The sequence below is a fragment of the Megalobrama amblycephala genome, linkage group LG12 (genome assembly GCF_018812025.1).
Source record: "Megalobrama amblycephala isolate DHTTF-2021 linkage group LG12, ASM1881202v1, whole genome shotgun sequence".
In the NCBI taxonomy this organism is placed as follows: domain Eukaryota; kingdom Metazoa; phylum Chordata; class Actinopteri; order Cypriniformes; family Xenocyprididae; genus Megalobrama; species Megalobrama amblycephala.
Genome location: NC_063055.1, coordinates 16,733,701 through 16,877,879, shown reverse-complemented (window position 1 = coordinate 16,877,879; position 144,179 = coordinate 16,733,701). Strand labels below are relative to the sequence as shown.

Sequence of the window (144,179 nt, the reverse complement as noted above, 5' to 3'; positions counted from 1 at the left end):
AAGAGCACCATGATCAACATGGGCATATCCTAATGGACTCTCTCCTCCCACTGTTTTCCTCCTCAAGGTGTGTGTGGTAAATGGGAATATTCCCAAATGACAGCCCTCGGAAGGATGAGTGGAAGGCTAAGGAGAAATGGTAGATAGAAAGTACTCAACATATCAGTGAACATATCAGTTTGACCATATGATACCTAAATATGGCCAGAGCTGGTTGAAATCATCAGTTTGGTCACTTCCAAAGAACAAATAGTTCCTAGATTTGCCAAAGTTTACAAGGTTAATTGACCCCATTCTATAGTAGAAATTAAACTAGATATCCTTAAAGGTGCCCTAGAATCAAAAATTGAATTTACCTTGGCATAGTTGAATAACAAGAGTTCAGTACATGGAAATGACATACAGTGAGTCTCAAACACCATTGTTTTCTCCTTCTTGTGTAAATCTCATTTCTTTAAAAGACCTCCGAAGAACAGGCGAATCTCAACATAACACCGACTGTTACGTAACAGTCAGGATCGTTAATATGTACGCCCCCAATATTTGCATACGCCAGCCCATGTTCAAGGCATTACACAAGGGCAGCCAGTATTAACGTCTGGATCTGTGCACAGCTGAATCAACAGACTAGGTAAGCAAGCAAGAAAAATATCAAAAAATGGCAGATGGAGCAATAATAACTGACATGATCCATGATTACATGATATTTTTAGTGATATTTGTAAATTGTCTTTATAAATGTTTCGTTAGCATGTTGCTAATGTACTGTTAAATGTGGTTAAAGGGAGCGTGCGATTTAAAGGGGCCGCAGCCTGAATCGGTGCATAGTTAATGATGCCCCAAAATAGGCAGTTAAAAAAATTAATTAAAAAAAAAATCTATGGGGTATTTTGAGCTGAAACTTCAGAGACACATTCAGGGGACACCTTAGACTTATATTACATCTTGTAAAAACTGGTTCTAGGGCACCTTTAAGTGCAACTATATGCTTTGCTTGTTCTGTTAGTGTATGTCTAACTTCAGATTTTCCACAAAATGTTACATTAAAAAAAGATCTCAGCCAAAATAAGCAGCTAAATTGACCAAACTTTAGCTCTGTTCCAAAACCTACTGAGCCGTCATGCTACCTTGCAACTGGTGAAAGCTTTATTTTCACGTTTACAAAGCAAAAGCATTTCTACAACGGCAGGCTCAACATATGTTTTCACAGTAGGTATTTGTCAATTAAAATAAATCCAAATCAATTTCAGATTTTAAAAGTTCTGTACAGGTTATGAACCTAAATTTTGCAATCTGATTCATTTATTCATTTACATGTGCTTTACAGGTATTGGACCTCATCAATCTAACATAGAAACGAGTGCAGATTCAAGCACAGAAATAATCTTACGACAGGGTTCACATGTGATTCATGAAACAAAGTAATCTCATGAAAGAAAAATAGATCTTACACCAAAAACACCCGTTAACCTCGTAATTGCAAACAATTACATACAGTTATATTAAATACAGTTAAATAAACTGAAACATTTACAAACATTATAAACACTATAGCGTAGGCTATTTTAGTTCCCCTCACAACAAATCCTTCAAATTTAACAGTATTCAGAACAGAACAAGAATGAAAAATAAGTAGCTATAAAATTATATATTAAACTACAAAATAAAACAAATTAGGCTATAATGCATTCATTATAAACAACATACAAACAAGCCAAAAAACTGAAACAGCATTGGACTCACCTCTCTCATTTGGCAAAAATCCAAATGTCTCCATATTTGCCATTTGGTTGCTAAACTATTGTTCAGTATGTAAACGAGGCTTTGTACTTCACTCATGTTCCAATATCCATGTAAAACTGCATTGAAACGTGCAAAAATGTGTTTGGTTGGGCGCTGGGTACGTTGATTTTACAGCGGACCATTTAAATTGAGCAGTGTAACTTATGTTTGGATGCCTGCATTTTAGTTTGATGAATGGCTGAAATGTCAAGTTAGAAATGCTAGAACTGATACGATGTGTGTGCCCAAGTGAGGCGCCTGCCCTGCGTGATCAGTTGGATTTAATAAAATAAAGATATAAAGAAAACAAAGACAATGCGTTAGAGTGTCACAAAAACGAGCGTAGTTTAGCATAGCCACTACTTGTCGCACAGTTTTTTTCTTTTGTTAATCTGTTAAGTGAAATATATTGTGTAGTAATATTTAGTTTATTCCTTTTATATAGCCTAATATTATTCAGTTTTTCTCCGTTCACAGAAGCGATGCAGGTGCGTGATGTGATGTGAGAATCATCATGATCTGTTTTTTTATGCTGCTATTTGCGCATGTAAAGCTAAACCCCTTTTAAAAAAAAAAAAAAAAAAAACATTTGTGGGATTTTTAATAGGTCACAAACACATCTATTCTAGATTCTTATCTTGTCGTTTAATGATTGGTGAAGCATTGGTTGTCTGTCAGGAAAATAATCTACAGTAAATGAACAAAATTCTCATTACAATTCTTCACCAGAACTTAAAAACTTGCGTACAAGAGCTGAGACCTGACGCGAGATTTGATCGTAGCCACCACTCACGACCACATTGATAAATGCCAAGTTTTGTGTGGAAACGACCATACGCCCAGTTTTCTGTCGTAAGTCCATTTCATAAATGAGGTCCATTCTGTGCAGTTGCTGTGTTCAGAATCGAAGAAAGCCACTGCGATAATGTCATTAGAGCTACTGAGTATAACTGTCATTTTTGCGATATTTTAACGTCTAAAAAAAAATTTGAAAAAAGCATATGCCAAGAGCTTTTTAAGCAAATATTTGGTATATAGTCTCCTCCACTGACCAGGTCCATATGTAAAATTTATGTAAACATGCATCAAGGCACTGCATGTGTGCATCCGATTTCAAAAATAGTTGGGTTCAAGGTGTTTTTTTGTTTGTTGTTGGTCTACACCACACCTACCAATACTATCAAAATTTTTGAAGGATTTTCAGTCCGATTCAGCCATTAGACCAATTGCTAACAGATAATTTAGTTTTATGTAAACATAGCTAATTACATTTATGAGGCATAACAGAGCACTGGATAAAATGAAAATAAAAAGATGATTTCTAAAGGTTACTACTATAATTATTTCTGTTAATAACAACCATAACTGATAAAATGATTATCAGGAGTTGGCTTCTGAGAATAGTTACCATCTTGATCATTGTGAAACCAAATTTGCATGAAGACAGTTACATTTAAATGATAATCTAAATGGAATGATATAAACTGATTTAATTATCTGGATTCAGTCAGTCAGAACTGTGTTTGTGTGGCTGTCACTTGTATCTTTTTTTTTAAACAATGGATAATTCACTCCAGTATTTTTAGATGACATATTGCAAAAAAGATTGTTAATAAAAAGGTTAATGTATTTTCAACATTCTCTGCCAAAAAAACATGCCAAAACTCACATTTCTGACAGGCTCAAGCCATGTAGTGCTACTCTGCTCATACGAGAATACTGTAACCTGGTAAAATGGGTGCCAAAATAAATACACAAAACAGGCCTAAGAGTGATGTAGACATTATGTTCAAGCTTCTGGAAAAAAAAAATCTGCTAGAAAAGGAAGTAGATTCAAAGGCACTTTGTGCAGTCTTTCAACAGAAACATGATCAGACTTCCTCCTTCCTTACAACCCTTATAGTCTCTCTCATGTCTCATCATCTATCACTCTCACAGAATGATGTAGAGGACAAACAAGGAAAGAAAGCAACAGAGAGAGAATTGGAAAAGAGGAGAGTGGTACAATGGCTGCCTCTATGCCTGTACAGCCGCCAGGACATGAGGAGAGGAGGGAGGAGCGGAGGGTCTAACCAAACGAGCAGTGTGGAAAGGCAAGAGAGAGAGAGAGAGAGAGTGAAAATGAGAGACAGCAGTCGGGATGAATAAGGCCTCCTCAGCCCATCTCCACCAGGCTCAGCCGCACAAGGAGAAGCCTGTGCCTCAGAAGGGCGAGAAAACCAACACCACACACCTCGAACGATCTGCATCAGAGCCCTTATTGTACACACCAGTTTTCCCAGGATACCCTACACCCCCTGAAGCAGGACTAATGGATATTCCTGCTATCTTTTCCTCTCTTAGCTCACTCTCTGGAGACTATACCTCTACCTGAACCACACTTTACAAAGATCACAAAGGACCATTAGAGGAAAAAGACCCCTGTGCCAGGCACAGCTGGTATATAGATGTGTGTAGGGCTACCCTTAAAGATTTTTCTAGTAGTCGTTCATTTAAGCGATTAGTTGACTAATGGCATGTATTAATAAGCCATATAAATCATAATAATGAGCCAATAATTGCCTATATACAGTATCTCACAAAAGTGAGTACACCCCTCACATTTCAGCTACCATTTTAGTATATCTTTTCAAGGGACAATACTATAGAAATGAAACTTGGATATATTTTAGAGTAGTCAATGTGCTGCTTGTATAGCAGTATAGATTTACTGTCCTCTGAGAATAACTTAACATACAGCCATTATTGTCAAAATAGCTGGCAACAAAAGTGAGTACACCCTAAGTGATAATAGTTCATGTTTTTGTCTGCTTGACAGGACCATACAAATGTGTGGATCTTGTATTGGAGCAGTTAAAATTTGGTGCTTTGGATTACAATTCTCTCATACTGATCACTGGATGTTCAACATGGCACCTCATGGCAAAGAACTCTGAGGATTTGAGAATTAGAATTGTTGCTCTCCACAAAGACGGTCTAGGCTATAAGAAGATCGGTAACACCATGAAACTGAGTTACAGAACAGTGGCCAGGGTCATAGAGAGAGGTTTTCCAAGACAGGTTCCACTCGGAACAGGCCAAAAAAGTTGAATCAATGAAGTTGAGACCTTTTGTCTGTGCATCAGGTGTAGAAGCTGGCTTCAAAACACAGATGCATGAGTACTGCCAACATTGCTTTAGAGGTTGCAGAAGCGGAAGGTCAGCTTGTCAGTGCTCAGACCATACGCCACACACTGCAACAAGTTGTTTTGCATGGCTGTCGTCCCAGAAGGAAGCAACTTCTGAAGCTGGCTCACAAGAAAGCCTGTAAACAGTTTGCTGAAGACAACCTGTCCAAGAGCATGAATTACTGGAACAATGTCCTGTGGTCTGATGAGACTAAGATAAACTTGTTTGGCTCAGATGGTGTCCAGCATGTGTGGCGACAGCCTGGTGTGGAGTACCATGATAATGACCCCAAACACACCGCTAAGATGACAACTGCCTTGCTGAGGAAGCTGAAGGTGAAGGTGATGGAGTAGCCAAATATGTCTCCAGACCTGAACCCTATTGAGCACCTGTGGGGCATCCTTAAGTGGAAGGTGGAGAAGCACCATGTGCCTAACATCTAGCAGCTTTGTGATGTCATTATGGAGAAGTGGAAAAAAATCCCAGCAACAACCTGTGCAGCTCTGGTGAATTTCATGCCAAGGAGGATTAAGGCAGTACTAAATAACAATGGTGCTCACACAAAATATTGACACTTTGGACACAGTTTTGACATGTTCATGTAGGGTGCACCCACTTTTGTTGCCAGTTATTTAGACAATAATGGCTGTATGTTGAGTTATTTTCAGAGGACAGTAAATCAGTACTGCTATTAGACCCCTTAATCGCCTACGTCACTGTGACGTCACCGCTCTAGCTGGAGGCAAAACATAAATAACAACTCATAGTAGGCGCGCTAAAAGTTTGAAGTTTTGACTTTAAACTGTCGTCTTGTGTTTTTGGCTGCCAGAATAGAAGGAACAGGACTTTTGGTTCAAAACTAAAGTTTTACCAGATCCTGGCAGACATTCCTTCACAGAAATCAAAAAGATAATTGTGGTTGAATGCAATACGGTGTACAGACTGGACGGAGACGATCATAAATAATACTCGTGTTTGCAGTGCACACTTCATATCAGGTAAAATAATCGATGCATATGTAATGGTGTGTTGGTTTTATCTAGTACAAATCAGCAAGTTTCTGTTTTATAGGTGAAAAGTCGCCAACCTTCAGCGCACTAGCTAGCTTAAATGATAAACAAACATACAGCGATAGATGTGTGTGCCATCCTTTGAATGGTCTCTTAAAATAATCCACATCGCTAGCCATAATCATAGTTAGCCCAGCGTTAGGTTACATTAGACAATAAGCCTTGACAAAATTCCCCGAACCACCCGAAAGTAATTCATATGTTGTCTAGGAAATATCCAAAACTTAAGTTAATTTACAAAAATAGCTGTCACGGTCCCGCAGAGTCAGTTACTGAACATATTCGGACAGTTCTGAACCTTCTTCTGCATCTATGTTTAATAAATCCCTCCTAAAACATGCTAGCTTACGCTTGTCAACATTGAGTCCAGCGTCTCTTTTTGCCTCCAGCTAAGCCCCGCCCACCAGGAAACGTTGCAATGTTTACAAACTTTTAAGGGGTCTATACAAGCTGCACATTGTCTACTTTAAAGTATATGCAATTTTTCTATAGTATTGTCCCTTGAGAACATATAATAAAATGGTTGCTGAAATGTGAGGGGTGTACTCACTTTTGTGAGATACTGTATAATGCATTGCCTAATCAGAAATCAAGAGTATGCATAGCGCTTGCCACAGCGCACCAGAAAAAGTAATGATTATGAATGTGTCTTAAACAAGGAAACTGTCTAAAATTTTAATAATTTATTGATAAAGTATTCTGTATTTTCGGCTGCAGAGATTAAGTCGACAATGATGACTTTTCATCTCTGCAGTAGTGAAAGTGCCTATATGCATGTTCATATGAATTACATAATCTGAAAATATTTGTTTTCCACTTTAATTGGTTGACAATCACTTGACATTTCAAGCTGTCTATAGATATTTTCATATCTGTGAGGCAAGTATACACTGAGTTTCTTTTTTTTTTTTTTTTTTTTGAAACACTCAAGTTCACAAAGACCAAGACGGCAGAAAGTGCATCCTGTGTGTTTTCTTTATTTTACAAAGGCATAACGTTTTTCTGTTATCGAGTTTACACAAAAGTAGACCATTTCAAATGATGTTTACTCTTATCTGTATGTCCAAAAATGACGGAGTACAAGTTGTTTCTGCTGTTATCAGAAAAAATGCAAGCTATCGCATCTCCATGTTTTGAAGTAAAGCACGCTATTACTTCAGCTTCCACACTCCTCGCAAACAATTGGATATGTGCCTAACAATAGTGTGCTTTTATTTATCTAGGTTAATGTTAGAGCAAGCAGCAATGTAAAATTGCTACTACTTACATGTTTCAAATGATAAGCCATATTTGAGGTTAAATGGATGATAGGCGACCGTTTGGATTTCCTGTCCGACATACTGTAACTACCACAAGGACCTGCCGTTAACGGTCTGTCCCTCACGGATTGACTGACTGCACCACAAAGCTTGTTTTTTTGGTCAACAAAGCCTCTTCTAGATGACTAATGATTGGTCGAATATTAGGGGGCAGCCCCGTGTCTATACATGAGTATGAATGTAACAGACAGTGTTGTGAGATGCATTTTTTTCATTAGAGTGACAGTAGCCAAGTTGTTTAAAACTTAAAATCAATGTTTTTTTAAAATGCTACAAGTGAATTTAGGCATCACATTAAAATGTAAAGTATAAAAAACATGTATTTTGAGACAACAATTTCAAAACAATTTCACTTTAATGAGCTTAAATACAGTAGCTTCAGTGTATTTGTTATTAGCTCATACAGTGTAGCTAACTTCTTTTACAGAAAGGTAGCTGGACTGTAGAATTTAGCTTGTAACTTGTCATGCTATAGGTTGTCAGACACAGTGGTTCAGGTTGATCCAAACAACACCTGATGAATTCTAAAAACCAGTGGTGTGCAGTGGAGATTCATATATATCATTCAAATGTAAATTCATGTCCCAGTTTCACATTTTCCTGGTTAAATATTACATAAAGAGAAACCAAATACAATTCTATTTTGTATTTTTACATGAACTATGTAATTAATGGTCCATTTATTAAAACAATGTATAAATCTCAAGTTAGTGTTTTATGCATTTTTACATTTATTCCAAAATAATAACTAAAGGCAGTAACAATTTTAACAAAATATTTGATTTGCGAATTGATGTTCAGCTGTTCTTTTCAACTTATTCCATCAAGACACGAAGATGTACCTTTAGTTTCACCAAGCTGACTGCTCACTGAAATCCCCCACACAACCATAATGTGTTTAGGCCATTTTAAGTTTGATTGTGAAGTGACTTAAAGCAGGGATATCCAAGTGGCTGAGTCATTTACTTACTTTTTAATTAGTTTCCCCATTAACGGCATAATTTTGTTAATTCCGAGCGATTTGCAGACACACAAAAAAGAGAGGCTGGATTTATCGCACAAACCAATCATATCGAATCATAGTGTGATCACGTAACTTTCCCCCATTCATTCTCAATTACCCCCACCAAATCCACTGCACAGTTTAGGGGGTCTGTTAAAACTCAATGTGCTCAGGGGAGGCAAGAGTGACACAGCCTCCTGCTGTAACTTTACCTGTGGGTGTCGCTGTTGGACAGTGTTACTTTATTAAAAGTTGTTTGAAATATTTGTTTTCTTTTATTTTTGTAATATGGAATATTTTCTCATCCAATTTTTTGAGGCATTTTTTTCTGCCTCCTTGGAGGAAACGCCCCTGCTAAAAACATGTACTTGTAAGTACAGAGAAAGAAAAACTCATTCTGTGCACAATGTGCTTTCCATTAATTTCTACAGCCAAACCACACAAAATGGAGGAACTCTTTGCAGCAATCATGCCACACAATTCCAAAATAATTTGTGAAAGCTGTCGGAAAGGGCACCGCACGCACACACAAACACGCTCGCAGCACATTCTTACAAAGACATCATGCCAAGACTTTAGGATGTTAAATGCTGGAGCAAACTAAGAGTAGAAGAATGCAAGTGTTCCCTGAAGAAGAAGAAGAAGAAGAAGAAGAAGAAGAAGAAGAAGAAGAGAGGAAGGAGTAGGACTGAAGGGATTCCAGTATGAGGATGAAAAACGAGGAGAGAGCTTGAACGGATCTTAAAATTCCAGTAGAAATATGTGAGGCAAAGATCCTAACCTTCTCTGGCATCAAAGTGCCTTTTGGGATCTAACAAATACCACAATTATACCAGAGTCCCCCATAACAGACCCTCATGACAGATGAACATAAAAGACTCTGAGCCCACTGATAGTAAAGATCAAGCCGACTGTTTATGTGCATGTTTGTGTGTCCAAAGTTTTTGACCACAGACATGGCAGCAAATCAACCCTACTGCTACACCTCATTGGCTGCTTCCTTGTTCCTGCCTTTCAGCATCATTTAATCCAGAATTTCCCTTATATATCTAATCCATTATTTGTCAGCTAACGCCAGCCTTTTATCTCTCCACTAAAACTGCATGCTCTAGCAAAACAATCTAAAAAACAGATGCCGCTATACTCTGTAAAACATTATGAGAGAGCCTGAGAAAGAATAAAGAATGAGAAAAATGTTTTGATTGCGAAGAGAGAGATTGAGGGCTATGAACAGAAGGTGACGACCCTAATTTGGACTGGATTGGTGTCGGCAGTAAATTAATACGGTTAACTGGATGGCTGGCTTAGATTTATTGGGAGGCCTAAAGCTGGATGTCTGTGGGTCAAAATAATGGCTGACATATTTCATACTTTAACAGTGGCATGCAAGTAGGGTGTCTTGAACATGATGTTCAAGGCTCCGTCTACACCACACTCTCTCAGTAAGCACATGTGCAATGGTGAGATGTCTGTGAGAGAATGTATGATTAGGGCTGCACAATTGGGCCAACAAAAATCCTATTGCAATTATTTTGTCATCTAATGTGGTTTGAATTGTAATATGATAAACCTCTCATATTGCTGATGTTTAGTAATCCAAGAAAATAGAAACAAAAAGGTTCCTAAAAAGCTAAATAATGAAATAAGATGTGCAAAAAAGATGTACAAAATCAAAAGCAATGCCTTCAAAAAAAAAAAAAAAAAAAAAAAAAAAACGATAAAACAAAACATACCAGTACTCTTTGAATTCATATTCAGTGTTTTGTAGGACTCAAGTTCGGACAAGACTGGACTTAAGCTGCATCTAAAATCAAATATTTCCCTAATATATTGTGCGAAAAACAGTACACCAATAGCGTAGAATGTCCGAATACAGTTGGAAAACAGTAGGCGAAAAGTACCTGAACTTCAGTACTGACTTCTGAAGTGCTTATTCAATGGACACTTAAATATCCAATGAGGTCACAGGAGAGGATTTGTGAATGGCGGTGAAGCGACAACTGTCTGACACAGTAGATCACATGACAATGACAACATGGCCGATATGCCATTCTGAAAGCATCGTCAGACTCAAGTCCGGCTCAAGTCCAAGACCATATTTTCAGGAGCATCGACGTGGACTCAGACTCGAACGAGTTCTCTTGACTAGTCAAAAAATATGATCTTCGACTCCTGAACCTTAACATTAAACCGCTGTGCTTTTATTTTGGTATGAAAAACTTATGAAAGCCATATCACCATGTCAGTTTTATTTTGATTAGTGTTGCGTGTAAAAACATCTTAAGAGCAGATTCACATACTTTCTAAATCAGTAATATTGCAAAAATCTGTTGAGTGTCTTTCTAATATTTAACAGTGACTAGTGTGTCCAAATGAAAACTCATAGATTAGACATCTTGGCAACACATGCATGCTATCAGGACTGTTAACATCCAAATGAGATAACCATCCGCTCTAAACTACATGAGGACAAGAAAATTACAGATTTATCATTTTTGGACAATCTATTCCTAATTCCCATTCTTTCTCCCTGCCTAGTTTTGCATGGACATGTTCACAGCATAACGCATCTATATTGAGACTTTTTTTTTTTTGACAAAGGCCAGTGCTCAGTGTCACTATCATCATGCTGACTTCTCCCAGACCTCCCATGAGCTTCGTTTAGAAGCATTCAAATGGCCGTCTTTAAAAGGACCAAGCATTTCTGACAGGGGAATTGGGATGTTATTGAGTTTAATAAGCCGTGTCATGAATGTGTGTTTATTTAACATCTACAGCACTGATAAAATGACTGGAATGTCTTCAACCATCAAAGGTCCTGGCTGTTTTTTCCTGCTCTGACATCTGCCTAGTAGAAACTTCTGTGGGACTGAGCCTGTTACTAAATAGCTGACATATCTCGCAATAACTTTCCCACAACTTTATTTGCACAATTTTAGGCTCAGGGACTCTTTCCCTTCAGATTATTGCCTGTTCTCCAATTTTTATATATATATCCCCCAAGATCCTACAGAGTCTGTACATCAGTATAGCAGATAATAATGGAGCAGCACTAATAAGTACAATAACTCATACGATAAAGATCTCATGGGAAGCACACTACTTATGATGCTAATAAACCCAAAGTTAAAAGAAGCTACAAGAAAGGTCAACCACATTGTTTCGATGTTCTATATTAACCATTTCCAGGTTGTGCTCCCAAGAACATCAGCACGGTGAGCTGACCTTTTCAAGTTTATGTACTCAACGCCCACTATGAAAATATTGGAAATGCTAACCCTTTTATTGCAAATGGTATTTACGGATGGAAACCATAATCTCACTTCCTGTGTGTGCAATCCTGTAGCTTGTTGTGAAGAGGCATTTCAGTTAAATTGTGCCACTGAAACCCTGCTTTTCCCATGAAGTCATATATAGGCAGCGACTAAAGGGATTTATGGGCCGCATTTCAGGAGAAGAGCAAAGCAATCCTATTCCGTGAGAAGACTCAATGTACCACGTACTACGAACGTAACACACATGGAAGCCCCTCAGAAGCATTAGGCAGACCTAACATCAATGTTCCGCTGCTGATCCCTACAACATTGAGACTTACCAGACCTCATCTCACCAACTTCACTTGCTCATTTTTGACAACTTGAAATACATCCAGTACTAATTCACATGAAGTATAAAAATTGAACACAAACTGAAAAATAAACTTTAAAGTGCCCCTATTATGCTTTTTCGAATATTGCCTTTCATGCAATGTGTAATGTAGATGTCTGTGAATGTAATGATCTGCAAAGTTGTGCGGCTGAAAGTGCAAGATAAATAAAGTTACCGTCTCTCAAAAGAAAGAGTCGACTGTGACACTTAAACGAGTAATCAGGAATGCAAATCCCAATTCTGTGACGGCCACATGTCACAAAGTAACACATTTGCCTAATGCCTAAACTTTAATGTTACATCAGTTACTCATGTTAGTGCTTGGCTAACGTATGCACCGTTAATGATACTGTTGATAATAGGGTTCTCACATGTGCACCGCATTACATTAGAAATATACACATCGGTTTGTTGACTGGCATACACTTAATGCTGATGTAGAGGTATTACAGTTGCAACATCTCATATTGTATGTTAAACTGAGTAGCTTATCACTGAGTAATGTCCCGAGAAGTCGTCCTTGCGCTAGAGTTTCGGGTTGATAGTTCTTCCAATGTTCCATCATCGGACTTGCGGTCGGATTGACATGGTAAAATCAACGCCATCTTTACAGTGTGTACAATCACTGGGCTCCGGAAGTCTCTGGACCTGTACTGAAGTTCTGTTATGGTAATGGACATTTTGCTGTCATCAGGCACTATAAGCGGTAGACCAATCACAACAGAACGTGCCATCTGGCCAATCAGAGCAGAGCAGGCTCGCGGAAAGGAGGGATTTAGAGAGACTGTAGCATCAGTTGAGTCGTTTGAGCATCAGTGAATAATGTTGTAACATGCAATGTAAATTATGAGAAAATGAAAATGTTTTTTCTGATGCATGTAAACCTGTTGTAGAGGACCTCCTAAACAAAATAAGGAACCTTTAAAATAGCATACTAGGGGCACTTTTTGCAAATCCATTCATGTTTTACATAATTCATATGGCCCTATATAAACAATTTAGCAATATAATAATATAATCTAGAAAAGATTATATTGACTCATCTTGTTCATATGGACAAATGCACATTTTCGTTCAATAAAAGTCTTCAGAATGAGAATGTCACATCTTCCTAAATATATATGTCACTAGCATTTGACTAGCAAAAGCAAAGAGCAATGGATCAATGTGTTTTTGTTTGCACTAGTTTTGATGGACTGTGATGTAAACTAAAGGCTATTGGCTTATAAAACAAAATAGAACTTATATAAAACAAAATGTGTTTGTTTAGGACATTGTGTTATTTTGAACATCTGACTGAAAGTTGTACAAGTAGAACCCTGTTTTTCACAACCTAAGACGTCCTGCAATCAGTGTTCCAGATCTCTCCTCACTTGTGTGAAGGCTACTGGCTATTTAAAAAAAGAACAGGCCCTTCAGAATGTCCTGCCCTGACTTTCTGTTTCTATTTCTATAGGACATAAATCAACACAAAAGAATACTTGTCAAACCACTTCATGGAAACATTATTGGTTCATTTGTTTATCTGTCATTTGTTCTTCAGGTTTATATAAAAGAGTTCAGAGAGTGATTGTACCTGAGAGAGGGGTCGGGAGAGTCTGTGACTCTGTACGTTCTTCTCCTCTGAGGACCAGGAATGGAGCTGCAGGCTGAAAGACAAAGAAATATTTAGCTTAAGTACACCCTACAAAGACCATGGGACATTTCTGAACTTGTGTTGAATAAGCAAATTTTGAAGCAAACTACAGTTGACATTAAATGGTTTGCCGTTACATTAACTTTTTTTAAACAATTTAGAAGGCAAGTAGAAATGGACCAAGGAACTCAACAGAAGTAAACATAAGAATGTGAAAATACACAGATGTGTCAGAGGAAAATCTTGAACCACAGGCACTTACCACTACCATAGCTATTGTATAAAATACACTACCATTCAATAGTTTGGGGTCATAGTTTGGGTATTATTTATTTATTTATTTTTTTTTTAAAGAAAATCTTTTAATATTTTTATTCAGAAAAAATATTCTATTCAACAAGGACACATTAAATTGATTAAAAGTGACAATAAATGTTACAAAATTTCTATTTCATTTTTTATTATTATTAATTTAAGAATTCTAATAAAAAAATGCAGGCACAACCATTCTCAACATTAATAATAAGAGTAAGATCATCGAGCTCACTAGTCATATGGATCACTTTTTCCACTAACACTTGCAAATTAAGTAAATTTTAAGTAAAATGCACCTTTTGTGTTACACAGAAGAAAATAAGTAATACACATTTAAAAGAACATCAGGAGGGTCAGGGTGAGCAAATGACAGAATGCTCATTTTTGAATGACTACCCCATTAACTGTATCCTTATAAAGATAGAATTAAACACCATTTTTAAAAAAAAAAAAAAAAAAGAGTGTTAATTGTAATATACAACAATGATCTTATTGGCCGGGTGATATCAAAAGCAACAAGTTATTGTCTCAACACCATGCTGTGCTGTAATGCAGGCGTCTGCCTGATTAATCCATAATTTATTAATGTAGTTCATAATCCATCACTAAATCCAATCAAATGAGCTTCATCAGCAGTGGACTTGTGGAATGTGCTGCAGTCTATCAGAGGTCAGATATTTACAGTGTTAAGTCTGAGAAGAACAGGTAAAGAGGTGTTTGGATTGGTGTCTCTCTCTCTCTCTCTCTGTGTGCATGTGTGTGCATGTACATGGGAGGGCTTCAGGAAACAGTCAATCAAACATTTCACCTGCAGTCAAGCACTGAACTATGACCTATTCATCAACCATGTGCATATTCCTCTGGAGACCTGGTACAAAAAAAAAAAAAAAATCTCCACAATGTAATTCTTGAGTAACCCGAGGCATCTTAAAGGGGTAGTTCACTCAAAAATGAAAATTCTGTAATTAATTACTCACCCTCATTTCGTTCCAAACCCATAAGACCTTCGTTCATCTTCGGAACACAAATTATGATATTTGATGAAATTGCTGTTTTCCATGGATAGAAATTTAATTACCACTGTCAAGGTCCAGAAAGGTACTAAAGACATTGTTAAAATAGCCCATGTGAATACACTGATTCAACCTTACTGAGCCTGGTGTTCGAACGTAAACGCAGAAGCGCTGCACTGTGTGTACAACGTCAACTGCGTAAGAGACAGAAAGGGAAGAGAAGAGATTGTTGAATAAAGTCGTTATTTTTGTTTTGTTTTTGCACACAAAAAGTATTCTCGTCACTTCATAAAATTAAGGTTTAACCACTGTAGTCACATGGACTATTTTAACAATGTCTTTAGTACATTTCTGGGCCTCGACAGTGGTAATTAAATTGCTGTCTATGCAGGAGTCAGAGAGCTCTCAGATTTCATCAAAAATATCTTAATTATAACTAAACTAAATATCTTATCACTATAACTTAATATCTTAAAACAAAAATAACTTTATTCAACAATTTCCTTCTCTTACCTGTCAGTCTCTTACACTGTTTACGTTGTATAGACAGTGCAGTCTTTCCAGGTTCTACATCAGAACACCGACTCATTATTGGCTGAATCCTGCATCAGCATCAAACGCATGCGCACGTGCTGCTCACGTGAACGGTGTCGGCCAATAATGAGCCGACGTTCAGACATAGAGAACGGAAGCCTGCACTGTGTCTACTACATCAACAGCGTAGGAGACTGACATGGAAGAGAAGAAATTATAATTATAATTGTACTGGTCAGGTCGAGTTAAACGTTCTTGGGTACGGGCTGGGTTCGGGCTTCAGATTAAAGCCTGTGAATTCCTCACTGAAATTTAACATATGGCTTCAGAAGACTTGGTATACACCACACAAGTCATTTGGCCCACTTTTATTGTGTTCCTGGAGCACGTAATAAAGCAGCTTGTACATTCTTCTAAATATCTCTTTTTGTTTTCAACAGAATAAAAAAAAAAAATTGCTGAAGGGCTTAATATCAACTAATTTTAGTCATCCAATCTGAATGAATGGATCCAAAATGAATGGATGGCAACACTTGTTATAGAAATACTCTCTCTGTTTATACAGCTGATCATTTGAAGTAATGAAGTAATTAAAGGTACAGTATAAAGCATCAATCATGAAAACATCAGCTGTGTGCTGGAACACAATTCCCTAGAATCTTCATGGAGCATTAATCCTAATGGAGTCTGCATTACGCATGTAAGGAAAAGGCCCTTATATGGCTTCTACAGTGCTGTCCTTTACATTATCAATAATACTAAAGGACCACAGAAAGAAAAAAAAGCCTGCTTATTTAAATGTCCATTAGTGGGTCAAAGTACATAAATAAAACCCTATGCAAGTATGTAAACGCAATGTTTGATCAAAGCATTTCCAGCAAACAATCCTGTACAAACAATCCTCCTTGTTGCAATTCTGTGATAGTAACAAACCTCAGTTCTCTACTTAAGTTGTGCAGTTGTACCTCTTATTGGTGGGAGTGATCCTGCCTCCTTTGCGGTCAGGGCTGGATGGCGGCTCGGGTGAATATGGGCCAGGTGACAGAGACGCTGGGCTGGAGATGGTGTACTCTCTGTAGTTCTGGTTTTCATCTCGACTCACCTGCACAGCCTCCTGCACAACCAGACGGAAAAAACACGGATCAGTAACAGATTCTCCGCTTTGGATTAAATAGTTTTGTTTGGCAAACATGGGATATGTTGATCTAATGTAAATGTGTAGGGCTGAACAATAATGTTTCTGCTGGCATGGCCAGGCTAAACCCTAAAAATTATTTTGTAAATAAGTTGTAAATAAAACAAAGATTATTAAATTATATTTTACAAGAAAAAAAAAAAAAACATTTCAGTTTTACTTCCAAATGTCACATTTAATTGAATGTGTTACTTAGTTTCTTTGTAAAATTTACTAGAAATCTCTAAATGAAAACACCAATTTCTACACCAATTTTTTTTTTTTTCAGTGTAGTAGTTCAGATTTATACTTACCCTACTAATATTTTCATTGGCCTATCAATTAATCAAATCAATATTATATTATATAATGTTTGTATATGTATTGACAGTATTACAGTTGAAAAAATATATATAACAAATGATTAGATTATGAAATTATAACTGGAAATTATAAAGCTTATGTATACATGTAACTCCTTTTCAAACTTCTTGATAAAAAAATAAAATAAAAAAAGACAAAAAATGCTGACATAAGCTATAAGCAATATTTTATTCTAAAATTTTATTTTAGAATAAAAATACACTTTTATTTTATTTTTATCTTTATTCTTTTATTTTGGGAACTTTGACATTTAAATCAGAAATATTTAAATCAGAATGAATCAAACTAAATTTACAATGAACATGATGTGGTGAAAACTTAGTATGACCATTTCATCTCTAGCCCTGAGCTGTTAGGCCTTGCTTATTGTTAAACCTCATGTGTGCCTTCTTCACAAGTGCTCACACGGTCGTACGGAAGGACTACAAGACTTATGTGGCTCACAATCCTTCCGATCATAGTATCTGTTACAACAGAGACCCGTCAGCAGTCCCTTTAGCATTTACAAGACAGGAACTCTGTCTGATTTATAATATCCCAAGATCCTTTCGCGTATCATGGATGCAGGCATGCAGAATTACTGCCATAAAAAAATGAAAAGGAGGGAAAAATAGACTCAAATGTCTTATTTGAGCTCAACCTGAAAAACTATAAATCTTTGATAAGCAGATAGTAGTCCATCTTCTCTTAATGGATAACAGGCGTGCTATAGCTCTGCAAATATGAGCAAACCAAACACTGCCTTGGGTCAACGGTTCCAGTATACACAACCGTTTTCACGAAGGCTGCATTTATTTAATCAAAAATATAGTAAAAAGAGCATTACAGTATATTGTGTAATACTATTACAAATTAAAAATAACTATTTGAAATTATATTATATTTATATATATAAATCCTTTTTTTTTTTTTTGCCATTATTTTATTTATTTTTTGTTGAAAACAGTTGTGCTTCTGTGAAAACAGACACATTTTTTCAGGATTCTTTGATGAATAGAAAGTTCAAAAGAACAGCATTTGTTTTAAATTGAAATATTTTGCAGCATTATAAAATGTCTTTACTGTCACTTTTGATCAATTTAATGCATCCTTGCTGAATAAAAATATTGATATCCTTAAAAAAAATTATATATCTTACTGACCCCAAACTTTTGAACCATAGTGTAAAATAATATTGTATATATCAGTGGTTCCCAAACTGCCGGGTGTGCCCCCTGGAGTGGCCGGTGGGGGGGCAAAGTTATAAAAAGGGGGGTGTGGAAAAGGGGATGGAGTACAGTCAGCAGATTACTATGCAAAATAAACCTCTTTATGCTGTGTTCACACCAGACGCGACTTGCGCGAATAAATCGCGCTATTTGCGCGTAGTTGGACGCTTGAACATTTTGAGTTTACTCGCTTCATTCGCGCGTGAAAATCCCTTCACAACAGACGCGAATTCGCGTCATGAGAGGGGCTCTCCCGCTCCTTTTTGTGTCCCAGACTCTCCCACTGCTTTCTGCACACTTCCTCTGAATAAACACAACTTGTCAGTGGGGAAATAATTGTAAATTACAGCGAATAAGCTCAATTGGTCGTCTTTAGTTGGCTTGTAGTCTATATATATATATATATATATATATATATATATATATATATATATATATATATATATATATATATATATATATATATATATATATATATATATATATATATATATATATATATATATATATATATATATATATATATATATATATATATATATAGCTCTAATTGAGTAAAGACCGTTTTTTACAACTTATCAGATTGTCCGACCTCCTCATTCACTTTCTTTCAAACACGATCCTTTTTATTTCTGTTTCTATAAATGTATAAAGATGTACAGCGACGATGATTTTATCCTCCATTGTTGTTTCGAAATTCTGCCTCAGCTCGCTACGTCACGTCACTACTAGAGCAAGCTCCTGATTGGTTAACGCGGCGCGGAAATTCGCCAAAGTTCAGATTTTTCAACTTGCGCGATTCGCGCCGCAGGATGTCAATTCGCGTCTTTGCATTGACTTAACATGTAAATCACTCGCGCTTACCGCTTCATTCGCGTCCGGTGTGAACGCACCATTAGGGTGATAAAAGACCCCACTGCTAAATTATGCCACTTATTACCTTTTATAACCTCAAGATGACTCGCAGTACCCGCTTGAGCAGTCGGTTACCAGTTGTAGTGGTTGTTGTTGTGGAATAACAGACTACTAGATGGCATGATTGAAGAGTCAGAATTAAGTATTGCAGGGAGCTATGTAAAAATACAAATGAATGATGCGTGGTTCTGCACTAAGCACGAACAAGTCGGTGAAAGGACTGCCAGCGCCAGGTAGTCATAATGCAGACAATGAATTTACTCCAAACATCACAACTCCCAAAACAACATCTGAAGTGAGTGGCGTGATGTGATGCGACAAAAGTAAATAGAACCCTTTATAATCACTGATGCCATCTACTGGATGCGACGCGACAATTTCCGACAGTAAACCGATGCCCTGTTCCATTTCTGACATATTCGCGCAACTTCTGACAGGACGAAGGACAAATGGATTTGGAATGTTCTCTTTGTCACGTCCAGTGTAGACAACATCAAGACAGAAAATATGACAGAGCATATCTCACCTGTGAATTCACCAGTACAGAGTTGGGTAATGAAGAGTACCACAGTGTGTTTCGTGCCTCAAAAAAATTACCTTCTGGCAGTATGAACCTGAACAAGTTAAGAAGCCATTGAGAGACTCACATCACAAACACAAAGAGAAGCCTGTTGAAGTACTGTATTAATTACAATGTTTCAAATAAATACTATAGGATTTTGCAAGCAAGGTCATGTCTGAGAGTGTCTTTGGTGCATGTAGGTATTTTTCTCTACAAAAAGGGGGCCTGGCAGAAAAAGTTTGGAAACCACTGGTATAAACGAGGTTGAGTAAATGACAGAATTTACATTTTGGTGTAAACAAACCCTTTGATATTTGCTTTTTTACTGACCTGGAAGCGGCCAACCAGTTGCTCTGTGATTCCATTGGTCTGACCAGGAGTAGGAGGAGCAGGTCTGTGTGGAAAGATTTAAACATCAATACAAGGCATTTTATTTTAGTAAGAAAATGATGAGAGCGTTGTTTAAAACTTCCTCAAAATCAGTAACTTTAGTGCACTATTAATTAGGGTCACTTTCTGAGTAATATTCTGGACAAATTTGACAAACCAGCAGATGCAAGCATGTTTTACAAGTCAGATACGGTATGTTACTTTGATAAAGTAGCTGGATAAACTCTAAAATCTCAAGTTAACCTGAGACCTTTCCAGATACCAAGTAAATCTGACACAGGCTGACAGAAAGAGCCACATTGGAATCCCCTCAATACTGCCTTTCTTCAAGAATTAAAGGTAGTGACATTCTTCCTCATCTGGAAGTGCAGATACTGGTAACATTTAACAAAATGCAGAAGGCTGAACGAGCATGAATATAAGTTGATGAAATTCAACAGAGAAAAGACAACACAGACTTGTTTAAATACATTAGCAGAACTCCTGACCAGGAAGCATCACATGTCTGAAAACGTTTATTTATCTTAAAATTAATCCCTGGCATATGTTCGCTACAGAAAGCTCTTTATAGCTTCATGAGCAAGGAATGCCACACAAGGGCCTGATTCAGAGCTGGCACTCTACAGTACATCTTCAGAAACCAGTCAAACCCAAGAAGGCTTTCTTTATTTCTCATGAAGCCAAGATCTATTTTGGGAAAGTTCTATTATTTTATTTCTTGAAAATTCTGTTAAATAAACACCCACTGCACTTGTATTCCTTCACTCTGCCATAGTTAGTTGAAAAGAAAAGAAAAAGCTAATCAATTAAGAAAATTGATTCACTCTGGCCACAAATGTGGTTTATTTGTTTAACTATTTCCGCCTAAAACTAAATTTTAACTTTGGTCCAATGATGATTGACACTCCTGAAACCAATACTTCATTAAGACTGCTTTAAACAGACAGAGTTGATGCAGGCATAAAGAACTGGGAGTCTTTCCATTCCTGTTAATGAGATGTTTTACTGCAAGGCTTAGGCAGAGCATCCTCCTATCAATGCCAGTAAAAACAAGACATGAACAGCCCTGGCGGACACATACATTTTACTCAGCCTTTACCTTTTGCTGCTTCTACTTGCAATTGTTTTATCTCTCTTACTTTGTATCACTCAATTTCATCCTAATGTCATACTCCCTTTGATTTATCCTTTCCTCATAAGATTTTCGGTTTTCCCCTTCACCGTTCCTTCTGTCTCTGGCTCAAATTTGCATGTGGTCTGTAGCTGAGTTTTGGAAGCATCTAAATGCAGAAATAGTGTTTTGATGCCTGTGGAGGTATTTTAAAGGGGATGAACTAAGAAATGCAACTTTTTGGAGTAGATAAGAGTCAGCATGAAGCTGTTAAAATTGCTTTAGATTAATTAGATTACATTAGATTAAGCAATATCCTGATCAAGTTTTTTGTGTCCCTGATCCGATTCAAGTAGTTTGATACCGAGTATCTGCCGATACTGTTGCCCTGTCCAAATACCCACACTTGCGGTCTTGGTCACTTGAGAGCTTATGCACACGACAGGAAGTAAGTGCGCAAGACTGTCCAGTGTCTTAAAAATGCCCAAGTGCAATACCCTTAATGCACACTAAACCCACTTCAGAGCAGTATTCAAGGCTAAGCGTATCCCATCATGCATTATGTTCGGGAACTCAGATGCCCTGAAATTGCGAGATGTTGAGGAAAACATTCGACTCCAAGTTAAATTATATATTACATATAATTTGGTAGTAAAATATAAAGTGGTGCACTTTTTATTGATACAAAGATGAATAGGCCATTTGTATTTTGTACATCATTTGCAACTGCTTATCACTTAAAGAAGCACCACAATTTTACAATTAAAGTTAAAATTAAGTTGCATAGCGACCACTGAACAGACGTTTAGAAGTGTACTTCAAAATGCAAAGTATTGAAAATAATCATTTAAAAAAAAAAAAAAAAAAAAAAAAAAGCTGTAAACGCTTGCATTTTTTGCAACACTATAAGCGTGTCCCATCGGGTAATCAAAAGTTCTACACACACTCGTGGTCTTCATACCCACTTGAACTATTGAGCCAAATACGTCATGTAAGTAGACAAGTGGTCAAGTGCAAAGACTGCAAGTGTGGGTGAGTCCTGACCTGATACTATGCTACATGTAGGTGCATTACAGTTATATAATCAATCCAATGTATACAGGGACATACAGTTAATGTAAAATATGGTCATCTATCAAAAATTCAATAAGCAGAATAATTACAATTTAAAAAAAAAAAAAAAAAGTATGGAAAGGAATAATAAAATAAAGGAATCAAAAGTTACAGCATTTTGAACCAAGGTAGCCTTTTTGTTTAGCACTGACACCCCCTAATGGGCATTTATAAAATAGTTCCTCCATGAGGAATATCTCGTGATCGATGCAGTGGATTATGTTGACTTTGGACTCATTTAAATTGGGAGCATCCACTTTAAGTAATTATGTCCATGATCTGAGCATGTTTCAAGTTACGAGCGAAAAATTTCACGGGAAAGCAATATTTGCTTTTACTTAGCTATGTGCGCCTGTGGAGTGTTACGTGTTCTAACTCTGAGAAGAATATCTTGTGATCGACTCAATGTTTATGTTGATTTTGGACTCTTTTTAATCGTAAGAATCTGCTGTAAATTGTGAATCGTGAGAATCTGCTGTTAATCGAGAGAATCTGCTGCTGTAAGACCAGCGACTCTACCGAGCAAGGACACAGACAAGGCACTTGAGTATTGCTCTTTTCTTTTTCCTGCTTTCCTTCCTCTTTTATAGTTTGTTCTTGTCTGTCCATCTTGCAACCTGTTCTAAATATGTGCTTCCAAATTCCCACTATAACTAACACTCGTAAATTGCGTGCCACATGTTGAGACATGGATCAACCCTGAGGACACTGCCACACCGGCAGCCCTCTCCTCCAATTTCACTTCTCTCACACCCCACGCCAGGCTGGGAGGGGTGGTACTGGTCTGCTTATGTCCAATGAATGGAAGTTCAATCCTTTACCATCTCTCTGAGACAATAACTCATTTGAATCGCATACAATTACCATCACCTACCCTGCTAAAATCCATGTTGTAGTGCTCTATCGTCCCCCAGGTCAGCTAGGTAACTTCTTGGAGGAGTTAGATGTGTTACTCTTATCCTTCCCTGAGGATGGTACTCCTCTGGTAGTACTTGGAGATTTCAACATCCATCTAGACAAACCTCAGGCTACTGAGGTCCACACCCTGCTGGCCACATTTGATCTCAAGCGAGTGTCTACTACAGCTACCCACAAATCAGGTAACCAATTGGACCTCATCTACACATGTTGTTACTCCACCGATAATAAACTGGTTACTCCACTACACACCTCAGACCATTTCCTCATTTTTAATCTCAACCTGCCTCCTAACTCAACACACACTTTTCAGCAAAACCTACGCTCATTCTCACCCTCCAGCCTATCCTCTTTGGTCTCATCTACACTTCCTCCCCCTAATCAGTTCTCATCACTGGACACTAACAATGCTACTGACACTCTTTGCAACACTTTAACATCTTGCTTAGATGACTTCTGCCCCCTTTCATCCAGACCAGCCCACGCCACCCCCTCTGACCCCTGGCTATCCGATGTTCTCCGTGAGCATTGGTCTAGACTCAGGGCTGCAGAGAGGAGGTGATCTTAGCTTCTATCAGTCACTCCTTTCTTCTTTCTCTACAAATGTCTCCAATGCTACAACCACATACTATCAAAATAAAATTAACAATTCTACCGATTCCCACACACTTTTCAAAACCTTCTCTTCTCTTCTTTGTCCCCCTCCCCTCCCTCCTACATCAGCTCTTACAGCTGATGATTTTGCCACATTCTTCACACATAACTATCAGTGGCCAATTCTCCACACCACATACTGACAATAACATCTTAATGGAAAACACTCAAGTTCTCCCCTCCTTCTCTCTGCTCTCTGAAGCAGATGTTTGCAAACTCATCCTTTCCAATCACCCTGCCCGCTTGACCCTATCCCCACTTATCTTCTTCAGGCCATCTCCTACTCAAATGACCCTTCGCAAAGACCCGCTCCCCTTAGTTACTGTTGTATTGTCCGACAAGCCATGGCGCCGTCACGCCACACAGAGTGAAAAATACATTGCGGAGCAAAAGGGACACTGACAACACGTTCGACAGACAAGACAGAGCAGGTTACTTATGATATTAAAAGTCACAGCTTTCAAATTGTGTAATTTTTTTAAGAAATTCGTACAATAAAAACATTTTGTGTCGTGACAGATTGCTGTAGAGCCTCAGCTCAAGCGGCTCGTGAACCGACCATCTCTTCCTACTAGTTAATTCAAAGCATCAAATAAACATGAATGAACATGAGAAGGAATGTTTTTTCAAATGCAGAAAGAGGTCAGTACACATTTTTTCAAGTTCAAGTTCTACTCACTCCTGACTGCTTTGTTGGACAAAATGGCGGATTCGGCGTTATGACTGGTTAGATCGCTTGTCAATCAAACTCCTAGCGAAGGGTCAATTGTACCTGCACTCATTCACATTATCAATTCTTCTCTTCACATTGGTACATTTTCACAGCTTTAAGTAGGCTAGGATTACCCCATTGCTTAAAAAACCCACTCTGAATCCAGCACTTTTAGAAAACTACAGACCGGTATCCATTCTTCCATTCATTGCAAAGACACTTAAGAGAGTTGTGTTCAACCATCTTTCTACTTCTCACACAGAACAACCTCCTTGACAACAACCAGTGTGGCTTCAAGAGTGGCCACTCAACTGAGACTGCCCTGCTCTCAGTTACTGAAGCCCTGAGACTGGCACGTGCAACTTCAAAGTCATCAGTACTCATCTTGCTGGATCTATCTGCTGCTTTTGACACAGTCAACCACCAGATCTTCCTGTCAGCCCTCATGACAAAAGGCATCTTAGGAACTGCACTCCAGTGGTTCAAGTCTTACCTCTCAGGTAGGTCCTTCAGGTTATCTTGGAGAGGTGAGGTGTCTAAGTCGCATCATCTTGCTACTGGGGTACCTCAGGGCTCAGTGCTTGGACCACTTCTCTTCTCCATCCACATGTCATCACTAGGATCTGTCATTCAGGAACATGGTTTTTTCCTATCACTGTTATGCTGATGACACACAACTCTACCTCTCATTCCAACCAGATGATCCAACGGTTGCTGCTCGCATCGCAGCCTGCCCGACAGTCATTTCTGCCTGGGTGAAGGACCACCACTTTCAACTCAACCTTGCAAAAACGGAACTGCTTGTGGTGGGTGCCAACACAACACTTCACCATAACCTCTCCATTCAACTTGGTTCATCAACCACAACTCCAAGGACAGTCAGGAACCTTTGAGAGGTGATGGATGATTGTTTAAGCTTCACAGATCATATCGCTACAAAGGCCAGGTCCAGCAGATTTGCCTTGTGCAACATTAGGAAGATTAGACCCTTCCTATTGGAGCATTCCACACAAATTCTTGTCTAAGCTCTTGTTCTATCCAGACTGGACTATTGTAATGCTCTCTTGGCAGGCCTTCCAGCATGCACTGTCAAGCCTCTACAATTGATCCAGAATGCTGCAGTAAGACTGGTCTTTAACGAGCCGAAGAAAGCGCATGTCACACCTTGCTTCATCAGTTTGCATTGGCTGCCAATAGCTGCTCGCATCGAATTCAAGGCTCTAATGTTTGCCTACAGAACAACCACTGGCTCTGCTCCCCTATACCTAGACTCACTACTTCAGACTTATGTACTCTCCAGAAGCTTGCGTTCTGCAAGTGAACGGCGCCTTGTGATGCCATCACAAAGGGGCACAAGATCACTCTCGCGGACCTTCTCCGGGTCTGTTCCCGGCTGGTGGAATGACCTGCCACACTCTATCCATGCAGCCGTGTCTTTAGCCATTTTCAATAAACTGCCAGTTCCTTTACATACACCACTTTAACCTAAAATAATCATTCATAAAGTTTCGAAAAGGTTGAAGCGAATTACAAATCTCATGTCATAAAAGCATTTTGAGCTGAGGTACAAGTATATTTAACCATATGCATGACTCAACCGAACGCACGAGCGCTGTCCAGCAGTCTTCTTCATAAGCGTTTGAGTGTCATCTGCTGTTAAAACAAAGTTCTGGCAGAACGGACATAAATGAGCACATACTCAAAAGCTTTTAAACCCTTGGTGCGAAGATGGAATTTTGGCATGAGTAGTGACATGCTTTAAGGTCTAGAATCTAACCATAGAAACTTACTTTAACAATATAAGTAATAAAAAAAATAGACTTGCATGTTTAGCAGATTAATTTAAATATGTGTTGTTAAATGATTCAAAGCTGAAAAAGTGTTTAATTAATGTATCACTGGTGTCACTAAACAGAAGTGCAAAAATTATTATTTTCAAGCCGGTTTTCTGAACAATCCCCCATTTTGTAGTCGGCAAACAGATACTGCAGTCCTGAGCCAAAGTCTGAGCCAATGTCTGCAAATCCAATAATACATTTTTTTTTTTTTTTTTTTAAGAGAGAATTAATTACTTTAAAATACTGACAGTCATAATACTGGAATACTGCAAAAAACTGGAAATTCAACCCCCAAAATGTTTTATTACACCTTGTAGCAATGTTTATTTTTTTTTTTAAGATTATCCAAAGAACTACTAATTAATTCAGTAAATACTTTACAAATGAAAGGTACTTCATCTAATTTGATTATTTTCTTTTCTACATTTGGAGCTTAATGACCGCAAACCAAACAACCAGATTACCCATAAGAAAAAAACAACTGCTTCAACAGCACTGCAAAACTGAAGTTAAAAACAAAGAGACTCTTGACTGAAGCTCTTGTAAAATACTGCACTGTGCTGATGCACACAAATCTGTGACAGCATGACTGAACATCAAACTGCCAAACTAAATGGTTTCCATTATAATCAGCACAGTCTATCTAATCTACAATCTAGTTTCTGAATTTTTTAAAATCACATCAAGGACATACTGCAATATAAATAGCATAATCTCTATTTGTTGACATACATCTACAGATACATACTGCGATACCAGCCCTACAATTCTGTGAAAGCTCAATACTGTTGAGTTGACAGACAAGAACAAATCAGAAAATAACAATCTTGTTCCAACTGCTTTCACTCTGGTCGATACTCAACACCTCACTCAAAGAACTTGAGGAAACGCTGTTTAAACAGAAAGGCATTTTTACACTCACGTCATTCAATTTTGTGCCCGTTTAGTCCTCAACAAGGTCATCAGCAAGGATTGCGTGTCAACATATGAGCCTCAGGTGAAAGTTTAGCATGACATTGCTGAAGGGGACTAAAACAGCTCGTCTTCTGATGCTCCTGTGCAAAGATCTACACTTTGAAAGACAAATGTAGCATGGCTGACATCATGCATAAATTCCCAGCGACTTTTTTCCTTATTACAACATGATTTCTGGAGCAATTTCTTGTGACAAGACTTTTATTCTTTGGAAGATGTTGCATCAATGCACGACATGTACTGCGACATTCCGGTCATATTTTCAGCTCACTAGAGATTAAATCATTACATAGAGTCTATATAAGTATGTCATGGAAAAATGTAGAGATAAAATAAGAAAAGGAGAGAGAAAAAAAAACTATAAAACCACATGAAGCAGACATCAAAGGGTCTTCACCAGCTGGAGAGTTATCACAGGAGCCATTAATACTAGACACTGTAACCCAAAGCCAAGAGTTATTTGTGACAGTAAAGCAATGAAGACCTCCTGATCAGTGTTGGGAGTAACTAACAATACTACTTGCAACTAGCAACAATACTAACTTTTCATTTTTCAGTAGCATGAAAGTAGCTCAGATACTTTCAAATCAGTGTACAGTAGCTGTGGATCCCAATGGCATTCAGGTCTGTTTTGTGCCAGTTTCAGTAGGTATGCTGATAAACTGTCTGATTTGCAAGAGGAAACACTTTTAAAACAGCTTAAGGAAACTCACCATTCATGCCAACAATTCTTCAAATTCTTCAAACTGCATTCAAGACACGAGTCAATGTCCCTCCACTATTACAAACTTGTTGGCACATTTTTTTGTAAGATGGATTGTTCAGAAAACTAAAAGGGCAAGTAGAGCAGGAAACTTCCATAACTCTGTATCTAAGTATACTAATATGAACTCAGAGGGCAGACACACACCCTCTTCCTCCAATACTGTGGGCTACAGGAGATACACACACACACACACACACACACACACACACACACACACACACACACACACACACACACACACACACACACACACACACAACTAGAGTGCCATTGTCGGCCCAGTGTTGTTTCTGGCCTGGTCAGAGACATGAGGTCAGAAGTGAAAAATGTACTCACATGGACACAGGACTCAAAGCGCATGTGTGTGAAAGAGCAAAAGGTCCATTTGTGGCCAGAACAGTGTTTACTGGTGCTGACATCTAAAGATGAGCAAAATTACAGACTTCAACTAGTCTGTAAGATTACTGGACAATCAGTCGACTAATCAATGTTAAAGTCCTGTATAATTAGACTGGTTTTTGGTTCATCTGACCCCAATTTGATTTTGGGGCTGTTTATGTAAGACAAGCTCTTTATAAGAGCAGTGCAATCATATGGAACAAATTTATAGCTCCTTCAAACATTCAGTTGTTACTGAATTTAGACAAAAACAGTATATATACACCAGGAGGGATCACTCGCATTACTACGAATGGGAGAAAGTGCAATGTGCAATACTGCAGAATACGTCTTTCTAAATAAAAGAGCCAATCTGTTAAGTCATGACAGCACTGTAGCTGCTGTTAGATGCTCTGGTTGGCATAGAAAGTCAGTGTCCTGAGACGTGCGTTTGGGACTGGATGTAGGGCTGCATGATTAATTGCACGAGATTGTCATGCGTCTCTCATCAGTAAAGCCGGTTCTGTGATTAGCGGTAAATGTCCATCACCTGCTTTCAAATTGACGGCACTTAATATACAGAGCCGTAGTTCGCGGACAAGCTACGCAATATCGTGTTCATAATCGCAGATGAATCGCTTTCGATTACGAACGCGATATTGCGTAGCTTGTCCGCGAACTACGGCTCTGTATATTAAGTGCCACTCCATTTGAAAGCAGGTGATGGACATTTACCGCTAATCACAGAACCGGCTTTACTGACGAGACACGCATGACAAAAGCATGCGATTAATCGTGCAGCCCTAACTGGATGTGTACTGGCTGAACCAACCTGAAATATATATGATGTTTATTGGAAAAATTCATGTCAGATTTTATTGTTGGATTAAAATTAGGGCTGTCAAAATAAACGTTAATTTTGCGATTTTTTTTTTTCCAGGTTGCACACGCAGAATGCTGCTTCAAACAGCACGCCATTGCCGCACTGAGTTCTCATTTGCGTTTGAATGGAGAAAATCGAGTATCCTCATAAGCACAGTCTTAAAGAGTTAAAAAGTGTTAAATTAACGTAAAGTGTTATGAGAAAATAGGATGTGTGTCAGAATCAAGTCATGTGCGTCAGGTCTTAAAGTGACAGCAGACAAATAATGCTGCTGTCTGTGTCAATGTTAATCAAAAAAATAATAGAGAAAGAAAATCATTCACTCCTCTGGACTGAATAACTTTTGTAGCTTTAATAAGGATTGATTTATATTCAATTTATAATTTATGCAGTGAAGACTGTGCAGTATTTGGTTATTACATTTCTGAATATTTACTTGTTAGACCTAGCTGAAAATCTTAAAAGCACTGTTTACAAGGTTACATGGGTCAAAAACAATGAAAACAATAAAATTTTTTGTGCATTTTAACAGCGCAGGTAAGAATCTGAACTGAATCTAGAAAAAAAAAAGAAAAAAAAAAAAAAAAACTTAGAGTTGAGCCCTGATATATTAAAGTCACAGCCAATTGTGACATTTATTACAATGCGTTTATGTGAAGATTGTTTTACTTGTTTCACTTAAAAAGTTTTTAAAACATTAAAATGTTGCTTTCAATTATACTGTAATGTTGAATGGCTATAATTAATGGCTAAAATTGAGAAAACAAAATCCATTTAATAGATACATCAGTATCAGTACTGATATCAGTGATACTGGGCTTCATTCATAATGCTCATAGTAAAAAGATTCCATTAAACAAATACTTAAAATGTTTGTTTTTTCTACATTATTTTGGAGATTCAATGTGAAAGTATTACAAAATATAAAAATATATTAAAAACTTTAAATGTTAGGAGCGATTAATCATGATTAATTACAGAAATGTGCGATTAATTGGTTAAATATTTTGTTAGTCGATTTGACAGCACTAATTAAAACATTTTTTTAAACATGAGTTTGGCAAGCCATTTTCGAACTTTCATTATTTCCCCACACAAGCATAGAAAAGTTTTAAATGCCTAAAATAGCTGCCTGGAGGCACTGACAATATGGCAGCTGAGTGAACTGACTTTCAGAAGCAATACTTCTCTTTTAGATTTTTCTAAATTGAAATAAGTCACAACATTGTCATATTTCATGAACAACCATCGCTGTCATTTCAGTCCAGTACTAATGCACTTGTACCAATTACTGACCACCTGAGAAAGTACTGAAAGAAAAACAGCAAATGTAAATAAAGAAAATAAAAGGGACCCTCACCTTTCTACAAGCAGTTGCAGTTGTGTCGTGCAGCTCTTGATTTTGTTTTGTGCCTCTACATTCAGCATTTCACCAGTATTGAGTCCATTAATCTCCATGATGATGTCACCGGGCTGTAGACAAGCCATCTCTGCCTTACTGCCGGCATTCACCTTGGGACAGAAACATTCAAACAATTAGAACTCTGACTCTTCAGTCTGGACTATTATAGACGTGGCTTCAAAGTCTGTGGCCCTGTAAGAATAAAACTATTACATTTGTGTCAATAGAGGTATTCCATAACATAAAAAAACATTAATTAAAATTTTTTTTTACTAAATTACCAGAAGAAACAATTTTTTTTGTTTGTTTGTTTTTTATTTACAAACCCAATTCCAAATAAGTTGGGACACTGTACAAATTGTGAATAAAAACAGAATGCAATGATGTGGAAGTTTCAAATGTCACTATTTTATTCAGAATACAACATAGAACATATAAAAGGTTTAAACTGACAAAATGTATAATTTTAAGGGAAAAATAAGTTGATTTTAAATTTCATGGCATCAACACATCTCAAAAAAATTGGGACAAGGCTATGTTTACCACTGTGTGGCATCCCCTCTTCTTTTTATAACAGTCTGCAAACGTCTGGGGACTAAGGAGACAAGTTGCTCAAGTTTAGGAATAGGAATGTTGTCCCATTCTTGTCTAATACAGGCTTCTAGTTGCTCAACTGTCTTAGGTCTTCTTTGTCTCATCTTCCTCTTTATGATGCGCCAAATGTTTTCTATGGGTGAAAGATCTGAACTGCAGGCTGGCCATTTCAGTACCCGGATCCCTCTTCTACGCAGCCATGAAGCTGTAATTGATGCAGTAAGTGGTCTGGCATTGTCATGTTGGAAAATGCAAGGTCTTCCCTGAAAGAGACGACGTCTGGATGGGAGCATATGTTGTTCTAGAACTTGGGTATACCTTTCAGCATTGATGGTGCCTTTCCAGATGTGTAAGCTGCCCATGCTACACGCACTCATGCAACCCCATACCATCAGAGATGCAGGCTTCTGAACTGAGCGCTGATAACAACTTTGGGTTGTCCTTGTCCTCTTTAGTCCGGATGACATGGCGTCCTAGTTTTCCAAAAAGAACTTCAAATTTTGATTCATCTGACCACAGAACAGTTTTCCACTTTGCCAAAGTCCATGTTAAATGAATCTTGGCCCAGAGAAAATGCCTGCGCTTCTGGATCATGTTTAGATATGGCTTCTTTTTGACCCATAGAGTTTTAGCCGGCAACGGCGAATGGCACGGTAGATTGTGTTCACCGACAATATTCCTGTATTCCTGAGCCCATGTTGTGATTTCCATTACAGTAGCATTCCTGTATGTGATGCAGTGCCGTCTAAGGGCCCGAAGATCACGGGCATCCAGTATGGTTTTCCGGCCTTGACCCTTACGCACAGAGATTGTTCCAGATTCTCTGAATCTTTGGATGATATTATGCACTGTAGATGATGATAACTTCAAACTCTTTGCAATTTTTCTCTGAGAAACTCCTTTCTGATATTGCTCCACTATTTTTCACCGCAGCATTGGGGGAATTGGTGATCCTCTGCCCATCTTGACTTCTGAGAGACACTGCCACTCTGAGAGGCTCTTTTTATACCCAATCATGTTGCCAATTGACCTAATAAGTTGCAAATTGGTCCTCTAGCTGTTCCTTATATGTACATTTAACTTTTCCAGCCTCTTACTGCTACCTGTCCCTACTTTTTTGGAATGTGTAGCTCTCATGAAATCCAAAATGAGCCAATATTTGGCATGACATTTCAAAATGTCTCACTTTCAACATTTGATATGTTATATATATTCTGTTGTGAATAAAATAAGTTTATGAGATTTATAAATTATTGAATTCCTTTTTTATTCACAATTTGTACAGTGTCCCAACTTTTTTGGAATCGGGTTTGTATACTAAGGTAACAATATGTACCTTGCCAACATGGGGAAGATGGGTTGATTTTCTTTTTTATTGTGTATATTTAATTAAATTGTATTTTGTTTTACAGTGTGCAAAATTTTATTCTAAATAGGTATTCTAAATACTCTCATATCAGTTATTTGGTTGAAAAGACAAGTCCCATCCCCAATCTCACACCATTAGTTGATTCAATGTTGCGGTTTTAGAGTGTACAAACAGAGCAATGTTTTAAACCGTGCCACAGACTTTTACAATACCAACCTACCAATGGGCTTACTTATAGTGGTGTTATAGTTGGCAGAAATCTTAAAAACAACTATACAAGGACTGCTGTTGGTTGGGCAAAGCTTAATCCCCTCAAGACTCAATAGTCAATAAGGCCACAACCTCATTAGTAGGAAAAGAGGAAAGCAACACCTCAGCCTGACTCAAAACACCCAAACAGCACGGCACAGAGAGGCATTGCAGACTGCCAGTCAGCTGTTGTTGTTTTTGTTGTTGATGTTGACGTTAGCTGAAAGCAGAGGGGCAGAGGTGCCATGTTTGAGGACCTGCTCGAGTGCCAATTAACTGTTGCTACAGAGACGCACAATGAAGCGCGTCTCATGTAATCAGTACGTCTCACTTCACGTGGAGTGTGAATATACCAGTGGTGTAAGTATTTGAGTAAATGTAATTAGTTACTGTGATCAAGAATAATTTTAGCTACTTTGTAATTTTACTAAGTATCAAATATTAGTAATTTACTCTCTAATTGACTACATTTTTGAATATGTTCTCTTTACACCAATACATTTGTGATGAGTAATGCAATTACTCTTTACATTTTTCAAGGCACCTACATTTTTCTGAAGCAGTTTATTTTTGCTATAAAAGTGATAATCACCATCTACAGGGCATTGAAGGTACTATATCTTGTGTGTTTTACTTTTCAACCCAAACTTTAAAACAACTTTATGCAAATGTGACTGCATTAGCAGGTAGTTGTGAATTGCAGGTGTTTCATATGAGATGAGGACATGGCTGCAGCCGGTGATGAGGCTAAAACATCCAGTGCAAGTAAGCTTTGATTATTTAATTTTACCTAACATTATCTTATTTATCTGCTATATTGAGGAGATCTTTTTGAAGGACGTTGGTTACTTATGCCCTTTTTGAGCACTTGAGTGTTTGTAGACGTTTTTTAAGAGGCTGTTGTGCCGACCTTGATTTATTGTAATTGAGGTGCAGATTTATTTATACTTTAGAAAATAAATATGATTGTCTCCTCACAAATTTTCACTGGCATGTCTCTTAGATGTAGAGGACTAGTGCTTCTTTGAGCTTACATTGACTACGGGTAAAATACTGTTAAAAACAGATACTCCTAAATCAGATACTCTTAAAGGGATATTCACCCAAAAATGAAAATTCTGTCATCATTTACTCACCCTCAAGTTGTTCCAAACCTGTATGAATTTCTTTGTTCTGCTGAACACAAAGGAAGATATTTGGAAGAATGTCAGTAATCAAACAGATCTCGTCCCCCATTTACTACCTTAGTAGGAAAAATAAATACTAAGGAAGTCAGTGGGGGGCTTAAAGATTCTGATCTGTTTGGTTACTGACATTCTTCCAAATATTTTCCTTTGTGTTCAGCAGAACAAAGAAATTCATACAGGTTTGGAACCACTCGAGGGTGAGTAAATGACAACAATTTTCATTCTTGGGTGAACTATCCCTTTAAGACTTTTACTGAGGTCATATCTGAATTAGCGACTTTTCGCTGTAAGCTATCTATACTTTTACTCAAGTATGGTTTTCAGTTCACTCTTTACTGGCAAAAAAGACCTGAGAAACAGATTACCCACATACTTAACTGGAGAATTTGAACTATGCAATGACTGTCAGTGGTGTCAAGTATTTTTATAGGAATATCTAGGTAAATTGGTAGATTTCGGAATATAGATTCTGAGGTTTGTCTCATGCAACCCAAATTGCAACGGTGTCAAACATGTATGTCAAAACTTGAGGAATCATGGAGAGTCAGGAAGGGTTAGTTCAGACAAAAACAATGTAAGGAGGGGAGCACAAGATTTGTGCCCATGCCAAACTCCTACCACTATACTCTGACCTGTCCCTCCAGGAGGCCCTTTGGAGCCCTCTTAAAAAACACCCCATGCTGTTCTATTCTGTGTTTCTTACAACCCCTCTCAATACCAAAGGTCTACTGCACTGCATGGACACTGTTAGGCTCTCATTTTCTTCACATATTGGCTGTTGAGGGCACAACCCAGTCTAGAGAACTGAAAGAAAACTAAGTCTAAGTCTTTAAAGGGATAGTTCACCCAAAAAGGAATATTGCATCAAGCAAGCATGTTTGAGCTTCTGTTTACCATATTTGATGTGCTACGGTATACATGTATGTGCGCTGATCAATGTTTATGTGTGAATAAAAGTCTAAATTAAATCGGTTCATTTAAGTGATCATGTGTCTTCAAACTTTCAAAAATGAATGGAAAATCTTATAGGTTTGGAACAACATGAGGGTGAATAAATGACAATTTTCATTTACTTAAAGTACATTTGAAACAGAATAATAATAGTTAATAATAACGACAACGAGAGGCTCAAAAATGTAAAGTCTCAGTGTTTTTAAGTGGTTTAAGTTCAAATCCAACGGTATTCTGAATTACAGTGCAGATGTGACCAGAATCTGAAAGGAAAGGTTCCATTAGCTGCCTTTAATTAGAAACACTGTGGTGTATTTCTGGATCACAACATGGAACTAGTTTTTGTAAAAATGAACTTTGTTTTAGTTGAGAGGAACTGTTTTGGTTCAATTTTAAAACTGTCCCAAAGCTGAAAAACAAAAAATAAATGGGTTCCAGACTAGGTGGCAGATGTATAGTGGATCCTGAAATTCTCAAATGAAAAACAGTCTGTTAAAAAAGTGTTGAAAGTTTAAATGCAAAAAAAGCAAACTGATAAACATATTGTGAGAGACTCAGATTGACACAAAAATGTGAACCCAATGATTCACGTTGTGGCTAAACCTAACTCTTGCACACTGTAGCTAAAGTTGAAAATATTTTCTATTATTCTAAAAAGAGAATGGAGAATACCTGTAAGGAAAAAAAGGGGGGGGGTGGGGGTGGGGAGACAATAGCTTGACCATCCGCAATACAATACAATAACCAGGAACTTCCTCTTTAATTACACAGTTCTTGTTTCAAGTAGTCAAGGAGACAGAGTGCATAACAGTTAGACACCAGTAAATAACTTGAAAAGCAAGATGTTATATTAAGCGTTTAGGTACGAGGGTTCATTGCCTTAAATCACTAATGCAAAAACCAAGGAGATGAACCATGTTCTGGACTGGTTAATTTTGGTTAACAGATAAAAATTACCTTGGAAACAGTTATGGCCTTCTTGAAGTCTCGCCCTCCTGATATTCTGAATCCCCAGGGGGACGGGCCAATCAGATTCACTGTAAATGGCATCATGTGATCGCAGGCTGCTACCCAATGCTCTCAGGAGTGCTGTGGGATGATAAAAAAAAGTGTGAGAAGAGAAAGGCTTAAAAAAAAAAAAAAAAAAAAAAAAAGTGGAAAACCAACAGATGCAGAGACTCAGTCAAGTTTAATTTGACATCAAGCTGAAATGCCACAGATGTGTCTCATAGTTTCCACAACTCTGAGCCACTGGCTGCTGTTGAAAGGTAAATTGCCTTCACCTGTTCTTCAGAACACCTTTCATCCCATTCCACATGACTGCAGCTCAAATCCACCAACACTCTAGCAACCAAGAATCATAGAAAGGTGCCACATGACTGACATTCCTGAAGTGTGTTTTTTTTTTTTTTTTTGTAAGATGTAGCACCCATAAGGAGAGTGTGAAAGCACACTTTTTGTGCACACAATGTAGATAAGTTACAACAGTTAAACGTGTCAGCTGTGTGGACACTAGCTCTGGATTGACAATATTAATTTCTCAATTTTAATCAGTAATAATACAGTGTCTATCTAAAATCTTTTAGTCTGTGCTGTTTTCTGTTGATGCATGAACAAAACTAAACATTTCTAGCACATAGTTTGTTACTTTTACTATGAAGCAAAGTCTCAACTTTAAAATTGTTGAAATTCCAACAATAAATGTTGCTTTGGCGCTCTTTAATATGGCGTGATGGATCACTGTAACTGCCTCAGTTCAAACGGCATCACGGATCAAGCGCACGTGAACCAGTCATCTCCTTTTAACTACTAGTTCCAGCACAAAATAAACATGGGTGAACACCAGAAGGTATGTTGAAAGATGCATTACCACTTACCCAAATGAATAGTCTAATTTAATCGCTCAGTGAGGGTTACAACTGGTGAAAGGCGTCAATAAATCAGATTCTAGGCTATACAATGTCACTTAAAGGATTAGTTCACTTTCAAATGAAAATTGGCCCAATGCTTTACTTGCCCTCAAGCCATCCTAGGTGTACTGTATATGACTTTCTTCTTTCTGATGAACACAATTGGAGAAATATTAATAAATATCCTGACGCATCCGAGCTTTATAATGGCAGTGAACAGGTGTCACGAGTATGAGCTGAAGAAATTGCTCCCATCCATCATAAACGTACTCCACACGGCTTCGGGGGGTTAATAAAGGCATTTTGAAGCAAAGCAATGCGTTTGTGTAAAAAAAAAAAAAAAAAAAAAAAAAAAAAAATCCATATTTAACAAGTTATGAAGTAAAATATCTAGCTTCCACCAGACCGCCTTCCATAATCTACTTACGAAGAAAGTGTAAAACTCTTGCAGTTCACAAAGCTTACGCTACGTCCATGCCTTCCCTATTCAACTTGCGGAAAAAGTGTAAGTGACGTGACGCCAATTTACACATTCTTCATAACTTGAATTCAGAAGGCGGTCTGGCGCAAGCTAGATATTTTACTTCATAATTTGTTAAATATGGATTTTTTTTTTTTTTTTAACTCCTACGCATCGCTTCGCTTTATTAACCACCCGGAGCCATGTGGAGTACGTGTTTATGATGGATGGATGTGGATGGAAGCACTTTCTTCAGCTCATCCCCGTACCCCTGTTCACTGCCATTATAAAGCTCAGATGCGTCAGGATATTTATTAAAATATCTTCGATTGTGTTCATCAGAAAGAAGTCATATACACCTAGGATGGCTTGAGGGTAAGTAAATCTTGGGGTAATTTTCACTGAAAGTGAACTAATCCTTTTCAGTTACATTTACATCAAGAAAGCTGTTCATAAACTCATTAGTTAGACAGCTGGATTTTGCTAATTAGGTTATATGCACTATATTATATTTTTACTTATTTTCATGACAGATTTATTCAAACATAGAATAAGTAATATACTAAAGACATAAGTAAAGACATCACTAACAGGTTATTACAGTTAATTGTTGTTTAAATGTTTATATTTCACATCAGACTGGAGTAGAAACAATTGTTATAAAAAGTTGATATAAAAACTGCCTAATGTGCAATTTAAATGTTTATACAACTCAGTTTTAGCTAATTAAGTGCTGCTGATTAATATATAAGTTTGATTAACTAATTTATTATTAATTTATCATTTATTTTTGCTTCGGTTTTCGACCAAGTGCATCCTGAATTTTCAGTTTCGGCCCAGAATTTTTATTCTGGTGCAGCCCTGCTTTTAGCCATTTTCTTTTTCACTGAAGAGCCATAATTTTTAACAAGTAGTCTGACGCAGCTGCAAAGAAGATTTAAAATGTTAAAATAAGAAATAAAAAAAAAAATCCAGTTTAGAATTTGCATTTTAGATTAAATTCAATCAGATTTAAATAATGTTTAATTAATGTTTAAATGCTGAAATAATGTTTTATGTCACAGACATGAATTAAATGTCTACAGAGCTTAAAATATCTGACAACACAACTGACAAAACTTAACAAAAATTCAGCCAGACCTAGTGTTGATCCTCGTAATCTTGAACATTCAATGATGAGCTCCTTGAAAACATGATGGTTCATAATGCCATTGAGACCAAAGCAGATTCTTTTAATTTACACACCCTCATATTGTTTCAAACCCACAAAAGTTTCCTTCTTTTGTGGAACATAAAAGGATAAATTCCATGTTCGGCCAAGACTGTGCTGGTCTCTCTTCATGCAATGGGCTATTTGCACTGAACTTCATGACAAGAAATTAATGCATTCACACCACCTCTGAGCTTAATCAAACAGTATGTAAATACTTCTAAACGAACCTCAGATGCAGCTTCTGTGTCCTAAGTGTCTTACTGTACTTACTGATAAAGAATGATTAAATTATTAATAAAGAACTTGACATAAAAGATGAAATTTAATAAAGGTTGGGGGGGAGGGGGAGATCCCCTTTTTAAAAGATTAAAAGTTGCTCTGGAAATCAATTTAAGGGGGCAAGTAAGAGCTGATAGAATACTGATGAGAGTATTGCTTCAGGAATAATAATAATAAAAAAAAAAAAAATTTACTGTACACTACATAAAAAGCACACAATACTTAATCTCAAGCCCTTCAATGGGAGCAATGGGAGTGCAACTTCTACATGCTTACATTATTTTTTAAGACAGTGGTTTTCAATCCTGGTGCTAGGGACCCATCAATCTGCACATTTTGTATGTCTCACTTATCCGAGTTCAGTTCATGGAGTTCTCACTTAACGAGCTGATGATTTGAATAATAAAGGAGACATACAAATCAGGACCCATGATTGAAAACAACTGTTTTAAGAGATATTATAAGAATACTGAATTATCCCTTTAAGGATACTGAAGACTCCAGTGAAGCACTGGCCTGCAGCAGCCTCGTACATGATCTCACCAAAGTGTTGATGAACTATTTACCTTACAGCAAAAACATGCCTGGACTCTTTGATGCAAAGCTTCAAAAATCAAGTGAACTTTTTTGTTGTCAGCATATGGGTTCTGGAATGTGATACACTAAAAATAAGGTAGATAAAACATTACGTAAGAGCTGATGCAGCCATTTATAACTTAAATGTGCAAGGTTTCCAGTTTAATGTATTGTCATAATTATAAACACCGGTTTGAAGTGCAAATAAATTATACTGCACAAATACCACACTTAGTTATTCTTCTAGTCATTTACCATTGCGGCTAATGACTCAGAAGTGCTGCACAGAAAATATCTTACTTCTGCTTTGGAAAATAAGGTGGGTAGCTATTATAAATATCTCAGATTAGGAATCCACTATAAAACTACTGTTTTAAGGCGTGGGCAGATTGTGACTGGGCAGAAGAACTGAGGTTTACAGCCTTTATCTCTCCCTGTCTGTCCACTTACTCACCCTGATTTGACCTTTGATAGTTTCGATATTCTTATGCAACACCGAAAAAGTAATTAAAAGTCTCCTCATTAAAGGACCAGTCCTTCATACACTTGTATGTACCACAAAGTCATAATTAAAAACATTTATTTTGGTTATCTAATATTGTACATTAGGTGCGGCATGACAATCTTTTATCACAAGTCATTTCATATCATGGTAATTTTGATCTGGAAATTGCACAGAAAATTTTTCACATTAAAGTCCCCCTGTGGTGAAAATCAAAAGTTTTTAATGTTGTTCATATGTCTCTCTGGTGTTTCTAACATGCTTTAAGACATACCATGTGCAAATTCATAAGTCAACACCATTGCTGAGTATTTTCTCTTTAAAACTGCAGTAAACCAAAGATAGTCTCAAACCCGTGGTTTGAAATCGCTGGTGTTTCTGACGTCACAAACTACCTTGTAACCAATCACATCAACGTGCCGTTAGGGTTTAGCATATCATTAACTGACCACACAAGGGAGTCTCTGGCTGAATCTCAAATGGCACCCTAAACCCTCACGGTCTTCCTCTGAGTCTGCACGTTCGTGACGTAATGCCGTTTTGACTGCAGGGGAAAGTCCTCTGCATAACTCGCAAACTTGTGGGCTCAGCTGAAATGCACATCGAGGGCACATAGCAGCCACAAAGGGGGTGCTCACGAGCACCCTTCTGAAACCTAAAATAATGAATTGGACACCCTACGGCATGCAACGTCAACTGGCGGCCCGCGGGCCAAATCCGGCCCGCCAGAGATTTCCATCCGGCCCCCAGAATAATACTGAATTCAGGAATAGCCTTGTAAGAGGAAAAAAGTTTAGGGCTGGTCCGAATACCATTTTTTGAGCTTCGAAGCTTCGGTAGTAATGAACATCGACTCTTCGGAGAGAGGGGCTGAACATATTTTTCTCTCTAATAAAGGCAGGAATCTGTGTCTGTATGTCCGTTTGCATTTTTATTATTTCGAGAACCGTTCATCCAATCGACTTCACAAGGCAGTGCAGTGTCGCATTTGGTGCAATATAGATGGACACGCGAGACACGACACATTCAGAATTAATAAACTTTTAGTAAACTACAGTCAGAACAGCGCGAGCGGGAAGCGGCGCACCTCATGCGGGCAGGGCTTATGCTCCGAGAACGGACACTGCACTAGTGATATAAAACGCACACACACAGGTCTGTTAAATTAAGCAATACTTTTAAGGTAGTCTAATATTTTTCTGACTAACAAATTGGCACAGTAAGGGTAGAAATTTAAATAAAGAAAAAACTAAATTTAAATAAAGAAAAAACTAAATTTATATAAACAAAAACGAAATTTAAATAAAGAAAAAACGAAATTTAAATAAAGAAAAATGAAATTTAAATAAAGAAAAACGAAATTAAGTTAAATTAAAAACGAGATTAATTTAGATTGATAATAACGGGTAAAAATGCTAATACATTTTGTTTCTATTATTGTATTTTCCACAGTGTCAAAGCAACAAAACACAAGCTCAGACATGCACTTCGGTCCATACAAACTCCGCTGTTCTGAACACTCCCGTTGCTGGAACACGCGTCGGTTCTATTTCTAGCATGCACGCGTTTTCCGCGTGGCTCGAGAGCGCCTGAGACGCGTGTCTCAGTGTGCAAACTCCAACCTGTTAAATATGGGAGCCGAAATAAAAACGGACACGCCACGCAGCTGAGACGCTCACGCAGCCAGTGTGTCGCCGGCCTTATTCAAGGGGGAATGAGAATCGTTTCGCGGGGGATCCCAGGTGTGCAAAAAATAAAAATAAAAAAATATTCGAATGTCAAATTTTCAAATCGAATACCAACCCACCGAACGAATATTTGAATATTCGGGTCCGTTCCATATTTATTTATTTTTAAATCTAACGAGAAAAAAAAAACCCTTCTGAAAAGTAGCTTGTGCCATAGCCTGCCTTCAGTCAAGAATGACGATAAACGCGTTGCTCTCATTGAACATCTTTTATTGTTTCACGTGCTCATTTTTTCACAAATGTCAAAATTTTCCTTGCCTGGGATAAGCGCACAATTGCGTGACAGTGATGGACAGCTTGACAGCCTCACAAATATGAAGCCTAAAATATCGCTATCGCCCCCTGGTGGCTTGCTGCAGTACAGGTAATATGTAAAAAATAAAATACATTTGGAATTAGAATTAGTATATCAAATAATAACATATTAGGATACAATTCGAATTTTATTTTATATTACGAGTATCTGGCCCTTACAGTGTCTGCAGAGAAAAATTCTGGCCCTTGGACAAATATAGTTGATGACCCCTGACCTACGGTCTCATGGAATTACCGAACACGCGCACACGGAAGCCATTGCAAGTCCACAAGACTGAAAGTGCATAGAAGTGTGCCATTTGTGATTCAGCCTCAGAAGAAGATTATCCCGATATATTTTTCTGTTGATATGAAAAATCGGGTAAATTTAGCAATATAGCGGGTGTATGATGCATATTACAATGTTATGATGAACTATATGCCTTTCTCCACCGACGTTCTGAGTAGTTCAAAGCGTTTCTAAGGATACTGACTGTTGAAGGCAGCTGTCTGACTCATGAATGTGAACATGGTTTTTGTAACATTAGCAACAAATTATTAGCTGTTTGATAACAGGCAAGCAAAACACTGATCATGTTAATTACTGTTATGTGTCCGACTTTGTAAAAAGCGATTCCATTGTTCAGCGTTTACTTTAGAAAGTTGACCGAGTGATCCTGTCTAAGCTCGTGAGTGGAGGCAGGGCTAATTATCATATTCATAGATCAGTGTACATTAAATTAGGCAAGGGTGTAGAGTTACTTTCAAGCTATTTTAAATTAAGGCATTAAGAATTTCTCTCACAGAAAAAAAAAAAAGTTTATGTAATTTTGGTGATCAAAGATGGGTTTTAAGGGATACAATTACTGACTACAGGGGGACTTTAAATAAGCATGTGGTTATTTTATTTTATTTTATTTATTTATAAATAAATAAATTCAGGGAATTAAAACTGTAAATTAGGTATGCTTATGTATATTAGTCTGGTATCATTGATTATTGGCCGATTTTATTTTGAATTTACTGGTAACCATTTATATTTAATTATTCATGCTCTTTTCTTTTAGAAAATTTACATTGAAAATTAAAAAAAAAAAAAATCACTTAAAGTTAATAGTAAACACTTCAATGTCACTGTTAAATGTAATTTCAGCAAATCTGAAATGAATTCATTTTTTCATACTGTACATTACAGGTGCTGGTCATATAATTAGAATATCATCAAAAAGTTGGTTTATTTCACCAATTCCATTCAAAAAGTGAAACTTGTATATTATATTCATTCATTACACACAGACTGATATATTTCAAATGTTTATTTCTTTTAATTTTGATGATTATAACTGACAACTAAGGAAAATCCCAAATTCAGTATCTCAGAAAATTAAAATATTGTGAATAGGTTCAATATTGAAGACACCTGGTGCCACACTCTAATCAGCTAATTAACTCAAAATATAATAGGGATAACTGCACCCTGGAGAGGATTGTGAAACAAAACCCATTCAAAAATGTGGGGGAGATTCACAAAGAGTGGACTGCAGCTGGAGTCAGTGCTTCAAGAACCACTACGCACAGATGTATGCAAGACATGGGTTTCAGCTGTCGCATTCCTTGTGTCAAGCCACTCTTGAACAACAGACAGCGTCAGAAGCATCTCGCCTGGGCTAAAGACAAAAAGGACTGGACTGTTGCTGAGTGGTCCAAAGTTATGTTCTCTGATGAAAGTAAATTTTGCATTTCCTTTGGAAATCAGGGTCCCAGAGTCTGGAGGAAGAGAGGAGAGGCACACAATCCACGTTGCTTGAGATCCAGTGTAAAGTTTCACAGTCAGTGATGGTTTGGGGTGCCATGTCATCTGCTGGTGTTGGTCCACTGTGTTTTCTGAGGTCCAAGGTCAATGCAGCCATATACCAGGAAGTTTTAGAGCACTTCATTCTTCCTGCTCCTGACCAACTTTATGGAGATGCAGATTTCATTTTCCAACAGGACTTGGCACCTGCACACAGTGCCAAAGCTACCAGTACCTGGTTTAAGGACCATGGTATCCCTGTTCTTAATTGGCCAGCAAACTCACCTGACCTTAACCCCATAGAAAATCTATGGGGTATTGTGAAGAGGAAGATGCGATATGCCAGACCCAACAATGCAGAAGAGCTGAAGGCCACTATCAGAGCAACCTGGGCTCTCATAACACCTGAGCAGTGCCACAGACTGATCGACTCCATGCCACGCCGCATTGCTGCAGTAATTCAACTAATCAAACTTAGTATTGAGTGCTGTACATGCTCATACTTTTCATGTTCATACTTTTCAGTTGGCCAAGATTTCTAAAAATCCTTTCTTTGTATTGGTGTTAAGTAATATTCTAATTTTCTGAGATACTGAATTTGGGATTTTCCTTAGTTGTCAGTTATAATCATCAAAATAGATTTAAAAGAAACAAACATTTGAAATATATCAGTCTGTGTGTAATGAATGAATATAATATACAAGTTTCACTTTTTGAATGGAATTAGTGAAATAAATCAACTTTGATATTCTAATTATAATGACCAGCACCTGTAAGTTACATTTGCTTGTATTTAAACTAATTTTAGTGAAAAAAAATAAAAAAAAATAAAATAAAATAATAATAATAATAATAATAATAATAATAATAATAATAATAATAATAATATTATATATATATATATATATATATATATATATATATATATATATATATATATATATATATATATATATATATATATATATATATATATATATATATATATATATATATATATATGATCTTTTGAGATATATATATATATATATATATATATAATTTTAATATCTTAGCCAGAGTTTTAAAGGGGTCATGACATGAGAAATCACATTTTCCTTGATCTTTTGACAAATGAGGTCTATGTACCATTAAAACATCCCAAGTTAGCTGGTTTTGCAGCAAAAGTCAAATTTGTTAAATATCAATGAATTGACTAAAGTGACATTTTTGAAAATAAGGCATTTCAATAACTGACTAACTGACTAATAACCTTTTCATTGCCATTAATGTGAAATTACAGAACTTAAGCATAGGAGCCTGCAAAAAAAAAAAAAAAAAAAAAAAAAAAAATCTAATTTAAAAAAAAACATGTCAGAAAGACTTAGAGGTTTAAACTCTTCACATATACATGTGCAATACATACTTTGTGTAATACTTTAAAAATAATGGTTACAAACTAAAAGACATTACAACTGAAACACCTCTGTATTGTTTTTACTCAAACTTATGTGTAAAGCAGTTATGATGACTACTAATAGCATAAATACAGTATATCTGCTGTAATTTAAACATTATAGCATAATCTCTACCAGCTGACACCCTTCTACAGTCACACGGCATATAGTGTCATACCACCCGGCCCTATTGCACATTTACAGTACCAACTGTATTTTGAAAGGACCACATGGTTCATACAACCACGATAATGATGTAATTAAAGGAGGAATTTAAAGAATTTGGACATGTAAACACTGTAGATAGGTCACCGTCTGTGTCACGCTGTCCTGAATTTAATATCAACAGGAGAAAGTGTGTGAAAGCTTGAAATTGGCTCCATACACGGGACAAACAAACCCACTCCGAGTGCGCAGTCTCCCCTACTCACCATGACCCAGTTGAGGCTACGGATGTCGCTGCATTCTTGGAGAGTTTGGTCCAAGGGAATGCAAATCTACCCCATCATTAGCTCTCCAGGCAATTAGCAGCCTTAACGATGCCTCTGTTCGGGAGGATCTCTCTTAATTACTGCGGCCTCCAGAGACTCTGGCTGCTCTGCGTTGTTTTTGAGTTTTTTATGTAATCACAGAGGAGGCAGCAGCCACATTTCCCTCCCTGCAAAACCTCAATTAGTCCAACATGCTAGTGAGGATCCTCGGCTGCTCTCATTAGCATAGAACAGAACAGAACGTTACTAGATTCACACAGAATCAGTGCCTTTTATCATGTTTTTTGAGACAAATTCTTCTGCATTGATCAGAGTATCTTAATTTAAAACTATTACTGTTTTTACTGTATTTTAATCAAATTCATACAGCCTTGGTGAGCACAAGAGACATCCTTCAAAAATAATTACAAAATTTAATTGACCCCAAACTTTCGAACTGTATTTGAGCCAACCATTAGAAATGTTTCCACAAATGATTAAATCAACATGTACTATGCATTAAAGTCCCCCTGTAGTCAATAATTTTATCCCTTTTAAAATGAAAACACTACATGGCCGAAAACGGGTGTCATGTGACCGTTCCTGCACACTGGGCATACACAAACAAGTGTAAATAGTTGCCTCTTGCGCATGTAGGTAACTGCAGTATTTAAAAAAAAAATGCAGAGTTTAACTGCACAATGGCTCTTAAAAATGACAAAGCAGCCGCAGTCGTCATGTTACTGTTTACACGGTCGTCAAGGATATGCAGAGCGAACGTGGGATGTCTGCGTTTTGGTCCATTTACACTGAAACACAACCCGAGCGTTTTCAAACTAAAATGGGCTCTGCAGCGTTTTTGAGGTTCGAAAATGCTAGCATATTGTAGTGTAAATTGCAGGTGTAACTGTAGCAAAACGTATGCATTTTAAAACGAAAATGCACTAGTGTAAACAGGGCCTAAATCTACCCGATTCTTTATATCAACAGAAAAATATACCGGGATAACCTGGCTTCTTGAGACTTTCCTGCTTCAGAGCGGTCATGGTTAATGATATGCTAAAGCCCACCGGCACGTTGATGTGATTGGTTACATGGTAGTTTGTGACGTCACAAACACCAGCGATTTCAAACCGCATTTTTTGAAACTGTCTTTAGATCACTGCAGTTTTAAACAAAAAAATACTCAGCAACGGTGTTGACTTATGAATTTCCACATGGTCTGTCTTAAAGCATATTAAAAACACAGCATAGACATATAAACAACATTAAAAACTTGATTTTCACTTTAATATAGTATGTAAACCGAGAAATGCACAAAAGTTGGTCCGACAGCTGTTGCTAAATGGATTTTAGCACTTGACAAAATCCACAACAAACAACATTTTGTACCTGGTTTTGAACTTTTTCTGTGATTTTTCAAATCAGTTATTTTCAATCATAATCACAAAGGGAAGGAAAGGCAGGGAGGGTAGCTATGCAAGATAAAAACAGACATTGTTCAGCTGACTGGGAAAGTGAAAGTATTTGAATCTCAAAAATAAATGGCAGGTTTAGGGGAGTCCATGTTTCCATGTTGACATTTGTTGGCATTTGCCAAAAGACCATTAGTTTGAGTTTCTTTTGCTTCAGCGGGATGAAATTTAAGGAGATGCGAGCACGGAAAACTGGCAAACTGGTGAACCTGCAATGCGCAGTTGTGCTAGATACACTGTAACTGCACACTGGATTTAAGCTGATGGTATTCATTAACAGTGTAAAGAAATTGTGTCTTCTTGGCGCAAATTGTGTATTGAGCAGCTGTTTCCTAACAACACGAATGATTTTGTTCATGTCAGCATGAGTCCATGTAAACTAGCAGACACCACAACATTCCATCGCAACAAAAGCTCACAGGTTAGGGCCTTCAGAGACTGGTATTACGGGTTCAAACTGGCCAAATGACACTGGCAACCTTCCCACATCTTGCATGTTTTTGCAGACTACTCACAGTGGCCAGTCTCATGACAGTTTTATTTGAAATGAGGATTAATGCATGATAATACAGGGATAAATCAAAATACCTCAGAACTAGATCAAGTATGCTGGTCTATAAACTATTAATAGGTATTTGTTTCCAATTAAAAGGAAGTGAGAGGATATTAATGGAATGGTGATGTGAACGAGTCACAGCTTTTGAACAGTGTTGCACCAGTGATGCATTGAAATAAATTCTATATTTCTGTATTATAAATTCTAAATTTCATTTTCATTGTATAAATGCCATTCTTAAAATGAAAAAACGAAAATAAAATATTTAAACCATCTGAAATAGTCTACTTAATCTATGAAATCAAACAGTCAAATCCCATACTGAAAGTCACTGAAAAATATATGCCAAGTAGTTTTCTTGCATTATGATTATTGTACATTTAGTATGCCTCAAATAAAAGTTAGTCATTCAAGGTATTGTTGTTCGTTAACACCATTTGCAAGTCCAGGTTTGAGTGTATGAAAAAAATACCCATATACATGGCAGGCAGCAAACATCACAAGAAAAGCTTGATGTGTAACCAGCCAGCAAATATAAATTATTTTAAGGTTATTCTATTTGTTGGGATATTAAAATAGGATCAGTTGTTGTAAAGTAGTTTCATTCATAATGGTTCCCCTTTAAATTGGTATGAAATTTCATATCAGCTGGCTAATTTCCCTTAAAACCAGCAGTTTAACAATCCTATAAACAGGCTATGATAGTTATGTGCCAGTTTGACATTACAGTCTACACAAAACTTTTCCCATTTCTACCAAGTCAAAATACTGCGTCACATTGCTTGCCTTCTTTCTCTGAGCCTGCCGCAAGCGACAGAGAAAACATGCACGTGCTTTCCAATCCAGATATACTTACAACAGTGTATTATTTTGAATATAACTTTCGTAAAAATATAAAGGTGCAAAAAGACTAGTATTTGTAGTGTTGACTTGCAGAAAACAAGTCAATAAAAATACAGATATAAAATATTTAAAAATATTAAATTAAAAAAGTTCAAGTTTACATAAAATCTTTAGCTTACGCCATGTTAAAGTAGTATGTCAGAAGAAATAGTGGGGAATAGATATCTAGACATCTCTTCAAACTCCTCAAAGTTTCCGTTATAGTCTTTTTCTGCTCATATTTTCAACCTATTTTGTAATTCACCTTAAAAACTCAAAAGTAGAGTTTTATGGCATTTTTGACCTAAATTGCAATGGATGAAATTTCAGTGCATCTCTAAATCAAAATTATCATCAAGGTCCAAGTTTCAAAAAAGTGCCTCCAGCGCCTGGAGGTCTGTATCCTGAACTACATCATGAAGAAAAAAAATATTCCGAGAAGGAATTGGCCAATGCTGAGAGATTGAATCAAACAGGACATAAGTCAAAAACATTTGCGTAGTTACAACCCTTTCACATCCAAGTGAGGGGGTGTTAGTGTCTGTGAAAGAGAGAAGCCATAAAGCTGCCTTTTTTGTATGGCACGTTGGCACTCTTGAGAAGGTTTAAACTTGAGAAGGTCAGAGGATTTCTGAGGAAAGGCTAAAGAGCTAGAGAAACACGATATAGCAAACGTTAGTTTTTAGCACCTACAAAGTTAGTTTGACGATGGAGAAAAGGTAGAATCTCACATAACCTGTCAAGAACATGGAGTCCTATTTCACCCCAAAAGAAAAAAAAAAGAAACTCATTTTTTATAAGTCTATTTTTGTACTAATGATTAGTGACATTTGTGACATTCTCAGAACAATTAGGCTAGTCCGCCTAAGATACAAGAGGAAGAACTTAAGGAAACCTACTGTAAATGAGTTAAAAACATACTAAATTAAATCAGTTAATTGTATACTCAATGAAACTGAATCATTCAAATTTCACAAAAACGCTTTTGAAACATGTGTCAAACCAGTTTGTAAATGTTATTTTTATAGCGATTTTTTACAATATTGTTTCAAAGCAGCTTTTCTGAAAATCATGATGTTTATATCTTGAAATCTTCATGCCTTAAACCGTGTCCTAACCAGACGCGATGAGATAAGATTCAAGAAACAAGCTATTTGTCTGTCCACATCACACGCAACGCGACTACGAGACGCGACAAAATCAACGAAAAACCACAGCCAATCAGAAGAGTGTGTAGGCGGGCTCTCTGTGCAAGTGCACAGCACTCGCAACAAAATGGATTAGCTCATAACCAAATTCATAATTATTTCACCATTTTAACATTAGCCTATTAAAAATACATACCGAGTGACTGAAAAAATCTTTGTCATAGAATAGACTTGTTTGTTCACATAGGTTCACAAACTGAACGTTCTTGTTTCCTTACATTTATTTTCAAGACCCAAGGTGAATTATCCACTGTTGCATTCACTATAAAAGGTCACACAAAATGATATTCATATTCAAACTCACATTAGATGCTTTTAACTTTAAATAAAGCACATCAACAATACCTGGGATTATCAATGTCATACTTTGTATGTTGCACGACTTTGCAGAAAAATAGAAACCATTTCTAAAAAAAGAATTATTGTGTATCACTGTCATGGCTGGATAGGACAAAAACTCTGATTAACATGGAAAAGATGCCTTTTATCACGTGTTGAGCCGTCGTGACTGGTTAGGTCACAATCAACAGTCAAGCAGCTGAGATTTTCTGTATAGTACAGTATATTGCTTTACGTGATACCGTATATGTATACTGGTAAAGTTGGATATGCTTATAGTTGTAGGTTGGAGATATTAGTATGTGGTAATGTTGAGGATTATGAAACCTGGAAGTATTTTACTATATCACTTCCAAGGTTAAATAATGCTTGTAAATGACAGGGTTAAATTTTTTATCATATTACAACCCTCTAAGTAACAGAGGATTTTACTGAAATCCATGGCATAATATTTATATATAACACACTGTACATAGTACATACATAGTACATAGTATCTGTAGTCCACTAGTGTACAAGAAAAGGAAACTGTGGAAAGGAACAAAAAACTTGAATGCTATTTTGCATTACTTGAGAATTGGATAGGAAATGTTGCCAAATTTGCATAACTGTCATGAAAGTAATGTTAGTTACAATGCATAATTTTTTCTTTATGCAAAATATAATTTTTCCCCCTTTTAAAATACAATCCAGACATGTTCTTGGCAAATTCTGTGAGATTAATACAGCTGGACAACAGACTAATTTCCAGATCTACTCTTGTTTTTGCTATTTAGTCCTGAATTAAAAGTACCTCGTCAAGTGTTTTTAATTCTTTCCCACCCTGCCGCTAATCAGTCAGTGCTCAGAAATGCTTACAGAAAGCCTACTCTGCTTCATTCACAGTAAAAACTAAGTGACCAGACAGTAAGATCTGCCAGGAAGCTCTCTGACTCTAAAAAGAAACAAATAAGGCTACTGAAACTGAAATGAACTCTATTTATTCACTGTAAGCATCATGTCCAGTGCTTTAAGAAATGTCTAGTTCTGCAGTAATTACTGCTTCTGTAACTGCTCAAGCTGAAACTTCTTTATGGCCTACAGTAATCAGAAACTATCCAAGGTTCAAAAAAAAACTGAAGAATCTTCTTCTGTTTTACAAAAAGTGTTTCTCACCTCATGTTATCATCATAAAGCTCTCCCAAATCAAAGCACAGTCAGAGAATCCTGTTTTTAATTAGTGTTGAGTTTAGCCAAGGCAATTGTTGTGATGATTTGCATTTTGCACACACTTTTACCCTGAGGTACATCTCTGGCATTTGATCAGGAAAAATTGTGACATGGTAAATAAAGCATGATTATTATTTTATTTTTACACTGTAAACACCTTGAGTGACTCATCATGGGGAAGCTGTTCTCCGAGAGTAGTGGGAAAAGATGCCAATTTCAGTATTCAGATCTGTGGGAAAGTCATTATATCGGAAGCAGTTATATAACAGTTCTGAATGAAGTGAAAGTCTTCAGTGGGTGTTTTAGTGCCTGTGTGAGGCTATATCCCTAAACTTTGCCCTCATTTGACTGGTGTTGTTTTGGATTAGAAATAAACAATTCCGATGGAAGATGTGAATGAGAATTCCGATAACAATACAACGTGACATGATTAAAACTACAGATGTGGCATAGACTCTTTCTCACACACACACAGACCTCAAAGTCATCCAACAGCTCTAAAATAGTATTATGCATGCACACACTTCACATTTGTAGTCAAACTCGTTCACACGACTCAAATTGATATCACTCTAATAACATGGTTCATTTCAGTGGGTCTGAGAGAAGTTTGCATAAATGTTGGCTTTTAAATGAACTCAGACTGCTTTGGAACAAATCATATTCAGACCGTCTAAGGAAGTTGACAGTTTTCTATGCTAATAATTTTGAAAATATTGCTGTTGGCTGAAAAACTTAAAGAAGCATTTAATAAGTCCTCTAGATGAACATGAACAGAGTTTAGCATTAATAATTTAATCAAGAAAAATAACTTTACAAATATTTTAATTACAGACCTGATTCTCAGTCCAACTTCAACAACATTCAGTAATTTGTTACATTTGACAATCACGCCATGGAGAATGAAGACTATGTCAATACGTAGTTTTAGTTTGCATTTGATTACATTTTTTTTTTCCAAATTCCTGAATGTTGATTTAATATTGCTATGTTTATGTGATAATACATGATTTGTTCTATTGCTTGTCATTTTTTTCTGTTCTATTCATTACTGACTGTTTACATGTAAAAAAAAAAAAAAAAAAAAATGAAGCAACGTTTATTTGAGAATTATTAGATGTTACAAGCCATTATCTATTAATATGTAACTTAATCCTTTTAGTTCTTGCTATTGATGTGAAATTAGTATCAAGAATTGTGAAATTGTGTTGACAACTGAAACTACACACCCCTCCCATCACCTCAGGCTTATATCTGACTTTTCAAAGTCACACTTTAAACATTTAGCAGATGCATTTATCCAAAGCAATTTACTGTACACTGCATTGCTAGCACCTTTACCGCAAATACTGTGACCAGGGTGTGTTCTGAGTTATAAATTACTCTACAGACGTAGAAAACATTTAGTATTACAATTAAAAAGATTCAAAGTATGAGCTGTACAGTAGCAAACCCATACAGGGAGTCTAAAGTCTTGCAGCACACCCCAAACCTACTGAACAAACTGTGCTTTTTCTCACATGATCCACTCCCATGAGTGAGCTTAACACAGTCACACCTGCCCAGCACACACCCAAGTCAGTACAGCACCACAGTAACGCCACAGCGACACAACTCCCCTTTAAAACAAACCAGAATAAAACATTCCCCACATTCTTATCACATTCAATGTCAGTGAGTCAACGGTGCTACCTTCCATCCCAATAATGATGAAGAAACATCAAACAACGCGGTATAACAACGTGAGCAAGAAAAGAACGCAAAGGGCGTTGGGTGGAGATGAACAATATGAGAGATGACCTCAGTCTGAATAATGAACGGTGTATTTGAAAATTTCACCTAATGACTCATTACAATTCCGCATTCCAGTGGCGGCTAATTACCTTGAGTTTTCGATTTTTGGTTGCTTAAAGCAATTCACTCTTCGGCTGTTGTGTTTGATATGTTTGGCTGTCATAGAAACAGAACAAGATATTATGATCATCATGACTCAAAAGCAGGAGGTATTCACAAGCGCTTCGTTCTAACAAGTATGACACATTTTCCCCACGGCCACAAAGATACAAAAAGCTTGGGAAAAAATAGAAAAGAAAATTATTAGTTAATAGGGCTACTATGGTGGTCCTTTGCTTTACAAGCCATAGCATAATGCAAGACTGTCACGATAGCAAAGTTTCAGTAGTTTATACCAATACCTATACACCAACAAGTAAATATTATACCAATACAGTAACTTTTCATGCTTCTCTATACCACAAAATGAAATATTCCTTATATATATATAACGCTACTAAACATTATTATTAAAATGGTTAAAATGAAAATATATTTAAATTACATAAGTTAAATGTTAAATTTAATTCAAATTAAGTTACATTTAAAGTTGAATACCAAGGGTTAGAAGTTTAATAAAACTTCTTAAAAAGCAATAGTAACTACTAAGCTCACCACAATACAGATGAAATCTCAAACCAGATCCAATGTTCAGGTTTCTCCTTTGAGCTTTCGAGACACTGTCATAAGGACAAGATTGCATGGATTGATATATATATACAGACACAGCCATGAATTCAGATCATCTGAACGGTCTAAATTGCAACGACAGGCAGTGGTTAAACTGTCGTGACTTTTTTTGCAGAGGAAGTGGTAAGAGGAGACCCAGTTTTTGGTAAAGTATGGCTGAAATAGAGCATAAGTTTTAGGCCTCAATTACAGCACAAAAACACAAGTAGATTTTGCCCTGAAGAGAGAAACTGGTGGTGCAGACAGACATACGCCATCATTATGACTAGCATATTATCCTGTTCAGTGACTTTAAATAAGAACATAGACAGCCTTTTAGCTGCTACAAAACACAGAGCACACAGGAAATGTGGTAAGAGACACAGACAACCAGCAATGAGATACCACATCGCGCACACAAACAACTGGAAGTACTAGAAATGAGAAACACAACCACTCTCCATCATGCCAAGTGTGATCTTCAGTGAGTGTGCAGCTTTTTGCAGAAAGAGACAAATGTTGCCCTTATATGGAGATGGTCTGGGCGTATATTATGCTAATAACTGTGCATCCTCAATAAAGATGCAGTCACACTTACTGTAACTTCCCAGTTAAGTGAAAATGCAAGCTCATGCAAAGAAGCGCATCGCCTTCAGAAGTTCAAGTTTGATGCACTTACGACTTACGAATTCATATAGCAAGATTATGTTTAGTCAATGAGAACATAAATGTCAATATCCTTGTTTAAAGGGAAAGTATATGGAGTACATGGCATATTTTCACATTTGGAATTTATTATTTGTGATTTATTACAATATAGCCCTAGAGTGTGACGACATATCCTGTTACCAAATTCCTTGCGAGCTTCATTTGCTCAAAGCGTGAACTAACGCACCTTTGTATAATTTGGATTATTCACCTTTAGAACAAGACTTAAAGACAAAATTTTGCCTGTGCACCTCCTTGTGTGAGAATCTTCTCTGCACATAAAAGAAAAGACAATTATGAATTGAAAGAGATATTTAGTCTCTTACATCATCAACAGCTGATCATATCAGACGGTGTCATTTCCTTTGTATGTGAACACACAGTGCAAATTCTTGCTAAACCAAAAAGACTAGACATTTTTTTCATAAGCTGAAAACATCCAAAAACTGTGGTTTTTGAAGAAAAAAGCTCAGTTTGCTGCCCACTATGAATATAGAACAGTTTGGAATTGTTTTGTATGGGATGCCATTTTGTGGTCCAGTTGACTATTAAAACCATAAGCGGTACTGCATTACTTGCCCTGGTGGTCTCTGTACACGGCTGATTTATTGTACAGCTGACAGGGTTTTAGCGCAGAGACTGAGTGCAATTATAAGACATGTTTGTGATGTTATGTCTTCCACAGCCTATTAGCACTCTGGGCATATCTGCATAGAGAGCAAGAGCAAGAACGCATCATTCTCAAAGAAAGAGGCTCACTGGGTAGGAATCAAACCCAAGTCCTTGAGATGCAAGTCTAGGACTGACCCACCAAATTAAATATATATTATTAATATTACTTCTAATCAAGTCTTATTGGTTGAAATTTGCCAGTTGCTATTTTAAGTTCTGTCTATACTGTTACTTTTCATTTTATTTTAAATTTTGCACTACTGACTGAGCTATTTTATATGGAAGCTTGTTTCCACCACTGAATAAAAAATAAAAAAGGTAATTGTGACTTTTCATCCTAAAATTCTGACTTTTTCTCGCAATTGACCATTCGCAAAGACCCGCCCCCTTTAGTTACTGTTGCTATGTCCGACAAGCCATGACGATCTCTCAACACACATGTTCTCACGCAGTGAAAAATACATTGCAGAGCAAAGAGCAGGTTACTTTTGATATGAAAAAGTCTCAAATTGTGTCATTTTTAAAGAAATTTAAACAAATACGGTTTTGTGGCTCTTTAATGTGTCAGTTCAAGCAGCTCATGAACCGATCATCTCTTCCTACTAGCTCATTTATAGCATTAAATAAACATGAATGAACATCATAAGGAATGTTGTTTCAATCGCGGAAAGACGGCAGTATACCATTTTTCAAGTTCAAGTCCACCTACGTTAATCTGCTAACTCCTGACTGCTTTGTCGGACAAAATGGTGGATTCGGCATTATGATTGGTTAGATCGCCTGTCAATCAAATATATCACACTATTCTGACACTGTCAAGGTCCAGAAAGGTACTAAAGACATCGTTAAAATAGTCAACATGACTACAGTGGTTCAACCTTAATTTTATGAAGTGACGGGAATACTTTTTGTGCGCAAAAAATACCGACTTTATTCAACAATTTCTTCTCTTCCCTGTCATTATCCTTACACAGTTATCGCAGTAAGCACAGTGAAGGCTTCCGTGTTTACGTCTGAATGCCAGCTCAGTAGTGGCTAAAGCTGTACACGTGAGCAGCACGACGCATGCGTGTGATGCTGACGCGGAAGCTGGACAATAATGAGTCAGCATTTGGACATAAACACGGAAGCCTTCATTGTGCTTACTGTGTCAACTGTGTAAAGGCCCGGGTATACTTCACTTTCCGCGCCCGAACGCACAGTCGTGTCCGCGCATCTTTCAAAGTATACTCAACCGCGGATGCGCACAGATGACAGAGTTCGACATATGCGCAGTACAATTTTTTATATACTCATACCAGACATCGTGTTATCCACGGGACATTCCCTGGGCAGGATCGGAGAAGAAAAATAGTGCACCAAGTGAACTAGAAACAAAAACAATGGAGAAGGATAAGCTTCTAAGTTTACTTGTTTTTGAATCGCTCTTTCCACACTCTTCTTTGACGACTGCACACTGAGCTCAGTTCAGTGTGTATTGCCACCTAGTGGACTCTTCTGTCCTGCTTGCGCATGCGCTGTTGCACACGGACCGTCCAAGTGGTCTCGAAATTTGGGCTTAAGGATAATGACAGGGAAGAAAAGAGACTGTTGAATAAAGTCGTTATTTTTGTTTTGTTTTTGCGCACAAAAGTATTCTCGTCACTTCATAAAATTAAGATTGAACCACCATAGTCACATTATGTCTTTAGTGCCTTTCTGAACCTTGACAGTGGTAATTAAATTGCTGTCCATTGAGGAGTCAGATACCTCTTGGATTTCATCAAAATGTCTTAATAAATAAATAAAATCACTGAATGAGAAAAATAGTGTGTTTTGAGGTGATGGATGTTTGGTAAAGCAGAGTAACAGAGATGGAGAAGGTAAAATCGAGGGATGACAAAAGAATTGCACAGGTGGAGACAATAGATAAGTACAAAAGCACTTTCAATGGGTTTGGTCATTGTATGGACACGTGAATACAGAAACATGTCTGGCTTTTTCCCATTTATTCAAAAGTACTGCTCAGTCATCATTCACATTCACTGCCCAGCCTCAAAACTGCTTTCGCTCACTTTAAACCTGCAGAGAGCTGTGTTATAGCAACAATACAAGAGCAGCTGATGGAAACTGATGATTTCTTTTAAAATGTAACTTCTGATAAGCCAGACATCTATATTCAGTTCTGAGGCTGACCATCCACATTTGGACAGTGTTGATGTCTTCACGTGTTAAGCCGTAACCCTTCACATTATTCTGCATAACAAAATCCAAAATATTTCAAGCCATCCAAGGGTAAAACCTCAACCAGCATACAAGAAAATCCATTGCATACCCTCAAAATAGTCAAAACAACTGTGGACATAAACAAGTTTCTCATCACAGTCTATTGAAGAAATTATGTCTCAGAACCAAATAGAGCTGCCTCTAACATACTGAATCTCTTAAAGGATAATTGATAATTGTTCATGTCTTTCTTTCTTCAGTCGAAAAGAAATTAAGGTTTTTGATGAAAACATTCCAGGATTTTTTTCCATATAGTGGACTTCAATGAAGCCCAAACGGTTGAAGGTCAAAATTACAGTTTCATTGCAGCATCAAAACGTTCTACACAATCCCAGATGAGAAATAAGGGTCTTATATAGAGAAACCATCACTCATTTTCTAAAAAAATAAAATAAAAATAAAAATTATATAAGATTTAAGAATAAATGCTCATCTTGAACTAGCTCTCTTCTTCTTTATTTGAATTCCGGCAGTGTAGACACTGCTAAGTGTATTACTGCCCTCCACAGGTCAAAGTTTGAACTAATTGTTATATACAATATGCTACTGCAAGTATATGACAATTTAGTTCAAACTTTGACCTGTGGAGGGCAGTAATACACTTAGCAGTGTCTACACTGCCAGAATTCAAATAGAGAAGAAGAAGAGAGCTAGTTCAAGATGAGCATTTATGGTTAAAAAGTATAAAATTTAAAAAAAAAGAAATAAAATTTAGAAAAAGAGCGATGGTTTCTCTAGATAAGACCCTTATTTCTCATCTGGGATCGCTGTGAAATGTAATTTTGACCTTCATCCGTTTGGGCTCCAATGAAGTCCACTATATGGAGAAAAATCCTGGAATGTTTTCATCAAAAACCTTAATTTCTTTTCGACTGAAGAAAGAAAGACATGAACATCTTGGATGACATAGGGGTGAGTAAATTATCAGGAAATTTTAATTTGAAAGTGAACTAATCCTTTAATGTACATTATACCAAATCATTTTTTTTTATTTTTATTTTTTTTTCACTCTTCATTGGTTGTTGTTTCTGAGTTCATTATAACATAACACGTTTTAAAGCTTAGATGGAATAACATCTGGTTATATTCTAAACTCAACTCCTCCTCAGTCATGTTTAAAGTGTAAGGGTGTCCCAAGGTTTTTCACAATCCATTAGGACCTCCACCTCCATCAACATAAAAACCCACATAGTCTCATTTGTTCTCTTTAGCCTTTGTGAGTGCATAATGTTACTATTTTTATCCATTTGTCTAGTTCCTAAATATCCTTAACGCACAGTCGTTTGGTCTACTTTTGACGTTTTTTTAAAAATCTGCTTTAAAAACAAATACAAAAACCGTAAAGTATCCCACTGAAAATTGAGCTTTGAGTGATGGAGAACTACACGCTCATACTCCTCTGACTTAAACTGCAGTGTTACAGCTGTTGTGTCGATTTACATGGCACATGAGATGCATTTCATCACTTAAACAAGCTGAAAAGCTCAGTTTTCTCCCATTTCTGCGTAGGTTAGTCAGGCTTTTGAGTAAAAGCTCCGGAGGCAATAAAACAGTTGTGTTCAGGTTGTAACAGTGAAAGACTAAAGGATGCTGAACTGTTTCTCACGCCTCGGCTGAAGTAAGCAAACGCACAGAATAATATAGGTAAGTTAGCACTTCTAAAAAAAGAAAAATACATCCTAGTAACGGGTTATTTCTGATAAACAAAGTATTTTGGGGTGAAAAGCACTTACCTGGTAAAGAGTTGGCGCACGGTTAGGAGTATAATCACAACGCTGGGTTTGACACCTGTGCGGATGACGTCAAAACCACGCACGCGTTCTGTGTGAGCGCGGAGAATCACAGCTCTTCTTCTACAGTCACTCTGCCCGTTTCCTAATGCAGAACTGATTGAGACACTTTCGGCACGTCAGTTTTTAGGCTGTGCGCTACATGTGACCAAATTCCCACAACGCCCAATTTTTTTTCAAACTTTTCCCAAGAATGTTTCCGCTGTAGAGATGATGGAGCATCATGCGCGCGGTCCTCTCTCACATGCCACGTGTTTCTGTCAAAATAAAGGCTGGGGGTGGGCACGCGAGGGTGGCACGCGGGGCGTGTCGAGTAGGTGGGATGAAACTATAGACTGGGTTGAAACAGAAATATGATTTTAAAAGCAAATATTATAAGACTCCGTGCTAGTGCGCCACCTGCTGACGATAACAAATAAAGGAAAAGTATTCTTTATTCTCAGTTTAAAACGATGAATAATCAACAATGAATTGATAGCTTATATACATTTAGATTTAAGAATTAGATTTAAGATTTAAGAATATAAACTGTAGATTTTTTCTGACCCCAAAAATGTTTGGAAACATTACTATTTTTAATGTTTTTGAACGAAGTCTCTTATGCTCATTAAGGCTGCATTTATTTAAATACAGGAAAAAACAATAATATTGTGAACTATTATTACAATTTAAAATTATAGTTTTCTATTTTAATATACTTTAAAATATAATTTAAGCTGAATTGTCAGCATCATTACTCCAGTCTTCAGTGTCACATGATCCTTCAGAAATCATTCTAATATGCTGATTTATTATCAATGTTGGACAGTTGTGCTGCTTCATATTATTTTATAACCTGTGATACTTTTTCAGGATTCTTTGATGAATAAAAAGTAAAAAAAAAATATCAGCATTTATTTAAAAAAGAAATCTTTTGTAACAATATACACTACTATTCAAAAGTTTGGGGTCAGTAGTTTTCTTTCTTTCTTTTTTTTTTTTTTTTTTGAAAGAAATTAATACTTTTATTCAGCACGGATGTGTTAAATTGATAAAAAGTTATAGTAAAGATTTATATTGTTAGAAAAGTTTTATATTTTGAATAAATGCTGTTCTTTTAAACCTTTTATTCATCAATGAATCCTGAAAAAAGTATCACAGGTTCCAAAAAAAAATATTAAGCAACACAACTGTTTTCAACATTGATAATAACTGAGTATCAAATCAGCATATAAGAATGATTTCTGAAGGATCATGTGACACTGAAGACTGGAGTAATGATACTGACACTTCAGCTTTGCCATCACAGAAATAAATTATATTTTAAAGTATATTAAAATAGAAAACCATAATTTTAGATTGTAATAATATTTCACAATATTATTGTTTTTTCTGTATTTATTATGAAATGCTGCCTTAATGAGCATAAGAGACTTTGTTCAAAAACATTAAAAATAGTAATGTTTCCAAACTTTTGACCGGAATATATATATATATATATATATATATATATATATATATATATATATATATATATATATATATATATATATATATATATATATCAATCACTGATTCTTGAGATAGCTTAAGGGACACAACATGTTTTAGAAGTTAGTTTTTATTATTTAATAATATATTATTTATAAACTAATATATTTGTAGACAAAGGTTCAGCTAATGAACCATAAGGGAACAGGTTTTTCTAAAAATGTACATTTATTCACTTCATAACTTAATTTGTGTCAACTCTGTCAAACACATTAAAAAGCATGATATTTAATCTGATCCATCAAACAACAGTTGTAAAGTCTTAAGTTATGTAATAATGTTGTTCAGTAAAGGAGCTAGGTGAATTTTTTTTTTTTTCTTGGGTGTTATTATGAACAATCCAGTTCCTAAATTCCTTAATTCTCTACCTTCCTTTTTGATATTTAACATATAACCAATGTTCTTAGGTAAATCAGGCATAATATCATGTAGTTCAGTTGATGTTTTAAAATTTTAACACAATAATAGAAAAAAAAGAATAAAATATTTATTTCAAAATTAACAGAAACCTTCATCCGATGTCTTAAATACTGATGGAGTTGACAAAAGGGCCAACTGAAGTTACAAGACTGACAAGACAGCAAATTAAAACAACTAATTTTTAAACTAATATTTAATTTAATACAACAATCCTTCCAGTGGTTTGTTTTTCTCCTTTTAGCCATACAGTAAAGGTGATGATACACAGGGCAACTTTTTGAGCAATATTGCCGAGCGATGTTGTCTGGGCACTTTTCCCATTGAAAATGGTTTTTGTGAGCATTTGTCAACTCCATCAGACATAAAACCTAATGGAGTTGACAAAACTGAATATTTTTCCACCTTAACCACATGTAGAGTGGAGCAATTTTGTTTTCTTTCTCAGTAGCAGCTGCCTTAATAAACATATAAAAAACGTTAATATTTATCCCACAACTATTTACAGAAACTTTTACACCGGGATGATGGAGTTGACATCATTACAATAATTTGAATAATATATATATTATTAGGCCTTAGATTATTAGAATAATATAGGCCTATATTATATATAGGCCTACAAATATATATATACAAATTTTAAAAGGTTATTATTATTATTAATTGTCTGTTTTATCTTTATTTTTCATTTGGCATCCCAGATCTCATAAAATCAGTCTAAATCAATCAGTACAATCTCAAAACACATTTTAAATTAAGGCTGTTCTGCATGTGTGTTTTGGAAAATGACATGGGCCTTTCGCTAAAAGAGACGTCTGTCATCATGTTCTCAAGACTAATTATTTCATTTGCTCTGTAGGTGTGTTGACTAATGAAAGACAGCTTATGAATAACAAACAGAAGCATTTATTGTATAAATAAAGCAGGTGCTGAAAGGTATTCAAATTTGAGTGTGAAGAAAACTGTAATGATTTGAATTAGGCTCTTAATAAAAGTAAGAAGCAACCATTGTTTTTTCATTATTTATTTGATCATTATCAAAATCTGTGAGTACCTTACATACTGCAATACATTGTGTGTCAATAAAAATATATTATCTTTTTCCCATTATTCGATAACTGTGCCATAACGATTCAACAATCTGTACAACAAAATGCAGTCAGCTACTTCAGTTCCCAGAGAATTAAAAACAGAAGTCAAAGTGAGTTAATGATGGAATTCAGATGAATAGAATGAACACCGGCATCTTCAACAACCATTTTTACAGCTAACATAAACCCAAAGTAAAAAGTCCTCCGGCTCCTGTCTTAAAACCTGTGCATGTGTGCTTTGACTTGATAAACACAAGCTGACTTCATCTTAAGGTTTCGTTTTCAACTCGTAAAATCACCAGAGCTCGTGATTGACATATACACTTTTCTTTGTTCTAGCTTTAAGCATAAATCAAAAGAAATTAGTAAGATTTACACCTAAAACAAGAAAAACACCACCATATAAACTCAATTCAATATATATTTTCTGAAATTTTACCTTATACAATTTTGCTCTTTGCATACAGTAAATTACTCTTGTTTTAATAATGTTTAGATATTTTCCTGGAATAATATTTTTTGGCACTGTGAATGACTACACCTGCAAATCATGATGTTTGTCCGATCAATACTAAAAGGCCCGTTCACACAAAGAACGATAACTATAAAGATAATTTTAGCGTTCACACCAGCGGACGATATCGTTTTCTTTATTCTGTTTTTTACAGTCAAACGCACAGCCTTACACTTGACTCATAAATGTACACAGGCGTTCGGCACATGTGCAGTTTTGAGCAATCTCTCGCCACAAGTTACACTTTCTAACCTCTTCGCACAATCTCTTGTCTATGTAGGCCTCCATTGTCGCTGTAGCTTGCATGCGTTCCGGTCTGTTCTGTTTATGCAGTTTTTCTTTGACTACCTTGTGAATCGACACCCCCAGGACACGGTTGCCACCTTGTGGATAAACTAATTACTGCAAAAAAAGTTAAATGTGCATGTGTGGCCTCCACTTACAAGTACGCGCAGTTACAAAAATCCGGAGGTACATGTACAGTACACGCATACTTTCTTGATGACGAAATTCGCGTCACGCGCACCAGTACACTGACCCTCATGTACGCATAAAAAGTGAAGTATACTTTTGGCTTAAAGCCAGTGGCGTGCACGGGGGTGGGGGGTTCCGGGGGGGCTTGAGCCCCTGCCCCTTTGATCGTGCCCTTTGCAGTCGCATCGCGGTGCCTCCGCGTTCCCCTTTCTCACCCCCGGTATGCGATTTCGGCCGAGGGAGAAAACCACAACCACCCCCCAACCCCATCCAAACCCCACCCCCCGGAACGCGATTGCGCCCCCGCCCTTGCGGAGGTCTGTGCATGGCACTGCTTAAAGCCCTGGGTATACTTAGTGTTTTTATGCGTATGCTAGTGTACGTGCAGTCAAACGCATAGCCTTGGAATGTTTACTTCATTTGACTCATACACATACACAGGCGTTCGGCACATTCGCAGTTTTGAGCAATCTCTCGCCACGAGTTACAACCCATGTAAACATCTTTGTATTCCTTCAAGCTAGAGTTGTACAATTGAAGGTACTTTCTAACCTCTTCGCACAATCTCTCGTCTATGTAGGCCTCCATTGTCGCTGTAGCTTGCATGCGTTCTGGTCTGTTGTTTATGCAGTTTTTCTTTGACTACCTTGTGAATCGACGCCCCCAGGGCACAGTTGCCACCTTGTGGATAAATTAATTACTGCAAAAAAAATTTAAATGCGTAAATGCTTGTACAGGTATGCCTGATTACAAAAATCCAGCGGTGCGCATACAGTATGTGAATACTCTCTTGATGATGAAATTTGCGTTACGCGGACTGTACGCTGACCCTCATGTATGCATAAAAATTGAAGTATACTTTGGGCTTAAAGCCCTGGGTATACTTAGTTTTTACGCGTACACTAGTGTATGCGCAGAGTCAAATGCACAGCCTTGGAAAGTATACTTCAATTGACTCGCACACTTACATAGGCGTTCAACACACGCACAGTTTTGAGCAATCTCACGCCACGAGTCACAACCCATGTAATAATCTTTGTATTCTTTCATGCTAGAGTTGTACAAATGAGGGTATTTTCTAAACTCTTCGCACAATCTCTCATCTATGTAGGCCTCCATTGTCGCTGTAGCTTGCATGCGTTCCGGTCTGTTCTGTTTATACAGTTTTTCTTTGACTACCTTGTGAATCTACGCCCCCAGGGCACGGTTGCCACCTTGTGGATACAATAATTACCACAAAAAAATTAAATGCGCATGTGCGACCTGCGCGTACCAGTTTGCACGTCAAAAAGTGAACTATACTTTGGGCTTAAGTGCGCGCTGCAGTTTTGTTGTCTGCCACTATAAATGCTCGAGCTCTTTAGAGCAGGATGAATTCTGATTGGTTGTTGATGTTTTTATCATTCATCAGCTGGGAAAAAATCATTTCAAAAATGCTTTCAACGATGTCGTTTTACTGTGACGTTATCGTTTGTGATTTGTAATCTGCTATTCTTTCATATTTAGAGTGATTTTTAGAACTAAATCTTTATCGTTATAGTTATTGTCCTTGGTGTGAACGGGCCTTTATAGTTTTTAAAGACCTGTTCACACCATTTCACATTTTTGTGAATGGGCCTTATCTGCATTAATGAATATTTTCAATTGAATATGGTTTTAGATACAGATTTAAATAGTCTATATAGAGTCAGAAACGATGTTTAATCTAGTTTGGATGGAACCCACCACAAAATGTCAAACCCTAACTGATTTTTCACTGAGCAGGAGACTTATCCATACAAAAGAGTTTGAAACAGCACTGCCCCAACACTTCCCCTGTCCTAAAGCTTAAGATAATGTTGCATGCTGGGTTTGTTACACAATAAACATGAACCTAATACAGTTTAAACATTTGGAGGCAATTGCATTAAGCGCTTAAAGACTGCGGTTGTGTTTATAATATGATGTGGCGGTCAGCTAAGCCAGCAAGTATATGACAACTGTGATGATCGTTAAAAAAAAAAAAATGATGCTTTTTTTAAACCATGTCTTAGATCCAGATCTTCAGGATATGTAGTGTTCATAGGCAATGTTGCTACAAATCTGAAACCAAAATGGAGGTAAACTTTACAAAGACATTAAAATTGAGAAAGTCAGCTTAGATAATGTCAATAGTGTTGTAGGGGAAAAAATAAATGTAATGATCTTCAAAGCATAATGCAGTGTGGATTCATCACAAATACACACATGTGAGTGATCATACTGTGACAAACCCATCTGTGTCCAACATCTGTAAGAGTCTGCAAGAGTTACTATGGGAAAATAGGCACCATAGTAATAAGGTGAGGAGTGCACATGCTTGGTGGAGGATGTGAAGGAAGAGTTTTTAAGTATATATGTGTGTGAGTGTAAACAGGGGCAGTAGTTTTGTATATAGTATACAGTGACAGTACAGACAGAATGTATATTGCATTGATTAGTGGTTGAGCCTGTAGTGTCAGTGAAATAGTATCTGCCAGGAAGAATTGGTGGAAGCTCTTAAACTGGTGCCACATAGTTGCCAGGGAATGTTCCAAAAGCTTGGGTCCTTTCAGACGTACCTGACAGGAAAAGAAAAGAAATGTCATTTAAGCAAGAAAACAGATGACACAAATTGCTACCGCTTTGTTAACACACACAAAAAGGCTATGTTGATTATGAGCTGCACCAATTATGGAAGCTGCTGTAATGTCAGAATCGGCCAATAGAGGGCAGTACAGGAAAAGTCTTTGCACAAAGTCTTTAAAAGAAATATATTTCAGTTTTGATACATGATTTTTATGAGTAGAACTGTGCATTCCACTGTGTTATTATCTGAAATAATTTGTATACACTACCATTCAAACATTTGAGTTCAGATTTTTTTTTTTTTTGAAAGAAATCAAAACTTTTATTCGACAAGGAAGTAGTAAATTAAACAAAAGTGACAGTAAAGACATTATTAATGAAACCAGAGATTTCTATTTCAAATAAATTCTGTTATTTTGAACTTTCTATTTATCAAAGAATCCTGAAAAAAATTATCACTATTCCACAATCACGTAAGCACATAAGAAATGCACCAAATTGCATATTAGAATGATTTCTGAAGATCATGTGACACTGTATATTTAATCAAATAAATGCAGCCTTGGTGAGCATAAGAGAGTCAGTGACTTTTTTCAAAACATTACAAAATCTTACTGACCCCAAACGTTTGAACGGTAGTGTTTGTAATAGGGATGCAAAAGGGAGGAAATTTCCAGAAAATGTATAGAATTTTCCCGGATTTTTGGAAACTTAAAGGTCCCGTTCTTCGTGATCCCATGTTTCAAACTTTAGTTAGTGTGTAATGTTGTTGTTAGAGTATAAAAAAAATCTGTAAAATTTTAAAGCTCAAAGTTCAATGCCAAGCGAGATATTTTATTTAACAGAAGTCGCCTACATCGAACGGCCAGTTTGGACTACATCCCTCTACTTCCTTCTTTAATGACGTCACTAAAACAGTTTTTTGACTAACCTCCGCCCACAGGAATACACAAGAGTTGCGTTTGTAGAGTGTGTTTGTCACCATGTCGTCGAAACGCTGTTATTTTCATCCCGCAGTCCAATCACCGGGTCTGATTCCGGCTCAAATTGATAGGGTAAAATTAAAGACATGTTTACAATAACACTGAGCGCGTGCATCTCCACGTTATGGTAAGAGGCGTGACCTTTCCGGGCAAGGAGCGCTAAGCTGCTGTCGAATCACAACACAGGAACCGCTGGCACAATCAGAACTCATTACGTATTTCTGAAGGAGGGACTTCATAGAACAAGGAAGTCATCAGCCCGTTTTTATGACAGTGGAAACAGCGGTATACAGATAAGTAAATTATGTGAAAAATACTGTGTTTTTTTACACGCGAAACATGAACACATGTTATATTGCACACTATAAACACAATCAAAGCTTCAAAAAAACACGAAAAACGGGACCTTTAAAAAATTCCCCCAAATTTCCAGAAACTTTTAGGAAATTTTGGAAAGTTTCCGTAAATTTTCTGGAAAATTTCTGCTCCTTTGCATTACTAGTTTGGACTGTAAATTCTAACAAAGTTTACACATATTTCAGCATTTCTGTACAATTATTTGAACATGTTTTTTTTTCCACAGCAGTCTATTATTATGTATTTATATTCTAAATAATAATATTCTGTATAATACTGTATAATATTCTACTATTGTCTATTTCAGATTAACATGCACCTACAATTCTGTACTACTAAACTAAAATAATATCAATAGTTTTAAATGCTAGAAGTAAATTTATGCATTGCAAAATTATAATCAATATATAATTGATAATCAAATGTAATTGATCTATAATATATGCCAATAATTGATATGATACAAACATATCGTCCATCCCTAGAAACTATGATTAGTCTCTTTACCTGTAAAACAGTGCTGGGCAGTTCTTGGCCAGAATAACTGTTAAGTGGAGCAGACTTTATAGTGAAAGTAATTTTTTTAAAGGACAATTACCTACAAACCAGCCGTCATCACACTTCTCTATGACCTGAACGATGTCTCCTTCTCTCAATTCCAGCTCGTCTTTATTCTGGGGTTTATAGTTGTAAACTGCTTTATACCTGAATGCAAAGAGAAAGAGTGAATGAAAAAGAATAACAAATGGTAAAGGGTGAAATCAGTACAATATAGCTGGATTTAACATGGATATTAGGACCTTCTCACTTTTTAACAACAAGATGGTGAGTGAATAATGAGGAAATTTTCATTTTTTACTTAACTCTTCCTTTAATAAATCTAACTAACAAATGTCAATTATATATCTCTGTCTGCTTGAATTAGTTCAGTATTAGTGATTATTGTACTCACGGTTGTCGCGAATAACCCATGTTCACAGGAGACTGTGATGTGGAGGGAATCTTAACCTGTGTGTTGGGTTGTGGAGATTGTGTTCTGGTCCCATCCTAAAAATGATTGTTAAAATTTAGTTTTAAGTAAAATTAAGTATTCATGCTCATTCACAGCCACATTTTTCCTTGAATATATATCTATATTTCACTTTTGTTCTTGACTATGTGCATAATATAATTTAATGAAAACATATGAGATATACATATAAAATTGCTGAAATTAAAAACAAAACTTATTTATACAAAAAATACAATACAAGAATATTGTACTATTCAAAACTTTGGGGTCGAAAAGATTTTTAATGTTTTAGAAAGAAGTCTCTTATGCTCATCAATCCTGCATTTATTTAATTAAAAATACAATAAAAACTAATGATGTGAAATATTTTTGTAATTTAAAATAACTGTACTCTATTTAACCCTTAAATGCCTACCCTCCTCATCGTTCAGTTTTTAAAGTTAGACATCAACCTTCTTGGTATTCCTCAATCAATTAATTATAAAGAATTATAATATAATAATAAAATTATAAAACAATGCCTATTTTTGTCTTAATTTTTTGTAAAAATTGTATAGGGTCGCTAACGACCCGAGGTGTGTATCAGTGTACCTGTATTTTTTCTGCACAACAATAATTGAATCTTAGATAACGGAATAAGTGCAATTCACCTTTATTCCACAAGGTGGCAATGTCTGATACACAATGCTGAAGTGACGACTCATTCAGACAGAAAACAAAGTAATAAGAAAAACATGAAATGGCTCAGCGATTTACTGCAGAGCAAGTACTGAACACAATGAAATATGACTGTAACTGTTACAGGATGAATCTGGTGAAGTTGTTAGCGATCAAAATATTGATTTTGAAGATGTTGAAAAATAAATAGTTTTGAGAATACGTTTGAGATCGCGAATGGGCTCATATTCGTGACCTCAAATATAAAACTAGCCCATTATTTCTTGAATTTACTGGGAAATGAGCTCTGACGAGGACAGTGGTGATGGCATAAAACATCTGCTCAAACGGAGCCCTTTCAAGCTCCAAAAGGTAACAAAATATGCTTTATTTTATTCTTCTGTAATTGTTACTCTAATATCAAAGGAGTTTTATATTATCGCGACAGATAGAGATCCTTCCGTGTTAGATATAGATCCGGGTCGATAAAGACCCGAATATGTAAGAATGATTGGCGAAACAGTCATGCATTTAAGGGTTAAATATATTTTAAAATATAATTTATCCCTGTGATGGAAAAACTGAATTTTCAGCCATCATTACTTCAGTCTAAAGTGTCACATGATCCTTCCTTCTAATATGCTGATTTGGTGCTCAAGAAACATTTCTTACTGTTACACAGCCCTGCATCTTGAAAAAAATCATCTGATTTCCATAATATTACAAATTAGTTAAAAAAATATCAATAAAACTTTCCATCACATACTTTTTTTCTTCTCAAAATAAGAATTAAGATTATTCAAAAGATATGTATCAGCTTTAATACTCTTATCAAAATATCAAAAGCAGTGAAATGTCAAAAGTTTAATGACAAAAAGAAGTATTCAAAATGAATCTTAACCTTTTACAATCTGAAAATGTGTAAAAATCAGCTCAAATATCCATCTAATGTCAAAAAACTTTACATAAACAAAGCATGCAACATTATCTTAAGCTTTAGGACAGGGAAAGCAGTGCTGTTTCAAACTCTTTTGTATGGATAAGTCTCCTGCTCAGTGAAAAATCAGTTAAGGTTTGATATTTTAGGTGGCTTCCATCCAAACTAGATTAAAAATGGTTTCTGACTTGATATAAACTATTTAATCATAAAAAATATATATAAATGAATAAATATATCAGATTTTTCAAAAAATCTGTAATTTCCTGTCGCTGTTTTGATCTACTAAAACATCCACAGATGTAGCAGAAAACATCTGGGACGTGTTTGCATTTTCTTCTGTCACTGGCCATAATTCTAATCTTGAAATCAGGATTAGGCATAAAATAATGTCATATGTCTGAAAATTGGTACAACAAACATTTGTAACCTGGCTCAGAGGATGACAGAAATCATGTTTTTTGTGATTAAGGGATAATACAAGACTTCTTCACCTTACAAATTGCTGTCAAATGCAAAAACGCAATGAAAAGCGCATCATATTTTGTGAGAAAGTGTGACCTTCTTGAGCAAAGCAGGCACTATTTTTGCACCCCACAATGAATCAGAAACAATTATTTTAAATAATCATGATTTCATTGGGCAAATAAGATGCTGGGCGGTGTTATCAATGTTGAAAATGTTGAAAATTTAAATCAACACCCAAACAAAAAATTTTGTGACTATTTGCTACTGTAAATGTCTGCTCTGTGTGTGCTCATAAAAATACTGTGTTTGTTGTCCTGGCTGTGTAAATACGAATAAAAACAAAGTGGATCAGATTGATCAGACCGAGCACTAAAAAACTCTTGTAGCCAATCAGCTACAAGAAAAAAAAAATCAGGATTCTTTGATATAACATTAAAATTTAATTTACTGCCACTTTTGATCAATTTCATGCATACTTGCTGAATAAAATATTAATTTCTTAAAAAACTATTACTGACCCCAAAACTTTTGAACGTTAGTGTACTAATGCATTGTACATTGATCACATTATTTGCCACAATACAAAATATTAACTAAAAAAATCATCAACTTAAAGGATTAGTTCACTTCAGAATGAAAATTTCCTGATAATTTACTCACCCCCATGTCGTCATCCAAGATGTTTATGTCTTTCTTTCAGTCAAAAAGAAATTAAGGTTTTTGAGGAAAACATTCCAGGATTTCTCTCCATGTAGTGGACTTCAACAGTTACCAATGGGTTCAAGTTCCAAATTGCAGTTTCAATGCAGCTTCAAAGTGCTCTACACTATCCCAGCCGAGGAATATGGGTCTTATCTAGCTAAACGATTTGTCATTTTCCAAAAAAATATGAAAATGTATATACTTTTTTTACCACAAATGCTCCTCTTGCATGGTTCTATGATGCACCTCGCATTATGTAATCATGTTGGAAAGGTCACGCGTGATGTAGGCGGAAGTACCGATCCAGTGTCTACAAAGGAACATCCACAGACTGTGTCAAACAAAATTAAACAACAATGTAAAACAACAATGTCCGACGTAAAACAACAATGTCAGACGATTTTGAAGTTGGAGGAGAAAATTAGATGGAGTTTTCGCCCTACCGCGGTACTTCTGCCTACATCATGCATGACCTTTCCAACATGATTACGTAATGCGTGGCGCATCGCAGAGCAGTGCAAGACGAGCATTTATGGTTAAAAAGTTTTTTTTTTTTTTTTTTTTAGAAAATGACCCATCGTGTTGCTAGACAAGACCCTTATTCCTCGGCTGGGATCATGTAGAGCCCTTTGAAGCTGCAATTTGGACCTTCAACTTGTACCCCAGTGAAGTCCACTATATGGAGAAAAATCCTGGAACGTTTTCATCAAAAACCATAATTTCTTTTCAACTGAAGAAAGAAAGACATAAACTTTGATGACATGGGGGTGAGTAAATTATCAGGAAATTTTCATTCTGAAGTGAGCTAATACTTTAATAGGCTCTAGCTGATACACTACAAGTTCGTACATGTAAAAAAATATGTAGTGTTGTTTCTCTGCACAAACCTGTGTGACGTACGGAGGGTGCGAGCTGGTGTGCGCTGGCAGTCCCGGGCCCTGCGGAGATGTCAGCACATGATTGGAGGGTGACGCAGGTGATCTGGTGTCCAGTGGGCTGTGAGAGTGCAGCAATCCAGTCCAGTTGTTCATGTGTGGGGTGGATGAAGTGGGGCCAGGCGAGAACAAAAAGTGGTTTGATGGTTTTGGAGAGGTGGGCTGTGCAAGTGACAGTGGGGAGCGTGATTGGCTGGAGTGTTTGTGAGGTGAAAGCTGGGGTTCAGGGGAGCGTGACAAGGGAGACAGTGGGGAGTGCTGTGGCCGGCCGGGACTGAGGGGCTCTGGGGTAGGAGTGGGAGAAGATGGAAAGTCATCACTGCTTTTAGTGCGGGGCATTTTGTTGACCTGGACGTAGTTGATGGGGAAGATTCCACTTCGGGTGGTGCCAGCGATACGACCCTCCAGCCAGTGATCATCAACACGCCTGATGATTGAGATCACCTCGCCCTGAGACACAGACCGCAAACAGAACGAGAGAGAAGAAAGCTGTTGAAGATGTTTAGGTGTAAAATATCATTGCTTATTCTTTGGAATACTTGACTCTGATTGGTCAATCGCAGCATTCTGTGGTTGGATATTTGTGTATAATGGTGAAACTCTGTAATTTACTATAATTGACTATAATTGTTCCAAGCAACCATTTTCTCTACATAGCTGTGCTAGTTAGGGCTGAGAGTCGATCACAATAAGACTTGATTTACATGTCTGAACATGACATGATTAAGATTCATTACCCTAATTACCAAACTTAAGCCTTTAAAGCAGTGGTTCTCAGACTTTTTGACTCCATGGCTCCACATTGTCCGCAGTAATATTCAAACGTTCCATGACATGAGCTCTTCATGATTTACCGGAAAAGGATTTTAATACTTATATTTTATAAATGTTTTTATATATATAGTAGGCTAATGATTAGGCTATTTCATATATTCATGTTTTTCAAGACAGTGGAATCCTGGTTCTTCAAAGAAAAAAATGGTTGAGGGGGTTAATTAAAGAAAGAAATATTTAATTTTGAGTTATTTTGTCTCATTTTGTTATCTTGAGGTCACCTTGGAATAGAGCAGGGCGGGCGAGAGCCGTGAGGGAACGGCGCGAGGCCGGTGGCGCGAGTGATAATGAGCATCACCTGCAAGGCGCGCCGGCCTCGAGTCTCTCACGGAGGAGGTCCGGAGGCATAAAAGGAGGAGCGACGTCCGTGAAGGACGAGAGAGGACCAGGCCTGGACTTTATGTTATGTTTTATTATGTTTGTGTGGCCGGCAGACGTCCGCGAGGGTCTGCCGGCATTACTTTCGTTTTGTTCTTTGTTTATTTTATATTAAAGTTTGGTTGAATGTTCGCCGGTTCCCGCCTCCTTCTTCCCGTATCTACTAACCGTGTTACAGTCAGTAATGGTGTTCAGCCTTACATTGTTCAAACCAGAGTCAGACACTGATGGAGTGACTCAGGTAGAAGTTAGAACTTTTAGAATTCAACTGGAGGTTTCTGAATGGTTAGTGGATACATTTTTGTAGTTGCTGTGGAGTTGATTAAACTCATCGACTAGCATGTGCCGTCATGTTAATCTTTTGTGCAAATCCAGTGTTGAATTGACCCTCGTTTGTAAAGCAATCCAGGTAAAATGACGGCATGGCTACAACAACTCTTCCTCTTCTCTAAAGCAGCCCAAAATGGCCTCACCCCCTTTGTTGCGTGTTCACAGGAACAGGGTTTATGTACATTTTAGGGTTAGTGATGTCACATTACACACTAACTAAAGTTAAAAAAGTGAAATCATAATCAAGGACCCCTTTAAGAACCACTGCCTTAAAGGGATAGTTCACTGTAATGAAAATTGTCACTCATTCACTCATGTCTCCAAACCAGTACGGGCAGGACAAACTATTCCGTTAACATCTAGCAATAGGGATTTTGATTCAATACAGTGATTCAAGTTTGTTATAGTTGATTCAAATACAGATTTGTTAATGACTGAAACACTATAAGAGCACTAAAAGGATGGCAGCTACACAATTATTATTACTTGACTGATCAACGCAACTTGTGAAATAAGAGGTAAGTGAGTTTCCACAGCTCACTTAAGAATCGAGAAGTTAGTCTGGAGATAAATATTCTATGATAATGAACTGTACATGATAAATTAGTTGTAGTGTATGGTACAGTGTTTGATATTTATGGCACCTTTCTAAAGGACAGTTCCACAGGCAGGTCAGCATTGAAGTTGAACAGGGCTACGGCCTCTCCATACTCTAACACCTGGATGGTGGGAGACTTTATTGGAGTGGGCTTCTCCGTTGGAGGAATGATCTGGAAAGAAAAGATAGGAAGGGATATTAATGACAAAAGAAGACAACGAGCAGTGCTTTATTTGCATACACTGGACACTGATTTGACTGCACTGACACTATTGGTTTTAATCAAAATTAAACTTGAACTGAATTGAGCTGGATGATGACATCGCTGTTTTCTACAGAGCTGCTTTACACATTATTGAACTAAACTGACATCAGCTGAATAATGACACTATTGTCTTTTTGAGCTGCTTTACATCAGTGATAATTATTTTCCTGTTTATCCCTGTAAAGCTGCTTTGAAACAATCTGTATTGTATAAAGCACTATAAATAAAGGTGACTTGACATACCTCCACATAGCTGGTGGGAAAGATTCCCACTCTCCCATGATGCTCTCCTTCATACCAGTTGGCATCCACCTGCCGGTGTATGTACACAACATCACCTTTTTGTATTGTCAGCTCCCTATCGATGAGAGGTCAAAGACAATAATAATGGATTAGGGAAGGTAGGGTTTGTGATTATAAATGTGCTAAAACATAAAATGAATAATACTGAATAACAAATCAGAGAACATTTTATTTTAATTTAATTTAATTTTTATTTTATTTTATTTTATTTTACTTTTATTTAATTTTATTTATTTTTTTGGATCAGACTTCCTCGTATCCTACCATATCCAGTTCTGAAAATAAGCATGCCTAATGAAATCTGTGTTGTGTCTTTTGTTTCTACTTACTTTGGTGACTGTGCTTGGAAATTAAATTTGGCTCGGGCTGCTTTCATCTGTGTAGAAAAAACATGATTTCTTTCTCCAAGTCTGTGTCAAATATGTACTTTCCATTCAAACTTCAAAGAAAGATAAAATACTGTACCTTCCTTTCTTCTTTCTTAGGTGGGAAATCCATGTCTGAAGTTGTGCGACCTGTAGAGGGAAGATAAGACCAGATATCAACCCATAATAAACCAAAATCTAAAGCATATTTGTGTCTATTATCCATGTTTGTTTGCAATTATTGGTTGCTTCTTTCAAACTTTTACATCTCAGGGTGAAGAATGTAGTGATCATGTGAAGTAATATCTTGTCTGCTGCAAATAAACGAATTACACTCCGTAAACTAGTTCTTCTGTGCACACGAGCTGTTAAACCTCTTTTTGTAGCAGGATACTTTACTGTCATATTTAGCTGTTTAATCCAAACCTTAGTGGAGGATTTATGAGGGAAAGTGGGGTTTTATAGACCGTCTTTGATCAGTAAATCTCCTATGTCAGGGGATGTTGATCTGGAATAATCTGGAATTTCTCATCATTTGTTGTTAAAGGCCATTCTTTTCATGAATATTTCAAAACATGTAAAGTTATATCACAGTTTGGGATCAGTAAGATTGCTGACCAAGTATTTGAAGGTTGAGCAGCAAGCTCATTGGCTGCTGATACAGCAGGAACCAATTAGCTGTGCCCTATAGAGAACAATGTGATTGCAAGCGGATAGAGTTAAAGGATTAGTTCACTTTCAAATGAAAATTAGCCCAAGCTTTACTCATTCTCAAGCCATCCTAGGTGTATATGACTTTCTTCTTTCTGATGAACACAATTGGAGATATTTTAATAAATATCCTGATGCATCTGAGCTTTATAATGGCAGTGACCAGGGGCCATAAGTATGAGCTGTACTGTTAGCCCGGATAAGTTGAATTTACTTAAAAAAATTGAGAAAACTGGCTGTCCTAAAAAAAATTAAGTAATGTTAACTTAATAATTCGAGTTCATTTAACTTAAAATGTTTTGTAATATTAATTACTTTGTAGTTATTACACCTAGTATTTTTAAGTTCAATGTACTAAGCAAGTTAACTTGCCACCAATCAAAATTCATCCATGCCTCCCATCATGCATTGCTGCATGAATAAATTATGAGCTGAATTGTCTTAGTAATTTTCTTTGTTCTCACTATTTAAATTTTGCTGTTTTTCTGTGACTTTTTAGTAGCTTGTTTTCTAATGTTCAGAGTTGGTCTGTTTATCAGAATATGTTGCTTGTCACCGTTGTTGAGATTCATACGCTGATTCTTGATGTCTGTGTGTGCCTAAATTTTTTTCTTTTTTTGTGTGTGTGGTAAGGACAACTTTAAAAAAAAAAATTTGTATTGTAAAAGTTGATCTTCCGCTGTAGAATCACAGTGCTGCTGTAATCAATATTGTATATCAGAGATTGGGCTCTAAATGAGTTCAGTGATTCAGATCAAATAATGATTATGTGAAAACATAACCAACACCACCTGATCATCTTTTAACTTTGCTTGTCTGGTTGGTTTTAATGCAGTTAAAACTGCCCAAACAAAATCTAATATTAAAAAGTCAAGGGTCAAGAGCTCAACTAAAACAAACCCTGACCTTGATGATGGTAACTTAAAAATTGTGATTTTCTCCTTTAGTGAAAAACTATAAAAAGGTAAATGTTTGGAAAAAATGTCTGTAGAACAGCCAAAACAAATGTTCCAACAGCTCATCAACAGCTCCTTGAATTCACACACACCACGACAAAATGGCGTCATTACCTGCCGCAAACCAGTGTGTAGGAGGCGGGGTCAGGAGAAAAACATCATAATTTAAGTGCATTTAACTTACATTTATTAACACATTCAAATACACCCACAAATTAGTAGAATATACTTATATTTTATAAGTAATGCAACCAAACTTAAATATTTTAAGTATATTGTAATTATATTTTTAAGTAAATATAAAATCCAGGCTAAGAGTGCATCCATCCACATCCATCCATCATAAATGTGTACTCCACACGGCTCCGGGGGGTTAATGAAGCGAAGCGATGTGTTTGAGTAAAGAAATATCCATATTTAACAAGTTATGAAGTAAAATATCTAGCTTCCGCCAGACCGCCTTCCCTTATTCAAGTTATGAAGAAAGTGTAAACTGGCGTCGCGCTGTTACACTTTTACCGTACGTTGAATAGGGAAGGCATGGATGTAGCATAAGCTTTTTGAAATGCAAGAGTTTTACACTTTCTTTGTATATTGAATACAGAAGGCAGTCTGGCGGAAGCTAGATATTTTACTTCATAACTTGTTAAATGTGGATTTTTTTTTTTTACACAAACGCATCGCTTCAGTTCAGAAGGCTTTTATTAACCCACCGGAGCCATGTTGAGTAAACGTTTATGGTGGATGGATGCACTTTCTTCAGCTTGGATGCGTCAGGATATTTATTCAAATATCTCAGATTGTGTTCATCAGAAAGAAGAAAGTCATATACACCTAGCATGGCTTAAGGGTGAGTAAAGCTTGGGCTAATTTTCATTTGAAAGTGAACTAATCCTTTAAGGACCTATCAGTTTGCACAATCTAGAGTTTCATGACAGAACTTTGTATTTCACAATATTACTGTTTTAATGTATTTTTTATCAAATACAGTTTGACATTTTAGGTTTCAGAAGGGTGCTCGCGAACGCCCTCTTTGCAGACGATATGCGCCCTCAATGAGCACTTTTGCCAAGTCCGCACTGAGACGAGCTCCACAGCAGACTTCTACCCAACAGTCAAAGAGGCATTAGATCACGAGGGCTTAGGGCTCCATTTTGGACAGGGCCTTTGAAGACTTAATCCATATTATCTTGTGTCGAATCATTAAAAATGTTTTGCTCAAGACCGTTTAAATGGGCCTCCAGCTCTGCACACATTAATGTGTTTAGAGTGACAGACTCTTTCTCCATTAATCTCCAGGAAAACCAACTGGAAAGATCTAATCTGCAATCAAGACCTCCATCCTGCTCCTTGTTACACACATCCTGTCCTGATGAATTGTGATTGACTTCACTTGTTTTGCTCATTTCACAGAAACGCGTTTACTTTGCATTAATTGTGCAAAGAAACCTTGGGGAATGAGAGGAGAGGAGAAGATTGGCAAGAAGTACAAGAAAATAGGAAATAGACGACAGGAGGGGATAGGAAGATGACTATATCTTACCATCAGCATGCACAAAGCTAGCTGTTGTGCCCTGCTTTACAGCAGAGCAGGGGATTATGGGATAGCTGGAAAAGAAAAACAAAATTATCATATAATCCCATAAAAATGAAGAACACTGAAGTCAAAAACACAGTGAGGTGAAAGTTCACATCTAATACACTGACATAATTACTTAAAAAGAATTATGAGTTATTAGTAAGGAAGAAAAACATTTCTTTCATGTCTCAGATGTTTCTCCTAGACAGCATAGATTAAATGGAGATCAATCTGATTTTTCTCCAAAGAAAAAAATAATAATTTCAGATGTGTCTTCAGATGAAATCTAAACATAGTGCTCAAATTTGACATGCAAGACACCAAAATCTGCAATCAAAATGAACAAGTATTCCAACATTTGTCATCAAAAACTTCCATGACCAAACAATTTAAGCTATTCACATTCATTTTTCAGCTCTATATTCAACCATTTCATATTTATTTCTATTTTAAATAAATAAATAAATAAATGAAGACAACATTGACACACAAATGAACAACACAGATCTCAGTCTCCTGAGCTTTAAGCAATAAACCTTCCTCTGAGTTACATGGGAGACTCAAGGAAGACAGGAAGAATTCCATATAACACAACAGATGGTCTGTCTCAGCTATGGGGATCCAGTTTGAATTATGGGAATATTTATGAATATGTGACAAACCTAACTAATGGTGGAGGTTTCTGCGGCTCTAAACATCTTTAAAATATAATACTGTGCAAGATAATACTGTATATACACTGAAAAAAAAAGATTTTTGCTGTTTGTTCAAATTACTTAATTAAAATGAGCTAAAGCAACACAATTCCTACGCATTTTGCCCTAACTTAATATCATTGTGTTTGATCCACTTATCTAATATTGAAGTTTACTTAATCCATTTGTGTTAGGATTACATGAATGAATTTTGTTCCATTAACTGAAAATGGGCGGGGCTTGTAAGTACCCAGCATGCATTGCATATGGCTGGATCAAGACAGAAAATGTTTAAAAATTAGATGTTATTTTATGTGTTTTGCAGTAAGATGAAAACGGGGGATGCTTGATAGTGTTTAATAGTGTTCAGTGTTCACTTATATTGGAATTAATAGAATGTTTTACTGCATTATAAAACATCTCTTGAATTAAGTTTTTTTTTTTTTTTTATCCCAAATAGTTTTTCCTCGTTTTAAACATAAACATCATATTTTTACAATATTTTAACAATATTTATACATATTACTGATTTTTTTTTCTTTTTTCTTGTAGGGATGAATGTTTGACAGTGTATTGTATAATATGTGTTATATCAAAAATGATGTTGATAACATGGCAGCTAATTCTTTGACGCAACAACCAGTTAACAGGTTTTCAGCCCCAGGGTTATTAATCGTTCCAGACAGAAAGAGGAAAGCTGTAAAACTGTCCTCACTCTGTATCATTTTTGTAGCAGCAGGGGCATTTATGGCATTTTGAAGGTGGGGAGGTAGTCAGCAGGGGGCTGAAGGGGGCAGAAAACATCAACATGCCACAGAAAAACAGAGAGAGAACTCAAGAATGTGTCAGATCCAGTGAGATACGGGCCCCTAGTGAGTAAATACTGAAGCTAAAGGTGTCAGAATGGGCATGAACATCTGAAGTACTGGCCTGGAAGGACCAAACTTTGCCTTTTATAGCTCTGCTGTGTCAAAGCACATAAAGAGGGGGATAACAGCTTGTGGAGCAGCGATGCAGCAGAACAACTGTGGAGACACAGACATCTAAACTGTGTCTAATACAGTATGAGTACCAATACTGTACCACTTTATTAACAGGATGAACAAGGTCAAGCATGTGTATAAAGACTGAGACATCCTCAATTTGATCACACACACACACTTAGACACTCTCACAAATACACAAACGCAGGCACACAAAGAGCTCAGCATGGGGTCGGGTATGTGGGCCGCCGGCCAAAGAGTCAACAATTAACCAATCAGACGAGGAGACAGGCAGGGCATGTCATATGACCTTAATAAGAGACTGAAAACAACAGAGAATCTACAGCATGTGTCACAGTGTATTATCATTAATCAGATTGATGCATTATCAGAAATTATTTCTACAGAACAGAAAAAACACTGACGGATTTTTGTACTTCTGGCCTTGTCAAAAGATTAAACTACTTCATCACACCTGTTCACTTATAGAGGACTTTAATATTGTACTGTAATGGTACATATAAGATACATATATAAAACTAACAACAATTACTAAGGCTGACCCTATCCTGAGATTGCATTTGTATTAAAACCTATTTTTAAAAAAGTTAATTTACGAGGTTTTTGTTATATTTGGCTGACTTTTAGGAACAGATTTTCCCCAAGGTATTATTAAGTAAACTCAGAGACGTACCTGTTTTCTTGTCTGTTCTCTTCTGTTCTTGTGGCTGCTGTGTTGGCTTTAGCTCCCTGAAAACAGAAATCACAATTTCATTCACCTAACACACATGAACTCTCCCAAAGACACAGTTCAACAGGAGCATTTGGGAGTAGCTCGAAAGCAATCTCAAGAGGCGGTGACCATTCCTGCACGGAGAGCTGCACTGCTCCCCTGGGTCCTATACTCCATCTATTTAGCATTGCATTGTAAAACTGAATGAGATGAAACTGGTGATGTAGTCAGCTAAGATTTCCACAGTTTGTAATTCACAAGCACATGGGGAGCCATAAAGCCTTGAACAGTGTAGGGGCTAACACATTACAAGTAATGTAATCAGATTACTTTTTCAAGTAACTAGTAAAGTAACATTCATTTTTCAATTTACAACAGAATATCTAAGTTACTTTTTCAAATAAGTAGCACAAGTTACTTTTTCACATTTATTGATTGACAGCTCTCCTGTGTTGTGTGTGCTGTTTAAACTATATTATATATAACTATATAACTATAAAACTATATTATATATAATTACACAAATATACTTTATGTATTTAATCTCACTTTATTAACCAGTGTCTTTGCTGCTGACCTTGAATGATCTAATTCAACAATACTAATAAGCAAAAAATTACTTTAGATTAGATTTAGAAATAAGAAAGTTGAACTTCCTTGTGCTGTATCCTATTCATCTTTAATCCAGAATGGTAGCACAGCTGAGAGGTTTGTCTGAGCTGCACCCTCTGGGCGTAAATATGCATTTCCTTGAACTTGAGGCTTATTTATTTAACTTTCAGTGTAAAAGGGCCTTAACATTTGCATATATTATTAAAAAACCAAACAAGTAAGCCCAGCCCAGGTGAGAAAAAGTAATGCAAAAGTAATGTAATGCATTACTTTCCATAAAAAGTAATTAAGTAATGCAATTAGTTACTTTTTTAGAGAGTAACGCAATATTGTAATGCATTTCTTTTAAAAGTAACTTTCCCCAACACTGGCCTTGAACAATTAAAGCAAGATGTAGTATTTGTTGAGCCAAAAGCTAATTTTCGATTGAATTTTTTCATTTGTAGTCTTTTAAAAAGGCATCTGAAATAAACTAAGTGCAATGTAATGTTGTCAAAAATATAGATTTTTCAATATATATTGATACTGAAATATAACTTAAAGGTGCCATAGAACGTCTTTTTAAAAGATGTAATATAAGTCTAAGGTGTCCCCTGAATGTGTCTGTGAAGTTTCAGCTCAAAATACCCCATAGATTTTTTTAATAAATTTTTTTAACTGCCTATTTTGGGGCATCATTAAATATGAGCCAATTTAGGCTGCAGCCACTTTAAATGCTCACGCTCCCCACCCACGGAGCTCGCACTTGCCTTTAAGAGCATCAACAAAGTTCACACAGCTAATATAACCCTCAAAATTGTTCTTTACAAAGTGTTCATCATGCAGCATGTCTAATCGCGTAAGTATGGTATTTATTTGGATGTTTACATTTGATTCTGAATGAGTTTGATAGTGCTCCATGGCTAAAGCTTTACTAAAACATTACACACTGTTGGAGAGATTTATAAAGAATGAAGTTGTGTTTATGAATTATACAGACTGCAAGTATTTAAAAAATAAAAATAATGACAGTCTTGTCTCCGTGAATACAGTAAGAAACGATGGTAACTTTAACCACATTTAACAGTACATTAGCAACATGCTAACGAAACATTTAGAAAGACAATTTACAAATATCACTAAAAATATCATGATATCATGGATCATGTCAGTTATTATCGCTCCATCTGCCATTTTTCGCTGTTGTTCTTGCTTGCTTACCTAGTCTGATGATTCAGCTGTGCACATCCAGACGTTCTGCCCTTGTCTAATGCTTGAACATGAGCTGGCATATGCAAATATTGGGGGCGTACACCCCGACTGTTACGTAACAGTCGGTGTTATGTTGAGAGTCTTTTAAACAAATGAGATTTATATAAGAAGGAGGAAACAACGGTGTTTGAGACTCACTGTATGTCATTTCCATGTACTGAACTCTTGTTATTTAACTATGCCAAGATAAATTCAACTTTTAATTCTAGGGCACCTTTAATAATAACTTCCAATACTCATTTTCTGCAGAATAGATACACGATACCAGCTGTGCTTTCTCGCTCTCTCATCTCTCTGACAGTGAGTTGACACACAAACCCTCCCCTCACTCACTCTTTTCATTTTCTCCAAATGAATACTGTTTGTGTTACAGGGCTTTGATTACTCGTATTGCGCATAATTTTACTCATTTCATGTAAAAACCTTCAGTTATGTTTTAAGTGAACGTAAACAGTTGAGAAAGAAAATGCATGTGTAACAGTATAATGGATCTGTGCATCAGTTCTTAAAGTGCAATTATGAGATAAAATTAAAATCTCTATAGGGCAGTTTTTCCTCATTTTATCAATGTCAAAATTGTGGCCAGTAAAATTTTTATGTATTATATATATAACCAAAGACAAATATTTGTCTTTTTTAGGTCTTTTAATTTTTTTTTTACTTTATTTATGTGTGTTTGGAAAGAAATGAAGGACAGGTGATGACAGAATTTATATTTTTGTGTGAACTGTCTCTTTAAGAATCACAGAAAGAGAGACATGGCAAGGAAAGGCTCAAATAAACACGCCTGGGATTTAAAGAGCAGACATTGTGCAGGCTGGCGTGATTCAAATTCAAGATCAGCAGTGGGCGGCTGCAGGTGACAGGGAGCATCAGCATGCACAGCTGTCAGATTAGGGCCTACATCCAGCGACCTGAAGCACACTGGCAGGAAGGTAACAGCACTGGCCAGAAATAGAGAAAAAGCCTTTGACTTTTTTTTGGCACAACAAGTATGAGATTAAGACTAATACCTTGTCTGAAGGGTGAAGAATTTTAAAGAAATCAATGAGCTCATAATGGATGACTAAAGTCTGGCTAGAAGTCCAAAAGATTTAAAAACCATTTAGGAAGATTGATACAGTACGCTAAATACAACTTCTCAAATTATCACTGTCTTATCTAACTGCAGTGTCTCTGTTTTTCTTTGACGCTCACTCTCTAAAACTTTGAGAAAAGTGTTTTAGGATTGAAATGAACAGGCCACATACCACAAGAAGTTGAACTGAAGAAGTTGTTTGTACTTTGTAGAAATATATATATATATATATATACACAGTATATATATATATATATATATACTCTTATGTATGCAGATAGTGAGTGGAATCTGTAGAAGAGAGGGTCAGTACCTCACCCCTGCCTCGCCGCTGCTGCTGTTTCTGTGACAGTTTCCTCTCCAGACCACGAATGTCTGAGTCTAGCTCCGCCTCAAAGCGGTTCAGCTCCGACACCAGTGTCGCCTAGACAACAGCATGACAACATGCATGCTATGAATTTTTATGTAAAACTACTGGTGTGGTCACACAAATCTAAATGTAATCTGGGACTTCATGCGATTTCATGTTAATGGAACTTTAACAGTGTAAAAATCACAAGGTTTTTGGAAATTCCTAAAACACAGCATAATAAATGGCGATAGAGTGCATCTCCAGTATTTGCAGAAAAGAATGTCAGAAAATGAATAGCCTTCATTTATTCGGATTATGCTAATAATGCAAGAATATTCCAACAGCAATGAAATATCATGAAATATCTATGCATGTAAACATTGTATATTGTAACAAATGTACCTTTAAAAATGACCCATTTACATAAAATAAAAAAATCTATAGTTGGGATTCGCTATTAATATAATAATAGAATACAGATTGTCAGAAAGCGAGATATGTTCAGACACTCACCTCTATGGATGGAGATTGGGATTGAGGTTTCACCGGGATGTGATATAAAGGCAGCTGTGACTCAGACCTCAGAGACTAAAAACAAATCAAATACCAACTGAGACTACAACATCATACAATATAAAACACATAAAGAGCAGAATTCAATGGCAGCTAACAACCTTACTGAAGCCAAGTCAGACATCCAGAACACCATAAGACATGATAAGCGATGTCATCTTTCAAATATGTTAACAAAGCAAAGCTGTCTTTTGTAGATGAGATCATGAGATGATAGCTGTCACATTAAGGCAAATGAGGGAAAATAGAATGAAAAGAAGAAACAGCACTTGACAACCTGAAAACCATGGTGCTTTTAAATCACACAAGCGGTTAACAGGTTTAATACGAATCACAAGACAGCCCTCCTTCACACAGCTCCACAACTGGAGATGAAACAATAGTTTCTTTTATTCTCTTATTCACACAGAGCCAGACATAAAGTCAGTCATAAACAATCAGGAGTCCTGACAAACATCTTAATCTGAGAATTTTCAGAGAATTTATGTTAACTAATCATCTAAATTCTGTCATGGCCCTCGGATGACACTAGTTTATAGGCCTCTGTGATGAAAATCTGATTCATAATTAATGATGCAGTGTTTTGAATATTTTTTTTTTCTTTTGCAGAAAACACGAACATTCAGTACAACTACAGAATACAGGACATCATACTTTAGATTTCTCTTACCATCATGTCTCTTTGTCATGTTAATAGTGAAACTATTTGGACATTTCTAATAAAACTTGAACGACCTTTTTTGAGCATTGGACAACCACGTCTATTGTCATACACAAGCTTTTCTCATTGATTAACATATAGTAAATAACATTACAGAAATGTATTATCCTACACTGTCAGAAGAAAAAATTGCAAGAATTTTATTTTTAGGGGTCTTAAAGGGACAACGTTGTACTCTGTACTCTATCTACCCCTAAAAGGTGCATTAGCACCTTAGAGTAGTAACATTTACTTTCAAAGGGTAATGTAATTCTATGAACCTATGAACATTCTGTGTACCTTATTAGTGTAGGTAAAGGTATAAAAAAGACATCCCTTTAATAAGGATACAGCCCCATGACAAACTGTTGTACCACTAAAGGTGCAATTTTTGCACATTTTTTCAGATTTAAGTAAAGTAATTAAAACTTAAAGGTGCCCTACATTCAAAAATTGAATTTACCTCGGCATAGTTAAATAACAAGAGTTCAGTACATGGAAATGACATACAGTGAGTCTCAAACTCCATTGTTTCCTCCTTCTTATATAAATCTCATTTGTTTAAAAGACCTCCGAAGAACAGGCGAATCTCAACATAACACCGACTGTTACGTAACAGTCGGGGTGTACGCCCCAATATTTGTAAAGATCCATTTTGAGGGTTATATTAGCTGTTTGAACTTTTTTTATGTTGTTTAAGGCAAGTGCGAGCTCTTGGGGCGTGGAGCATGACACTTAAAGGGCCACACACCCTGAATCGGCTCATTTCTAATCATGCCCCAAAATAGGCAGTTAAAAAAATGAATTAAAAAAAATCTATGGGGTATTTTGAGCTGAAACTTCACAGACACATTCAGGGGACACCTTAGACTTATATTACATCTTTTTTTAAAAAGTTCTAGGGCACCTTTAAGTTTGCACATACTAAGAATCTGTTACACTGCTTTTCACTAAAAAAGGTTTGTTTACAGTAACAAATTAAACAAACATTTTCCTGTAATCACTTTAAAGCTGCTTTGAAACAATCTGTATTGTATAAAGCACTATATAAATACAGATGACTTGTTTACATTTATTGTGTGTTTACGCATTTTGAGGAATATACACAAAGTTTACACAGCTAATATAACCCTCAAAATGGATCTTCACAAAATGTTCGTCATGCATGCTGCATGCATGCATCAGATCATTTAAGTACAGTATTTATTTGGATGTTTACATTTGATTCTGAATGTGTTTGATAGTGCTCCGTGGCTAACGGGCTAAAGCTAACATTACACACTGTTGGAGAGATTTATAAAGAATAAAGTTGTGTTTATGAATTATACAGACTGCAAGTGTTTAAAAATGAAAATAGTGACGGCTCTTGTCTCCGTGAATACAGTAAGAAACGATGGCAACTTTAACCACATTTAACAGTACATTAGCAACATGCTAACGAAACATTTAGAAAGACAATTTACAAATATCACTAAAAATATCATGTAATCATGGATCATGTCAGTTATTATTGCTCCATCTGCCATTTTTCGCTATTGTCCTTGCTTGCTTACCTAGTCTGATGATTCAGCTGTGCACATCCAGACATTAATACTGGCTGCCCTTGTCTAATGCCTTGAATGGCTGGCATATGCAAATATTTGGGAGCGTACATATTAATGATCCCGACTGTTACGTAACAGTCAGTGTTATGTTGAGATTCGCCTGTTCTTCTGAGGTCTTTTAAACAAATCAAATTTATATAAGAAGGAGGAAACAATGGTGTTTGAGACTCACTGTATGTCATTTCCATGTACTGAACTCTTGTTATTCAGCTATGTCAAGGTAAATTCAATTTTCAATTCTATGGCACCTTTAAATGTAGTAATAGGGCAAATGATCATGTACAACATATTAATTATCAGCCAATACTGATAAATTAAAAATGTCTAACATCAGCCCATAACTGATACTGTAGCAATATATTATGCATATCTAATTAGTTAGTAAATTAAATTTATTATAATTTCTTCTAATTTCATTTTGTATGTTTTTAGAGCCTAAAGCCGCGCACACACTTAACGATTGTAAGGCCGATTATGAATGTAAATTGATACTTATGACTGATCGCGCTCAAATGCGTCCAGTCGCGTTCAGTCTGCGATTACAGTCGGTGTTCAAATTCCATGTGTAAGTATTTAAATCGGCTTCAGTCGCAGGAAACAATCGCTTGTATGTTCAGCACAGTCTTAGAATGTTTTAGCTAGTCGTTAAATGTGTGCCCGGTTTAAGCTTGACTGGAGAGAATGTAGCAAAATAGGTATATTTTATATGAAAACATTATCCTTATTTCCTGGGCTCTACTCATCCAGACAGAAGCATAAATTGTGCTACAATTACTGTATGTGTTTTACAGTTATTTGCATATTTTTGCATTCTTTGCATAATTATACAAATGGAATCTTACCTTTTGCATTCTTTGAAGTATTTAGATTTTATTAATCTCATACTGAATAAAAGTGTGAAACATCTATAAGCTCATTTAGCCCCTTTCACACATACAGTCTATACTGGTAAATTACTGGTAAGTTACCATTAGAGATCATGTGTTAACATGACCTTTTCAAAAATACCGGTAAATCAGATCTGGCAATTTTCCACTATTAGAAGTTATAACATTACCAGCAAATTACTGGTATCATGAACAAAGAATGAAGATTACGGGTATGAGCATGTACAAGGTCAGAATGTGATGATGTAAGAAGTTTGCTTTGGACCAATCATAAAGCTCTGTCAAAACTGTTTACCATAAGTTCCACTGCTTTTAATTGTTTTTCTATGTAAACATGCGCTAGACGGACGTCTGACCATTGTGTTGCGTCTTGCGCTCAAGACCCTGCCTTCTTTTTCATTCATCAGCACTGTGGTCCTGCAGTTACTACTGCATACTATAGTGATTGCGCTACAATAATAACTATTATGTGTCATGTGGTTTTAAGCAAAACTGCATTCTGTGTACATCCCCTTTTGCCTGTCAATTAAATGTAAAAAAAAAAAAAATGTATTTTTGGTAAATGTAAAGGCCCTTTCACACCAAACGTAAAAAAATAAATAAGCCTCAGGCTGAAGGAAATTCATATTTACACCTGTACAGTAAAGGCCGCAGCTCAAAAAAACAAAAAAACAAAAACATTTTGCCATTCTGGATTGAAGAAGCATAAGATACAGGAGACAGAAGTTTAACACTCTTATTTCTAAATCTAATCTAAAGTCATTTTTGCTTATTTATGGTTGAATTAGAAGCTCAGCAGCAAAGACATTGGTTAATAAAGTGAGGTTAAATACATAAAGTATATTTGTGTAATATAGTTACAGTAATTATTACAGATTTGTGTAACATTCTGGGATTGTATATTTCACTTTTTATTCATTTTGAGGAATACTAAATGTTTTTGTGCAAGTAAGGTGAGTAAATGCATGTTTACATTTAGTCTAGAACTACAATAACCATCATATTAACAACGGCACACAACACCTGCTGTCAGAGTTGTCAGTTAATAAATGTGAAAAAGTAACTTGCGTTTCTTATTTGAAAAAGTAACAGATATTTTGTTGTAAATTGAAAAAGTAATGCATTACTTTACTAGTTGAAAAAGTAATCTGATTACATATTTTGTAATGCAAGCTCATCTCACGCTGATTCTGCCCAGCAGGACAGGCACAACTACTGTACTTTCCCCAGCACTTTCTCAATCACTCAATCTTTTATGGCATGCCACCCATTTTAAAAAGTGGGTGTTAAATTCAATTTCAAAAAGCCAAATTCAAGCACATTGTATGAACCCTAACCTGACCTGTAAGTGTCAATGTCAAGATTTCCCCCCACTTCTAGTATTCAGTCAAACCCACTCACAAATGCCAATGGACAGGAACAAAAAGGCATTCAACAGAGACAATAATGCTTTGGACAACTGGAAAACTAAAAAAAAAAAAAAAACTGGATACTTTTTAGCTTAAACTTTTTCCTACAACTCATTATAATACACAGACCCCACCAGTCTTTTTTCATGTTTAAATGACAATATTTCTTATTAAACTGCCTGAAGAGGTTGTCAGATGCTCAGGTGATGGTGGATGACAGCTGTCTCTTACCTTGTTACGATCTTCTACCACTTCTCCCTTTCCAGGCTCAAAGTCAAAAATACTCTTTGGTTCTGGATGCTTCCCTGTATCGCCCAGATCAGCCCTGTAACAAAAGACCACTTTACTACGCAATCATTGCTGGTTCTTGCAGCAACAGATCCTAACCTGCCCAATGTCCCTGTAACTTCTCTATCTCTCTATCTCACCAGTCGGGCAGGGCTCCGTGCGGGGTGAGAGTGAAAGGGTCTGAGCGCCTGTCCTGCTGGGCAGAATCTGGGGGAGGAGATGATGACAGCTTCCCTGTGGACATTAAAAATACATGTCAATGAGAGCTTATAGATGTTTCACACTTTTATTCAACGTGAAAATACTGTCTTTATCCGAATACATAAAACAAAATGCTTTAATGTTTTCATTAGGCAAAAAAATGTAAAACACATACAGTAATTGTAGCACAATTCAGGCTACAGGGCCCAGGAAATAAGGAAAATATTTTCATATAAAATATAACTATTTTGCTACTTACTTTCTCTCCAGTCAAGCTCAGGCTCTACAGGAATAAAGACATACAAATGAAATTAGAAGAAATGACACTAACTAGCTATTTAGCTATTTATTTTATTTATTTATTTAATTTACTGTTATTACTATAGATAGTACATGCAACATGTATAAAAAGGACACTGTAAATCAAATCAAAATTTTATCTTATCTTTCTATTGAATGATTTACAAAAAATGAAATATTAAGCAGGAACTGCTTGCAACACTGATAGTAATAAGACACGTTTTTGAGCACCAAACCAGCATATTAAAATGATTTCTGAAGGATCATGTGACACTGAAGACTGGAGTAATGAAAAAAGAAAAGAAAAAAGTGCCAAAATTTTACTATCAATACATGAAATGCATGAAACTAAGAAAATATGTTTCATCTGTAATGAACTTCAGATATTTGGCTGCATCTTCATAGTTATTAGCTAAAATAATATCAATATCTAATATCCGTGGTGTGTTAAGCTTTAAGCAGTAGGCTGCAGGTTAGCACAGAGTAATTAATGAACTATCACTACTATCCCAACAAGGCAGATTGTCTGTGTAAATAATTGTACTGTAAGTCTATTTGGATAAAAGTGACATTTATATGAACTACTTACTGTACTATTTAAAGACCATGTAAGATTATCACATGACAGCCCGCTATTAACTTCTTTCTCTCTATAAGCTCAATAAGTCTGAGTCAAACAAGGGTTCTATGGAAACACATTGAGCAAGCTGTGCTACGCTGCATTATACTGTTCATAATTACTCAACTACATCAGGTGCTGTTCCAGTTAATAAACTGCAACAGCAAACCTCTGTACATTAATCAAGCTCAGGACTCTGGCCAAATATCCTAGAGGGTTTTTGTGAAGTGTTGTAACAGTAATTAGTGGTAAAGCACAGCATAAATTTCAGCAGGAGTTCTGAAACTGTTCTTCTGCTCTTGTCCTAAAACCAGATTTATTTGTTATTAACCCTTCTAGTTTGTGCTCTTGACATTTTTAAGAGTTTGAAATCAGTAGCTTCTAACTCAGAAGGTTCACTGATGAAAGAGAGGCAGAGTGTGGTATCCTAAATCCCATCATGCTCAGTAAAGCCTATCTGGTTCCACTTTCAAAGGGACAATTGTGCACTTTCGCATTGAGTTCCGCATGTGGTGAAAGGTTAAACAATGTTCAAGAAATGAGGTCTAACATTTCTAAGCTGAGTTTGGCTTTATTCTTTCTGGACCAGTGCAAAATTTGACAGACAATAACAGAGAGGAATTTCCTCATTGTTTCAGAGAGAGAGAGAGAGAGAGAGAGAGAGAGAGAGAGAGAAAGAGAGAGCACATACCCTCTGGTTTCTTGTGGATTTGTTTGAACATGCTCCTATACCAGTCCTTAGGCTTGTTTACGCTCTGGTGAAAGAGTTGGGAAAGAGAAAAATTCATTGTTCAAAATAAAAACAAAAAATAATGGCATACTGTACAAAATATTTGTAATTAATATTTTTGTATTGTTATTGTTTAAGTAAAATGTCTCAACAGAATAATTCATTCTAATAAAATTCTAAAAATCAAATACTTGAATATTAAAATAAAGAATTAAGCATTTAATTTAGTGTTCAAGTGTTTGTAAAACAAAATTAATTCATTTAAAGGGCCTATATGTAAGAATTTTATTCATTATTAATCACTTTTTTATTGCCAATGTGTGAACAAACTGTTATGAAACTTAAAAAAACAAGACCTTCCCCCACTTCCTAGGTTGTCTATGAATCCCTGTAGACTGATTTTTATGTGAAGTACTCGGGACGTTTTTGCCGGGAAAATCAAAAGGATGTAATGCTTTATGCGTGCTTGAAAGCCTCTCTTTCGTTCTATGACATGAAACGAATGCTTCTAGAATGTTCAGGATAATGGCGAAAGAGCTGTAATATCAATGTATCATGTAATGAAAAGGGACTAATTTTAACATAGCCAGATCTATATCAGTCTACACTGCCCTCCAAAAGTTTGGAAACACCCCTGGCAAAGTGTGGTTTTGGACAATATCAGCATAAATTCTTATAATTTTTTGGTGCAAACACATTAAAGTAACTTGACATTATCATTTAAGACCAGCAATAATAATTTTCATTTTGATTACATAATAATGGCCATCAATATATACATGTCAAAGTCAGACATGCCCCTTTGCCAGCTGTGATGCCTGGTTACTGGTTTAATCTTGGCCTAGATTTGTTAAAGATTTTTGGGTCAGCACACCTTAATAGCTCCAACAATTGATTGCCAATTAAGTTTAGAATACAATGAACCAATTAGAACCCAGTTTAGGTAAGATAAATGTTTTCTATGTATAAACTGTTTATGTAATAAAATATGTTTTCGTAGTTTGTGTTATCGCTTATCAGTGCAAAATTATCACAAATTAAAAAGGATTCATGCCAATATTGTCCAAAACCCCACTTTTCTAGGGCGTTTCCAAACTTTTGGAGGACAGTGTATGTCTATCTTAAATATACTTTATAATAAAACTATCGTAACAGTGTAATTTTAATGACCTCATCTGTCGGCATGATGCTCACGAGCTGGTGCTGGTTTATGAACTTTTGTTTTCTCACCGCTGTCATTTTTGTTCTGTGTTTATTTTGTTATTATTTTGTGAGAGGAAAGCGCGCACATACATATCATCTAAACGTCACTCTCAGCATCATGGATGACATCTGGATGTTCGTTAACAGTATACTGCAAAGGTATTTCCAACTTCTTTTTAGTTCTAAGCAAAAAAACCCGAGAAGGAACATGAGTTTTTCAGAACGTTGAATCGCGTTCAGTCTCTTTTATGTTCAATAGTGCTGCAGTTCATTTAACGGCCACCCGGTGTCGCTAATAACAAGAGTTTCTGAATTCAACATATAGCCCATTTAAAGGGATAGTTCACCCAAAAATGAAAATTCTGTCATCATTTACTCACCCTCAAGTTGTTCCAAACCTGTATAAATGTATTTGTTCTGCTGAACACAAAGGAAGATATTTTGAAGAAAGTTGGTTGCTTTGGGCCACCATTGACTTCCATAGTAGGAAAAAAAAAATACTATGGAAGTCAATGGTGTCCCAGAACTGTTCAGTTTACCACATTCTTCAAAATATCTTCCTTTGTGTTCAACATTAAAAAAATGTATACAAGTTTGAGTAAATGATGACAGAATTTTCGTTTTTGGGTGAACTATCCCTTTAAGAACCAAAACTGCATAAAATAACACCATTCATCTTCAGAAAATATATATTGAATTTTTATTATATTATATTTTATATCTTGAATATGTCTTGTCAGTCAGATTTAAATTTAAAACAAGACAAAAAATGTGCTAATGCATTAAGAAAAATAAACAATACAACAGATGTTCTTGATATCTACACCTACAGATAAAGATTACCTTAGATTATTTTTTATCTTATCTTTTAACTTTAGATTAACACAATTTTGCTTCTCAAGTACATTATAGTCTTATTTTGAGGATGTTATAACTTGCACACTGTGTATGCATGGCTGGTTTATGCACATACAGTAGAACAGGCCATGCGTTTCATTGTAATTTCCATCTCACTGAAGGTGTGAATCATGAATGCATTCTGGGATTGTAGAGGTTCAGTGAGAGTATGTTGAGTGAGACTCACAGATCGGGATGCGATCGGCATGCCCGTCTCATCTACAGGACCGATTCCAGAGAACTTTATTAAGCGCTCCTCTCGGGTGGCAGAAGTCCTGGGTAATGTGGCAGAACCCCCACTCTGGATTCCACCATTGGATAATCCAACTGAAAGAGTGGAGAGATGACAACTTAAACACACATGGGACTGCATGAAATATAGAGCTTTTCTTCACATTTATTTGAGTACAGAAACCTCTACTTATATTTACTTATCACCACATATAAGACACACATAGTAGTTCTTTTAATTCAGTCAAGTAACACCATTACTAAACTAATCAAATGTTTTGACTGTTTAAGAGGAACATGCACTTAATATGACAAATTAAGTCTTGTAGTAGTCATGTAGATGATTTACTATTTGTCTGAGTCGTTCCATAGTAGGATCCAAAACTGTGTGATGGGAATCCACCTCCATTGACCTCTGCAACCTTATGAAACATTAGTGCAGTCAGAGATACAGTATATGACAATCATTTGTATAAGTGAATTTAAGAGAATACAGGTAAATAGGAAACATTTGATCAGCCCCAAAAACATTTGGACACTTAAGTTGCACTTATAAATGTCTGAATGTCATTGCATTAGACACAAAATATCCGACCAAGTGGCATGTGCAAACAAATGCTTGTGCAATCTTTAAAACAAATACTTTGTTATCTAATGCAAATGCATTCAAAGTGTGGATTAAGTGTCCAAATATTTAGTTTGGGGATATTATACAATAAATAATAATAATAATAATGATAAAAATATCAGCGTATTTCAGGTTACTGTAAAAAGTATTAACATACTATTTCCTAAGAGTTCTTTTTTTATTAATGCCACAAGGGGGCAGAACAATACAAATTATGTGCCTGATACATTTAGTCCAAGTCAGTGTGTAACAAAGAAAAAGCGGTGATATTTTATATGATTTATTTATTTATGTATCATAGTATTTATTGATACTTTAAATTAGCTTTTATTTTTATATTTTCAGTTTTCATTTTAGTTTAATTTTAACAATTTTGTTATGTGCTTTTGTCATTTTTATTAGTTTTTTTTTATATATACTTCTATTTTTATTTAAGTTTTAGTTTTAGTAATTTTTATTCTTCAACTTATTTCAGTTAAATGCCATGGAAATGTTTCAAATTTTCCATCTAATATTTATATTTTATTTTATTTCATTTAAAAAAAATATATATATATATATATATATATATATATATATATATATATATATATATATATATATATATATATATATATATAGTTAAAAATAACAACACTGTGTCAAAGCTAGTCAACCACAGCTAATAAGTTAGTTGAAACTTGAAATAAAGTATGTAAGAAAGTATTATTATTTGGTATGTCTCCTTTTTGTTTTAATGACAGCATCTCTCAAGCTGCATAAACTCCACATGATTGTGTAAAACTTATGATCATGTTTTCCAGAATAATTTGAGAATGATCTAAAGCTTCTTGTGCTTCAATGGAAACAAGAACATCTATAAGCCCAATCAATGATCAATGTCAGATATTTACTTACTAAAAATGCATTTTGATTCATTTATTTATATTTCTAGGTTTAAGTTCGATTTTGAATCCTACATTTTCAGTATGATCTCAGATCTTTCGATCCCAGTATATGAATAGTAAATTTCCCAACACACATATGGAATAATGTCTGGAGCTGTAATGTGTTACGGATGTGCTCTTGCCTTGTGCTGCGAAGACGATGGGGCTGAACTGTTGTGAAACGGACTTAAAGGAGGTGTAGGAAGACCAGGAGAGATTACTACTACTTCCTGGGTCATATCCGGAGCCACGAAGTGCTGTCTTGATCCACTGCTGGGAAGAGCCTCATCTGAGAAAATGATCCGCGAGCCATTAAGATGATCATACACCTCCACTCTTTTCTGAGAGAAAAACAGATTTTATTTTATTACTTAGAATCATAGTTTCCGTGAAATAAAAAAATGAATGAGACATTCAGTCTTATTGTGAAAAACAGGAAGTGAAGGTTTAGCTGGTTAGCTTCAGCATTTACAGCTAGATACTGTAACTACACCATTCTCTATTCCTCTATTGACTATCCTAGTGAAAAAGAAGTGTACTTAATTGTGTTGAATGTGCACATGTAGTGTACATCAAATCTTGTAAGTATATTTTTTATATAGCTAATATATATTTCATATATTTTCTTATTTTTTGAAAGTATATTTTTCAAAAACTGTACTTGCAGATACTGTATTAGAAATCCACTTATATATGTACTTATATTTCTTAACACACTTAAGAACTTTTTTAAAAAAGTGAACTTTGCAATAATCTCAAATTAAAAGTTTTAGTTGTAAAAGCACATTTTAAATCAGTATGCTTTAATAATCCTATGTCATGCTTTAAAGCACACTTATTTTGATGTGTTGACTAACATATGGCCGAATCACAGCCGTGCTTATATATAGCCATATCACACAGCTACAAGTGTGATATTGTGTTTATACAACGGTTCAAATAAATAAGAAACAACAACAGAGTGTCATTTAAAACCCTCTTTTGTGAGGAACTACTTCCTACCGCCATGGATTCGAATCTCAAGTTGACAGTTTAACAGTTGAGCCTGAGCCTCCATTACTAATTCTAAAACATCACTTTAGAACTAGGAATGCTGAGCTGCTTCATTTAAGCTTAATGTATTATGTAGAGTAGAGTATTATGAGAGAGAGATTGCCTGAGCGAGTACATTACCTGCATCTATCTGATATTCTTCAGGTCAATCTTATATTCATAATCACAAAATTAGTTTGAAAGTCAGCTTAGGAAAGCGATGTCTTTGTCCTTTTAACAGTTAAGGGGATTTCCTATAGTCAATGCATTTGTAAATTGCATCTTATAAAGAGTTGTTTAAACATCTATCTTTTTAATCTACATAAGAGCCAGCAGCAAATTCCTGAAGGACTGGCCGAGATAAAGCTATTTTCGGCGGGTACATGAGTGCTGAATAGCCGCTGATGGCCTGGAGCTCACACCTCCGAAAACGTCTAAACAAAATGTCATATTACCTCTATGTTTATATTTCAGTTGCATATTTGATGTCTAAATAACTACATTCTCACCTAAAAAACTCTTAAAATTACATTCCGTCACACAACAACAGCAGTATTTGTTCAATTATGTTGGATTTGCTTGTCCGCCATAACACTCGCTGTGAGAAATGCTGCAGAGTGATACAAAAGGTGAAAAGATTCCTGTGGTGACACTGGTAGAATATATTGCATGGCTAGAAAGACCTCTCAGCCAATCAGATATATTATATTATATATATTATTATATATTATATATTATATATATATAAATTATATTATATCAGTTTGTTACCTATTCTAAGTATCTAAATGAAATGTCCATCCTAGTCCATTTTAGGTTTAGGACCATGTTCCACCCTCTCACAGAAAAAGGGCCCTTTGTGGTGTTAGTTAGAGGTGCCACAAGTGGCAACACATTACAACCTCATTACAGGGCCCAGTTTTAGTGAGGTCACTCAATCAATCTCCCTAAGGCATGATTCTAGGCCAAAGCGGTCATGACGAGGTCACCAGAGTGGTGATAACAGGTTAAGTTAGCAATGCTGGATAAGTTTTGCATTCCCAAACGTCTGCCTGACCTTCTTTCCTCTCCCTCTTGACTCGAACCCCACCATTCCTCACTTTCCGCTCTCTCTCTGTGACCTGAATAATGCTCCCGTTCTCTGTTTGAACTCTAGGGGTCATGGGAAGATCTCCGTGTTCTCACAAATGGTGAAACTGTATATTGTTAAATCATGGAGATGCCTTTGTGAGCTGGGGGACCAGGGACTGGGGCTTTTTCATGGAAATCCAAGTCTAGTCCATAAATAGCTCTCTTTCTCTCCTCCTGTCATTGTGTAAGGGGTTGTTTGTAACGTTTTTTTCCTTATGTGTTTCCAGGGCATCTTTCGAGGTGATGCTAAACGGCCCAGGAGCTGCCAAGGATCAGAAGTAGGTGCAAGTGCAAAGTACTTCACATTAAGTTTAGCCATTAGAGAAATGCAGAGAACAAGCTTTGAATTTCAAAAGATGCTTTGAAAGTTTCTTACCTGAGACTGCATGTCATCAGCAGGGATCCTATTCAGTAATCTCTCAGATCTTACTACCTAAAAAAACACAGTACAACATAATGATTTCAAAATACTGTTATTCCTTGCCATCACGTAGATACTTTAAAGCTACAGTATGTAGATTTTTCGCCACTAAAGGTCTCCTATTCAAAACAAAGGCATAGCTTGATGACGGAATCTTGGGAAATGTCGTCTTCACCTCACAGCCAGTGGAAAAGAATCGGGATGGGACTCGTTATTATTATTAACGTTACTGTAGTATGAAGCAGTGCAGGGCTGAGTGATGTTGGAGTTGTAGGTAACACAGCGCTGTTTATCATATTAGATACATTTGACTGTGTTGAAAATGATGTTATGACGTTACTCTTTGCGTTCGCTCGGCGGCTGCTGTGAGACACTTGTTGCACACTGTAGTAAGATAGATCGATTTTAGAATATCATATTAATAAATGCTGGATGGCTTGTGTTGATAAATGGCATGCAATTAATTTTAAAATGTATTGTATGATGGAGAAAATGCTGTATTACTTAGCTACTTGACAAAATAGTGTTTTTTTTTTCTGTGGCATGGTAAAAGCATGGTACTCTTGGAAAATCAAGAAAACTAGACTTAAACAATAAGACTAAACATTTTCAGCTATAAAACACAATTATTCATTTTCTGTCTATGAATGTAACCAAACAGTTGTTCCCTTATTAATATATTAAAGTGTCTTTTATATATTATAAAAGATGCTTTTATATTGTTATTGTAAGTACTCAACTGAACAGAATATATAACACTGGCCTAGTGGTTTTTGGATATTTTACTGCAAAAATCTTACATATTGTGCCTTTAACTCAAATACATATTGTGATGAAGCACTGTTTTGGGAGGGAAAACATTCAATAATAAATCATAAGGACTTTTTTTATTATTATTATTTCTATTTGATTTAATTCAGTGATTGACAACAGCATTTAATGATTGATTTAACTTTCAAACTGTCCCGTTCACAGCTGTTTACATAAAATACTCAAGTCACTACCTCTATAGCCAACTACATTCAATGAAAAGTAGCTAAAGCCTGCTCGAAAAGCCCTTTACATTTGTTTGCTTCTCTTCTACTAGTGTGCTCACATGCTGTATTATATATTTGTTGTGCTGTCAAATCGATTAATTAATCGCATCTAGCATAAAGGTGTGTGTGTGTACATACATGCGTGCACACACACAGATTTGTTTTTGTGAATTATGGGGACATTCCATAGGCGTAATGGTTTTTATACTGTACAAACCGTATTTTCTATCGCCCTACACTACCCCTACACCTAAACCTACCCATTAGAGAAAAATGTGCACATTTTTACTTTCTCAAAAAAACTCATTCTGTATGATTTATAAGCCTTTTTTTTTAAATGGGGGCATGGGGTAATGTCCTTTTCCTTTGTGTTCAACAGAACAAAGAAATTTATACAGGTTTGGAACAACCTGAGGGTGAGTAAATGATGACAGAATTTTCATTTTTGGGTGAACTATCCCTTAAAACTAACTGCTGCTGATTCTCACAAAAGCTGATTATTGTTTGGTTTGTTCCTTTTCTCTTACAGTATGTTTCTCTCTCATCGTACACATGGATTACATTCATGATTTAAATGAAAATAATATTTGCATGTTCTGCCCTCTGGCCAGTTCTAAATATAAAAGAATAGCAGAGTCTACACCATAAGATACTGTTGGAATCACTTTCAGAATGATGTTTTCCAGCTGATGAATGATAAAAACATTGACAGCCAATCAGAATCCATCCTGCTTTAAAGATCTTGAGCATTTAAAGTGGCAGGCAACAAAAATGCAGGGTGTGTTAAGAATAAACAGAATTATATTGTGTGTGGGCTAGAATGCTAATAGTCATTGAACAGACCTTTCCTGCCATGGACAGAAGCATTTTGTGATGATTTTGTTATATTCACACCCTGTGCTCAATGTACCACCATTTAAATTCAATCTGTGGCGTGAATTTTTTAGAGTTTCTTTTACCGCTTTTTGTCTGATAATAAAACCAGAAAGTGCACAACTACAAAAATCCCAGGACTTCGAAACCAATGGTTTGGACATTCCTGCCCTGTTGCTGTGGCAACTGAATAACTAAACAATGACCAGGGGTCAAACTTTCCAACAAGCCATAACCGTGTGAAAACCACAACAAGACAACTCATTAAAATAACTGGTGCAAACATCTTCACAAATAAGTGAACCAAAAATGTTTAAACAAGCAAAAATGTTTCAAATTAGAAAATTTGTTGCTCTTCAAAAAGTGGTGTTTATAAGCCACAAAAAAAAAAAAAAACAGTCATCATGGCAACCAGTGAGCTGTCCCACATTACATGTTTCATACAGTATGACTTTAGCTTTCCATTTGACATCAACGTTTCCTGCTCTGAGAGCAAAACCCTAAACCTAGCACTCCTAGAGATGTGTTTTCCATGTGAGATGATTAACTATGAACAGGAGACCATAATGATTGCTGTCAGTTTCCAGAATGTTGTATCCACTGCTATGAACACTGGGCTTTTCACACAGGGGATTATATGTTGGGTTATTCTCTTTCTCTCTGTCGGTCGCTCTTTTCTTGGCCCAAATGACTCACCAGTCTTGAATGAAGCTCCATTACATAATACAGAAAACAACAATTGAGTGTGGGTTTATGTATGTGTGCTTCACAATGATCTCTCAGTATGAGAGGGTCCCACAATGGGGCTGTGTTTATTTGCATGAGTGACGCTGCTTATTAACATACATAGATTTGCATGCACTGAATCAATTAATCCGAGTAAACTTTGGAACATAAGTGAAATGTGTTAAACTTGAAAGAAATAATACACTCAAAAATTACATTGTCATTTATTCACCCTCATCTGACTGAAAATAAAAAGAAAAAAGGTAGCACTGCATGTAATACTGTGTACTTATTATACCAATTACAATAACTGGGTTATAACTATAGGTACTATCCCTGAACCTACCCCAAAACCTAACCTTAACCCATGCGGTTACCTTATATTACAGTACATTATTGGGTAAGTACACTGTAAATACACTGTAAGTACACATACTATAAAATAAAGTGCAACCGGAAAAAATATTGCACTGCTTTTGCATTTGGTCATGAAAGTTACATTGACATATTTACTGGCATATCGCTTGAGACTTACTGATATAAATATTATAATTAAACTTTATTTGGAGAACTTCTTCATTGCACAATGCACATTTCTTAATATTAAGCCTAAAATGTGTATTAATAAGGATAGAATGATCACTGTATAATATCAGTGCAAGATATTTAAAGTTTACCCATATATATATATATATATATATATATATATATATATATATATATATATATATATATATATATATATATTATGCAATAGTTCCATTTTAGCACAATCAAATATATCTTTAATTGGACCTCAGCACTACTTCCAGATAACTAAAGTACATTAAACACAAAATTAAACTTTAAGTATATTAATTTAGCATACCAAAAAACTAAAAACGCACCATATTCACGTTTATCTGTCGGCAAAAGAAAATGAACATGCATTTAGTGCCACTCAGTGGATATTTCACATTGAAACTGCAGTGATATGTACGTATTGGTACGTATTTTGCGACTTGCAAAAATGTTCCCACAGGTACGTTTTTCTAATGAGACCAGGAAACGTGCTATCATATGACTTCAGAAGACTTTTCTAAAGCATCTTTTTTTTTGAGTTTTCACTTTGATTGAATAGAAAAGAACAGCCAGGACATTCTGCTAAACTTCTCCATTTGTGTTACACAGTAAAAGAAAAGTGGGTTTGGAATGTGAGGGTGAGCATAAAACATTACACAAACATTTGGAAAACCATATAAATTAGCATAAAAGCAAAATAGTTTCCATAGCACACGCCAAATACCATGTATTCCCTTTCATGAGGTCATGTGACAGACGCACAGATCACAGCTGTATTTGACATTAAAATGTCACAAACAATTCATTCATGTTCATTCTCTCCAGCAGTCAATTTAATTCAGTTTGTAAACGGGTAAAAGATTTCAGTTCATTGAATTAAACACTAAGGCCATTCATTCATACAATATGTTTTAGAATAAAGATGAGGACGCCCATCCTTTCGCCTGTTTTTGCATTTAAAAATATGAAAAGCTTTTGTTGCAGACTGGCATGCTTTTGGAAGTCATTTATCAAGAGTTATTTAGTCAAGATAAAAGAAAGAATCATGATATTCAATAGCCAATTCAGAAACGGTACAACGGAGAGTGAAGGAGTGTTGATTTATTGCACTGTATGTCTGCACATGTATGGAGGAAACAAAGAGATGTGTGTGTATGTGGGTGTGTTTGTAATTATACATGTGTATGAACCTGTCAGTGAACTACATCCTGCACATAATACCACTCTAAACTAGGGATAGGTCATGGTGGTCATTATTGAGTCTGACTAGTTTTTAGATTTTTTTAGGGGTTCAAGCACAAAGTGCTGAAACCCTATTGTAATTGTTAGGATTTTTATTATTATTATTATTATTTTTAATTGTTTTTTTAGTTTGTATTTTTACTGAGTTTTTTTTTTTTTTTAGTTTGTTTTTTGTTTTGTTTTTTAGTTTATATTTTTACTGAGTTTTTTGTAGTACTTTGTGTATTTTTTTTCTTTAGCATTCAGACAGTTTGCACTCTCTCTCTATATGTGACCCTGGACCACAAGGGTCATTTTTTTGAAATTGAGATTTATACATCACCTGAAAGCTGAATAAATTAGCTTTCCACTGATGTATGGTTTGTTAGGATAGGACAATTTGGTTGGAATAATTATGGGCTCAGGAATACTTCCAGAAAACATTGTCGGTGAACACAATCCACCGTGCCAGTCTCCGTTGCCAGCTAAAACTCTATTGGTCAAAAAAGAAGCCATATCTAAACATGATCCAGAAGCGCAGGTGTTTTCTCTGGGCCAAGGCTCATTTAAAATGGACTGTGGCAAAATGGAAAACTGTTCTGTGGTCAGACGAATCAAAATTTGAAGTTCTTTTTGGAAAACTGGGAACCCATGTCATCCGGACTAAAGAGGACAAGAACAACCCAAGTTGTTATCAGCGCTCAGTTCAGAAGCCTGCATCTCTGATGGTATGGGGTTGCATGAGTGCGTGTGGCATGGGGAGCTTACACATCTGGAAAGGCACCATCAATGCTGAAAGGTATATCCAAGTTCTAGAACAACATATGCTCCCATCCAGACGTCGTCTCTTTCAGGGAAGACCTTGCATTTTCCAACATGACAATGCCAGACCACATACTGCATCAATTACAACATCATGGCTGCGTAGAAGAAGGATCCGGGTACTGAAATGGCCAGACTGCAGTCCAGATCTTTCATCCATAGAAAACATTTGGCGCATCATAAAGAGGAAGATGCGAAGACCTAAGACAGTTGAGCAACTAGAAGCCTGTATTAGACAAGAATGGGACAACATTCCTATTCCTAAACTTGAGCAACTTGTCTCCTCAGTCCCCAGACGTTTGCAGACTGTTATAAAAAGAAGAGGGGATGCCACACAGTGGTAAACATGGCCTTGTCCCAACTTTTTTGAGATGTGTTGATGCCATGAAATTTAAAATCAACTTATTTTTCCCTTAAAATTATACATTTTCTCAGTTTAAACATTTGATATGTCATCTATGTTGTATTCTGAATAAAATATTGAAATTTGAAACTTCCACATCATTGCATTCTGTTTTTATTCACAATTTGTATAGTGTCATAACTTTTTTGGAATTGGGTATATATATATATATATTTATAGCTATTATTAAAAAAAAAACAATCCCAGCCCAGATGAGAAAAAGTAATGCAAAAGTAACGTAACACATTACTTTACATAAAACAGTAACTAAGTAATGCAATTAGTTGCTTTTTTAGGGAGTAACAATATTGTAATGCGTTACTTTTGAAAGTAACTTTCCCCAACACCGGGTTCAGGTAAACCCGAAGCCAGACTAATTAGTCCTGAAGACCAATTAGTCAAATAGTTGTTCAGTCAGCTTACTGACTAGTCAATTTTGAGACCATACTGTGTAAAAAGGTGACATTCTAAAACTAAAGCTCTTTAAATCAAAACATTTTACACCTTGACATTCGAGTGAAGAGATTGTAGACTGGACAACAATGCTGTTGGCTCCTTAGACCATTATTTCCTAAATGAGCACTCTGAGAGAGAAAGAGAGAGAGAGAAAGCACAGCACCCTACAACATTCTCTCAGGAATAGTTAGAGGACTCCTGAAACACAACCTAATACGGTCACGTCTCTCTCAGAGCTGATGGAGAAATATGTTCAGATTCCTCTTGAACACGTTGAGCATTAAAGTTGTTTGTTTTGAACGCTCCAAGCAATTTTTTCAGATTACAAAACTCAAACAAGCATCTGCAATGCATAAATGCTACATTCTTCTGACTGCAGGCTAGCAGGCCTGATTTATCCTTTGTTTTCATCAGTACTTGATGGTGTGTGCATCCTAAAATTACATTAGAAGTAGGTCTATAAACTCTGATCTGGGAATAGCTTTCCCACAATATTCATCTTCAGCAATATTGAAACAATCTTATTTTAGATATCAATTCAGTAGATCAGAGCTACTTGTACACTGTAAAAAGAATTGTTGGTTTAACTTAAAGCTGCAGTCTGCAACTTTTTTGTGTTAAAAATTTACAAAAATTATATAATGAGAATATACAACATGAATCCATTTTCCAAACCGTGTTTTTGTCTTATCCTGAATCATTATGGTACACTTATAATAAGTGTTTATATTGGGACTATTTCAGACCGGACTGGTAGGACTCGCCGCAGAGTATCACAGTAACTGCGTGACTCGCCATAGACATACACGGAGAAAAGTAGCTCCGGCTACAATGTTCTTCTGCAAGACGCGTGCAGTTCTGTTTATTAACCGCTAGAGGGCCGAAAATCGCAGACAGCAGCTTTAAAAAGTAAGTTACCTGGTTGCCTTAAAATCTTGAGTTCATTTAAATTAAAAATTTGAGTTAATACAATGAAGGCGATTGGTTTAATCAACAGAAACTCAAAAGATTATGTTATCTGAACCACATTAATCATTTAAGTTGATTTGACAAAAGAAAAAAATGTGATAAATCATGAAAATAATTTTTTACAGTGTACTTGTGCTATACACTACTGATCAAAAATTGGTTGGTTTTTAAATGTTTTTTAAGAGGAGTCTTTTATTCACCAAGGCTGCATTTATTTGATCAAAAATACATTAAAAAACAGTAATTTGTGAAATATTATTACAATTTAAAATATCTGTTTTCTATTTTAATATATTTTAAAAAGTAATTGATTCCTGTGATGGCAAAGCTGAATTTTCAACATCATTACTCCAGTCTCCAGTGTCACATGATCCTTCAGAAATCATTCTATGCTGATTTGGCGCTCAAGAAACATTTCTTATTATTATCCATATTAATCTTTTATGGAAATCGTGATTTTTTTGTCAAGATTCTTTATTGAATAGAACTACTTCTATTTTTTTGAAATACAAATCTTTTGTCATTATCAAAGTCTTTACATCATCAATGTCTTTACTGTCACTTTTGATCAAATTAATGCATCCTTGCTGAATTAAAGCATTAATTTCTTTAAAAAAATATATATCATACCGATCCCAAACTTTTGAACAGTTTGCTTGGAACAGCCAGTACGGACTGAAAAAGGGGGAGGTATTGGGATGATGTGGAGAAATGGGATGAGGAATGTCCCTGCGGAGGACTCTATAAACTTGGCAATGACATCAGACACGCTTCCCACAGCTTTGAGGTCACTGGCACAAGACGTGGCCACTAGCCTGTCCTACAATATCTGAGAAATGATATGAGAATGTCTTTGAAGCTCCACATTGCACCATGTGTTTGTCACCTGCACAATATTTACTAGGGATGATCCAAACAAAGTTTTGGCATTCAAAGTCTTAAAAACCTTTATCCGATTTAGATTTTAAAAAATGGCCATAATCATCCACTTAAACAGGAAGGGACCGTCATATTGCAATACACAGTAAAGTGGGTCCTGGTACAACATAAACACCAGTGCATCCTGACTTCCAGGAAATGGAGCTTCTGATTTTAGAAAGCGTGTACTGTGCAATATGCATCAGACTGTCTGTGAATGTCCAATTAAAGGGATAGTTCACCAAAAAATGAAAACTCTGTCACCATTTACATGTCTTTCCAAATGTGTATGACTTTCTTTCTTCCGTGGAACACAAAAGATGTCTCTTTTTTGTCCATCCAATGAAAGTCAGTGGTGTCCAATTTTGTCATGGACCTCACTGACTTTCATTAAAGGTGCCCAAGAATGCTTTTTCACAAGATGTAATATAAGTCTAAGGTGTCCCCTGAATGTGTCTGTGAAGTTTCAGCTCAAAATACCCCATAGATTTTTTTTAATTAATTTTTTTAACTGTCTATTTTGGGGCATCATTAACTATGCACTTATTTTTTCAGCGCGCCGCCCCTTTAATTCGCGTGCTCCCTGCCACACAAGCTCTCGATTATATTACAGCACATTTACAAAGTTCACACAGCTAATATAACCCTCAAATGGATCTTTACAAGATGTTCGTCATGCATGCTGTATGTATGCTTCGAATTATGTGAGTATTTATTTTGATGTTTATATTTGATTCTCTATGAGTTTGAGGCTGTGCACAGTGGCTAACGGCTAATGCTACACTGTTGGAGAGATTTATAAAGAATGAAGTTTTTATGAATTATACAGACTGCAAGTGTTTAAAAATGAAAATAGCAACGGCTCTTGTCTCCGTGAATTCAGTAAGAAACGATGGTAACTTTAACCACATTTAACAGTACATTAGCAACATGCTAACAAAACATTTAGAAAGACAATTCACAAATATCACTAAAAATATCATGCTATCATGGATCATGTCAGTTATTATTGCTCCATCTGCCATTTTCGCTGTTGTTCTTACTTACCTAGTCTGTTGATTCACCTGTGCAGATCCAGACGTTACTGGCTGCCCTTGTCTAATGTTGGGAACATGGGCTGGCATATGCAAATATTGGGGCGTACACCCCGACTGTTACGTAACAGTCGGTGTTATGTTGAGATCCACGTGTTTTCCGGAAGTCTTTTAAACAAATGAGATTTACATAAGAAAGAGAAAGCAATGGAGTTTGAAACTCACTGTATGTCTTTTCCATGTACTGAACTCTTGTTATTCAACTATGCCGAGGTAAATTCAAATTTTGAATCTAGGGCACCTTTAAAGGGTTAGTTCACCCAAAAATGAAAATAATGTCAATTATTACTCACCCTCATGCCGTTCCACACCCATAAGACCTTCGTTCATCTTTGGAACACAAATTAAGATATTTTTGTTCAAATCCGATGGCTCCATGAGGCCTACATGGGGAGCAATGACATTTCCTCTCTCAAGATTCATTAATGTACTAAAAACATATTTAAATCAGTCCATGTGAGTACAGTGGTTCAATATTAATATTATAAAGCAATGAGAACATTTTTGGTGCGGCAAAAAAACAAAATAGCGACTTATAAAGTGATGGCCGATTTCAAAACACTGCTTCAGGAAGCTTCGGAGCATTATGAATCAGTGTATAGAATCATGATTCGGATCACGTGTCAAACCACCAAACTGCTGATATCACGTGACTTTGGCGCTCCGAACCGCTGATTCGACACGCTGATTCATAACACTCCGAAGCTTGAGAGAGGAAATGTCATTGCTGGCTATGCAGGCCTCACTGAGTCATCGGATTTCAACAAAAATATCTTAATTTGTGTTCTGAAGATTAACGAAGGTCTTAAGGGTGTGGAACAGTATGAGGGTGAGTAATTAATGACAGAATTTTCATTTTTGGGTGAACTAATCATTTAAATGAACAAAAATAGACATTCTTCAAAATATCTTCTTTTGTCCTCTTCAGAAAAGGCTGTGACTACTAAAGGATAGACCGAAGTTTTGCTCTCAGATTAAAGTTTGGCCTGTTTCATGGGTAAAGTGCAAACTAAAATGTCAAAACACTGTTACTCTGCTCTTAATTTAGTTCTTATCTGCGTTTCATCTTGTTTTATAGCAACAGACATGCAGGAAATCTGTGACATATAAATGAAAAATCATTAACATTTAATCAGGGTTCTGCTTTTTATGAGCCACTAAGAGTTCCGGCACCAACATTATTAAGTATTACAGCCTTTTGCTCCAAGCAGCGAACATGCATACCATCTGTGAGGAGTAACCGGTTTGATTAGGACAAAAACTCATGCTTAATGAATGTCTGGTAGACTGCAGGGGTCAGTAAGTTAATTACTGCGGTCAAATCACTTGCACATGTTGATGATAAATCAAGCTCCAGTGATGCTCTATGCAGGAGTGTGTTGCTTTAGTCAGATTGTTTTTAATAAAACCTTATAAACCACAAACTCCATTCATTGTATAATCGCATTCTAATTTGTTTTTATCAATGAGATAAAACCACGGCCTGCATTAGCCCAGCAATGCATTGATTCATCTATGCTGCAACAAATTCAAGATGTTCATACTGAGATCTGACAGAACAGTATCCGTTCACATCCTCCTGTCTGTAGTCAATTTTAGAGCACATACTCCCAATGACATCATGGCTGGAACGTTCCCCGTGTCACATTTGCCTTCAGGTGGTTTTATTTTAGAGATAACAATTTAACAGCCGAATCACAGTATTACGTCTTTCTTTTATGGCCTTTCTTTTATATTCTTTTTAAATAGCACTGAAAACTATCCACATGCTCAAACTCTGTGGGAATCCAAGACTTTTAGGAATTAAATAGAAAAGTGAAATCATGTTTTCCACAGGAAACTTTATAGGGATAGTTCACACAAAAATTAAAGTTACGTCATCATTTACTCATCCGCATATTGTTCCAAAGCGTATGACTTTCTTTCTTCCATGAAACACAAAAACTGAATCTATTAAGAAGAATATCCTAAAAGAACCATTAAATCTAGTTCTATATAGTGCTATATATCAAGTCTTCTGACAGAATACTATGTCAGATTCATGAACAAATCTTTTGAGTTGGATCTTTTCAAATTTAACAGCTCACTGGAAGAGAAGATTATAAGTGCATAACAAGCAAAACTAAAGTTTGACTTGGAATACAGTGCATGAGTCATCTGGACCACATTTATGATGCTTTTATGGTGCTTTTGGGCCCTTTTTGAAGCTTTTGTAGCTTTGGTCCCCATTGATTGCAACTGCATGTTGAAGTCCTTTTTTGGAGACAGAAACCTTGGATCAACATGAGGAGGATGAGTAAATGATGACATTTCTGGTTGAAATAATCCTTTGAAGGCAACATCACCAGTGTTCTGGTATACATAGTTCACGTCTCTGGTATGAGGGAGTGACCTATGGAACATTTATGAACGAGCTCCACCCGTCTACTCAGCAGATCCAGTGACTTCAGTAGAAAAGACGTGCACTACAGTTTAAACAAATGTGAACAGCTCTTACATAATACTGAGTCACATGTTTTATGCTGGGTATGATAAGCTTTTACAGATGCTTTTTGGCCACCAGTTGGCATATTTAACTGACGTATTTATCATGGGTGAGTGTGAACTGAATATATTGTAGGGGACGTGTCATTCCTCAAAGATAATGATTGCTCGTGCAACGACACGCTTAACAGCTGTGATGTGACAGTTTGTTTTAGCATGCACAAGCACACATGATTGCATTTGATAAGATAAAGACAAACTGTAATTCGTATACAGTGACCAAGGCCTACTTGTTTTTTTACGAAACAGAATATCTGAGAATACTTCAAATTTTAGTGGTCAGCAAAGGGTCTGATCCTTATAAAAAACATGTTTCTATTTTGTTTTCCAGTTAAAATATCTAAACGTAAATATCCTTTTGTGAAAAAGTGTGACATTTTGATTAACTGCATTGTAGTGTACTTCAAATCCTAACAATACATTTCAAAACTGTACTTGCAGATGTCATGTTTGGTCTGTTTTTGAGTTGGTTTTCACTGTTTCTAAATCAGTTTCTTTTGTCTTGTCTGTGTTTATTTGTTACCATGGTTTTTGATTTGCCCTTATGTGTCACACTTGTGTGTAATTAAAGCTGCAATATGTACAATTTTTGCAGTAAAATATCCAAAAACCACTAGGACGATGTTATATATTTTGTTCAGTTGAGTACTTACAATATCCCAAATGTTTCCAACTATTTGTAAATTGTGAGAAAACTATTGTTATATAGCTCAACATGTTTAGTCTTATTGCTTAAATCTAATTTTGTTGATTTTTTTGTGAGTACCATGCTTTACCATGCCTCAGAGAAAAACACTATTTTGTGAAGTAGCTAACATAGCATAATCAGATGCAGCTTTAATTTTAGTAACAGTAATACAGCATTTTCTCCATAATACAATACATTTTAAAATGAATTGCATGCCATTTATCAACACAAGCCACCCAGCATTTAATATGATATTCTAAAATCAATCTATCTTACTGCAGTGTGCAACAGTGTCTCACAGCAGCCACCGAGCGAACGCACAGAGTAACGTTTTAACATCATTTTCAACACTCTCAAATGTATCTAATATGATAAACAGAGCTGCGTTACCTCGTACTCATGACCGGAAAAGCGGAAGCAGCGCCGGCGACTGTGGCATAATAAAAGTTCTGCTGCTCGCGAGGCGTGTTGCGCAATCACTCCAGCGGCCTCGTTCAGCTCCCACAACACTCGGTCCTGCACTGCTTCATACTACAGTAACGTTAATAATCGCATCCATGAACATGATTTCTGCCCGAGTCCTATCCCGATTTATTTCCACCGGCTGTGAGGTGAAGACCACAAGTCCCAAGATTCCGCGCTCAAACTTGGCGTCATCAAGCTACGCCTTTGTTTTGAATAGGCGCCCCCTAGCGGATGGAAAAACTACATAGTGCACCTCCGTTTTCTCCCCAGCATTTATCCATAGCTGTGTCCCAATTCAGAGGTTGCATCCTTCGAAGGCCGCATTCAAAGGCCAACTGAGTCAAAGCGGCGGTCCCAATCTGAAGGCTCCTTCAAATGCAGCCTCCAAATGAATCCTTTGTTTCCCGTGAAATAAAGGATACAACAGATAGATCCTTCGCAGCCTCGTCTACCCCAGAATTCATTGCGAGCCAGTGATGACAGGATTTTTTTTGAGAGTTCACTTATACCATACTAAGATGTGATATATAGTTTATACTCTTTATTATATAGCTTCCAAAAAAGTCCAGTTCAAACGTAACTGCCGCTCATCAATGGCAGCTGTCAAGAAAGCAAGCTAGGCGACAAGAACAATCCTCCATTTAACAACGCTCGTTGCAACCTTCGTGGCCGTCAAAGAAATTCAGTCTCTGAATTTGAACACAGCTTGTGTATATATAGCCCTCACTTTCAGTTAGTCTTTGGCTGTGTGTGAAATTGTCCCTATACCTTCATTCCCTACATTTGTCCACTTGAGGGAGTGAATGAAAATGAGTGAGTGAATTCGGACACTGAGTGAGCCGGAAGGACTGCCACTTTTGCATTGTTTGTACTTGCCGTTTAATAATTAATCTATAAACCTTAATTAAAGGATTAGTTCACTTTTAAATAAACTTTTCCTGATAATTTACTCACCCCCATGTCATCCAAGATGTCCATGCCTTTCTTTCTTCAGTCGAAAAGAATTTAAAGTTTTTGATGAGAACATTCCAGGATTTTTCTCCTTATAGTAGACTTGAATGGGCACCAAACAGTTGAAGGTCAAAATTAGTTTCACTGCAGCTTCAAATTGTTCTACATGATCCCAGATGAGAAATAGGGATCTAGTGAAACCATCGCTCATTTTCTGAAAAAAATTGAAAATTATATACTTTTTATCCATAAATGCTCATCTTGAACTAGCTCTCATCTTCTTCTAGGGCTGGGCGATATATTGCATGCGATTCTCACGCGCATTTCGTCAGTAAAGCCGGTTCCCTGATTACCGCTAAATCGCCATCACCTGCTTTCAAATGGAGCGCCTTTTAATAGACAAAGCCGTAGTTCACGGAGAAGCCACGCAAAATTGCGTTCAGTATCGAAGCTGAATCGACTTCGATAATGAACCCGATTTTGCGTGGCTTATCAGTGAACTACGGCTCTGTCTATTAAAAGGCGCTCCATTTTAAAGCAGGTGATGGCGATTTAGAGGTAATCAGGGAACCGGCTTTACTGACGAAATGCGCATGAGAATCGCATGCGATATATCGCCCAGCCCTATCTTCTTCTCTATTAGAAATCCGGCAGTGTAGACGCTGCTAAGCGTATTACTGCCCTCCACAGGCCAAAGTTTGAACTAATTGTTATATACTATTGAACTAGCATATTGCATATTCTTTCATTCTTTTCGACTGAAGAAAGAAAGACATGGACATCTTGGATGACATGGGGGTGAGTAAATTATCAGGAAAAGTTTATTTAAAAGTGGACTAATCCTTTAAGCAATTTAATTATCAGTTAAAAAGGAATTTATACCTATTATATATTATGCTGTAGTCAAGTCAAGTCAAGTCACCCTTATTTATATAGCGCTTTTTACAATGCAGATTGTGTCAAAGCAGCTTTACATTGATAATTGGTATATAATTTTCCTTTTAAAGAATAGTGTCAATGCAGGCAGATCAAAAGCACTGTTGAATAAATGTCAAGAATACTGTTGAATATCAAATGTCAAGTCAAATTAAATTAAATTAGGGCTGCGCGATTAATCGTATTTTAATCACGATAACGATATCTGCTTCTCCCGATTGATTTTAAATAATCGTCACGATATTGGCCCACTCTATGAAAATGAACATAATTTGGAAATATTGGAAGTAATATTAGGAGTTTCGCTGTTTTATCTTTTGAAGTTCCTAAAGGTTTCACCAGTTTTCATAATGTTGATCAGCTAGAAATGATTGTTCTTTGCTGTACCCACATTGGACTAGCGGTTTGGAAAATGGATAGATGATTCATCTGCGTGCGCCATCTCCTGTTCAGACGTGAGAATTCATTCGGCGTGTGACTTAATGGGTATTCTCTACCCGTTGAGCATACATCGGTTGTACACTCATTATTGCAGTGCATTGTGGGATTGAATGAGTAAACGCGCAAACGTTCACTATGGTTTCGGACATCATTTACAAATGGCTGTCCCCTCAAATAATGCCCAATTTAAGGGTATAGGGGGCGATTGATCGTGTCTATGGTTGTTCTGTGTATCGTATTTTGGCTTCAGTTACCCTGAGAAGTGTTATTTTGAGTTTGTTTTATTAAAGAAAACTGTTTGTGAATTAGATCCAGCTCTTTATTTTGCCTCTTTGCTGCCTCAACCGTGCTGACAGCAGATAATATAATATTAATTAAATAAAAGGCCACTTAAGTGTACTTAAAGAAAGCACACCTAAACTAAAACTTAAATGCTTATATATTGCACTGAAGCATATGCAAGCCACTGGCATTATTATCTGTGAGGGAATGGAATGGTGATTCATTTGTCTTGTTGACAGCAGTTTGGATCTTTATATCATTGTCCAAAGACCAAAGGTCAAAAGAGCCACAGGTCAGTTTGAGGCTAAACGTTCTGCTTTTCAGGACAAGTTTAAATATGCGCCGACCTTTTATCAAAAGCCATAATAGCCAAGCCAAAGACAGAACTGTACTGACAAGATTTCATTGTTTCTATGTCAAAATGCAGAGGAAAAATTTGTCAAATTTGTGTGGTTGACCTTGATAACAATAGCAAGTTCATTCTTTGGTATGAGAAAACCCTTCTGAAAATGACGTACATGTGGGGGTAATGCACACTGAAAATGACTAAAAAATAGATTTGATTCAAGAATTGAACTAACTGGCCATACCTTATTGTTCTTATGGGAAAGATACCAAAGTAAGGGGTCACATTGAGTCTGCAGACATTTATTACTTCTTCAGAGCCTTTAAAAGTGTCCATTCAATCATTAACAGACTCACTGGATAACTGTGGGTCATTAGAACCATGTGTTTAACTACAGTTTATAGTCAGCATGAAATTAAAATGTTGTTTAACCAAGAACTGTGACTCAGCTCAGTACATTTTTGACCATATTGGTGAATCCCAACTGTCCAAATAAGAGAGCCTGCACACTATTCCCCAGCGAGTGATCAAATGAACTCTACCCTGCATCTCCATTTATTTTCACAATGGCATCTGGAAAATGTCCTGAGCGTAGGCGGGTTTGTTTGTTGCACTGGAGAAGATGACTATTCAATCATGTAGTTTATATAAATATATCAGCAGATACAGTATATAGCATATTTTCATGTTGAGTAATTAACTGTGCCTTTCAATTCTGTGCATATATTTACACTAGATTCACATTCATTATATGACAATTAATAATTTATACACATCTACATACTTATATTCACTAGCCCAAAAAACTATTTGGACACTCAGAATGCACAAATCTATCAATGACATTTGCATTACATATGAAAACAGCAGTAGGTTAAAATTAATTGCAAGTTAAATCTTTAGAAAGCTCTGAAATCATTTGCAGATAATATTTTCTATGCAAAACAATGAAATGTATACATATTGTGTGTAGCTTAAAGGGATAGTTCACCAAAAATGAAAATTCTGTCATCATTTGCTCACCCTCAAGTTGTTCCAAACCTGTAAATTTATTTGTTCCGTTGAACACAAAGGAAGATATTTTGAAGAAAGTTTGTAACCAGGCCACTTTAGGGCACCATTGACTTCCATAGTAGAAAAAAAAACTATTATGGAAGTCAATGGTGCCCCAAAACTGTTCAGTTTAACACATTCTTCAAAATATCTTCCTTTGTGTTTAACAGAACAAAGAAAATTATACAGATTTTGAACAACTTGAGAGTGAGTAAATGATGATAGAATTTTCATTTTTGGGTGAACTATCCCTTTAAGTATCAAAAAAGTTTTTTGGTGGCCACTGTATACAGAATAGGCAATAGCAACATAGAGACATCTATGATTATGTTTATCTGTGAATGAAAAACGTATTTCATTGCACGTAATTCATGCATTTTGTCTCAATCCTCATATATAGTTTATCAGTAATCCTCTCCATTGTCTGATAACATCTGAATGAGTCACATGAATCTTTTGCCATTTGATTATCAAATGAAGGTAAATGCCTGAAAGAGCTTTACTGACTAGATCATATCACTTAATCGATATATAATTTGCCCAGTGAGAACATTGAGAGACATTGTGCGACATAAACATCCATTTAGGTCAAACTGTACATATTGTAACCAAAACTTTGGTCCCAGTCATCTAGTTGATGGTGAAAAAGAAATGGATGAGATTTAACAACAACAACAACAAACTACTGGTGACTCAACATGGTTAAGAGTTACAGTTTAAATTAGGCTTTTTTTTTTTGTTGCTCATGACTTCAGGAAAGAAATAGCACAGAATCTTTACAAAGACTTTCTAGTGTGCACGTATCAACCACCTGTGTTTGTGCACACCATCAAACTAAAGTATTGAAAGGCTACGTGTGCATCTGTAGTATAGTTTGGGCTTTAGAAACTAAGACAAGAACACAGACAGAGACAAATATTTAAAGTGGAAAAGTGACATTTCTCTGTGAAACATACCAGTAATAGCAAAAATAATGATTGTGTTCAAACAGGTTTTTTGAACACTCCCCACTTCTGCCATTGGTCAAACAATCAGGTAACCCCGCCCCAAACTCACTCCATTGGCCAAGCTGTTGCTGTGTTATGGCTGTTTGGATGTTCAAACACACAATGTTTAGGAAACACAGAAATGTCCAAACAAACAGTTCCTAATGAAACAAACAACAGGCCAATATTGTGAGAAATATTTCTTAAGTTACACTTTTCAAGGAAGTCACCCAACAAATGACTTACTTATAGTTGTCTCTGCATGTTGAAATAAGAGAAGGTATTTTTAAATTAAAAACAACATAAACAGCAGAACAAATCGTCCCCCTCACATATTTCATTACCAACTTTTCTCCTCTCTCTTTTTTACAGGTCTGTTGCTCTTGCCTTCTTGATGAATGCAAGCGGACACCATACAAGGCTTTGCTGTGCGTCTGTTTATAATCTCCTGTTATTACATGATACACACATTAATCAGCAGCAGGTCCATCTGATCACCATGTATGGTCGTTCATCGCTTGACTCAGGGGGATGTATCCAACAAACAATTTGATAGCGATGAGTCAAAATAGGCTCCTCCACATGGACTCTGTGCACCATCCAAAATCAACTACATTCTACAAAGCGTGGAGACTATAAAACACCTGTTTGGACCTGTTTAAGATGATTCTAATCAGCAAGACGTAAAGAAAACGACATTTTTTGTACCCTTATGTATTTGCAGATCAGAAGCTGGGAAATGCCCCATATATGAGGGTCCCCATAATATGTCATGCTTATGTAATGGGTACTAAAGCACTCGTGCACACACTCATGCACACACATACAATGTGAGAGTATGAGAGTGTATGTTGCTTAGATCTTTCTGATGGACCTGACAGGTTCAGAAGTGAGAAAAGAGACCCTTCCCTCCATGCTTTTGTCACTGAAACACACACTAATGGAGCTGACACTGAAGTCTGCTCTCATTTGCCTTACAACGGTAAGAAACACCCAGACAGACGTGTAAAAATGCAGGACATATTCAATAAGGTTAAGCTGTCAGTCACTGACTGAAAGAACACTCTGGGAAAACATCTTTAACTAGCATAAACTATAGCATGGGAATACGTGAGGTTGAGCAAAGCAGTCTGAATGCAGATCGAATCTTATAATTCCAAGGTGGCAATATGTCAGTTATCTGAGTTGCCTTTTTTCGGAGTGTCTATTTACACTAAGTGCAAATAGCTTCCCTTGTTGGCAAACGCTAGTTACACTAGCTCCGCCCACCAATGTCTGGTTGGGCCACTCAAGTTTTAGAAAAGAGGTGTGAGATTCAACATCTTCAGTGCTGCTGCAATAGCGAGTAAAGCTCGCTTAACATGGTCGACGTGGGTTCGAATCCGCCATTTGCTGAGCTCGCATTTATTTTCAGTAAAAATTAAAATAATGTCCTAAAAGTGGAAATAAACTGCAAACGTGTGGTTAATAATATTAAGTGTTTATTGGGTAGGCTTAGGGGAAGGTGTAGGGAGGGTTTTTATTCTTCCAGTAAGGCAGCATACATTTAATCATTTTAATAGTTATAATCATTTACACTCTATGATATTATTGCATCCATTTAATGTACAAAAATACTGAGGTACAAATATTATCTGCCAATATAAAGTATAGTTAGCATCTAATTACTATTTACTCTTATTGCAAAGAACTGATACTTTTACATGATGCAAATAGAATCTATCTCTATTTTCACCTAGTGTAAATAGCATATCGCTAAGAAAATGCTGTTATTGTCACTATAGTGTAAATAGCATATATCACTAAGAAATTATGCTATTTTCACTTAGTGTAAATAGCATCTATCGCTTTTTTTTTGGTCATCTAACGTTCAAGTACTTCTTGTAACAGAAGTAGCGACAGATCTATTCCTTTGTGATTTACATCAAAATAACAGATTATTGAAAAACTAAAAAAGTATGTAAAATGTAGGGTGGGGACTTATATGCATCAGATGTTGATTGGATGGAGATTGGATACAAATCTGAAAACGAAGTTGAAGTCTATTGTAAGAAAGGGGAACGGATTAAGCAGACTAAATGAAAAAGTCAGATGGACATTTTATAATTGTTTATACATATATGATTACATATGAATGTTTAAAAAAATGTTTGAAAGAAAAACAGATGAATGGCTCACAATAAGATCAATAGTGATGCACTTAGAAAATAGATAGTGTGAATTTACATTTCATACCAACTTTAAAATTAATCTTTAAAACACTTATAATTAAAAGACACTGTTAAATGTAATCTTAAGAAGATCTCAGAATGATAATCCACTTTTCATACTGTACATTATAATAGGCTATTGTGATGCCTAAGTTCATTTAAAATTCATTAAAATTTTAGTTTTATTTTTAATGTATACAAAAGAGTATAGAATTTTAATATAATCCTTTTTAATGGTTCATCCGTATCGTCTATTGTTTGATAACATAAACCAGTTCCATTTTGAACATCCAAAATTATTGCATGATTTAATAATATTAATCAAACAGAATGAATGTACAAAAATCTTTCATTTTAAATCATCTTTGGGGTCAAACAACTATAATCAAATGTCAAACAAATCACACAACTCTAAGCAGGCAAATTCATTACAGGCAAAGCAACTGTCTCAATAAAGTCCAGCCACTTAAAACCAAATGACTTTCAACATACTGTATACATAGTAATATCACTATAAATGCAGGACTTCAGATTTTGGCTTTTCTGCAGCATTATGCTCTTTTCTACTGCTTTGAAAACTCCCACCAAATTCCCTTAATCCTTCAAAGAGAGTTAAGAATCAACTTCAGACGTAATCCAGTCTACCAGGTTTAACACAACGCTGCCAAAGTCAGGCCAAAAAGAACTGCATGAATAAATTAGTTGGTTTACATTATCATTTTACTGTGTTTTACAATACTCACGCAAACAGGCTGACGGCTGTCAGATGGAAAAAATCAACTCACCGGTTTGTGTGGGTGTGTATGTGTGTGACAGCGCTGCCACGCACAGATTTCCCAGGATGACACACACAATTCCCAAAGTGCTGGTTGGTCTGCTTTGTAGAAAAGTACCTTTTAGGTCCAACCTTTTCTATCTGTACTTTTTCCTCTCTTTTTGTCTGCTTTCACGGTCAGCTCCTTCTCTCTCTCCCTCAATGGTTTTTGCTCCCGTCTACTTAACCTCTGTTAAGTCCCTCTCACATACTGACACACACATGCTCTCACTCTCTCTTTCTATCTCTCTCTCTTGCTCCACCACTACAGGACTTCCTGGTTGACAAGTGTTGCTATGGTAACATACAGAGTGTGTGCAGAGGCCTGGCTCACTTTTGGCTGCCTTCACTAAAGAGCATTTGAATAGGCAGTCAGCCTTTTGTGGCCATAAGGTGATATTTCACAGCACGGGGTTAAAGACTGGTGAATTCAAAGACCAAACCACATCCACCTCCCGACGTTCCTCCTCTCATTTTGCTCTATTTTGTCCTTCCTGTGCTCCCACCCCACTGTTTATGTGAGTCTGGCCATACATGGCAAACCAGAGAAGGACAGAAGTGACTCAGTGAAAATGTGAATTTAGGCTTAAGAAATTTTTGAACAGATAATTGACAAATAAACTGAGGCAGAGGACTTGAATTGAGAAACATGCCCTATTCTGAGATATGTCAAGAAAGCGTAAGATTTAGTGCAAGGATTTCACAAAGCCCATAAACTGTTTATTTTTAAAGGGATCACCTTGTGAAAATGAAGTACGTCTAAACTGAAATGTATTGAGTGTACACTTGTAGTGCATTTCAAATCTTATAAGGATATTTAAAAATAAATAAATAAATAAAAACTGTAAATAACTATACAGTCTCAAAAATCAACTGTGCTTTACTGGCTATACTGGGGGCATTATCACTGATGTTTCTATATATATATATAGTCAGGGGTGGAAATGGGGGGTAACGCGGGGGGACGGCGTCCCCGGAGTGAATTTCAAGGGGGGACGGCGTTCCAGTTCAAATTGGTTCGATTTTTTTTTTTTTTTTTTTTTTTATAGAAATGAAGGGATTTCTGTATTTATTCACTCAATAGCCTACGAAAACGAAAAGCTCAAAAACATAAAACATAGATTATTCATAAAAAAGATCGCAATCTGAATTCAAACACCCACGCGATCTTACTCAGTGCTCGAAGTGGGCCGGTACGCACCGGCACTTTAATCTGTAGCGTACCCACGCTTTGTCTTGCATACCGGCACTTCTCACATGTTGCCGGTACTCGATCTAACCACCACACAGAAACATAGAATCAGGCTCTTAATTAATTATCGCGCGTTCGGAGCTTTTATAAGCATGAGTGGCGCACCGCACACGAATCACCGCAGGCGCGTTCACCAGCGCGCTCCAAAAGTGTGATAAGATTTGCGCGAGCCGTTCCTATGATAAAATAGAACGTTCTCAATAGAATTCAAATGGGTTTCATTTGAATTATATTCAGAATGTAGTAAAACTTTATGGAGAAAGTCATCATGATCTAAAAACAGCCAGTAAAAAGACTGATGAAAAGAGGGGAAAACATGATGATGATCTTGCAAGCTTTTTAAACTTCTCATGACCACCTTTACTAGAATTTATCACGTTCTATTGTATTTTTTGTGGTACATTTTAACTAACTTGCTTGAAGAATTTAAAATATATAATCTATTAAGGCAATAGATTTAAAAAAGAGAAAAAAGTTAACATTGCCCTAAGCATGCAATGAGGAGCCATCAATGGTCTAGCTGTAATTATATCCTTATTGTAACAATTACAAGAACTAATTTTTCATAAGGCCAAGTACAAGTTAGAATCATGGATCTTCTTGAATTATTGACTAAACTTTAGTTTTCCTCATGTGTAAAAATGTGTTCTGCTAATATGACAGATATGCCCGTTAGGAAAAACCTAGCTGTACTCCAAGAATCAACAAGTTCGGTATAAGAACATTTTAAGTAGATAGTTTGACTTCCCATGGTACTTTGTAAACAAGTAATTGTTAACTATAGGCTGTACTTTATTGCAGTTGTGTTATCAACCAACTTTGCATGTGTGGACCATTTTTCAAAAATAAAGCAACAAACAAATAAATAAACCTCACGAGGGAGCAAACCCAAACTCCTCGCAACCAAGGAAGACAACCAGTCCCCCATCCCAATAGGAAGTGAACAAAATAGAGTAAATTACCCTTTGAAAGTAACTTGATACTTCAAATAAAGATTGCATCAATTACATCATTACACCAGTAGGTGGCGACAAATGATTGTAAAAAATGTATTCGTCATTGAATCATTCATTACAAAGAAATGTTCAAAAACGTTGATTCATCTATGAAACAAGTGACATCTTTATAATTGAGTCATTGAATCATTTATTCAAACCGATTTTTATAAGATAATTCATTCAAAATAATTAATGTTTTTTTTGTAAATAGACTGCAGCAACTAACATGATGTCAGAATCAGTAAATTACATTTTTTTAATTTTTTATTTTTTTTTTAATTCGGAATCGTGGGAGAATTGTGAACACTATTTAAAAAAAAAAAATGGAAATGATTCTCAATTTCCAGAATCTTGCAGCTTATTGAGTAAAAATCAGCAGTTGAAATTATTTCAGCGAATATTAGAATAAAACTGCATGTTCAGGTAGCAATGTCTTTTTTTTTTTTTTTTTTAAACTCCATGTCTATGGTAACATCCTCAAAAAGTTTTATAAAATGATAAACATCAAATTTAAACCCTTTTAACCATGTTTAAGAAAAGGGATGAGTGAATATTAGTATATTTACATTATTATCCAAATTATTTTGCTTTTTAGAATGCACATCAGCTTCCTTTTGCATTAAAACTGGATTCCCTTTTAAATGTGTAATTGTTGATTTTCAAAGTATACTAAACTGAGTGGTAGCCATCCAAAACATTCAATTTTTAACCTGAGGACAAATGTATTTAAAACATTTGTGACCTGTTCAATTCAGTCTGCACCACATATGCAAATTCCTAGACAATGTATCTTTAATTTGGCCAAAATCAAACAGGTTATTTTCTCCAAGCAAAGATTCTGTTGAATTAACATGTTTGTGCCACACACAATTCATAAATGTTGTTCATTGTCCTTTCAATGTGCTTGCTTGATAATTAAGAAAATATTGTTGGGAGGAAACATGAAATAGGCCTGTTTAATGTTAGCATATTATATAATTGTATAATATTTTATATTTAAATATATCTGAAAAAAAAAAAAAAACAATCCTTCCCAAATAGAGTCCCCCCAGTGAATCTCAGCCATTTCCAGCCCTGTATATAGTAATTTATTCCTGTAATGGCAAAGCTTAATTTTCAGTAGCCATTATTCCAGTCTTCAGTGTCATATATGATCCTGCAGAAATCATTCTAATACTGATTTGGTGCTCAAGAAACATTTTATTGCTGTTATTAATCTATAAATGATTACTCAGTCATGTTACTGTCCTGCTGTCTTCTTAGGAACTGTGCTAAAGGACACTGAGGGTAATTATGGATAATCACAGTACAGGTACAAAGTACTTTTGATTTGAATTACGAAACTTAAAGGGATAGTTCATCTTAAAATGAAAATTAAGTCATAATTTACTCAACCTGGTCTTGTTCTAATGCTGTATGCCCCTCTTTCTTTTATGAACCACAAAAGAATAATATATGTTTAAAAATCTCCCACTCATGCTCATCCATATAATGGCAGTAAATAGAAACCAGTATCAACCATTTTAAAAAGATGCAAAAGTATCACTGAATGATCCCATGTGACACATGTCGTATATTCCAAACGTTCTAGTGGTATAGGAAAATACAAAATGTAATCGTTATTTAACGGAATTCTTGACCTTGGCTGTTGGTCTTCTCTACACGGTTGTACGATGTGCACGTTCATCAGACTCTATTAGCGCAGCAGTTCCCTCCGTCTTCCACAGAAAAAGCACACACTTCTGCATGACCCTGTATGAAGCACGTGTGAAATCACTCCAATCTACTTGGCGAGACATCATTCTGTGACTGTAAACGTTATAAAGTATACCCGGACCGTAGAATTATGGTGATTTAGGCTGCAGTCTGTAACTTTTTTTGGTTAAAAATGATCCAAAATCAATTATTGAGCAAGTACATAACCAGTCAGTGTTCTCCTTACCTTAGCCCGATTCAAAATGGTAAGCTTGTAATAATGTTTTATAATAAAATCCGTACTAAATTCAAGCATGTAACCGTCTTTGCGTCATTACGTCACATCTGTTTACATGAAGAAGGAGTCCCAGCTAGTAGGCTATATGGCATGTGGAGGATGCTGATGGTAGCGGATCATTTATAGCCTTTTCTCACAGTAGCTGTAATAATTAACTTATCATTTTGATCGTGGATTGTAATCCAGAAAGGTCCAAATGGCAATCATCAATGACAACTAGAGATTCACCTGTAGTCAAAAGCAAAAGACTTCGGACTGTGGAGTGGCTACAGAAATTGAAATCTATAGGTAACGCTAATACACACTAAATACACATAGTCACGCATGATGTTGTTAACATTAACAATTTGAGAACAAAATATAACAGTAATAATAATTTGCATGGTTTGACTTTGATCATTAGATTTAATCAGGATTGTAATGCTTTTTTTCTCAGTTGGTCAGAACAAAAGTGGCAGACATATTACTTATTTGTTCCAATGACATTTTCCGGTGAAAATTCTTATTTTGGTCATACTTCCAAGACGTAGAATCTGTGATTCCGAAGTACATTATCAACACCGGTGTGGTAACTGACAGCAAACATTAGATTCATCCACGCTGAGGAGCCGTGCCGATGCACAACCCACGTAAAGATGATAATTTCGCAAATAACTGCAATTGCAGGATTCAAACAGAGATGGTGAAAAAGAGGCAAAACTTACGGACTGCAGCTTTAAGCAGCTAATTAGACTCTGTGTGTCTCCCTGCCAGCGATATATTACGGGAGGGTACACGCATGATCTGTGTGTGATCTTGGGAGCAGGGCATGCACAGTCAGCTCTCGAGGGGGCTGACTGCATTTATTGTGAACGTCTTCTGTTAAGGATGCTCCGCTCCTGCCTGGCTCTCTTTGAGGAGGGCAGCCATTCGTGGTTTGGGTTGCGCGTCTGCCGAGGTGGCATAGTGGATCAGATCATGGGAGTCGCAGCTAGAATTTACGGAGGAGCTCGAGACGGGTCCTTCCCTTTCTCAGCTTTCCCCCTCTGGTTCCAATGCTTTCATTCTGGACCCAGAAGCACGCTCTGCGGTTTCTTCTGGTCCAAGATAATGCTCTGTGTTGGCTTTATCCAGCTCTGAGGAATTGGATGTGGTTAGTATTGAGGCAGGGGAGTTCAAGCTCGTAGAGGTTGCGACTTGAACTGTGGCCAAATTAAACACTGACTGGCGACAGAAAAACAGGAAGTGTGCCTTAAAAGCAAACTGGATGAGTGGTTTCTGTGCAGCAAGTCACAGCCTCCATGTTGAGGCTTGCCTTTACTTTCCGGATCTCCACTCTGAGGTGTCGAGATCTGAAAATAAGCCATTTTCTGCCTGTGTCTTTGGCCCCTCATTGTCAAATTATTCAATTATTATGGGGCTGAAAGAACACAGGTATGGGGCGATGCCCAGGGTTGAAGAGATGCTTGCTAGCTATCTCTCCCTTGAGCCTGCATCTTCCCTTCAGTCCCTGACACTACCTACCAAGCCATATAGACTGAACATCGCCCTTGGTGGGTAAAGCCTATGTGGCAGCGGGTCAGGCTGGAGCATGTCTGCACACTATGGCAATACTGCAGGCATACCAGGCTGACCTGCTAAGGGACTTGAATGAAGGTAAAAGGGGTGGGCCTGGATGCTTTCAAAGAGTTGTGCTAGGCCACCAAGAAATTGGCTCACGCTACTGGCCATTCCATGGCAGCTAATAATAATAATAATAATACATTTATTTTGTATAGCGCCTTTAAAAGTTGCTTTCTCAAGGCGCTTTCCAAGAAAGCTACATAAAAGCTAAACTAAGGTGGCTGCGGAGAGGAATCTCTGGCTAAACTTGTCAGGCATTAAAGAAAAAGACAAGCTTTTTCAACATTGTTGCAGAGAGGTTTCATGAGGCAAAGAAACATGTGGCGGCATTGCAGAGGTATATCTCCTGACGGATCCAGGACCCTGGGATTGCTGCAAAAGAGAAGCCCCAACTGAGTACGAGCTCCTCACATAGACAGCAGCAGAAGCAGAGTGTCACTTTTCAAAATTAGAGATTGCAGATTATAGGAAGAGGGTACAGAATTTAGTTCAGTTTTTGTCCACCCCCCTTCAACAGGGTACTGTTCACAATGGTCAGTCCCGAGCAAGCTCAGGTGTTGGAACAGGAAGTCCAGTCTCTTTTGGCGAAAGAGGCCATAGAGCGTGTTCCTCTTCCTGAGAGAGACTCTGGTTTCTACAACGGTAATTCATAGCTCTGAAAAAGGATGGGGGTTGCGCCCAATTTTGGACCTGTACTCTGAGGACGTAAAGGTTCAAGATGTTAACGCTGAAGCTTATTGTGTCTCAATTCAGGTCAGAGGACTTGTTTGTTACAGTCGATCTGAAGGACGCGTACATCCACATATCCATCCTTCCTCAACACAGGAAGTTGCTCAGGTTCGCTTTCAGGGACGAAGCTTACCAATATCAGGTTGTTCCGTTCAGCCTAGCCTTGTCACCCCGCACCTTCACAACGTGCATGGATGCAACTCTGAATCTGTTGCAATTCCAGAGCATTCGTGTACTCAATTATGTTGGCAATATATTATATCATATTATATATCTAATTCTAGCTCAGTCTGAGGAAATGGCGGTTCCACACTGAGACGTCGTCCTCACTCACATGAGGTGCTTGGGGTTAACTCCAAGAAGAATATGCTTTCTCCACTACAGAATACCACTTTTCTTGGAGTATGGGACTCAACTACAATGCAGCCACGTCAGTCTCCTGCTCATATTAAGTTGATTCTTTCAGCCGTAGGCAGCATGGGCTTCCATAGGCTGAATCACAGGGGCCTACACTGGGGAATAGCCTACTAGCTGCACGAAAATACTATTTTTCAAATAATTATTTTTATATATGGGAGTTTACAGCAGTGACAACTGCAAACAAACTCACACACCCGTACATTTTCAGGACTCACAAGCCTGAACTGCACAGCTAGTTTTCTGTAACGTCATACAGTGTGAGAGAGCCGCTCTGCGCTGAATGAGGATTATGTAATTTACGAAGGCGTGGATATAATCTATGTGTCATCTGAAGGTTTTATTAAGTCACTGTCTTCCATTACTGCATTAAAGTCTTAATTTTCATTTCAGGAGGTCTAAAATTTGTTGATGGAGAAACAGGAATCACAAAATGGCTTAACGTGATAGACTTCAAAAGGCTATGATTTTACTAAATAAACATTTGCACTGCATGTTTCAAAGTAAAAACGTTGCGCATTCTACATACTCACACTTTCAGAGCAGTTTGCAATCACTGAATAGCCCACATTTATGCCAAGCAATTGCTTTGATCTTCTGTTGATGAATTATGACTACTTTATGTTTAATTTATGGTGTTTACCTGTAAACCCGTAACATTTCGACCAGGAAAGTTTTAATGCCACTTTCTTTTAATCTTTCCTCCATATAATGCCTAATTAGTGTTTATAAGTGCAGCGCTAGTTTGTTTACAGGGGTTGCCGGTGTAACTGCATACCACTATAATTATCCTGTTCTTTCTTTCGCCTCTAGACATAAAAGCCTACTCTACAACAAGAATGACTGCCTCTAAGGTACTGTTATCAGGGGTTTCCCTTCAAGAGGTTTGTGATGCAGTAGCCTGGTCCTCTCCACACACCTTATTTAGATTTTATAGCTTGGATATAGAGTCCACACCAGGGTCTCAAATGCTTCTGACTTAAGTTTGTGCTCATTATGATTCACACTTGGACAGGGGTTTATTCAGTATGGCGTAATGGGTATGAACATTCCCATAGCGTCACATTCTGACGCAGTGTTAAGTCCCTTTGAAAGGTAATGTCTAGGTTACGACTGTAACCCTGGTTCCCTGAGAAGGGAAAGAGACGCTGTGTCTCTTATAGCTTCCACAGTGTACCGTCATTCGTTTTATTTTATCACGTTCAGTAATTTTAATTTTATCCATTCATAAGTAGTAATTTATCTGATGCATCTAAAGACTCATTGGAGAATACTGAAGTTTCAAGAGCACAATGGTAATTGTTCTTCATTCCCCACTTGTGGAATTCAAACCTAAAACCAGAACTTTAACCACTAAGCCACATCACCATCATAAAAAGCAACAAAACAATAATAAACTTTATCAGGCACAACTGCCTCAGTTCTGTGTGTGGTTGTGTATGAATTTTAAAGAGTGAATTCTTGATTACCTGCACTCTTTTATGCATGTGTGGCATTTTCCAGAAGTGTATATTTTCCACTGGATCTTGGGAAGCCAGCTCATTCTTAATAATTCAGTGGTTTGGCTCAGTAGGGCAAACCAGTCTTAAATGGTATAGTCTTACAGAGTGTGTGTGTGTGTACACACAGTAAGGGATTTTTGCCAAACAGCAACCAGACTATTGCAAAACAGAGGAGGAGAGAAGAAAATACATTCACAACTGACAGTTTAAACAGGAGAATGCATGAGGTGAGACCAGACGAGAGGAGAGGAGAAAACAGAGTTCTTATTCTGGAATGAAACTTCAGCGTGAGACTGAGAAAAGAGAAATAAACTATTGAGAGGGCAGAGAAGAGTGAGTGATTAACTATAGAGGAGAGGAGAGAGGGCTGAATAAACGAGAGGCATGTTATTAATGGCCGGTCTCCTGCAGCGAGCAGATATTTGTTTCTGCCAGTATGGTGATTACTGGAGCGAAAGAAACATAACCTGAAAACATTCTACCATTCTCTTTCTTTTTCAGTTCTGTAGTACTAAATGTACAGATAAACCTAATATATAGAAAGAAAGCACACAAAAGGTACAGGTTTCTTTAAACCAGGGGTCTACTGCATTTGTGAAAAAATGTTGTGAAAATGTTTTAATTGGCATTTAAAAAGTACATTACTTCAACCAAACATAATGTTAAGAAGCTAAAGTTAAGCTAAATGTTCCTCCCACTTTTAAATGTATTAAGTAAAATTAAATTGCAATATGCATTACAATAAAGTACAATGCTTTGTACATAAATAATTATATAAATGGAATGTTAAATGCACACTACCGTTCTAAAGTGTGGGGTCGGTATGATTTTTTTATTAATACTTTTATTCAGCAAGGACACTTTATAATGTATAATTTATAATGTTACAAAACATTTATATTCCAAATAAATGCTGTTCATCAAAGAATCCTAAAAAAAAAAAAAATTAAGCTTATATTAAGAAATGTTTCTTGAGCACCAAAATTGTGCTTTGCCATTAAAAATATAAATTATATTATAAGATATATTCAAGTAAAAAAAAATGTTATTTTAAAGTTATTTTAAATTGTAATAATATTTGACAATATTACTGTATCTTTGATCAAATAAATTCACCTTTGGTGAATAAAAGATTCTTCTTTCAAAACAAATTTCCCAAATTTTGAACAGTAATGTAAATGCATTAATATAGTACTATCACAGACTTATACAATACTCCATTTTATATAATATAAAGCCTTAGCCTAAAAAAGAATGTAAACCCCTACTTTAAACAACCCCAAACAAGCACAAATCCATCTCTATAATGAAACTACAGTCTGAAATGGCCAAGATTTGTCAACTACTTCTACACTAAATTATAGAGTAATCATGTTGCACCAATACTGACAAAATATTACCAAAGGCTTAAGGGATACTGTGAATGGCAGCTAACCACTGCTGAAAAACAGCATGACAGGCATGACTCAGAGTTGTGTAAGAGGAAACTAGGTTCACCACGATGGTAAATATTTACTCTTGGCAAGTCCCAGACCGCACTGCTATATATCTGATATATAACACTCAATAAAAATTGATTTTATAAGGATTGCTGAGTTTGTGACCTCAACATTTGAATGTGCTGGAACAAGGATGAGCTACTGTGCATAAAATGTGCAAGATACAAAACCAAGAACTTCAGCAAATCTCAAGCCTCAGCCTCAAATCTATTTAATCAATCTATTTTCAGTTTTCATTTTTCATTTTAGGTGAATATTTCATATTTTTGTTATGTGCTATTTAGTTTTGGTTTATTGGTATTTGGATTTAGCTTTGGTTTATTTTATTTCAGATTTAGTTTTATTAATTTTAGCATTTAAACATTTTATCTCAGTTGTAAAGCCAAGATTTCTCATTTTCATCTAAGTTTTTCACCTAATATACATGTCATGAAACTCTAGATGGGGCAGGCTGATAGGTCCTAAACTCAATCTACTTGCAATCCACATCATTCTCTATAGGGTGTAGTTGATTGGTATCAGCAGCCAATGAGCTTGCTGCACAACTTTCAAATATGTGGTCAGCATCAGTTTGCAGTGCCCCTTTAGAAGCTCTCCACCTTCCCCAGCTCCACCTGTACTGATCTGCTATGGATAATTCATGTATACTATTGTACAACAGCAGCATGTCTTACTTGCTCACAGCAGCGTGCTGTGTATGTAATGGCAGTAGCAAGTCCCATACTTGCTCTGCAGCAGCAACAGCAATAATCAGCAGCAGCATAGCAGATCTATTCCACCAAGCCCAAACATATTAACATTGTCATATCCATTACCATGCCAAACACTCAGAGAGTTGTCATGACATAAATATATTTTATTTCAGCTTTCTATCAATGAATGAAAACAATTTTTAAAAGTTTTAGCTTAAGTTAAGAGTAACACTGGTTCCGCTGTACAAGTCATTTCAATCAAGACAACTCTCAGAAGATTTTTAGCATGGTAATGAATACAATGTTAATGTATTTGGCGGAATAGATCTGCTACGCTGCTGCTGAATTGCTGCTGCTGTAGATTATTGCTGTTGTTGTAGATTATTGCTGCTGCTGCAGAGCAAGTACAGGAACTTCCTACTGCCAATACATACGCCGATATGCTGCTGCGAGTAAGACATAGTGCTGCTGCACAAATAATCTACAGCAGATCTATACAGGTGGAGCTGGGGAAGGTGGAGGGTTTTATAGGAACTCCGAAGCTCACTGCAAACTGCTATAGTGAATGTAACCAGCCATTTAAATGTGTGAGCAACAAGCTCATTGGCTGCAGATGTGACGTGGACCAATCAGCTTGTGGCAATAGTTAAAGGTCCCGTATTTCGTGTTTTTTGGAAGCTAAAATTTTACAGATTTTATTTATACTCCAACAACAACATTACACACTAACTAAAGTTTGAAACATGGGATCACGAAGAACGGGACCTTTAATGCTGTAATTATCATCAGCTTGCTTTTAGGACCCTGTCAGCCTGTGCCATCTAGAGTTTCATGAGTGAACTATGTATTTCCTGACATTTACTTATCTATTTCCTGTTTAATTACTTATTCCATTTTTATCTTTAAAAATAAAAAAGTCATATCAGCTTCTGACATGCACATGTTGAGATGTGCGATTCCACCTGCATCATCCTGACACTGACTGTCCTCTTTTAGCATCCAATTTAATGGCAAAAAAAAAAAAAAAATTGTTCTGAATTTTTAAGTACAAACAATTTTTTTTTAAACATGAATATTGAAAATAGCTTGTAATTTTTACTATAATAAATGAGTAAATTTGTTTTCCCCCACTTTGTGGACAAGGCCTCCTTGCCAACTGTATCTACTGTATGAACAAATGACCGTTGTCAACCTGTCACACAGTAAACAGTCTCACAGGAAGTCTAACAGATCAGGCTCAACAGCTACTCATGATGCAACGTTTCAGAGGAAAACTTCTGACAGCAAATGATAACATTACAACGGTAAGAGATTTGGATGTTTTCTTTATGTACTCTAAACAAGGTAATATTTTTGCCCACTGAAACAAAGCTGCTGGCTAAAGGTGATTCTTTTTTTTACTATATAACATTTTTATTTTTCAGTTTCAAATAGCTGTATTAGTTAGACGAACATGCAAAGACCTTAAAGAAATCTTAAGAACCATAAATAAAACCCCAGTTCTCTTTGCATTGACATTGTTGCTGACCTTGTAAGTGATTTGGATCTGTTTCTGGTGAACTTAAGTATCAATGACTTTAGCAGAATAAGATGTCTTACGTGAAATTACCAGCCACTGCACACAAAGTGCCTACATTTGGTTGCTGATGAGTGGGAATTTTACTCCCTGGGTGTAAACTGTCTAGCATGAATCTCCACAAATGTTACAGCAAGAAGAAAAGTGACAGAAAAGATCATAGTGATGTTTCATGTTCAAAATCATCTTAATTTGTACTTCAAAAAGCAACATAAAACTAACTAGCAGTGAAGAACAGAAGCATACTGTTGAGTAAAAGAGAGTCATGAAGTTTGAAGAGAACTGAAAGATGAGTATTTACCGTGAGGAGACGTTTCCCAGGAATGAGTAGCACAGAGAGAAGCAGAGAGAGGGAAAGGATTACAGCCAGCTCTGTTTTTGCTGGGAGGGCGTTTGCAATTTACTCCGATTCTGTGACTCAGCCTTTGTGTGTGTGTGTGTGTGTGTGTGTGTGTGTGTGTGTGTGTGTGTGTGTGTGTGTGTGTGTGTGTGTGTGTGTGTGTGTAATACACTATTCTGGGCAAGCCAGGATCATACATGAAACTCTCTGTGCCTAACGAGTCCAAAGCTCCGTAATAGTTTCCATACTCACATACATATACACACACATGCACAGCTGGAAATAATAGAAAGTCCCATGCAGGCTGAGGAGAAACACCCTCTTGTGTGTTAAAATCAAAAGAACAAATGAGTGCATTTCCCTTCCCACACACACAGACGGCCTGTTTGATCTGCAAATACATCAGTTCATTGTTCACTGGAGGACAGAAACTCACTTTCTCTCTCGCTCGCTCTGACATATTATCATCTCATGTCTTTTCTACTGTCATACAACCGAACACAACTTGCAACATCGGGGCTTCCTTTAGTCCAGTCATACTGAGTAATACTTATAACGAAAAAACACGTTAATTGAATTGAAGATGTGCCCTCCGCTACAGCATGAAATGTGACAATCAAATAACATCACAATGTCCTTCTAGTTCAGCCACACAACACACTTTCTGACTATTTCCACAGGCAATGAGGTTTAGTGGCCACTTATGTCCATTAAATTAGAGGATACTTAAACTACTGGGTTGACCAGCTAAGAACATCAACCTAAAAAACACATTTCAAATTACTGTCTAGGGTTGCATAAAGAGAAAATCTCAACATCCGCCTGCTTTCTTTGAAGTGGCAATGTTCAATTCATGAATGAGTTGGATCTTTTCATTGAATCGTGTAAAAATCATTTGATTAGACTCCATTCACAGTGGTTAAAAGTGGAAGATTATCAGTAAAGAACTTAAATTTCAGTCTGTTATTCATTTACTTATGAGGATAAATAAAAACATAATTCTTATTTTTGTTGATCAATTCCATTTAAATTGTAAATATACTCTGCTAGCAATACTGTTTAAGCCAGGACATACACAATATGAGAAATCAGCATATCATATGATATGAAAAAAAATAAATTGTGGATAGAGCTGAGGTTAACTGTAAAATTGAGCATAAACTGTAAAACAATGACAGATTAGCTTTTTTATCCCGAGAACTTGTTGGAAATAATTCTTTAAAAACTAATTATTATACCCAGTGACTTAAAATACAGTTTATATCATGTAGTGCACACTTCTGAAGAACCCTTTATCACAGACTTATTCCACATAAAGGCGGCATGATGGGGATGAGATCATTCATCCCTATTTACACTGTAAAACCTAACTGTGAAATTCATTAAATGAAATAAGTTCATTTTACTTAAAACTTTTAAAAAAAGTTAATTCAACTTAACAAATTTTGTGATGTGAACTCAAAAACATATTATATTAAGTAGAACTCAAACTAAATAAGTAACTATTAATAATTATGTTATTTTAACTTTAATGGTTTAAGTTACAGAAATTAATTTAATCTAGTAGCTTACGTCGTCTATAAGTAAATACCTAAAAGTTATCAAATAAACACAAAAACAATAATAAATACATTAATCTATTTCATATTAAGCCTACACACCAACATTAAGCCTTTTTAAAGTAATTACATTTACTCACGTCAAAGTATTATCCAATCTAGGCAACAAAAACCGTGCCAGTGCCATTTTCCCTCCTTCAGTCGCAGCAGGACGAGCTCACGCAACGGTCAAGAAAAATAACAGGTAAGCATTTCGAACTACTTTATTCATATTTGTGGCACTTTTGAACGTTTTCTGTTTTATTCTCGTAACGTTACCTATTTAGCTGAAGATAACCAACTCAGTAATACTAATTTGTTTAACGTTTGCTAGCAAACTATTGAGGCGCCAGGCCGCCAGCCAACGCGCTATCCAAGTTATCGACGGCAGGTGAAATGCTGTGTTTTATACCCCACAGGTTGTCTGTGGTAAATTAAGAAATATTTTTTGTGCTTTCTCACAGTACACCACCTTCCTTTCCTTATATCTATGATATCTCAGAACAGTATGTAATGAGTGGTTGAATGAGTCACAAAAAGACTGTCATTCAATGAATGAAGAGTCATTCAAGATGGGAAATTACTATTACAATTCATAAGTTTGGAATCATCATATTAAAGGGATAGTTCACCCAAAAATAAACATTCTGTCATCATTTACTCCCTCTCGAGTAGTACAAAACCTGCATGAATGTCTTTCTTCTGCTGAACACAAAAGAAGATATTTGGAAGAATGTCAGTAACCAAACAGATTTGACTACCATAGTATTTATTTTTCCTACTATGGTAGTCAATGGGGGGGGCGAGATCTGTTTGGTTACTGACATTCTTCCAAATATCTTCCTCTGTGTTCAGTAGAACAAAGAAATTCATACAGGTTTGGGACTACTTAAGGATGAGTAAATTATGACAGAATTTTTATTTTTGGGTGAATATCCCTTTAAGTCGTATTACATGCGTATAAAGTCATATTTATACCTGCGATGGTAAAGCCTATTTTCAGCAGCCATTACTGCAGTCAAGTAGGAAAACCTGTTACATCATTTACAAAATAATTCTAATGTGCTTATTTGTTATACCTGAGAAACTTTTCTTCTTATTAAAACTATGCTGCCTAATTTAGAAATCACAATACAATGTCTTTGTTCAGGTGATTCAGCTGATTCAGTATTGACTACACTTGAATTTCTTGCAGGAGAGAACAGTTTTTAAAATCAATTTTTGGATATGAATTGGAATATTTAGAAAAAGATTATTATAGATGGATGGATCCATCACTGAAAAAATTGTGTGTTGAATTTACATGATTTAATAGTGTTTATCAGTCCCACATGAATCAATTAAGTTACACAAATATAATTTGATAATGTAACTTCAACATGATGAAATTAAGTCATTTTTAAGTGACCCAATTAAGTAGTCTCAAAGTGAATTTTGTGAGGTTCATAGATTCATGATTCATTCATCCAAACATTTTCAACATCTAAACATTTTCTGTCTTGATCCAGCCAAGTGCAATTCATGCTGGGAACTTACAAGCACCACCCATTTTCAGTTAATGGAACAAAATCCATTCATGTAATCCTAACACAAATGGATTAAGTAAACTTCAATATTAGATAAGTGTATCAAACACAATGATATTAAGTCAGGGCAAAATGTTTTGTAATTGTGTTGTTTTAGCTCATTTTAATTAAGTAATTTGAACAAACAGCAAAAATCATTTTTTTTCAGTGATGTCTGAACTGTTGTGAGGTATACGCTCATTAATCATGCTTAAAATTGATTACAAACATTACAGTATATATATATATATATATATATATATATATATATATCATTTTTGTTTCAGTTCAATGCAATTTATGTAATTTTGATCAATGGATAAAAGTGATTAAAATGACAGTAAAACACAAACCATTCATAGTGTTTCCACACATCTGAATGGTAGTTTACAGTATATCAACCATTGTAAGACATACAGACCAAAAATACTGGAGGTACTGTATTGTAGTGAGCAGGGCTGGATTGGGACTCATTTTCAGCCCACTTTAATTCACGACTGACTCTATTGAAATAATGTAATTAAAACCTCAGTATAGAAGACTGCAATAGTGCACTGTTCTCTACAGCCTTGTAATTAATTGTATTTTACAAAAAAAAAAAAAAATCAACAAATAACCCCCCCCCCCCCCCCCCCCCCAAAAAAATGTAGTACAAAAAATGCTAAAATTTGATATAGAGTCATAGTTATTGATATAATAATGATTTTATAATGTGAACCATTGATTAATTCTCTAGCCATCTAGTGGCTGTAGTTAAAAATTCATTTTAATTTAATTAAGTGTTTGCTTTCCAGTAGATGGCAGCAATCGTCCACTAAACCCAGACACATTTTTCATGTCTATCACTGTGAATGAAATTGAGAAATGTAGATCTTTATTAAAGTTGATTAAAAAAAGTTAGGCTTGTTTTAAAGAAAAAGTTAGGCTACTCATGCAGGTTAGTACATTTGACTGTGTCGACAGTTTCTAGAGCATCCATATTTCAACCCAGTGCCATGACAACACTGGCCCTCACGGCCAAATAAACAGACCGGCCCACCGGGAATTCTCCCGGTGCTCCCGAGTAGCCAATCCAGGCCTGGTAGTGAGCCAAAGACACTTACCGTGCTTTATGTCAGCTGTAGGCAAGGGTGTTTGTTTTCTTCATCAAACTGAGCAGCCTTTAAGTGCAATCTTCAGCTCACTCTTTGAGCCATTCTCACTCTGCTTTGACTCAATGGCTTAGTAAACCCTCCCTCACTTCTTTTCTTCTTCCTCAGGCTCTGTTCTGCCATCCAAAATAAATATTTAACAATCAAGACAACATGATCAACAACCAAAGGTCACGTACTACTCACTCTTGCCATTCTCCTCCCCCTATTTTTTTTTTAAATGAATTTCCTACTCTAATAATTAGATTTCTGGGGTGTTACTGTAACTGTAATTTAATGCTGATGACCAACCCATTGGACTTGTTGCCCACTGCAGAAACCCAACTGGTACAAGTATACAAGAAAGTACAAATACAAATATTTGTATTAGACTTAAGTAAATATTTCACTTAATTTAATGACCCTGTGAATTTCAGATTCATTCTGATGATCTGACGTACCTGACAGAGAAAGTAGCAGGACGAACCGCAGATCACTTCTGGCACAACTGCATTTCTTGACATAAAAAACATTAAGACACGTCTTTAAATCTTGGCTACAGAAAAGCTATAGGACACTTCTGCCATTATTCCCCAGTTAAAAAAAAAAAAAAAAAATGGGCAGAAATAAAGACGTGAAAGCATCTGGGTCAGAGTATCTCAGAAACGGCAAGGCTTGTGGGTTGCTCCCGATCAGCAGTTGTGAGAATTTACCCAAAGTGGTGCGAGGAGGGACAAACCACAAACCAGTGACAGGGTGTTGGGCGCCCAAGGCTCACTGATGCATAAGGGCAACGAAGGCTACAGAAGGTCTACTGTGGCTCAAGTCACACTTTGTTGCGCATGGGGCTGTGTACCCGCAGACCAATCAGAGTGTCTATGATGACCCCTGTCCACCTTTGAAAGTGCCTACAATGGGCTCGCATGCAGCGAAACAGGACCTTGGAGCAGTGGAAGAAGGTCATCTGATCCAACGAGTACCGTTTTCTTTTACATTATGTGGAGGGCCATGTATGAGTGCACTATTTAAAGGGATAGTTCACCCAAAAATGAAAATTTGATCTTTATCTGCTTACCCCCAGTGCATCCAAGATGTAGGTGACTTTGTTTCTTCAGTAGAACACAAATTATGATTTTTAACTCCAACCGTTGCCGTCTGTCAGCCGAATAATGGGAGTGAATGGGAACTTGGATCAATAAGAGTCGAAAAACTTTGCATAGACAAATCCAAATTAAACCCTGCGGCTCGTGACGGCACATTGATGTCCTAAGACACAAAACGATTAGTTTGTGTGAGAAACTGAACAGTATTTATATAATTTTTACCTCTAAAACACCAGTATGTCCAACTGCGTTCAGCACTCGGTTATTGAGGTCTGATCGCGCTCTGACAGCAGCAGTGATGTCTAGTACTCATTAAAGGTCCCGTTTTTCATGGTTTTTTTGAAGCTTTGATTGTGTTTATAGTGTGCAATATAACATGTGTTCATGTTTCGCGTGTAAAAAAACACAGTATTTTTCACATAATTTACTTATCTGGATACCGCTGTTTCCACTGTCATAAAAACGGGCTGATGACTTCCTTGTTCTATGAAGTCCCTCCTTCAGAAATACGTAACGAGTTCTGATTGTGCCAGCGGTTCCTGTGTTGTGATTCGACAGCAGCTTAGCGCTCCTTGCCCGGAAAGGTAACGTTATTACCATAACGTGGAGATGCACGCGCTCCTGTTATTGTAAACATGTCTTTAATTTTACCCTATCAATTTGAGCCGGAATCAGACCCGGTGATTGGACTGCGGGATGAAAATAACAGCGTTTCAACGACATGGCGACAAACACACTCTACAAACGCAACTCTTGTGTATTCCTGTGGGCGGAGGTTAGTCAAAAAACTGTTTTAGTGATGTCATAAAAAAGGAAGTAGAGGGATGTAGTCCAAACTGGCCGTTCGATGTAGGTGACTTCTGTTAAATAAAATATCTCGCTTGGCATTGAACTTTGAGCTTTAAAATTTTACAGATTTTATTTATACTCTAACAACAACATTACACACTAACTAAAGTTTGAAACATGGGATCACGAAGAACGGGACCTTTAAAGTATATGCGCGAGACATCACCAGAGATTGTATATAATGGGGAGATAAGAGGGTCTGTATCTCTTACCATTGGAGAAAGCGTAACGGCTAACCTAATCATGTGTGGCACCTCTCAGCCTATTGTGTAATGGCAGTGACATCAGTCACAACGTTCCCTAGTCTGCCTTCTCTTAAAAAAATACATTTTAATCAAGCTAAAATCTACATATAGTTCCCAATGATGGTATTGTTTAGTGTAAAACATGCTGAAGATTAGCAAACAGGCTGTGGATTAATTAAATGATTAGCTATTTCTCCACAAAAGCTGTTTAATCAGCATAGTGAAGCCTCTTGTCCATTGACTTCCATTCAAAAAACAGCCTCCGGTCTCATTCCCTGCGTACCGCGGGGGGCGGAACGTTAGCTTTAGCCATTACGCTTTTTTGGCTAAAGGTTGCAGGCTTGCCTTCTAGTGGCTTTGACATCACTGCCGTTGTCAGAGCGCAATCAGACCTCACTAAGCGAGTGCTGAACGCAGTTGGACATAGTGGTGTTTTAGAGGTAAAAAATTATATAAATACTGTTCGGTTTCTCACACAAACCGATCGTTTCATGTCTTAGGACATCAATGTGTCGTCACGAGCCGCAGGGTTTAATTTGGATTTGTCTATGCAAGGTTTTTCGACTCTTATTGATCCAAGTTCCCATTCACTCCCATTATTTGACTGACAGATGGCAAAGGTTGGAGTTAAAAATCATCATTTGTGTTCTACTGAAGAAACAAAGTCACCTACATCTTGGATGCGCTGGGGGTAAGCAGATAAACGACGACAAGCCGGTGGAGGGAGTGTGATGCTCTGGCCAATGTTCTGCTCAGAAACCCTGTGTCTGGCCATTCATGTGGATGTAAATTTGACACGTGCCACCTACCTAAACATTGTTCCAGATGAGCTACACTCTTGAATGGCAATGGTGTTCCCTGGTGGAAGTGGCCTCTTTTAGCAAGATAACAAACCCTGCCAGCTGCCACACTGCACACATTGTTCAGAAATGGTTTGAGGAACATGATGAAAAGCATGAAATTCCCCAGATCTCAATCCAATTGAGCATTTGTGGGATGTGCTGGACCAACAAGTTCGATAGCAGCTCCACATCATAACCTACAGGACTTGAAGTTTGTTTTCCATCTACCCAGACCTTGACGTGAGCTTGTTAGGAGATGATCAACAATATTTGCTTCACCTGTGACTGGGCATAATATTTTGGCTCATCAGTTGTTAATATATAACCATTTGTTAGCTTGGAATAGTTTTGTGTTTCAATCAGAAAAAGCTTAAAAATGGCAGGATCCCATTGTGCCATCAGGAGTGTCACAACAATCCACTTGAGCATTTGTTTGATCTACAGCAGCTCCACATCGCAACCTACAGGACTTGAAGGATCTGCAGCTAATATCTTGTGCCAGATATACAACAGGACCTGGGGTCAGGGGTCTTGTAGAGTCCATGCCTCAGCAGGTCCTTTCCAGCAGGATAACATGCCATATCACAAAGCTCAAAACATCTCAAAATGACTTCTTGAAAATGACAATGAGTTTACTATACTCAAATGGCCTCCACAGTCACCAGATCTCAATCCAACAGATCAGCTTTGGGATGTGGTGGAATGGGAGATTTGCATCACGCAGTCGACAAATCTGCAGCAACTATGTGATGCTATGATGTCAATATGGACCAAAATCTGTGAGGAATATTTCCAGCACCTTGTTAAATATATGCCATGAAGAATTAAGGCAGTTCTGAAGGCAAAAAGGGGTCCAACCCAGCACTAGCAAGGTGTACCACTAAAGTGGCCAGTGAGTGTATATACATAACTGCATTTATCAAACCATTGTTTTGGCCAACAAATATTGTAATGAATAAACTGTATACATTTATAACATAAAACAGATGCGACAAACTATTCCAACCTGCACTCAAAAAAATTAATCATGTTAGTTTATTAAAGCATCTGCTTTTTACAGAATAATCACATTTTCAAAATGTATTTATTCAAATACCTTAGAATAAGTATTAATCACTTTAAAAAAGAACAGAAGATAATGGAATTTTAGCTTGTTGGACATAATTCATAAATCTTATTCTAATTTATAGGGTTTTGAACTAGATGTTTGAAATCAATAACTCAACTGCTACAGAAGCACATATTTTGTAAAACTACAGCGTTAACTTCTAGACTTTAATATCAAACAGCCAGCCAACATGCAAACAAACGAAAACAAATATAGCACTTTCACTTATTAGCACACACTGCATTTCTCACGCCCAAATCCGTAATTCCTCTTCCCCACCCTTCCTATTTTCGACTACTATTTTAAAGGAAAGAGCTCACCCACTTTTAAATGTAGACTTCTTCTGCAGCACTGGGCATTAAATATTGTATATTGAACATGACCGTCGTAAAAGAATTAGGATTATAATGGCTAATCAAAATTTTGTAATTGTTTCTTCTGCTTTGATGAGTTTTTGTTTTCCTTTACAATACTGACACCTGGCGGAAATGTTCAGCAGTGCAAGCCCTTACGCTTTGTGAGGTGACGAATAAATGAGCACAAATAGTCGGTTCTAGAAACTGTTTACATAAAATGCATTTAATACAAAATTAAAAACTTTGTTCATATTACATACATACATATTTACATTACATATATATATATTTACATCATATTACATACATATTTACATTACATATATATATTTACATCATATTACATACATATTTACATTATAGATTCAGAACAAAATCTGGTATTTTCATAAATATGTAATAAAAATGTAAAGTAATTTACAAAAAAGAAATAGTGCAACTAGAGAGAAACATTTTTTAAAACATTTGCACAGTGCAGTGATAGATTTGTACATCACAGCAGCAGTCCTGAAATGAATTGGACAAAATACATTCAGCAAACAGGCCAAATGGCCACTAGTTTAAATGGGATGAACACTAGTCATATGGATGGAAGGAACTCAAGGGCTGACGACACAGAGGGCAGGTCCCAAACGTCATGTAAACCCTCATGCCGCACGGAGTACAAACACATTTATGGCCACAGCTCAAACGACTGTTTGCCACATTACTGTAACACACGACACATTCCTCACAGTCTGGAGATTCATGATCTGAGGGGGAAAAGAGAAGAGATTAGGTGGTGAAACTACATGTACTAGACAATATAATGGCTGCCTTGCACTTGTGTGATTCTTACCTGTGTTGTCAAGGTAATGGTTTCTCAGGTTTCTCTGTTCCAGCATGCTCTTCTTTCTTTCTAGCGTTTCTTTATCTTCAGTGTGTGTGAGAGCAGGACAGGACCTCCTGGTGAAGATGCAACATCTCTTTTTGGAACCTATAATACAGATACACAGACCACATACACTGTTAGGCAAAGAAAACTACCAAAAAAAAAAGAATAGGCATATATTTATGTCCCTGGTTTTCTAGAAGGTGCAGTAAGGTATTTCTGAGAAACGCTGCTGAAAGTGGATCAAACCGAGCACAAAAACTCAGTTATAGCCAAGTAGCAGTAAGCGGCGTGTACACTCCTTAGGGGGGAGGTGCCTAGGAGGTTGCATAGCGTTCATGAATTTGGGGGCGGAGCTATCAAGATAGGGGTGTGAACCGTTTGTGTGGGGGAATGTTTGTTTTGGTGATTTCAAATATCAACAGTGTTTCTTAGAAATCAATTACTGCACCTTTAAGCCAGGCTTTCAAATTTGGGGCCATAAGGGTTCTGTCAAATCTTGAAATAAAAAAAAAAATAAGATTTTATAAAATGTACTTTTAGAGCTGTCAGATTTAACATGTACACTTAAGATACAAATAATATATATATTTTTCATAATGGTGAATGTGATTGTAAAATAAATAAAGTATATATATATATATATATATATATATATATATAATTTTTTATTTTACTTTATTTATTTTGCAATCACATTTACCAGATTTGATATTATTATTATTAATAATATTATTTCTCATTATTAATTATTAGTAATAATATTGTTAATTATTCTAATAAATATTCTATCTTTAATATTATTAATAATATAATTAACATTATATTATGCTTTCTAAAGACCAGTCCAAAATCAATTAACTAATTGTGATAATTTTGTTCTTCTGTATGTTAATCTCAAATATGATGCAATTTACTAAAGCAAATATTTTTAGATTATTTTTCACAATTTTCTCTACAATTACAATATACAAACCAATTATTTAATTTAGGATATCACTTTAGGATATATAATATTTTTTTGCAAACTGTATAAAATGGGTTTTCATTAATAGCAGAGATGGTCCTCAGAACAAGAGATCCAGGGGCGAGGTTGGATCCAGATCCAACTCCTCCCACTTTACATATCCCTAAACCTACCCATCTCCTCTCCACCCCCTGGATCTGGATCCTGGATCTCGAGTTCTGAATTGAGGAACTACTGGAATAGCATGCCTTCACATTTTAGGAAGGGAGGCCCCATGCTAGCAGATTTGTTGTATTTGGCAGTCCTTCCTTAGAATCAAAAAGTTTAAAAAACCCTTTCTCTAACAGAAAAGCATTATGGCGGTACAATTATGTTTGACACGGTATACCACGCTACTATCACGCTACTAAAATATATATATCGTTAGCCTCATAGCATAATTGCCCAGATCATATTTCAAAGGCAGATATCACAATTTGGCCAAAAAATGACTTAGGCAATTATATATATATATATATATATATATATATATATATATATATATATATATATATATATTGTTGTTGTTGTTGTTGTTGTTAATGCTCTCAGAACACAATATGATACATCAGAAGCCTCACCAAGCATCACCACTGACGTGGTCTGTCCATAGACGTCAATCATCGCCCAGATGGGCCATTTGGGATTCAGAGTGGTCGGCTCCGTGTGTGTTCTGCCATCAGAACTTCGTATGGACAGGCAGCCATTCTTCTTCAGCCAGAACTGAATCTCTGATCCAGGGCGACAAATGCCCACGGGAACTACTACTGCCGCGCACAGTGGAGACTGGGTCAAGTCTGGGATGGCCAGAGGGGGTAAAGTTGTCTGCTCGGGCAAAACATGAGTAAATCCGACCCGCAGTGATCCGTGCCAACCTCGCACACTGTCCTTGACTCGCAGGCGCACCTTCTCCTCTATCTTCACCTGTCGCCCGCTGAACGTCAGTCCGTGGCAGAATGACGACACGTCCCTGGTCACCTGACGACCACCGTCACTCAGCGTTATCAGACGACCCTTCACATCTGAGTGGAAAGAAATCGCTCTCAGGCTACCGAGCATGTGACACACGCACTTGACTTTCTCTGGAAGAGAAAAAAGAAAAAAGAAAAAATGAGATTCATCCACGTGGTGTGTGGGGAGTATATTTCTCTTATGATTAATCTGTCTCTTAGCAAATTGTGTTTGCTCGGTACTTTTCAGTAGGTAATAAAACACGTACAGCATCAAATAAGTCACGCCGTAATCAAATTAGAATTTAACTGGTTCTTTGAAACGAACTGTTTGAATGAACCGATTTATAGCCACTAGAGGCCGCCGCTGCTCACTGTCAAAATCACTATGTTTTGGAAAGTTTCCTGTAATGCATCACATCACACACACATAATCGAGTTCAGACTCTACAGTGTTGCACGGTAAATAATAATTTCGCATCATTCATGCACAATATAATCTATAATCTAATTATTTATTGACGATTATATGGTAAATTACTGTAAATGAATTAGTTTCTTTAAACAAAAAACTTGCTAATTAAAAATGTTAAATACTAACACAACTTTCTTTAAGCTTGACATGTTGCTTTTTCATTAAGAGATATTGTTGAGAATTTACAATTTGCTTCTAGTATCATCTTCTTACCTTTCTTTTTCTCTGTCATCCTGTTTTCTCAACCAGCTCTTGGTATCTTCAGCACACCAGTTTCTGTATCTAAGTGAATGGGGAATCTGTTGTTTTTTAAATGCACGTGTGTTTTATAGCTAAACATTACTCCTCATAGGATGAATGTAGAGGAGGGACTATTAAAAGGGCGGAGCCTTGGAAAGTTACCTTGAGGATGACTCGATTCCTCAACGCTGAAATGACAGCAATAAGTGTTCGGAAAATTTTAGGTATTTAGTAATGCATTCGTTTTGTCTACGTATAAATTGATAAGCAAAAGAATGTATTTGGGAGTTTTTTATGCGCGTCTGCTCCTCTAGACCCAGTAAAAACTCGGAAAATAAACTTTTCACACGTTTATTTACTTTGTCTAATAGTAGGCAAATGCTTAACATATATATATATATATATTAATTTTGTTTTAACTAAATTATACAGCTTGATTGGAAATTATTCTATAAAGTGATATTTATTT

General features: G+C 36.4%; 3 protein-coding genes and 1 long non-coding RNA gene across 10 annotated transcripts in view; 1 reads left to right on the top strand and 3 right to left on the bottom strand.

The window, feature by feature from the left end:
• pdlim2 (PDZ and LIM domain 2 (mystique)) overlaps window positions 1–59,764 on the bottom strand; it is an 83,495-nt gene extending 23,731 nt beyond the window's left edge. Inside the window, exons 1-6 of one of the 2 annotated variants that reach the window (XM_048209224.1) lie at window positions 59,451–59,764; window positions 36,179–36,310; window positions 30,830–30,981; window positions 20,062–20,125; window positions 16,454–16,602; window positions 13,567–13,639 (exon numbers count right to left, since the gene is read on the bottom strand). In XM_048209224.1, coding sequence (XP_048065181.1) covers window positions 13,567–13,639; window positions 16,454–16,602; window positions 20,062–20,125; window positions 30,830–30,981; window positions 36,179–36,274 — 534 coding nt within the window. In that variant the 5' untranslated portion in view covers window positions 36,275–36,310; window positions 59,451–59,764. Of the gene's footprint in view, window positions 1–13,566; window positions 13,640–16,453; window positions 16,603–20,061; window positions 20,126–30,829; window positions 30,982–36,178; window positions 36,311–54,018; window positions 54,167–59,450 lie in introns of those variants that run through there. The other variant, XM_048209225.1, reaches the window with a different exon arrangement.
• Window positions 59,765–65,218: 5,454 nt separating this feature from the next.
• sorbs3 (sorbin and SH3 domain containing 3) lies at window positions 65,219–135,782 on the bottom strand. 5 transcript variants are annotated; one of them, XM_048209222.1, is made up of 22 exons: window positions 118,744–119,206; window positions 97,932–97,988; window positions 95,536–95,733; window positions 94,188–94,260; window positions 93,795–93,934; window positions 91,469–91,532; window positions 90,118–90,141; window positions 89,798–89,891; window positions 89,601–89,694; window positions 84,710–84,784; window positions 84,158–84,268; window positions 80,865–80,920; window positions 78,457–78,521; window positions 75,347–75,396; window positions 75,211–75,257; window positions 74,822–74,936; window positions 74,360–74,485; window positions 72,522–72,623; window positions 72,126–72,176; window positions 68,415–68,509; window positions 68,061–68,167; window positions 65,219–66,115 (listed from the first exon to the last, which is right to left on the bottom strand). In XM_048209222.1, exons 2-22 carry the CDS (start codon window positions 97,941–97,943, stop codon window positions 66,054–66,056), a joined length of 1,761 nt encoding a protein of 586 aa, XP_048065179.1. In that variant the 5' UTR covers window positions 97,944–97,988; window positions 118,744–119,206; the 3' UTR covers window positions 65,219–66,053. The 5 variants fall into 5 exon arrangements, with proteins under 5 accessions (XP_048065179.1, XP_048065177.1, XP_048065176.1 ...); XM_048209220.1 differs by lacking the exon at window positions 118,744–119,206 and adding an exon at window positions 135,639–135,782 and having other exon boundaries at window positions 72,126–72,623; XM_048209219.1 differs by lacking the exon at window positions 118,744–119,206 and adding an exon at window positions 131,334–131,430 and having other exon boundaries at window positions 72,126–72,623.
• Window positions 95,733–117,221, top strand: LOC125279490. Its single transcript, XR_007187393.1, has 3 exons — window positions 95,733–95,973; window positions 97,783–97,833; window positions 116,121–117,221. It is a non-coding gene; the product is annotated as an uncharacterized LOC125279490 (long non-coding RNA).
• A 4,630-nt stretch (window positions 135,783–140,412) lies between the features above and the next one.
• LOC125280696 (E3 ubiquitin-protein ligase NEURL3-like) lies at window positions 140,413–143,812 on the bottom strand. Of its 2 annotated transcripts, none has more exons than XM_048211412.1 (4): window positions 143,684–143,812; window positions 142,627–143,127; window positions 141,007–141,144; window positions 140,413–140,920 (listed from the first exon to the last, which is right to left on the bottom strand). In XM_048211412.1, exons 1-4 carry the CDS (start codon window positions 143,700–143,702, stop codon window positions 140,745–140,747), a joined length of 834 nt encoding a protein of 277 aa, XP_048067369.1. In that variant the 5' UTR covers window positions 143,703–143,812; the 3' UTR covers window positions 140,413–140,744. The 2 variants fall into 2 exon arrangements, with proteins under 2 accessions (XP_048067369.1, XP_048067370.1); XM_048211413.1 differs by lacking the exon at window positions 143,684–143,812 and adding an exon at window positions 143,265–143,582.
• Between the last annotated feature and the right edge of the window lie 367 nt (window positions 143,813–144,179).

Excerpts from the sequence above, each read along its gene's own strand:
- sorbs3 (XM_048209220.1), bottom strand. Across the intron at positions 78,522-80,864 it reads GAGAACAGACAAGAAAACAG|CTATCCCATAATCCCCTGCT; the intron begins GTACGTCTCTGA and ends TTTCTTTTCCAG. Across the intron at positions 74,486-74,821 it reads TTCCCACCAGCTATGTGGAG|ATCATTCCTCCAACGGAGAA; the intron begins GTATGTCAAGTC and ends TTTTCTTTCCAG.
- LOC125280696 (XM_048211412.1), bottom strand. Across the intron at positions 141,145-142,626 it reads CACGTCAGTGGTGATGCTTG|GTTCCAAAAAGAGATGTTGC; the intron begins GTGAGGCTTCTG and ends TCTGTATTATAG. Across the intron at positions 140,921-141,006 it reads CCATTACCTTGACAACACAG|ATCATGAATCTCCAGACTGT; the intron begins GTAAGAATCACA and ends TTTCCCCCTCAG.